The sequence below is a fragment of the Budorcas taxicolor genome, chromosome 1, assembly GCF_023091745.1.
Source record: "Budorcas taxicolor isolate Tak-1 chromosome 1, Takin1.1, whole genome shotgun sequence".
Classification (NCBI taxonomy): domain Eukaryota; kingdom Metazoa; phylum Chordata; class Mammalia; order Artiodactyla; family Bovidae; genus Budorcas; species Budorcas taxicolor.
This window is the reverse complement of record NC_068910.1, coordinates 95,410,860-95,555,038: the sequence shown is the minus strand read 5'-3', so window position 1 is coordinate 95,555,038 and position 144,179 is coordinate 95,410,860.

Genomic DNA, 144,179 nt, shown 5'->3' with positions numbered 1-144,179 from the left:
AAACTGCATGAAGCATTCGAATTAAATACTTGAGTTACTTATATGGGCTATGCCTAATTTAAAATTTTATGCATTGTGAGGGTTTTTTTTTACCTTTCTCTTTTCTCTTTTTCTCACCTTAATTGACTGAAGTGAAATATTAGACTATTGGAATATTTTCTCTTGATTCAAATCACAGAAATTATTTTTCTTCAATTTTCAGAAAAACACATATTTTGATTTTAATATTTTATATTTACTGTTCACTTACTGTCCTTTAAATAAAAAATATTAGATTAAGAAATAAATCCAAGAGGAAAACATAACAATTGTAAATATTTATGCACCCAACATAGGAGCACCTCAGTACAAAACACAAACACTGACAGACATAAAAGGAGAAACTGACATTAACACAATAATAGTAGGGGACTTTTAACACCCCACTTACACCAATGGAAAGATCATCAGAAAATAAAATAAAATAACACAAGCCTTAAATAACACATTAGACCAGATGAATCCCATTGATATCTTCAGGACATTCCATCCAAAGGTAGAAGAATACACTTTCTTCCTAAGTGTACAGGGAACACTCTCCAGGATAGACCACATCATGGGTCACAAATCAAACACTGGTAAATTTAAGAAAATTGAGATTATATAAAGCATATTCTCGGACCAAATGCTATGAGACTAGATACGAATTACAGGGAAAAAAGTGTGAAAAACACAAGCACATGGAGATTAAACAATACATTTCTAAATAACAAACAGGTTATTGAACAAAATCAAAGGGAAATAAAAAATTCCTAGAAACAAATAACAATGAAAACATGACAACTCAAAACCTATGGCATGCGGTGAAAGTCGTTATAAGAGGGACGTTTATAGCAGTACAATCCTACCTCAAGAAACAAGGGAAACATCAAATAGACAACCTAATTTTACACCTAAAACAACCAAAAAAAGAACAAAAACCCCCAAATTTAGCAGAAGGAAAGAAATCATAACGATTAGAGCAGAAATAAATGAAAAATAAAAAAACAATAGTAAAGATTAATAAAGCTGTTTCTTTGACAAGATAAACAAAATTGACAGACCTTTAGCCAGACTCATCAAGAAAAAAAGAGAGAAGAATCAAATCAACAAAATTAGAAATGAAAAAGGAGAGTTTTGTCTCAACAGAAAATAAGACAATACAGAATTTGTCTGCAACAAACAACATAGAAATACAATGGATTATAAGAAAATATTATGAGAAACCATATGGCAATAAAATGTACTACCTGAAAGAAATAGACAGATTCTTAGAAAACTTCAATCCTCCAAGGCTGAACCAGAAAAAATAGAAATTATGAACAATCTAATTACAAGCACTGATATAAAAACTGTGACCAAAAAAAATCTCCCCAAAATATTAGAAAAAATATAAATTTCAAGTTAGCAATCTTTTGTAAATTTTATATTGTACTATATTTCTTCCAGTATAAAATGCTTATAAAAATAATACTTTAGTGTTACTGAACATAGGGCACAGAAGGAGGAATCCTCAATGCTTCTTCAAAATTGTTGTGAAACATAGGAAGTTGGCATTAAGCATTTAGGATATATTGATTTCAAGTATTTAAAATCTAGCTTACATGTTTAGAAGAGCCTATTTAAATAATCATTATAAAGAGGAAAATTTTGAAAGCCAGCCAAAGGAAAATTGTTGTTAATATAAATTTTTTGAATCTGTTATATACTTAAGCATGTAACTCTGACTGCCATTTATAAATGATGTACAATAATTATTAATATAATGAATAAGCATGTATAATTGGAATCATAAAAATTGAAAGCTAAACTGCTTTTTAAAAATGAATTTCAAATTATAATAGATATGTGTGATATTTGTGAAATTTTTATGGGTTTTTCAAATTTAAACTGCAAATAATAATTTTTTTTTCACCTTATCTTGGACATTTTAGCTTGAACATTAAGAGGCAGAGAAAGGAGAACACATTTTATATTATATCAACTGTTTTATTGCTAAATATCATTTTAGTTAATGGATAAAAATACTATTCCTTACCACACTAATACCACTCTAATGACAGAAAGTGAAGAGGAATTAAACAGCCTCTTGTTAAGGGTGAAAGAAGAGAGTGAAAAATCTGGCTTAAAACTCAACATCCAAAAAACAAAGATCATAGCATCACTGACTTTACACAAATAGATGGGGAAACAATGGGAACAGTGAGAGACTTTATTTTCTTGGGCTCCAAAATCACTGCAGATGGTGACTGCAGCCACGAAATAAAAGATGCTTGCTCATTGGAAGGAAAGCTATAACAAAACTAGAGAGCATATTAAAAAGCAGAGACATCACTTTGCCAACAAAGTTTCATATAGTCAAAGCTATGATATTTCCAGTAGTCATGTATGGATGTGAGTGTTGGACCATAAAGAAGACTGAGCACCAAAGAATTGATGCTTTTGAATTGTGGTATTGGAGAAGACTCCTGAGAGTTCCTTGGACAGCAAGGAGATCGAACCAGTCAATCCTAAAGGAAATCAACCCTGAATATTCATAGGAATAACTGATGCTAAAGCTTCATAATTTGGCCACCTGGCGTGAAGTGCCAACTCATTGGAAAAGACTGTGATGCTGGGAAAGATTGAGGGCAGAGGGAGAAGAAGGCAATAGAGGATAAGATGGTTGGATGGCATCACCAACTCAGTGAACATGAGTTTAAGCAAATTCCGGGAGATAGTGAAGGGTAGGGAAACCTGTCATACTGCAGACAACAGGGTCACAAAGAGTTGGAAATGATTTAGTGACTGAACAGCAGCAGTATCTCCTTTTAAGACTATGAAGAAAAAAATAAAGCTCAAAATATGTTGACCTCTTTATATCATACTGTTCCTGTTATACATGAAGGAGTTTTTGCACTGACAGAGAGTTCTTCCTTGATCAAAATTTAGTCAGGTTTCTTGAACTTTTTTCTGCACTAGAGCTTGTCTTTGGCTAGTGAGTTGTGTTTCAGCAAGAATCCTGCTAATCCAGTTTAGGAAGTATCACCTCACCCTTAATATAAAATCGATCTCCATATCACCACCTTACCTTTGGATCTAATCAAGTTCCTCTTAGTAATTTTCTGTACTCCTCTGACCCCCTCATTCTGCCCATTGGCTACAAATCCCCATTTGTCCTGGCCATATTCAGAGTTGAGCTCTGTTCTATACTGAAGTTTCTCTCATTGCAATATCTCAAAACCTTCTTTGCTTTTAATAAGTCTCTGGTACAGATTCTCTTTGACTTCAACCAATTTAGCTTTGAATATGTATTTTTTCCTCTTTTAACTGACTCAAGTTAAATGCCATAGAAATGTACAGTTTTATAAAGAGTGAAATTATTTAGGAATCAAGTTTAAACAAGAAAACATCCTTTTCTGATCCAGACAGAAGAAATGAAGGAGATCCATCAGTTACTCTCTTTGATTAGTCCTTAAAGACATGATATAGAAAGTGGAATAACAGAAATAATTTAAGAGAAAGAAGAAAAATTTCATTAAGTAGATCAGACAAATTCAGTAACTTAACCTGGTAGAACATTTGCATGGTTCTCTGAAATGACCCCTACAATACCTTCATGAAACTTTTATCCTGATTCAAATAAGATTACATGACTATCACTTGCAAAAAATCTTGGCTTAAAAGAAGGTATAAATTCACTCTAATAAATATAAGATTTTGGAACAAACTTGGTTTTTTAAACTTCTAAGACACAATTTTAAAATAAATTAAGTATCTGACTTACCATTTTTAAGACAAAATATCTTAACAGTTTTAAAATAAATTCCTTGCCTTTTCCTATTTTTTTCTTTTCTGTTTTGACTGCTCATTAATATATTTACTTTTTCTCTCTGTTCAGCTGCTTTTTACTGTCTAATTTTTGCTTCTCTACACACCTGTCTCTTTCCTTCCTTTTGTTAAACAAAACTTCAAACCACAAAAGAAGCTGCTGAAATGCACATGGATGAAATGTTCTAGGCAGGTGTTTTTATTTATCCTGCCAAATGCATTGAATATCTAAGACTAGAAAAAAAAGAAAATGTCACCTTGTATCCTAGATACAGTGATGTTATGTAATGTGTAACGCTACTTATAATTCGAAAGAAATTGCCCAGCTATTATGCAGTAAGTCCTTTTGAAATTGTGGTAATTATGAAGTAGAGGACCCTCCACTATTACTTCATTATATAAGGAATATTTACCACAGTATATTTAAATAATAGTTGTCAGACATTTACCTGTGTAGTCATGTTTACCCTCATGAGAAAACAGTGATTATTGAAAATGTTTACATCAAAGTTACTATCTAATTTTCATAATTTTATCTTTTTCAGAAACTTGTGCTGAATAACTCCATATAATGAACATGTGAGAATATGGCTAAAATTTTGAAAATATTTTATTTTGAAATTATGAATCATAATGTCAACATTAATCGTAAAAACACCCAAGATCAATGTTTATTTTTAGAATCTAAGAATTTGGGCAAAGATGACGTCTATTATATTTCTTTATCTATGCTTATCTTCTCCCTTCTCTCACCTTGTATTAAACCCCTTTGCTGATGTTTTATCCATTCTCATAAATATAACAGACTCCTTGGACTCAGTTTAGGGCCTCCATTTTTTTTTTTTTCCTTACGTCCCCTCTGGAATGACTTTTGTTCATTTCACTGACCTCAATTACTATGCACATGATCATCATTCCCAAACGTTAATCTATGACTCAGGCTTCTTTTAGCTCCATTATTGTATATCCTAGTACCTTCCTAATACGTCTTCTCAAAATTTTTACAGGTACTTCATCTTCATCCACATTCAAAACTAAATGCATTGATAAATCATTTCCCCTGAATACTCTTCCTCTCTGTGCTTCCCAACACAATGTAAGCTGACTGTTGGGTGCATAGTAGACAGATAGTCAGTAAAAACCGATAGACTGAATGAAATATTTCCTTGGGCCTACTTCCCATTATCCAAAGCCTGAATGACTGGAAATCATTCCTATTTTTAAAATGGTCTCATCATTGTTATTAATAGGAAAAAAAAGGAAAAAAAAAATAGCTTTTCAGAGTCAAGCAGCATATCTACCATGTAAGAGGCAAGAGTATTAGAAATTGTGTGTATATATTTCTACAAGAAGCAAATTCCTATGACATTTATCATTTGAAAAGGTAAAGACCATTTTGTACTCTTTTACAGACATTACTGCTCATGTATCTGAGTCTGCTGGTCGCAGCGTAAAAATTCGGGGCATGGAATATATTAGAAAACATAGATGAGGAATGGTTTCCTGTCCCATCCTAGTTAGAAGTAGATTTTGGAATCAGATAAATCTTTCTTTGATTTTGACTTCACATTACTAGTTTTATTATCTTGAATAAGTAACTATGCTTCTGAATATTACATTCCCTATGTCAAATATCTCCTATCTCATAGCTTAATTGGAAGTACTATGAGGTTTCAATAAGTAATTTCATAAGTATGAATATAACATGACAAAAAAACACAGTCAATGAAAGAATACTTCTGGCAGTCCAAATATATTAACAATAACAACAAAATTTTAGGACTGAGATTCTCTAAGACTAACAGTCTTTGGTTATTAAAATTGGTTTCAAATTTTCTATTGACTTTACACTTTGCAGAGATGTTTATGGAAATTATGAATGTAAGATATCACACTAAACAGAACATTTTGTATTAATAAAAGTACAAAGTAAATTGAACTTGAAGAATTATAAAACACTTAAAAATCAAAATGGTATACTTAAAGTGGGAAAACTGAATATTTGGGTTTTCAATGATTAAGTGACAAGATTTAGTGAGATTCACTCAACATGCCTTTTCTAATCTGTTCTTGATCTAGAGAATTTCACACAGACCAATTGGGAAGCATATAAAGCATTTATCCAAACTGCTCATGTAATCTGACACTAGTGTCACTGTACCCCTGTTATAATGTTTAAGAAAATAAAAAACAGACTGCAATAGAATCAGTTACACAAATGTTTTATATAGCTATAGATGCATACATATTTTATATATATATATATATATATATACACACATACACACACACACACACCATATATACATCACCAACTCTCTATGGACATGAGTTTGAGGCAAGCTCCAGGAATCGGTGATGGACAGGAAAGCCTGGAGTGCTGCAGTATATATATATACTGTGAAAAGATACTTTCACATTTTTAAGTTGAGTTTTTGATTATTTTTTTATTTTTTATATTAATTCTTCTTTCTCTTTCAATAACTTGCTACCTTTATTACATTTTCCCATCTAAGGTATTAAGAAAGCAAATTACATTTTAAAATTCTCACTATGAGAAACATTACTCAGGAGGACAGAGTGAGAGGTTTTGCTTTTTAAACAAAACCCTGTGGGCAGTACCAGGCATGTAACCAATTACTTATTCACTTGTCCATATATCTTTTTTTTATATGAACATTTTTCACAGTGTGAGTATCTTTAAGACTCACAAAGATGCTTTTGGCAGATCATCAAATATCTGTTCCATTTTTTTTTTTTAAAAGGGACCCACTGTGTAGTAGAAAAGAGGATAGGTGGATACCTATAAGCAATTATTTCTGCTTTAAGTATAATAAACTTTAGGATAATTTGGAGAGAGCATATGCAGAGTGCATTTGAGTTTCCTCATTTTAGTCATGTGTTCTGTAAACTGAGCAGAAAGCAATCTCAAGTGGCAAGACCCGAAAAGAATCTACTTAACTACTGGAGGAAAAGTTTTGCAATTAATGGAAGAGAAAAAAATCATAATGATATCTATTTCCTCAATTAATGAGTGACATATTTTCATCTTGTTTGTACTCAAATCTAATAGTCTAAAAACTACTTCGCTATCCAGACTCTGTCAAAATTGTCTTTAGGTGAATATTAATGTATTTTTTTATTCTTCTTTTACAGAGTCTCTCTCTCGCTCTCAACACACACTGTCTCACACACACACAACCACTGGAAACACTGATAAAAGCCTGCCTAGTTTTAATGGCTACCGTAGAGATAAATCTTTAAAAATATGACTATTCATGAAGTCTTTAGATTCTCCTGCATAGATTGAGCCCTAGTTCTCATACTCCCCTCTGGTCATTTGTCATAGTATACTTAGCACTTTAAAAAATAATAATGGAGTCACTGGAGCATTTCCCGATAGCTTAATAGAACCGCATTCTCTCCTTTCCCCTTCTTTTAGCAAATAATTTACACTTAATACCCATTTCTTGGGTTTTACCTGTATATGATACTTTCTAAAATATGCAAATAATCCTTTCTCCAAAAGCAGGTTGTCTGATTATGCTGTATTGCCAAGGGCAAAATAACAAGAAAGGCTAAGTAGTTGAAGGGATTTTTAATTAATTCTGTAACTTTTACTCAGGTTGAAATTCTTCAGTTTTCTCAAATTACTGAGAAAGCTTAACTCATTTTTCATGAGGAACCAATTCAGAAAAGAACTTTCTGAGCTTAACTTTGCAATTAAAATGTGAAGTTACTCAGTAGTGTGCAACTTTTTGCAATCCCATGGACTGTAGCTTACCAGGCTCCTCCAGCCATCGAATTTTCTAGGCAAGAGTACTGGAGTGGGTTGCCATTTCCTTCTCCAGGGGATCTTCCTGACCCAGGGATCAAACCTGGGTCTCCTACATTGCAGGAAGGTGTTTTACCCTCCGAGCCACCAAAGCTGGTGGTAAATACCTTTCCTTGGTTCTGATGCCAGGCCATGGTCTCCTGTAAAGTTATCAAACATGGAGTGGATATCTAACTAATCTCAATATGGCTTTTAAAAATCTGTGTTTTTTTTTTAATCAGGTTGCATTGTGATAAATATATATATATTACATTCAATCACTATTTAACACTTTTTAAATGTATGGTTCATGGCATTAAACACATTCATATTATTGTGCAACCATAACCACGATCTACCTTATGAACTTTTTTCATCTTCCTCTACTGAAACTTTGTACCCATTAAAAAATAAACCCCCTATGACTCCCTTATACTAGACCCTGGCCTGGCAATCACCATTGTCTGTCTCCATGAATTTGGCTACTCTAGGTGATTCACATAAGTATTTACATAAGTAGTCATACAGTATTTGTCCTTTTGTGACTGTCTTTTTACAGTTAGTGAAATGCCTCGTTTCATGTTGTAGCATTTGTTAAAATCTCTTTCCTTTTTAAAGCTGAATAATTTTATATTATAATTATATACAGTTTTATACATTGGGTAAGACATTCATCTGTCAACAGATAGGCTGTTGTATTTCAAACTAAAATTTCAGGATTATTAATTTGAAATTTTGCAAAATGTATAAACAGCATTCCTATCCTCTGCATTCACTGTATCCAAACAGTTTTATATTTGAAATGTTTCTAATTTTTAAAGTTAAGTTTTTATAGATAATTAAGGATTCAAGTAGATAATTAAAAAATACAGGTCACATTACTTTATGAAAAGGACAACCAGAAATCTTATAGACAAATCAAGATTCATGTGGGAGCAAATAATATATATTCAATGAAGACCTAGTTCTTGTTTTTATTAGGCAAATTAAACTGAGTTGCCCCTCTTCTGTAGGGATGTTTATGTTGCAGCAGAACTTATACACTATATTTGGGTGTATAAAAATTTTTAATAGGTGTGTGTGCTCAGTCACTTCAGTCCTTCCTGACCCTTTGCAACCCTGTGGACTGTAGTCCACCAGGCTTCTCTGTCCACAGTGTATTCACCAGGCAAGAATACTGGAGTGGATTGCAATGCCCTCCTCCAGGGGATCTTCCTGACCCAGGGACTGAACCCGCATCTCTCTGCCTGATGAAATGTCAGTCAATCTAGAGGGACAGAGTGGAGACAGGGTGGATTTAATCCAATTTGCTATTTTCAGACCAATTCAATAATTTAGATGAACAGTCTCTTTAGACAATACTGTCTTTTAATTTTAAATAATCTCTTTTGTATTTGTCTCCACTCCTCCTTCTTGCTTCCATATGTTGGCAGAATATAAGGTAGCTGAACCAATTCTAATGGCAGCAGAGGAGAGAGGCTTTGAATATACCTCTGACCATAATGAAGGCTGAGTGCCAAAGAATTGATATTTTTGAATTGGGGTGTTAGAGAAGACTCTTGAGAGTCCCTTGGACTGCAAGATAAAACCAGTCAATCCTAAAGGAAGTCAGTCCTGAATATTCATTAGAAGAACTGATGCTAAAGCTGAAACCCCAATACTTTGGCTACCTGATGTGAAGAGCCAACTTACTGGAAAAGCCCCTATGCTAGGAAAAATTGAGGGCAGGAGGAGAAGGGGGCAATAGTGGATGAGATGGTTGGTGACATCACTGACTCAATGCATATAAGTTTCAGTATACTCTGGGAGACAGTGAAGGACAGGGCAGCCTGACATGCAACAGTCCATGGGGTTGCAAAGAGTCTGATACGACTGAGTGACTGAACAGCAACTGATATTATTCTGGTTTTTGTAGCGGGACTCTCCCTGTCCATATATTTTATAGGAGGTGTGTTGGTAAGTCTGCAAATAATTATATTCTCCTGTGTCAGGCAAAGATGGAAAGTTCACCATCTAAATTTCCAACACAAAACCACTGGTTAGACTGACCTCCTTTATCAAGGTGGCCTACCAAAATTTAGCTAGTTAATCAACCTTCTGCAGGAACACAGAGTAAATTTTCAATAACTTCCTTATCTCATTCCTTGGATCTAACCATACCATATTGCTGATTTTTTTCTCTGAATTCTCTTGAGAGACACAAAGTTAGGCAAAGAAAGTTAGGCAAAGATTCTGTTATTCCTTTCAAACCTATATATTAGTTTTTGCACTGCAAAAGGGAGATTAGGATACATACTGCTATCTGTTTAGACAAGATTTTTGGCTCCTCTATTCCACCATCTCCTGCTTGAAAGAAAGGTGGAGGAGAAATTTTATGAAGGTGGTCAAAAGTTATAAACTTTCAGTTATAAGTCAAAAAATTTCATGTGTACCACATGATTCATATAATTAATGCTGCTGTATGTTATACATGAAAATTGTTAAGAAAGTAAATATTAAAGTACTTATTACAAGTAATTTTTTTTTCTTTTCTGTGTGAGAGAGGGGATGTTCATTAAAATTATTGTGGTAATGATTTGATAATATATGTAAATCAAAATTTATGCTCTATACCTTAAAATTATACAGGGCTATATGTCAGTGATATCTCAATAAAACGGGGAAAACAAAAAAACAAACTACAGTACAATTTTAAATAAGTCCTATCAGTACTAGTAGACTATTGAAATTAAACATAAAGCTCAATATACATCAATCCAAGAAGTAATGTGGAAATAAATCTGAATAGTGTAATTTCTACAGCAGACATTTATCGACCTAGTTAAAATATAACACTGAAATTTTAAAAGAAAAAACTACAGTTTATATTCAACCATTTTCTGACTTTCGGTGAACTAGCCAATTACAGGAATAAAATAAATCAATTATACTAATAGCTATATTTTTATGAATGAAAACACAGAATCATTTTTATAGATTGCTTTTGATTACTAAAAAATAAGCACCTCTTCCTCTGAAAATAAATAAAATGGCACAAAGCAAATTGTGATAAATTTCTGATGCCCAAAATATCACTGACAACCCTCTATTCACTTAACCCAAGGATTAATATTTGGATGGTTCCAACACTCTTCATAAGATAAAAACCACTATTAGCTACTTAGGCTTTAGTATGAATTAGCTTCCAGTTCTCAAAAGTAAGCATGTGTATTTAGCAATGGGAAATGATAAGCCATTGATATACCTTTAAAATATTGGTTGATTAAGCAAATCCTGAAAGATAATGCTGTGAATGTGCTGCACTTAATATGCCAGCAAATTTGGAAAACTCAGCAGTGGCCACAGGACTGGAAAAGGTCAGTTTTCATTCCAATCCCAAAGAAAGGCAATGCCAAAGAATGCTCAAAGTGAAGTGAAGTGAAGTCGCTCAGTTGTGTCCGACTCTTTGCGGCCCCATAGACTGTAGCCTACCAGGCTCCTCTGTCCATGGGATTTTCCAGGCAAGAATACTGGAGTGGGCTGCCATTTCCTTCTCCAGAGGATCTCCCCAACCCAAGGATCAAACCCAGGTCTTCCACATTGTAGGCAGACGCTTTACCGTCTGAGCCACCACCAGGGAAGCCTAAGAATGCTCAAACTACCCCACAATTGCACTCATCTCACACGCTAGTAAAGTAATGCTCAAAGTTCTCCAAGCCAGGCTTCAGCAATACATGAACCATGAAATTCCAGATGTTAAAGTTGGATTTAGAAAAGGCAGAGGAACCAGAGATCAAATTGCCAACATCTGCTGGATCATGGAAAAAACAAGAGAGTTCCAGAAAAACATCTATTTCTCCTTTATTGGCTATGCCAAAGCCTTTGACTGTGTGGATCACAAGAAACTGTGGAAAATTCTTCAAGAGATGGGAATACCAGACCACCTGACCAGCCTCTTGAAAAACCTGTATGCAGGCCAGGAAGCAACAGTTAGAACTGGACATGGAACAATGGACTGGTTCCAAATAGGAAAAGGAGCACATCAAGGTTGTATATTGTCACCCTGCTTATTTAACTTATATGCAGAGTACATCAAGAGAAACGCTGGGCTGGAGGAAGCACAAGCTGGAATCAAAATTGCCGGGAGAAATATCAATAGCCTCAGATTAGCACATGATACCACTCTTATCGCAGAAAGTGAAGAGGAACTAAAAAGCTTCTTGATGAAAGTGAAAGAGAAGAGTGAAAAAGTTGACTTAAAGCTCAACATTCAGAAAACGAAGATCATGGCATCTGGTCCCATCACTTCATGGGAAATAGATGGGGAAACAGTGGAAACAGTGTCAGACTTTATTTTTTGGGGCTCCAAAATCACTGCAGGTGATGATTGCAGCCACGAAATTAAAAGACATTTACTCCTTGGAAGAAAAGTTATGACCAACCTAGACAGCATATTGAAAAGCAGAGACATTACTTTGCCAACAAAGGTCCGTCTAGTCAAGGCTATGGTTTTTCCAGTAGTCATGTATGGATGTGAGAGTGGGACTGTGAAGAAAGCTGAGTGCTGAAGAATTGATGCTTTTGAACTGTGGTGTTGGAGAAGACTCTTGACAGTCCCTTGGACTGCAAGGAGATCCAATCAGTCCATTCTGAAGGAGATCAGCCCTGGGATTTCTTTGGAAGGAATGATGTTAAAGCTGAAACTCCAGTACTTTGGCCACCTCATGTGAAGAGTTGACTCATTGGAAAAGACTCTGATGCTGGGGAGGATTGGGGGCAGGGGGAGAAAGGGACGACAGAGGATGAGATGGCTGGATGGTATCACCGACTCCATGCATGTGAGTTTGAGTGAATTCCAGGAGTTGGTGATGGACAGGGAGGCCTGGCGTGCTGCAATTCATGGGGTCGTAAGAAGTTGGACACAACTGAGTGACTGAACTGAACTGAAGCATGTCAGTGATTAAAAATAGTAACGTTTGCTCAAAATAATTTTGATCAAATAAAATCTCAATTGTGGTTTACACTAAGTTGGTTTTGCTTCATTTTGTAAAAGTAAACAGCATATATGAAATATAAATGTATATGACAGCATATAATAGTGTCTATATTTATAATGTATACACTTATACATTATAAATGTATAATACATTTATATACATAAATGTATATAAGATGACCTGGTGATCATCTTGCATTTTTTTTCAAGTCATCTTTAATTATTTTCTCTTTGCTGGCATTTCTATTTAATAGTCTTGAGATAATAAAAACAAAGCCATATAACATTACTAAGTGGATTTTGGTTTTAGCATTTTCTTTTTGCTTTTGTTCAATACTTCATACTTAGGAAATATTACAAGTGTTTTTTTGCAACCAGTCTTCTGATTCACTTGTTAAAATTAATTTGATATATATGCTATTCACTAAACCCAGAGGCAGCTACAATGAACTTTTGACCTGTATTTCCTCAAAGTGTAAAGCATGTTGTTGATATGAAGACAAAGTGTAGATAATCAATACCAATGGAAAAAATTATTTGAATCAGATATTAAAACACACCCTCACACACAAGCACACCAGAAACCTTTCCTTATAGATTTGTTCTCAGCAAGGAGATTCCCAGTGTTCAAATTAGTGTGGTAGCCCTTTTTCACTTTTCAGAAGAAAATATCCAAAAATCTAAAAGACTGTGAAATGTATTTTGTCTAGATGTTTACATGTGTGGCTAATAATATTATATGTCATTTGAACTAGGTGCAGATTGGATGATATATGTAGCAACTCAAAATATAAAATTATTATGGGGTACTTTGCTTATTGAAAAATATTGCTAGAAATCACAGACCTTCTCTAGGTTCCAAATCCATTACACAAATGCTTGAAGTTGTTAACATTTATCATTCTTTCATCCCAGATATCTTATCTTAGGGAATACCTGTCTGATGACTGGGTTGCTGCTGTTACCAGTATTAGGCAATAGTAAAACACGTTGGTGACTATTAGACTCAACAGCTGTTGATTTGCTGAGCCTGAAAAGTACTGCCATACTTAGCTTCACAAGCTTTCTTGCAATCTTTTGAACCTAGGGTGATTATGCCTTAGAGAAGAATTTAAATTAGAAAAAGGCAAAGGAAAAAAATGCAGCCATGAAATTAAAAGACGCTTACTTCTTGGAAGGAAAGTTATGACCAACCTAGATAGCATATTGAAAACCAGAGACATTACTTTGCCAACAAAGTCCGTCTAGTCAAGGCTATGATTTTTCCAATAGTCATGTATGTATGTGAGAGTTGGACTGTGAAGAAAGCTGAGCGCTGAAGAATTGATGCTTTTGAACTGTGGTGTTGGAGAAGACTCTTGAGAGTCCCTTGGACTGCAAGGAGATCCAATCAGTCCATTCTAAAGGAGATCAGTCTTGGGTGTTCTTTGGAAGGAATGAGGCTAAAGCTGAAGCTCCAGTACTTTGGCCACCTCACGCGAAGAGTTGACTCATTGGAAAAGACTCTGATGCTGGGAGGGATTGGGGTCAGGAGGAGAAGGGGACGACAGAGGATAAGATGGCTGGATGGTATCACCGACTCGATGCATGTGAGTTTGAGTGAACTCCAGGAGTTGGTGATGGACAGGGAGGCCTGGCGTGCTGTGATTCATGGGGTCCAAAGAGTCGGACACGACTGAGCGACTGAACTGAACTGAACAAGCCGTTGGGTAACCCTAACTAAACAGGATATTAAGTATGAGTGAGAAAGGCAAATAGATGTTGATTCTTTTATTTCATTTACAATGATCTTCTTTAGGGGTAACTTTCATGTGGTATGTATTCATTATACTTCCCACAAATTAGTTGAATGATGGAGATTTATAATTTATAAGTCAATTTGTAGACTTTTCACACACACACACACAAATTCCTCATCAGAAGTGTCCAGTTCTATCAGGTACAGCTTCTTCAACAGCCTTCTCAGATGTGTTTTCAGGCTGTGTGTGTGTTTAAAATATGTTGATGTATGGCAAAACCATTACAATATTGTAAAGTAATTAACCTCCAATTAAAATAAATAAATTTATATTAAAAAAATAAAATACTTTTTGCATGTTAGGCCATTAGCTCAAAGAACTCATTGCTCCCCAGTGACACTTCCAGATCATATCTTTTGTTCTCTTTTCAAATACCCTCCTTCAGAAATGATTCTATTATCCCCAGCATCCTCTTTTATGCTGTCAATTATTGACATCTCACTGAGGATGTTAAATATGGTTCCATTTCCCTTCTTCATTCTTATTGCTGTCTTCCTTGCCAGGGTTTATTCTAGCTTTTGATTTATTATTCACTACTACAGGATTTCATGATGATCCTCAGCTTTCAGTTTGTATTGAAGATTGAAGCATGTCCAGGAACTTGTGACTGGTTTACTTTGTGATGATCTGGTGAACAATGATCTTCCTTCTTTTTATAAGAGGGCACTAGTATGTCAGAACATCTCATTGGGGCCTTTCAGTCCAAGGTCAACAATCCTCCCTTTGTAGAAACAGTATATATCTGAATGTCAACACATTAGCAGTTGAGAAGAAAAAATTGAAAGTTTGGCTCTTTGGCATGCTTTTTAAACCTGGTTTTCTAGCATCCACACTTGACCTCTGCTCTGCCAGGCTGTTTCTTCCAGTGCCCAGACCTGACCTCTGATCTCCCTGAATCTATGTTAATGAAGTTTTCCTGAGGAGAATAGGAAGCTTCCATTTTGTGGCTTCACATACTGAAGGAGGAAACTTGGTGTTATCATGATTCTATATTTAAATTTTTACTCAAACTCATTGCTTTAGCCACATGAATCATCCCAGTTTTCCATGATGATTGATGATTTCAGGCTCTCATGGCTTTCTACAAGGTGAGTCCAAACACTTCTTTCAGCAAGTACTTTATGTTTTTGCTTCTTTGCTCATCCAATCAGTTATAGCCTCTTGGCTTTCCTTACCTGAAATATATCTTATCATTTAACCACACTCTGTTTTGTTCTTATATATTTACAAAAATTTAATTCATCCATGATTTATTTAGTGTGAATGGAGAGATGAGAATGATATCTGATTTATCTGTCTTATTTACTAAGATCCTGGCCAATAGTTGGCCAATGATTCAGTAAGTTTTAATTTGAATAAGTAGTTTCATATTATCTAGTACATTATGTTTCTTGCAAGAGAAGTCCAATATATGGATCATCAAGAACTGTTTATGGAAATATTGATGTATTGATAATGCCATTATTAAGGATAATTTCTTCACATAAATAACTTTTAGGACATTTAATATACAATTTGATTTTCTTGACTTTTTTAGTCTTTTTATTATTTGCTGAAAATTTCCCCCACATTCATATGCAGATATTTAAATATCACTTCCCTGCTTCAAAAATAAAATGTCTTTCCATGTAAACAGAAGCATGTTGTAAAATTTAGTAAAATACATTTATTTACCTTTTGCACCCAAACCATTGTTAGAAATACCAGATAAATTTTAACCCTGAGTGGGAGGACAAAAAGCACCTTAACTTTGGATTAAATTAATGAGTAAATATTATTTCTCACTAAATACTTATCACTAAAATGCTTCCTATGACTTGTGATTGAAATTATTTTAATTTTGATTTATTTCTTACTAAAATCATAACTCATTTCTTATACTTTAAGACATTCTCTATCACATGAAGCATTATATCACTCACTCATCAATTCCAGGGCTAAACATGTACCTTGTAATGAAAATAAAAATACAACTTTATTATCTTGATCATCATTCTTTTGTTTCACAAAATAGACATTACTTAAAACCCAAAGTTATATGTATATTTTACAAATATACAGTTCATATATAAAGGTCTTATAAAGTTTATTTTGCATATCCAATCTCTAAACCACTCTCCTTGGACACATTTTTCATTAAAATGATTTAAATATAAAGTATATTATATTAAAGATATCAATATCATCTATTTTCAATATTTGTAAACAGGAAAGTAAAAAATTTCAAATCTGATATGTGTATTCTTAAGGATTGTATTACTCTGTGTTTGTTCTCAGGTTTCATCAACATTAAGCTGTAGGATCTGTAGTTCTGTAACCAGAAACCAACTTTAGCAATGAATTGAGTTTGAAATCCAGCAGTCCTCCAAATAATTCCAAATGACAAATTCATCAGCAAAAAAGAAAGATCAGGATACAGTTTTGTTACAGCTATGGGGAACAAGAGGAAAACAAGTTCCTGAGCCCAGAAGAGAGATACAGCAACATATTCACCATGGATTCTTTCAGTTTCCCTTAGGAAACAATAACAACTCTAAGGTAGCCCTTTCTTATATGTTTTTATGGGGAGAAGTACAAATAGAGTATAACTGGGAAAGGTGTGAATAAAGTGACAGAAATTGAACTTATGTTACACTTAGGGCACTCTCATTCCTCACTTAGGATACTTCAAGTGAAAAACTGACAGGTAAGAGCAGGTCTCTGTTAGAGCATAAAAATCGAATTTAATGACTAAAAAGAAGCAGTATTTGCCTTACTTGAAGCAGAAACTCTTGAACATGAAATATGAAAATTCTAGCTAATGTCTTCATTCTTAAATATTCACAAACTGTAAAATGTGAGATAAAGTTATTCCATGCAGTGCCTAGCAAAATGAAATAAAGACCTTCCAAGGAAATTTTAAGGACAGTAAAGTATATGCATAATTGATAATCTCCCAGATGTCAGTATAGATAATAATTTAGAGTTTTAATGATTTTATGATTTTAGAGAATGTAATACAAAGATTGTCAAGCATTTGTGATCATTAAAAAAATGGGGTACCTCTCCCCATAGGTTAGGATTATGAAAGACAATCAGGGGGAATATATTTGCTAGGAAGTATTTTCCAGATAGTTTATCTGCAATGTGTAAAAGCAGGAATGGCAGATACATGGTTGTGTGTGCAGGAAGAGAGGAGAAGACAGATATATACCTATTAGTCCAAATCTCATGTCTTTAATGAAAACTATCTCAAGACAATGTAATGAACCCCTTCAATAGATCAGTTTTCTATTTAGGAGTTCATGTAGTAGAAAAAAGAGGACATTACCATAAATATTTATATGACCCAGAACTTCTGAATCCAAACAGTGATTTTTAAAAATAGTTAAATTCTTAACATTCTTCTTATTTATAACATTTTTATAGCTAAGGCAAAATAGCTCCCTCAATTAGTGATGAATTTGTAAGTAAGGAAAGTTAGAGAATTAAGAAAATTCTTAAATATATTAGTAACAGTACCCTCCACATTTGGTATCTTTACAATGTTGCAAAAGATAGACATTCAAACTTTACCTTAACATCAAAGTTAAGATTGCATTGCCTGATGATAAAGGCAATGGTGTTATGATTAAATTAAACGAATACTTAAACTACTTATAATAAAATCTGAAAATAATAAAATTTATTTCAAAGCATAAGCAAGCATTTATTTCAGGAGATAATCAAGCAATGATTTAAAGTAGAAATGATAAAAGAGCAGTTTCAGAAGTATTATTTAATTCTACAGGCTTATGAATAAAAGAAAATAAAGTTAAAATTCTTTATGCCCTCTTTCTTAGCAAATATGTTATAGCTGCAGTTGCAGTGTAGGTTTAATTTATATATTTTAAAAGTGTAGCATGACTAGAGAGAAATTCCCACTGGTTCATACAGAATTACCAAATAATGCTTGCTTCCAAATATACTTGAATCCTGGTATAAGATAGCTACCATATATCAAAAATTGTAAATTTCTTGCTTGGATATTATTTAGCTACCCTCACATAGTATCCAATAATTATATAATAAAACCAAGTCTCTGTGTGCATGCATGGGTACTTCTCTCAGTTTTACAGATTATATTTAAAGTTATATAACATTTGAATGACAAATCACTGTAAAGTATTTTTACTCAGCAATATATAACTATATGCATAAAAAAAAAAACTCTTTTATACCCAAGAGAATTTGTTAATAAATACATTATTTTTACTCAGTTCTTATTGGCTCCTATACCTTTTTTCTCTATCTTCCTGTATATTAATTCAGGCCTCTGGGGACCCAGCCCCAGGCAACAGATAGCCAGCCTTTTCTATTCTTCATTAAGCTCCCTATTTCTCAGTACTGTTTTCTAAATTTGGTTCAGTATTAGTCAGGTCTCTTCCATTAACTGAAGAATTCTGCCCATTTCCTCCATGTCTGAGGGTAGAGGACATTTCTATCATTGTTGGGGAGAACAGTCCACAGTACAGGGGACAAAATCACTGGGAAGAGGCCAGAGGGACTTTCAAAAAGCTAGTGGAAGTTTACTTTGCTCATATTTCAAAATATAGGAAAAATGAGGCTACAATTTGAACTTGGAAAAGCATTTTAACTCCCACTTCTTGGGAGGCATGAATATATTCTTATTTCTTCCTACTATATTGGTTTTTTCTATGGTAAGGAATATATGGATTAATATGGTAGATGATATATAGGTTAATAAAGAAATATTTACTAGAGTGTAAGATTTTCTGTGGTCAGACTTGCCATCAGTAATGATATAATAATTTTTTACACTTGTACAAGTTGTACACTAGCACTTTCTAGATTTGCAGTTTTTCTAACATTTGTACTCAGTGTGTTTAAAAGAGAATTTGCAGAAGACTAATTCTGTGCTGCAAAACGTAACTTTCTCAATTCTCCCATAGGTTTATTCTGGTTATTTATAGTCTGAATAAAGGCTTGGACCTAATTGTATACATTTTGGGAGCAAGTGAATAATGAAAGGTGAATCCATTTAAGTCATTTCTAAGGTCTGAAATGTCACTGGAGGAAGAAAATTATTTCACATATAGATTTATATCAAATGCTTATTATTTTTAATATCCCTGTGCTGCACTAAGGAAAATGCTTCTAATATGCTTTTTTAAGTCAATAAAATTATGTGAAATATTGTGTATATAACTGTTTGTACTTTATATTTTTATAGAATTTATTGGCAGTGGCATCTATCTAAAATATCTAAGAATAGTTTTATATCATAGTTTGAGTTATTTTCATTATGATTTAATTAAAAACTTGAAGAAGAGTAAATTTGTTGAACGTCCACCTTGTGCCTGATGCTTGACGTGCATTATCTTACATAATCTTTATAACACAAGGGTATTCTTGAAGCAGCTGGGGAATACTTGTCTTGATTGAAGTAAGAAATCAATGTAATTAATCATCAACTATGACTTTGACCTAGATATTGCCATGTTGATACTTAAGACAGTAACTTCAAGTTATGTAGGTACTGTTGAAAGTAGCCTCTAAATCTAAATGTATTTTCACTTGATGCCATTCTCAGAATTGGTCAGGGAAATATGTATTTAGCATACTCCTACTGTCACTTCCTCTTCTTTTATTACTCTTTGGCTGAGTCTTCTTGTGGCCTTTTAAGACCATCTCTAGGTATTTTCCTCACTCAATACCCTTTAACTCAGCATTTGTTCTAAAGATGTAGAAGGTTTAGTAATCTGTTTTTCCTTAAGTTTTAATAGAGAGGTTTACCTGTTTTCAATTGATTTTTGAGTATATTTCATACCACAGATATAAAACAGCCCTTTAATAATTATAAGGCCTTTTTCAAAATCCTTCAGCTTGGCAATGATCTCTAATTTCAGCTTGACCTCACCAGCCTCAGATATCTGAAAAGATGCTCACTTAGGAACAATTTTATTTCTTCCACTTGTGAATTAAATTATTTTAGACAGCTATTTTCTTTGCTTTTGTCTGGTGATACCCATGCTATTGTGATATTGATGGGGAAGACAAAAATCAAAAGAGTAGCAAAAGTCATTTAGCAAAAAGACTATTTACTGAAGGATTAAGGAAGTGATGAAGAAATGGGGAAGCATGAAAGGACTAGCAAGAATACAGAGCTATTATTTACCCTAGGCTGAAGGAGAAAATGGGAAACAGTGGAGTCATCAGATCCTTAGATAACTGGAATAAAACAAGAGGAGCACCCCAAACGGAGCTTTGGCAGTAGAAGCTGGAAGCCAGTATCTGAGTAATGTCCAGGTTCTCTGCCACTCTGAAAGCTCTCCATTGGCTGAAGGAAGCTTGGGATCTGAGGCAGGAGCCCAGGAAACATTGTCTATAAATGTGAGTCTCCTGTGGTACAGATTAGGACAGCAAGCTAATAATACAGAGAGCAGGAGAGGGTGGTGAGTGTAAAATAGTCAATGTAACATTCAAATGTGGATCTCACACTCAGATCTCACCTCTGAATTTCAGACCTCTGTTTAACTGTTTACTTGATGCTTCAGGGTGGTATGAGGGAGCTTCCCTGGTGGTTCAGAGGTTAAAGCATCTGCCCTCAATGCGGGAGACCTGGGTTCGATCCCTGGGTTGGGAAGATCCCCTGGAGAAGGAAATGGCAACTCACTCCAGCATTCTTGCCGGGAGAATCCCATGGTCAGAGGAGCCTGGAGGGCTACAGTCCATGGGATCACAAACAGTCGGACACGACTGAGTGACTTCACTTTCACTTTCAGAAATCAAATAGGATTCTGTGGTATGTAGAGTTCTAAGATAGTCCTTGAGTTTCCTGCTCTCTGGTGTATCTAACCTGAATAGCGCCCTCCTTTTGACTGTGGAGGGTCCTAGGAATGTGATGTGAGAGTTGTACCATTGATTAGGTTATGATATGTTAGAAAGATGATGTCACTCCTTGATTTTGTTATATCACATAGGATTGCTTGGTAGCTAGCTAGGGAGATTCTCTTGCTGGTCTTGAACAAGTAACTGCTTTGTCACGGAGAGAACCACCCGGCATGGAATCCTAGGAGCTGAGAATGGCCAGGAGTTGACAGACAACAAGAGCAGCACATGAGGCCTAGCATTCAAGGAACTGAATTCTGCCTGAATAAACTTTTAAGAGTATGCTGTGCTCTAGATGAGAATTCCAGAATGGCAGACACTGTGATTTCAGCCTTGTGAGACCCTGAGCAGAGGATTCTGTCAGGTCAAGCCCAAATTTCTGATCTATAGTAACTTTAAGATAATGAGTGCCTTGTGCTTTAAGAGGCTAAGTCTGCAGTAATTTGTTACACAGAGCTAAAAAATCTAATAATATGAAATAGGCTGAATATAAACTCCTGACTTCCACTCTTAAATGGCACATCTGCTCCTCCCCCAGTTTTCCTTAGGTAACTCCATATTTCAACATACTAAAGTACCCAAATCCTTATTCAACTTTGATTTGACTCAATATTTCATATTTTACAAAGTTCATCTATAAATCCTGCTGACTCTATCTTCTAAACATATCTGTAATTCTTTATTCTAAATATGTCTGTAATATCTTACCTTTTGACTGTCACTTGGCTTACTCTGGCCTTCATTCCTTGTTTGTATTTTTTCAGCAATTTCCAAACTGATCCATCTGCTTTTGTATGTGCCCACAAAAATCAAATCTCCACAAGTAGTGAGACTCAGACTTATAAAATATAAATTTCAAAACTTTTCTGTTCAAAACCTTACAGCAGTTTCCAGTATCATTCAAAAAACAAACAAACAAACAAACAAAAAGAAACAACCTCTCTATAAATGGTCCATAGACATCAGAACAAATGAAAGTGGAATCTGTGGTCCACAAATTATTCCTGTTCATGCCACTTTCATTACCAGGTTATGGATTCTGGATTTTGTAACATTTTTATTTTTCCCTATGTTATACTTGTTATGCTTGTGGTTATTAAAATTTATTTTTATATTTTATCCAAATTTGGGGTTGCATGTTAGAGATCTACACTTACTTAATAATTTCATGATCTACAGCTATGAAATTAAAAGATGCTTACTCCTTGGAAGGAAAGCTATGACAAACTTAGACAGCATATGAAAAAGCAGAGATAGCACTTTGCCAACAAAGGTCTGTATAGTCAAAGCTATGGTTTTTACAGGAGTCATGGACGGATGTGAGAACTGGACCATAAAGAAGACCGAGTGCTGAAGATATTGATGTTTTCAAATTGTGGTGCTGGAGAAGACTCTTGAGAGTTCCTTGGACAGCAAGAAGATCAAGCCTGTCAATCCTAAAGGAAATCAACCCTGAATATTCATTGGAAGGACTGATGCTGAAGCTCCAATACCTGATGCGAAGGGTCAACTCACTGGAAAAGATCCTCATGCTGGGAAAGATTGCAGGTAAAAAGAGAAGGGGGTGGCAGAGGATGAGATGGTTAGATAGTATCACCCACTCAATGGATATGAATTTGAGCAAAATCTGGGAAACAGTGGAGTACACAGGAGCTTGGTATGCTATAGTCCATAGGATTGCAAAGAGTTGGACACAACTTAGCAACTGAACAACAACACTCACTTTAAATTTGTGTTTTTAGTAAATCAGTTTAACTATAGTTTACAAACAGGGATTGGTATGTGACAAAACGTACCTTAAAAAAACTCCAATCGAACACTTTATTAACCATAGAGAGTTTGAGAACCTCTCAGATTTCCTACCACCCCATTCCTTGCTTGCTAAGCTCCAGGCTCACTGACCCCTGGATAAGTCTTCAAACTCCCCAAATGCAATCCAGTCTCTGGGACCCTTGCTTGAATAGTCTTGTCCCAGATATTCTTAAGGTTTTATCTTTCACCTCACTCAGGGTCTCTACTCAAATGTCACATCATCAAAGAGCTTTTAACAATCACTTTTTCTTTTATCATTACCCTTTTGAAATGCAGCAAATCCTCTCCCCTCTATAATACTTACTTTCTGTGTTTAATTTTGTTTTTCTCATTTAAAGATATATTTATTAACATTGTATACATGTATTTGTTTGTGTCCATATACATATAGTTGTAAGTAAACATGAATGAATTTCTAGGAATATATGTACATGTATACATGTATATTAGTTATTTTTATTGATGCCATAACAAATTACCAAAAACATAGTAGCTTAAAATAAGTCATTTTAATATGTTACTATGTTAAGCCAAGGCTTAAGACATGTATATCTTTTGGTGGCTATTACTCTGTTATAATATGAACATATATAAACAAAAATATTGTTCATTTTTCACCCAAAATACTATGAGTTTGTTAGAAGTGGAACTTTGTGTAATCAGTGCCTAGGACATTTCCTGGCATGTTTTGTTACTATAAAAAAGTAGTTTTATACATATACACAGTCACTGATTTAATGAAATTATATTTTACATATATTTCTTAGGCATCTGTATGTGCATGTGTGTATGTGTGTGTGTGTGAGTGTGTGTGTGTGTGTGTGTGTATGAACTGAAAGAATGGCAGAAGCTTAAAGGTAGCTAAATGCAAACTTACGCAATTATTTTGAACTATCGACTCACATTGATTCTAAACATTTATTTGTCATTGATTCTACATTTCCATTTCATAAACAATAAAAAAGTTTCAGTTGATGATATATGCCTTTTTAAATAGATTTTGGCCTATTCAAAGGATTAATTTACTTCTTATTTTAAACCATTTATGCAAAAAAATGGTTTTTATCGAGGCTAACCAATAAATCTTATCCTTTATGGTAAGATATAGTTATAAAGTGTCAGTATCAATGTTGTAGAGATCCCTCTTCTTTCTTTGTACTAGTAGTTACTTAATCTTATGGGGGAGGAGTAGTAAATTTTAGCTTTTCAAGTAAATATAATCTGGCCATTCATTTAGGAATATATATATACATAAGCAATTCTGAAGGAGATCAGCCCTGGGATTTCTTTGGAGGGAATGATGCTAAAGCTGAAACTCCAGTACTTTGGCCACCTCATGCGAAGAGTTGACTCATTGGAAAAGACCCTGATGCTGGGAGGGATTGGGGGCAGGAGGAGAAGGGGATGACCGAGGATGAGATGGCTGGATGGCATCACTGACTCGATGGACATGAGTCTGAGTGAACTCTGGGAGTTGGTGATAGACAGGGAGGCCTGGCGTGCTGCAATTCATGGGGTCGCAAAGAGTCGGACACGAATGAGTGACTGAACTGAACTGAACTGAAGCAATTCAAAAAATCTTGTTTGTTAATAATGCATTAAATATATTTGTAAATACTTTTTATGTATCTTTTAGTTTCATTTTCCTGTAATTTTGCTTCTGAATTAAGGAGAATAAAGTGATATGATAATAATTACATGTCAAACTTTCCAATTTTTAGTACATAATACTCAGGCTGTTACTTTGTGATTAATCAATAAGAAAATAAACTTTGATTAGTACCAAAAATATTCATAATATATTTTTCTCTACTTCTTCAAATTGTATAATTTAAGCCTCTGAATTAGGTATTAAGATATTTGTTGGTATTGATATTCATTTAGAAATTCTAATAAATTCACATGATATTGGACCAATTTAATGGAATAAATAATACCTCAAGCTTTATACAGAGAACCCTTAGGCAAAAATTTCCTCTGAACACAAAGAAAAGGAGGAAATCCATTCATTTGTTCAACAAAGGCCAGATACCGTGCTAGTACAGCAGAATAACCATGAATCAAAACAGACAAATATTTTGTTTTTATGGAGCTTATGTCGAAGCGAGGCAGACACCATAAACAAGAAATACACCTATGTCAAGTGAGGATAAGTGCCATGAGAAAGAACAAAGGAGGGTTAAGAAATAGAAAGTGATGGCGATGGGAAAATGTCCTTTCATATAAAAAGGAGAAGGTCCATTTTAGAAAGTGAGATGTAAGTAGAGGTCAGAAAGGAGTGAGATGCCCAGGTACGTGACTCAAGAGCTTTCCAGGCAGAGGAAATTTTTTTTTAAAGTTTGTGGAATGATAATAAAGATAATTTTCCATCTTTATGTTTTACTTTTAGGAAAAAGTATTTCTAGCATAAAAATAAAACTAGAAATATTTGTGGTAAAGTATGATGAATACACAGAGATTATTTTTACAGAAGCATATGCCTGAAGGTAAGCTGCAACAAAAATGAACTGCCTGGGCAAAGATCAGCCTCTACTGAGTAACCACTAAGGCTTGTCAGAGGGAAGTTAGAGAATTTAGGTATGTTCTCATATAATTTTCCAAAGAGGATGGATGTGAACATTAAAGCTGCATTAGTCTCTAACTAATTTCTCAGACCTCTTATGGCAACCATTACCCCCAGTGCATTGGAATGCACTTCCAACTCTTAATGCAAGACAAAGTTCTCAGACATATTCCTTGAAATACTGTCTTTTCCTTGAATTACTTTATCTTTATGCCCACTTCAAAAGTAATAATTAATAGTCCAATTTCTTTATTTTACACTGCAAGACAAGTTTGTTAAATCAGACTTATTTCTTCTGAGTCAGGTCATGCTACTCAGGACAACACTACCTCTGATTTAACATACACCTTAAATTTAAAAACATTCAATTCCTATAGCTTTCCATTTGCCCTTTCCTTTTCTAAAGAAAAAATATGAAAGTATGCTATATAAAAATTTTCAGTTTGCTAGCATGTTCTTTTTTCTTATTTGCTGCCTTTTATGTAGTTTAGAGTTGTATTTGGTCTAGCAGCATTAATTTTCTTTATCCTCAGACTATGGTCCAATCCATTCAATAAACTGTCTGGAAACCAATACATGTATATTAACATGTAATTAACATATTCAAAGCACTTTGGTGGGCACATACTGTAAAGCATATATTACATAACAATGCTCCTAGGCAATTCTACTTGTCTCCAAACATTGAAAGTAAAATAAAATTGTATGCCTGCCCAATTCTGGAATTAAAAGAAAAATATACAGGTCACCAAAATCCAGGTTAATATGATTTTTTCTAAGTTACAAGAAATTATAGACAGGCATAGTGTTGATCATGGGATCCTGAACTTCAAGACTACAATTATGAGAAAGTCAAATTTGGGGGCAAGTTCAAGATGGCAGCATAAAAAGATCTTCAACTCACTTCATCCCACAGACACATTCAATCTATTGCTACATACAGAATCAGTTCAGTTCAATTGCTCAGTCGTGTCCGACTCTTTGAGATCCCATGAACCACAGCACGCCAGGCCTCCCTGTCCATCACAAACTCCCGGAGTCCATCCAAACCCATGTTCATTGAGTCGGTGATGCCATCCAACAATCTCATCCTCTGTTGTCCCCTTCTCCTCCTGCCCTCAATCCTTCTCAGCATCAGGGTCTTTTCAATTGAGTCTGCTCTTCCCATCATATGGCCAAAATATTGGAGTTTCAGCTTCAACACCAGTCCCTCCAATGAACACTCAAGACTGATTTCCTTTAGGATGGAATGGTTGGATCTCCTTGCAGTCCAAGGGACTCTCAAGAGTCTTCTCCAACACCACAGTTCAAAAGCATCAATTCTTCGGCACTCAGCTTTCTTTATAGTCCAACTGTCACATCTTTACATGACCACTGGAAAAACCATAGCCTTGACTAGACGGACTTTTGTTGACAAAGTAATGTCTCTGCTTTTTAATATGCTGTCTAGGTTGGTCATAACTTTCCTTCCAAGGAGTAAGCGTCTTTTAATTTCATGGCTGCAGTCACCATCCACAGTGATTTTGGAGCCCAAAAAAACAAAGTCAGCCACTGCTTCCACTGTTTCCCCATCTATTTTCCATGAAGTGATGGGACCAAATGGAAAGATCTTAGTTTTCTGAATGTTGAACTTTAAGCCAACGTTTTCACTCTCTTTCACTTTCATCATACAGAATAATCTCCTCTTAAAAAAAGCCAAAAACTAGCTGAGTGACTGTTACACATTAAGAGAGCAAGAAAAATCTATACTGGAATGATTAGGAAAGGCTGAGACATCATTGCAAACTTTTCCCCCAGTTTGATGACCCACAATCTGCAAGGAGCTTAAAACTTGGAACTCCTCTCTAAAAAGCAGTAAAGGTCTGAACCCCATACCTGGCACACAGACTTTTAAGACCTGCCCCAGAGAGGAGCACTCAAAACATCTACCTTTGAAAGCCAATGGGGATCATTTGCATGAGACTCACAAGACCATAATGAACTGAGATGTGATTCTTAACCCCCCCCCCCCCCCCCAGTTTCCAGTACAGAAGCAGCCATTTGAAAAGCGCCCAGATACTCTGTAAAGGAGGTTTATTTGCTTACCTTTAAATGCTGGTCTGAGGGGCAGGCATCTAACTTTAACACACATCTAGAGGACTGCAGAAGCAGAAGCTGACAGAAGTCGTCATTAAACTGTTTACCTCACTTCAGCAATGGATCCCATTTATTATTATTATTTTTAAGTCATAGTCTTTTTTCACCTTCAGGAGCACCATCTTTAAACCTTTCCTCTGCCATGCTTCAGAGAGCCACTAGCCCCCTAGGGGTGCTTTTACACATGTCTGATGCCCCATTTTTGTGGCTGTCACCTAGAGGAGACCTCTTGATCACCTGGCTCTAGTGACCAGTGTGGCCTGCTATCCTAGGTACTATGGGACTATAACAAATGGAGAGACAATTCTTGGTTGGCTACCACACCAAACTGCACAGACAACCAACTCAAACACACTTCTATTCTCTATGCAAAAAAAAAAGGCCTGTTGGCTTGTCCTGGACCTTTCACCTGAGGCACAAGATTTGGATTTGACACAGACCAAGAAGCCTATAGCCGAGTTCTCAGGGAACAGAGACCAGTGGGCATCAACTCTGTGATTTTTATTTTCCTCATTCCAGCTTGTTGTTATCTATGAGAATAAGGTTCATCCCCTTACCAGGCAGCTTGATTACTGTAGCTGCTGCCAGTGGATGCCTTTAGATTGTCTGGCTCTAGTGGCCAGTGGGGCATAATTTTATGTGTCCCATTGGACTGTTACCAACAGAGAAAGTATTCTTAACTGACTATCACCACCAGAGAATCAGCAACAGGTAACAGTCCAAAAAAGCCAGTCTTTCTGTGTAAGAGGCCTATTAGCTTGTCTACATAGCTGCAGTCTTAGGTGTAAGCTTTAAATAAAACATGTATCTAAGGGCTGACTCTAATCTGTTTCAGACACCACAGAAGATGGTGCTATCTTTTCAGGCTCCCTATACCGCACTTAAGAATGCCAATATTGTTAGGAAGGGAGCATTTACATGTGTCTGGTGTCTGGTTTTTATGTGTGGTGCTCTAGTCTTTTAATGACTCCCTCCCAGGTAAGACCCCTTGACCACTTAGATCTGGTGGTCAGATGGACTTGTGATCTTGGTCTCCTGGGACTGTAACAAATGGAGAGACAGTTCTTAGCTGCTATCTACCCAGGACACAGAACAGACAGCAGGCTGAAATGCATCCCCAGTCTTTCTATGAAATAGGCCTATTTGCTTGTCCTGGAATTTCAGGCTGAGGAGCATGCTTTTGGTTTGGCACACATGTAGGCAGGGGACTACTAAAATGCTCTCTGGGGATGAAGCAAGTACACACCATCTTTGAATTTTCCATCTGCCTCATTTCAGCTCACCAACATCTCCTGGTAAGAAATCTGTGTTCTTGTCTTTAACCTGACTTTTATGACTGACATGCAGGGGACACTTTTAGGGACTTATGCTTATAATCACATAGGACTTCATATATTTGCATTATTTTAAAGCTGCTGCCTAGGGAACTAGCGTCCCATCAGGTTCAGTCTATGTTCTGGTTGAGATCTTCCTCTTGGGACACAGACAGGATGAGCATACCCTCAGCTATGGGGAGCCACTAAAAATAAAATATATAACTTTGACAATCTCAAAGGATTGAAAGACAACCAAGAGCTAGGTCAGGGTTGATTTGTAAGGTTTATCTCCTACACAAGGCCACTTCCTCAAGACTGAGAGAGGTCAATCTTTCATCTTATGCAAACGATACACAGAGAGAGTCAAGGAAAAATGAAGAAGCAAAAGAATATATTCCAAACCAAAGAACAAGATAAAACTTCAGAAACAGTCCTTAATGAAATGGAGATAAGTAATTTAACTGATAAAGAGATTTAAAAAAGTTCACAAAGAGCTCACCCAACTTGGGAGAAGAATGGATGAACACAGTGAGAACATTAATAAAGAGGGACCAAATATAAGAAAATACCAAACAGAAGTTTCAGAGCTAACAGATACAATATCTGAACTGAAAAATACACTAGAGAGTTCAACAATAAACAAGATAAAGCAGAAGGAAAGGATCACTGAATGTGATCAATGAATCATATTCATATCAGTGAATCACTGAAAGGATCAAGTGAATATAGTTTAAGAGTCTCATGAGACAATATCAAGTAGACAAACATTAATTTTACAGATGTCTTAGAAGAAGAAGAGAAATAGCAAGGAACAGCAAAGTATTTGAATAAATTAATGGCTGAAAACTTCACTAATCCAGGAAAGGAAACAGATAGCCATATCCATGAAACCTTGAATGCTCCAAATAAGAGGAACTCAAACAGACTCATATCAAGACATAGTATAATTAAATGTAAAAAATTTAAAAACAAAGAGAGAATCTTAAATGCAGCAAAAAATAAAACAATTTGCTATGTTCAAGGGAACCCATATAAGATTATCAGAAGATTTTTCAGCAGAAACACAGCAAGACAGAAGGAAGTTGCATGATACAATCAGAGTATTTAAAGGAAAAACTCCCAATAAAAATATTCTAGACCCTGCAAAGTCACTCAGAATTGAAAGATAGTACTTTCCAAACAACCAAAAGCTAAAGGAGTACATCACTACTAGACTGGCCTTACAAGAAATGTTAAAGGGGTTTGTTTAAGCTGAAATGATAGGACACTAATTAATAACTGAAAAAAACCATGAAAATATAAGTCTTACTGGTAGAGTTAAATATGTAGTAAAATTCAGAATAATCTAGTGTGGTAAAGGAGGTAATAGTCACTGAAAAAGCTAGCATGAAGACTGAAAGACAAAAGTAGAAAACAAAATTGCAGTTGTATGCCACTTTATAAAGGGATATATAAAATGAAAATATCTAAATTGTGACATCAGGAACACAAAATATTGGGGCTCACAAAATGTAGAGCTGTAGAATGTGATCAAACTTAAACAATAGTCAATAAAAAACAGATTTTTAAAATGCAACCTCATTGTTATATGTAAGCCTTATGGTAACCACAAAGTAAAATCAATAGATACACAAAATATGGAGAGAAAGATATCAAAACATAGCAGAACAGAAAACCATCAAATTAGAAAGGAAGAGAAGAAGAAAAGAAACTAGAAGAATTACAAAATGTTCAGAAAATAATTGAAAAAATAGAAATATGTACATACCTATTAACAATTCCTTTAAATATTAACAGACTAAAGTCTTCAATCAAAAGACACAATATGGCTTACTGGGGAAAAAAGAAGATCCAGTTATATGCTGCCTATAAGAGACTCATTTCATATGCAAGGATACCCATAGACTGAAAGTTAAATACTGGTAAAAAAAATAGTTGAAGCAAATAGAGACCAAAATAAAGATAGGTGGTTATACTTAAATCAGATAAAATAGACTATAAAACAAAGATGTTAATGAAATGAAAAAGATCATTACATAATAATAAAGAAGTCAATCCAATAAGAGTATAAAATGTTTGTAAGTATTAATGCCCCCGACATAATAGCAACTATATATATATATATATATAATAAATATTAACAGACCTAAAAGGGAAAAAATACACAACAGCAAACTAATAGGAGATGTTTAACAGCCTGCTGTCATCAATGGATAGATGATCCAGACATAAAATCAATAAGTAAACATTGGCCTTATTAACAATTCAATCAGACAGATTTAACAGATAACACACAGAACATTCTATCCCAAATCAATAGAATGCACATTCTTCTCAAGTGCATATGGAACATTCTCTGGGTTATTATAGTGCTTTAGGCCACAAAACAACTCAATATATTTATAGGATTGAAAACTGAACAAGTGTTTCTTTCTAATTACAACAATATAAAACAAATAAGTTACAAGAAGAAAGCTAGAAAATTCAAGAATATGTGAAGATTAAACAACATGCTACTGAACAACTAATAGGTCAAAAAAGAAATCAAGAAAGATAAAAATATGTTATGACAAATGGAAATACAATATATCAAAATTTATGCTATGCAGCAAAAACAGTTATAAGAGGGATATTAATAGTGATAAAATCCTATTTTAAGAAACAAGAAAAATCTCAAACAACCTAGTTTTACAGGTGAAGGAACTAGATAAGGAAGAATAAAGTCCTAAATTAGTAGAAGGAAGAAAATAACAGAGATCAGAGCAGAAATAAATCAAACAGGCTTTAAAACGGAACAACTGAAAAGCTCAATAAAACTAAGACATGAAAGATAATAAAAGACTATGTTGAAAAAATTATACACCAACAGATTGGACAATCTATAAGAAACTGATAAATTTCTAGGTACATGCAATCTATCAAGATTGAATTATGAAGAAATAGAAAATCTGAATAGATAAATTACTAGCAAGGGGTTTGAATCGTGAAAGTCTAGAACCAGGTAACTTCACTGTGACTTCTACTAAACTTTTAAAGAACACCAATTCTTTTCAAACTCTTTAAAAAACTGAAGAGAAAAAAAAAATCTTTCAAATCCATTTCATGAGGCCAGCATTACCCTGACTTCAAAACCAAACAATGATGCCACAAGAAAACTGCAGCCCAATATCCCTGATAAACATAGACAAAAATTCCTCAAAACAATATTAGCAAACTAAATTCAACAGTATATTGAAAAGATCATAGGAGAAAAACAAAAAGAAACGAGTGGGACGGCATTAATTTAAAAGCTTTTGCATAGCAAAGAAAACTATTAAAAAGTAAAAGGCAGCTTACCTAATAGAAGAAAATATTTGCAAATCACATATCTAATAAGGAATTAATATCCAAAATATATGTTCAACTCATAAAACACAATAGCAAAAAAAAAAAAAAAATCTTAAAACTCAGTTAATAATTAGCAGAGAACCTGAATATGCATGTTTCCAAAGAAAACATACAGATGACCAACAAGTATATGAAAAGATGCTAAATATCATCAATCATTATGAAAATGCAAATCAAAATCACCATGAGATGTCACCTCACACCTATTACAATGGCTGTTTTCAGTTAGAAAATAAATTTAAATTTTGGTGAGGATGTGGAGTAAAGGGACCCTTGTATACCAGTAGTAGCAATGTAAATTGGTACAACCATTATGCAAAACAGTGTGAATATTCTCAAAACATTAGAAAGAGAATTGCCATATGGTCTACCAATTCTGCTTCTGAGTACTTATCCCAAGACAATGAAAACATAAACTCAAAAAGATACATGCATATTCACAGTGGCATTATTTTGTAATAGTGAAGCTATGGAAGCAAAATAAGTGTCCATCGATGGATGAATAGATAGAGAAATTGTGGTATACACAGTGAAACATTAATCAGTCTTAAAAAAGAAGAAAATCACAACATTGATAGACTTTGAGGGCATTGTTTTTGTTTGTTTTAGTTGCTAAGTCATGTCCGATTCTTTTAGAACTGCATGGACTGTAGTCTGACAGGCTCTTCTATCCGTGGGGTTTCTTGACAAGATTGAGGGCATTAGGCTGGGTAAACTAAACCAGACAGAGCAAAACAAATACTGAATGATCTCACTTATACTTGAAATCTAAAAACAAATAAACACAAACACAAACACAACTCATAGATTCAGAGAACAGATTGATAGTTGCCAGAGGCAGATGGAGTCGGCCAATTGGTAAAAGAGGTTAAAAGTACAAACTTCCAGCTATAAAATAATCATGAGAATGTAATACACAGCACTGTGAATATAGTTAATAATACCATATCTTTATATTTTGAAAGTTGCTAGGGTAGTCTTAGAAATTGTAATAACAGGAAAAATATTTTGTAACTATACATGTTGATAATTTTTAAATAGATAAACTGTGGTGATCACTTCAGGATATATACAAATATCAAATAACTATGTTGTACACCTGAAATTAATATGACATGTAGATTATATCTCAATAAAAATATTAATTTGATTAGATGGAAACTCTAAAGTTTATTATGTGCAAAGGAAGGCAGATTGTGGAAAATAAAATTATTGTCCTCAAATACTCATTTATCATTAATCTACATTCTTTGACATAGAAGTTTATAGTATCTCTTGTTAGAGGCAGATTATATTTCCCCAAAATTGACTTTCATGTTGGTCATATGATTTTGTTGACTAGATGGGTGGTAAATAGACTTCGTTAATGGATCAGTTCAGTTCAGTTCAGTCACTCAATTGGTCCAACTCTTTGCAAGCCCATGAACTGCAACACACCAGGCCTGCCTGTCCATCACCAACTCCCAGAGTTTAGTCAGACTCCTGTCCATTGAGTCTGTGATGCCATCCAACCAACTCATCCTCTGTCAACCACTTCTCCTCATGCTTTCAATCTTTCCTAGCATCAGGTAGGACCCTTTTCCAATGGGTCCGTTCTTCGCATCAGGTAGCCAAATTACTGGATATCATCTTCAGAATCAGTCCTTCCAAAGAATATTCAGGACTGATTTGCTTTAGGATGGACTGGTTGGATGTCCTTTCAGTCCAAGAGATTCACAAGAGTCTTCTACAATGCCACAGTTCAAAAGTATCAATTCTTCGGTGCTCAGCTTTCTTTATAGTCCAACTCTCATACGCATACATGACTACTGGAAAAACCATAGCTTTGACTGGACAGATTTTGTTGGCAAAGTAATGTCTTTGCTTTTAAATAAATGTCTAGGTTACTGATAACTTTTCTTCCAAGGAGTAAACGTCTTTTAATTTCATGGCTGCAATCACCATCTGCAGTGATTTGGGAGCCCAAAAAAATAAAGTCTGCCACTGATTCCACTGTTTCCCATTTGCCATGAAGTGATGGGGCCAGATGCCATGATCTTAGTTTTCTGAATGTTGAGCTTTAAGCCAGCTTTTTAACTCTCCTCTTTCATTTTCATCAAGAAGCTATTTAGTTCTTCTTCACTTTCTTCCATAAAGGCAGTGTCATCTGCATATCTGAGGTTATTGATATTTCTCCTGGCAAGCTTGATTCCAGTTTATGCTTCATCTAGTCCAATAATTCACATGATGTACTCTGAATATAAGTTAAACAAGCAGGGTGACAATATATAGCCTTGACGTACTCCTTTTTCAATTTGGGACCAGTCTGTTGTTCCATATCCAGTTCTAACTTTTGCTTCTTGACCTGCACACAGATTTTTCAGGAGGCAAGTCAGGTGATCTGATATTCCCATCTCTTTAAGAATTTTCCACAGTTTTCTGTGATCCACACAGACAAAGGCTTTGGCATAGCTGATATAACAGAAGTAGATGTTTTCCTGTAACTCTCTAGCTTTTTCAATGATCCAACAGATGTTGGCAATTTGATCTCTGCTTCCTCTACCTTTTCTAAATCCAGCTTGAACATCTGGAAGTTCATGGTTCACATACTATTGAAACCTTGCTTGGAGAATTTTGAATATTCTTTTGTTAGCTTGTGAAATGAGTGCAATTGTGTGGCAGTTCGAGCATTCTTTTCATTGCCTTTCTTTGGAATTGGAATGAAAACTGAGTTTTCCAGGCCTGTGGCCACTGCTGAGTTTTCCAATTTTGCCGGCATATTTAGTGCAGCACTATCACAGCATCATATTTTAGGATTTGAAAGAGCTCAACTGGAATCCCATCACCTCCACTAGCTTTTTTTGTAGTGATGTTTTCTAAGGCCCACTTGACTTCTTCACATTCCAGGATGTCTGGCTCTAGGTGAGGTATGAGTGATCATACCATCGTGATTATCTGGGTCCTAAGATCTTTTTTTGTAAAGTTCTTCTGTGTATTCTTGCCACCTCTTCTTAATATCTTCTCCTTCTGATAGGTCCATGGCATTTATGAACTTTATTGTGCCCAATTTGCATGAAAAGTTCCGTTGGCATCTCTAATTTTCTTGAAGAGATCTCTAGTCTTTCCCATTCTATTTTTTCTTCTATTTTATTTACTTTTCTTTCTTTCTTTCTTTCTTTTTTTTTTTTCTTTGATCACTGAGGAAGGCTTTCTTATCTCTCCCTGCTATTCTTTGAAATTCTGCATTTAAAAGGGTATATCTTTCCTTTTCTTCTTTGCCTATCACTTCTCTCCTTTTCATAGATGTTGTAAGTGCTCCTTAAACAACCATTTTGCCTTTTTGCATTTCTATTTCTTGGAGATGGTCTTGATCCCTTCCTCCTGTACAATGTCACAAACCTCCATCCATAGTTATTCAGGCACTCTGTCTATCATATCTAATCCCTTAAATCTATTTGTCACTTCCACTGTATAGTCATAAGGAATTTGATTTAGGTCATACCTGAATGGTCTAAAGGTTTTCCCTACTTTCTTCATTTTAAGTCAGAATTAGGTGATAAGGTGTTCATAATCTGAGCCCCAGCCAGCTCCTTTTTGCTGACTGTATAGACCTTCTCTGTCTTTGGCTGTAAAGAATATAATCAATCTGATTTTGCTATTGAGCATCTGGTGATGTCCCTTTGTAGGATCTTCTCCTGTGTTGTTGGAAGAGGGTGTTTGCTCTGACCAGTGCCTCCTCTTGGCAAAACTCTTTTTAAACTTTGCCCTGCTTCGTTCTGTACTCCAAGGCCAAATTTGCCTGTTACTCCAGGTATTTCTTGACTTCCTACTTTTGCATTCCAGTCCTCTATAATGAAAAGGACATCTCTTTAGGGTGTTAGTCCTAGAAGGTCATGTAGATCTTCATAGAACCATTCAACTTCAGCCTCTTCAGCATTGTTGGTCAGGGCATAGACTTGGATTACTGTGATATTGAATGTTTTTTCTTGGAAACAAACAGAGATAATTCTGACATTTTTGAGAGTGCATCAAAGCACTGCATTTGGGACTCTTGTTAACTATGAAGGCTACTCCATTTCTTCTAAGGTTTTCTTGCCCACGGTACTAGATCTAATGGTCATCTGAGTTAAATTCACCCTTTCCAGTCCATTTTAGTTTGCTGATTCCTAAAATGTCGATGTTCACTCTTGCCATTTCTTATTTGACCAATTCCAGTTTGCCTTGATTCATGGACCTAACATTCCAGGTTCCTACTCAATATTGCTCTTTACAGCATCAGACTTTTCTTCTGTCACCAATCTCAGCTACAACTGGGTGTTGTTTTTGCTTTGGCTCCTTCTCTTCATTCTTTCTGGATTCTTTCTCCACTGTTCTTTTGTAGCATATTGGGCATCTACCCACCTGGATTTTTCATCTTTCAGTGTACTATCTTTTAGTGTTTTCATACAGTTCATGGGTTCTTAAGGCAAGAATCCTGAAGTGGTTTGCCATTCCCTTCTACAGTGGGCCACTTTTTGTCAGAACTGTCTGCCATGACCCATCCATCTTGGGTGGCCCTACCTGACTTGGCTCACAGTTTCATTGAGTTACACAAGGCTGTGGTCCATGTAAGCAGATTGGCTAGTTTTCTGTGATTGTGGTTTTCAGTCTTTCTGCCCTCTGATGGAGAAGGATAAGAGGCTTATGGAAGCTTCCTGATGGGAGAGACTGACTGAGGGGGAAGCTGGGTCTTGTTCTGATGGGCGGGGCCATGCTCACTAAATCTTAATCCAATTTAGAGTGTGGTCCACTGGAGAAAGGAATGGCAAGGCACTTCAGTATTCTTGCCTTGAGAACCCCATGAACTGTATGAAAAGGCAAAATGATAGGATACCAAAAGAGGAACTCCCCAGGTCTTTAGGTGCCCAATATGCTACTGGAGATCAGTGGAGAAATAACTCCACAAAGAATGAAGAGATGGAGACAAAGCAAAAACAATACCCAGTTGTGGATGTGACTGATGATAGAAGCAAGATCCAATGCTGTAAAGAGAAATATTGCATAGGAACCTGGAATGTCAGGTGCATGAATCAAGGCAAATTGAAAGTGGTCAAACAAGAGATGGCAAGGGTGAACGTCAACATTCTAGGAATCAGCAAACTAAAATGGACTGGAATGGGTGAATTTAACTCAGATGACCATTATATCTACTACTGCAGGCAGGAATCCCTCAGAAGAAATGGAGTAGTCATCATGGTCAACAAAAGAGTCTGAAATGCATTACTTGGATGCAATCTCAAAAACGACAGAATGATCTCTATTCGTCTCCAAGGCAAACCATTCAATATCACAGTTATCCAAGTCTATGCCCCAACCAGTAACACTGAAGACGCTGAATTTGAACGGTTTTATGAACACTTATAAGACCTTTTAGAACTAACACCCAAAAAAGATATCTTTTTCATTTTAGGGGACTGGAATGCAAAAGTAGGAAGTCAAGAAACACCTGGAGTAACAGGCAAATTTGGCCTTGGTGTACAGAATGAAGCAGGGCAAGACTACTAGCATTTTGCCAAGAAAATGCACTGGTCATAGCAAACACCCTCTTCCAACAACACAAAAGAAGACTCTGTACATGGACATCACCAGATGGTCAACACCGAAATCAGATTGATTATATTCTATGCAGCCAAAGATGGAAAAGCTCTATACAGTCAACAAAAACAAGACCAGGAGCTGACTGTGGCTCAGATCATGAACTTCTTATTACCAAATTCAGACTTAAATTGAAGAAAGTAGGGAAAACCGCTAGACCATTCAGGTATGACCTAAATCAAATCCCTTATGATTATACAGTGGAAGTGAGAAATAGATTTAAGGGTCTAGATCTGATAGATATAGTGCCTGATGAACTATGGACAGAGGTTCCTGACATTGTACAGGAGACAGGGATCAAGACCATCTCCATGGAAAGAAATGCAAAAAAGCGAAATGGCTGTCTGGGGAGGCCTTACAAATAGCTGTGAAAAGAAGAGAGGTGAAAAGCAAAGGAGAAAAGGAAAGATATAAGCATCTGAATGCAGAGTCCCAAAGAATAGCAAGAAGAGATAAGAAAGCCTTCCTCAGCGATCAATGCAAAGAAACAGAGGAAAACAACAGAATGGGAAAGACTAGAGATCTCTTCAAGAAAATTAGAGATACCAAGGGAACATTTCATGCAAAGGTGGGCTCGATAAAGGACAGAAATCATATGGACCTAACAGAAGCAGAAGATATTAAGAAGAGGTGGCAAGAACACATGGAAGAACTGTACAAAAAAGATTTTCACGACCCAGATAATCCTGATGATGTGATCACTCATCTAGAGCCAGAAATCTTGGAATGTGAAGTCAAGTGGGCCTTAGAAAGTATCACTACAAACAAAGCTAGTGGAGGTAATGGAATTCCAGTTGAGCTATTTCAAATCCTGAACGATGATGCTGTGAAAGTGCTGCACTCAATACGCCAGCATATTGGGAAAACTCAGCAGTGGTAGCAGGACTGGAAAAGTCAGTTTTCATTCCAATTCCAAAGAAAGGCAATGTCAAAGAATGCACTCATCTCACAGGCTAGTAAAGTAATGCTCAAAATTCTCCAAGCCAGACTTCAGCAATATGTGACCCGTGAACTCCCTGATGTTCAAGCTGGTTTTAGAAAAGGCAGAAGAACCAGAGATCAAATTGCCAACATCCGCTGGATCATGGAAAAAGCAAGAGAGTTCCAGGAAAACATCTATTTCTGTTTTATTGACTATGCCAAAGCCTTTGACTGTGTGGATCAGAATAAACTCTGGAAAATTTTGAAAGAGATGGGAATAACAGACCACCTAACCTGCCTCTTGAGAAATCCGTATGCAGGTCAGGAAGCAACAGTTAGAACTGGACATGGAACAACAGACTGGTTCCAAATAGGAAAAGGAGTACGTCAAGGCTGTATACTGTCACCCTGCTTATTTAACTTATATGCAGAGTACATCATGAGAAACACTGGACTGGAAGAAACACAAGTTGGAATCAAGATTGCCGGGAGAAATATCAATAACCTCAGATAAGCAGATGACACCACCCTTATGGCAGAAAGTGAAGAGGAGCTAAAAAGCCTCTTGATGAAAGTGAAAGTGGAGAGCGAAAATGTTGGCTTAAAGCTCAACATTCAGAAAACAAAGATCATGGCATCCGGTCCCAACACTTCATGAGAAATAGATGGGGAAACAGTAGAAACAGTGTCAGACTTTATTTTTGGGGGTTCCAAAATTGCTGCAGATGGTGATTGCAACCATGAAATTAAAAGACGCTTACTCCTTGGAAGAAAAGTTATGACCAACCTAGATAGTATATTCAAAAGCAGAGACATTACTTTACCGATAAGGTCCATCTAGTCAAGGCTACAGTTTTTCTAGTTGTCATGTATGGATGTGACAGTTGGACTGTGAAGAAGGCTGAGCACTGAAGAATTGATGCGTTTGAACTGTGGTGTTGGAGAAGACTCTTGAGAGTCCCTTGGACTGCAAGGAGATCCAACCAGCCCATTCTGAAGGAGATCAACCCTGGGATTTCTTTGGAAGGAATGATGGTAAAGCTGAAACTCCAGTACTTTGGCCACCTCATGCGAAGGGTTGACTCATTGGAAAAGACTCTGATGCTGGGAAGGATTGGGTGCAGGAGGAGAAAGGGAAGCCAGAGGATGAGATGGCTGGATGGCATCACGGACTCGATGGACTTGAGTTTGAGTGAACTCTGGGAGATGGTGATGGACAGGGAGGTCTGGCGTCCTCTGATTCATGGGGTCACAAAGAGTCGGACACGATGAGCGACTGAATGAACTGAAGTGTTGAAAGGAGGGGCTGTGTTCCCTCCCTGTCATTTGAGCTGATGCCAAACTATGGTGTAGATAATGAAGATAATTTTTTTCTCCTTCAAAATTTCCCATTCAAGAACCACTCTACTCAGTGCTCCCAACCCTGCAGCAGGCCACCACTGACCCATGCCTCCCCTAGAGCCTCTTGGACACTCCTGGGCAAGTTTGGATCATTCTCTTGTGGGGTCACTTCTCCTTTCTCCTGGGTTTGATGTGCATAATGATCTGTTTGTCCCTCCAAAAATCTGTTTTCCCAGTCCTGTGTAAATTCTGGAAGCTCTATAGTGGGTTAATGGTGACCTCCTCTAAGACAGCTTATGTCATACCGATGTCTACTGCACCCAGAACCCCTGCCCCTGCAGCAGTCCACTGCTGACCCATACCTCTTCAGTTCAGTCACTCAGTCGTGTCTGACTCTTTGTGACCCCATGAACAGCATCACTCAAGACCTCCCTGTACATCGCCAACTCCCAGAGTCCACCCAAATCCATGTCCATTGAGTCGGTGATGCCATCCTACCATCCCATCCTCTGTCATTCCCTTCTCCTCCTACCCTCAATCTTTCCCAGCATCACGGTTTTTCAAATGAGTCAGCTCTTTGCATCAGGTGGCCAAAGTATTGGACTTTCCGCTTCAACATCAGTCCTTCCAATGAACATCCAGGACTGATCTGCTTTAGGATGGACAGGTTGGATCTCCTTGCAGTCCAAGGGATTCTTAAGAATCTTCTCCAACGCCACATTTGAAAAGCATCAATTCTTCAGCTCTCAGCTTTCTTTATAGTCCAACTCTCACATCCATACATGACCACTGGAAAAACCATAGCCTTTACTAGATGGACCTTTGTTGACAAAATCATGTCTCTGCTTTTTAATATGCTGTCTAGGTTGGTAATGACTTTCCTTCCAAGGAGTAGGCATCTTTTAATTTCACAGCTGCAATCACTATCTGCAATGATTTTGGAGCTGAGAAAAAAAGTCAGTCACTGTTTCCACTGTTTCACCATGCATTTTCCATTAAGTGATGGGACCAAACGCCATGATTTTAGTCTCCAGAATGGTGAGCTTTAAGCCAACTTTTCACCTCTTCTCCTTCACTTTCATCAAGAGACTCTTTAGTGCTTCTTTACTTCCTGCCATAAAGGTGGTATCATCTGTATATCTGAGGTTATTGATATTTCCCCTGACAATCCTGATTCCAGCTTGTGCTTTCTCCAACCCAGTGTTTCTCATGATGTATGGGAATACCAGACCACCTGACCTGCCTCTTGAGAAATCTGTATGCAGGTCAGGAAGCAACAGTTAGAACTGGACATGGAACAACAGACTGGTTCCACATAGGGAAAAGAGTACATCAAAGCTGTATATTGTCACCCTGCTTATTTAACTTATATGCAGAGTACATCATGAGAAACACTGGACTGGAAGAAACACAAGCTGGAATCAAGATTGCCAGGAGAAATATCAATAATCTCAGATATGCAGATGACACCATCCTTATGACAGAAAGTGAAGAGGAACTAAAAAGCCTCTTGATGAAAGTGAAAGAGGAGAGTGAAAAAGTTGGCTTAAAGCTCAACATTCAAAAAATGAAGATCATGGCATCTGGTCCCATCACTTCATGGGAAAGATATAGGGAAACAGTGGAAACAGTGTCAGACTTTATTTCTGGGGGGGCTCCAAAATCACTGCAGATGGTGACTGCAGCCATGAAATTAAAAGACGCTTACTCCTTGGAAGAAAAGTTATGAGCAACCTAGATAGCATATTGAAAAGCAGAGACATTACTTTGCCGACCAAGGTCCGTCTAGTCAAGGCTATGGATTTTCCTGTGGTCATGTATGGATGTGAGAGTTGGATTGTGAAGAAGGCTGAGCACCGAAGAATTGATGCTTTTGAACTGTAGTGTTGGAGAAGACTCTTGAGAGTCCCTTGGACTGCAAGGAGATCCAACCGTCCATTCAAAGAAGATCAGCCCTGGAATTTCGTTGGAAGGAATGATGGTAAAGCTGAAACTCCAGTACTTTGGCCATCTCATGTGAAGAGTTGACTCATTGGAAAAGACTCTGATGCTGGGAGGGATTGGGTGCAGGAGGAGAAGGGGATGACAGGGGATGAGATGGCTGGATGGCATCACGGACTCAATGGATATGAGTCTGAGTGAACTCTGGGAGTTGGTGATGGACAGGGAGCCCTGGCGTCCTGCAATTCATGGGGTCGCAAAGAGTCGAACACGACTGAGTGACTGAACTGAACGGAACTCTGCATATAAGTTAAATAGGCAGAGTGACAATATACAGCCTTGACGTTCTCCTTTTCCTCTTTGGAACCAGCCTGTGTTCCATGTTCATTTCTAACTGTTGCTTTCTGATCTGCATACAGATTTCTCAAGAGTCAGGTCAGGTGGTCTGGTATTCCCATCTCTTTTAGAATTGCCCACAGTTTATTGTGATCCATACAGCCAAAGGGTGTGTCACAGTAAATAATACTGAAATAGATGTTTTTTTGAAACTCTCTTGCTTTTTTGATGATTCAGCGGATCTTGGCAATTTGATCTCTGTTTCCTCTTCGTTTTCTAAAAACAGCTGAACATTCTCCTCATGAGACACCCAAATATAGTTCTGTCTCAGTCTCTGTGGAATCTCTGGGTCTTGGTGAGCACAAGGTATGTTTGAGCACTCTGAGCATCTCTGGCAGGGATGTGGTTTGATTTTAAACGTGATTTCACCCCTCCTACCATCTTGCTGTGGCCTCTCCATTGCTTCTGGATATGGGATATCTCCTCAAAGTCTCTCCAGTGCTGTGCAGCCGCCACTCAAGTGCCTACTGTTTTTCTGGTGCTTCTCTGTCCTGGGATGTAGGGTATCTCCTCACAGTTGATAATGGATAGAGACGTTGGAAAAAGATTAACATGAGAGAACTGATTATAAATGGGACAAATATACTCAAGAACCTTTTCTTTTTTCCTATCCCAGAGAAGCTACACAATGTAACACACACACATATAAAAATATATAATAGATATAATATTTATACATATAACTACATATTTACAAAATATTAGGTTGGTGCAAAATTATTTTCATTTTTTTCATTGATGAACTATGCTGTGTGACATTGGAATACATTCCTATATGTGGTTATGTTATACATCATTTTAATGTGCATTTCCCACTATGTTTCTTTGCTAATGACTTATCACTTGATGTGTGTTTATTTTAGGTTTATTTTAGATTATGTATATTATGTTAGACATAAAGCAAATTTGAGCAATTTTCTTATTCGAGTTAAAAATGGGTCAAAAAGCAGCAGAGACCACTCTCAAAATCAGCAACACATTTGACCCAAGAACTGGTAATCAACATATAGGGCAGTGATGGTTTAAGAAGTTTGCAAAATATATGGAGGACTTGAAGATGAGGAGCATAGTAACTGGCCATCAAAAGTTGAAACGACCAATTGAGAGCCATCATCATTGTTTATCCTCTTAAAACTGCATGAAAAGTTGCTTTCTTAAGCAATGTCGACTATTTTACATTCATTTGCCATTTGAAGGACATTGAAAAGGTGAAAATCTTGATAAGTGAGCTGACCTCTTGAGTTGACTGCAAATCAAAACAATCATTTTGAAGTGTTGTTTTATCTTATTCTATGCAACAACAATGAATCATTTCTCTATCAGATTAGACATGCAGTGAAAAATGGATTTTATATGACAACCAGTGATGACCAACTCAGGGGCTAGACTGAGAAGAAGCTCAAAAGCACTTTCTAAAGCCAAATTTGAAGCAAAAATGGTCATAATTACTCTTTGGTTGTCTGTTGCCACTCTGATCCACTGCAGCTTTCTGAATTCTGGCAAAACTATCACATCTGAGAAGAATGTTCAGCAAATTAATGAGATGGACCAAAAACTCCTATGCATGCAACTAGCATTGGTTAACAGAAATGACCCAATTTTTCTCCACAACAAAGCCTGAATACAGAGCACACGAACAATACTTCAAAAGTTGAAAAATTGGGCTACAGGGTTTTGCCTCATCTGTCATATTCACCTGACATCTAGCCAACTGATTACCACTTCTTCAAGCAACTTTGACAACTATTCTCCTCTGCCTTTCATTTCTATTATTTTCTTAGCTATTTGTAAGGCCTCCTCAGACAACCATTTTACTTTTTTGCATTTCTTTTTCTTGGGGATGGTCTTGATCCCTGTCTCCTGTAAAATTTCACAAACCTCCATCCGTAGTTCTTCAGGCACTCTCTCAGATCTAATCCCTTGAATCTATTTGTCACTTCCACTGTATAGTCATAAGGGATTTGATTTAGGTCATACCTGAATGGTCTAAAGGTTTTCCCTACTTTCTTTAATTTAAGTCAGAATTTGGCAATACAGAGTTCATGATCTGAGCCCCAGCCAACTCCTTTTTGCTGACTGTATAGACCTTCTCTGTCTTTGGCTGTAAAGAATATAATCAATCTGATTTTGCTATTGAGCATCTGGTGATGTCCCTTTGTAGGGTCTTCTCCTGTGTTGTTGGAAGAGGGTGTTTGCTCTGACCAGTGCCTCCTCTTGGCAAAACTCTTTTTAAACTTTGCCCTGCTTCGTTCTGTACTCCAAGGCCAAATTTGCCTGTTACTCCAGGTATTTCTTGACTTCCTACTTTTGCATTCTAGTCCTCTATAATGAAAAGGACATCTCTTTAGGGTGTTAGTCCTAGAAGGTCTTATAGGTCTTCACAGAACCATTCAACTTCAGCCTCTTCAGCATTATTGGTCAGGGCATAGACTTGGATTACTGTGATATTGAACGTTTTTTCCTTGGAAACGAACAGAGATCATTCTCTCGTTTTTTAGAGTGTATCCAAGTACTGCATTTTGGAGTCTTGTTAACTATGATGGCTACTCCATTTCTTCTAAGGGATTCTTGCCCACAGTAGTAGATCTAATGGTCATCTGAGTTAAATTCACCATTTCCAGTCCATTTTAGTTTGCTGATTCCTAAAATGTCAATGTTCACTTTTGTCATCTCCTGTTTGACCACTTCCAATTTGCCTTGATTCATGGAACTAACATTCCAAGTTCATATGCAATATTGCTCTTTACAGCATCAGACTTTACTTCCATCATCAGTCACATCCACAACTGGGTGTTGTTTTTGCTTTGGCTCTGTCTCTTCATTCTTCCTGGAATTATTTTTCCACTGATCTCCCTTACCATATTGGGTACCTACCAACCTGGGATTTCATTTTTCAGCATCTTATATTTTTGCCTTTTCATGCTCTTCATGGGGTTTTCAAGGCAAGAATACTGAAGTGACTTGCCATTCCATTCTCCAGCGGACCACTTTTATCATCACACTGAAAAAACAAAGAACATGGCTCTGTCAGGCCTGCTGGTCCCAAGAGCATTAGAGACACAACAATCTAGACTGAAACTGTAGCTTGGAGATATCCTAACCAATTCTACTTAAAATTTTCCAATCTGTACAGATTGCACATGCAGAAATGAAATTAATCTTGCCTTTTCTTTTGGCCACTATGTTTTGAGATGGTTAGTTAAGCAGTGTTGTTTACCAATAACACTAGTAAGTTAATAATTAACTGATCAGTTAATAATTATCTGATACAAAATATATAGAATAATTTGGAGCATGGCAGGAGTCCAATAAATTTTTCTTTTTAATATGCATTGCTTAAGCAAAGTTACTTAATTGAAACAATACAATATAAATGAAAATTCTCTAAAAAAAAATCTATATAATGATTGAGCAAAATTTACATCATTAGTTCTTTTGTAAACTACATTTACTTTACCAAAATATGTTGCTTATGTATTTTATCCATGGTTGCATACTTTAATAGCTGAGACTTTTTTTCTGTAACAGGATTTAGAAAAACAAACACAATAATATAATATTGTGTAGCTGGGTGAATAAAAAATTCGGTGAACTTTGTTTCAATATATCTTATGCCAAAGTTATTCATTTCCAAAGTCTCTAATGAGTAGAGTTTACCCTTTAAGACATCACAGATAATTTTAGATACCTCAATTATTCAATTTAATATTTACTGAGATCTTACTATGTTTAATATAGTATGTATGATGTATGTTTATGTATGTATTTATTTATTATTCATATTATGTATTATCCTGGTAAAGGATTTGAGGCAGCTTCCAGCTATGCACATGCAAAGGTATATTTAAAAAATAAACATGAGGAAAGTAGATAGAGGGCCACTAAAAATAGAAAAATCAATTTAAGCCATATGGTAAGTTTATTAAACATGCATATATTAAGTACTGTATCACTGAGATAAGCCATGGATTTTTTTCTTAGTAGCTAGAATGAAGATAAATTATGGAATGCTATATGATTGACAGAAGGATTTAATAATATCCATCAATTTTATTAGGAAAAGCACAGCTTTTCTGGTAATGAATTGTGAGAAAGGTCTCCTGTGAGCCTTTTTAAATAGGTCATTCCTCACTAATGCAAGCAGTGGTCTCAAAATTATCCTTATTACAAATGCAAATGCAATAATGATTTCTTATGGCTGAATGCTTTTATAGGCCTTAATGCAAATACAAGGCATCATGCAATACAAAGCAATACAATGTGATACATAGTGAATACATTTGCTTATGTGAGAAATCAATTGGTTTAAATATAGAAAAGTCTTGATTTCTGGATACAGTGAATTACAAAATTCAAAATGCACAGAATGCACAGATTTCAGGTAACTATCATGGATATTATTTTTCATGATTGTAATTTAATGAAAATTTATTAGCCAAAAAATGTTAAGTTCTTTGTGCCAACCTAAGGTGAGAGAAATACATATTACTGATCTGTTCATTCAACAAACTTCGAAAACAAATACTTGTCTTAGAATGTCTTGTCCTCGTGGCACTAACATGCGTGTCTAATTGAGTGAGCGAGTGAAAGTCGCTCAATTGTGTCCAAATCTTTGTGATTTCATGAACTATAGCCTGCCAGACTCCTCTGTCCATGGAATTCTCCAGGCAAGAATACGGCAGTGGGTAGCCATTTCCTTCTCCAGGGGATCTTCCCCACCCAGGATTCAAACCAGGGTCTCCTGCATTTCAAGTGGATTCTTTATCAGCTGAGCTACCAGGGAAGCTATACTATTCACGTGCAAAATATTTTATATACATCTGAAGTATACTGACCATTTATCAAAAACATTCACATTTGTAATACATATCTTTTTCGCTAATATTTATTTTTCTTGCACAGATGCACATGCAAAAAAATGTGTATTTTATCTTTCAGAGGTATTTACTTTTTGCATGTAACAAAAAGCAATAGTAAGAAAAATAACTCCTACTCCTAGCTTTGTGGGCAAATGAATGTGTTTAATTGTGTTTTTTAGCTCAACGGTTAGAAACAGAGCCAGAGTTGTTAGACATGGAAGATTGCTTAATACCAGTTTTGTCCCCATCAGGGGTCTCAAAAGACCTTGTTGCCAGGAAACACAGAGCCAAGAGTAGCACAACAAGCACAGAATGGGTATGGCTGCTTTCAGTGGGACTCTCCACCTCTTTATTGCTCCAAGAAGTCTATGTTACCTGTTTATCAGTTCCGATGTATGCAGCCTTTTCTTGTTTTCTCTTTATTTATCATAGTTACATGATACATTTTACTGCTCTGCTGGGCATTTCCTAATCAATTCTATGATTTCTATTGTCCTATTTTAATTCACACACTATAGTCAGTTAATCTTCACCTTACTAAACTATCTTAAAATAAACCCTTCATTTATATTGAATTTGTTTTTTCTAATATATTATTTAGAGATGTCCAAGTCTAAGTTAGTTTTAAATATCCAAGTCTAAGTGCATAGCTTTCCTTGACCAAATCTTTTCCACAGTAACTGAAATATTGTATAGTGGAATCATCCACAGATTTTTTTGACAGCTCGAGTATATTTGCAGATGGTAGATAATCATTATTCCTTTTAAAATTTGATTTTATAATGATAATAACTAAGAATTATTTTATTAGCTTTAAATAGAGTATATATATATATATATATATATATATATATATATATATATAGTAACTGCAGATTAGTCCAGAAAATAAAAGCAGAAAAACATGAGGAGGATTGATTTGTATTTTGTAAGACAGTGACAAGAAAAAATTACCTACAGCAATAATAGTATCAAGTTAATTGGTTGCTTTGGAAAATAAATTTGATTTAGATGTATCTCTGAGGAAAAGAGACTATGTCCTTTTGTGTTCAAGTAAATCATTTATTAGAGTGCTAGATCTGCCAAAATGCTATTTCAACAACAAAGTGACCCACATTGTATGTAAGAAACTATAAAATGAACTATACAAAAGGCTTTCAAAATAAAGATGAACTTTTAATGTTCTTGAGCATTATTGCAGTTGAAAAATTAAAGTTATGATAGAAAAAATGTTTTTCCCAGTTTTCACAATATGTATTTCCCTTGCTCTACAACTATCAATTTTATATTGATATAATTATACATAATAATAAATCCAACATATTTTACTACCACAAACCAATTAAAATTCGAATTTCACTAACAAAGTAGAGCTTATTGTGTAAAGATTAAATTAGATTAATATTGTTCATTATATATTTATGAACCAAGGGCACTAGCGTACAAAAGCTAAAATATAGTATCTATTTAAAAACGAATAATTATTAAATAAAACATGACAGTCATCTTAAAAATACAATGGTTACCATAGAAATATGAAATAAAAGGGTTTTAGCAATAAAGTATTGGTACATTTGATTTCCTTTTGCAAGCTAACCACCAGGAGGAGATCTTTCTTTCAGGAAAAGTTATCAATTACTATAAGCCTACACAAAATCTTTATTAAATGATATGAGTTGAAAAAAAAACTTTATTTTTATTGTATTGCTTTATCTGTCCTAAGACCGGAGAAGGCAATGGCACTCCACTCCGATACTCTTGCCTGGAAAATCCCATGGAAGGAGGAGCCTGGTAGGCTGCACTCCATGGGGTCACGAAGAGTCGGACATGACTGAGCTACTTCACTTTCAATTTTCGCTTTCCACTTTCATGCATTGGAGAAGGAAATGGCAACCCACTCCAATGTTCTTGCCTGGAGAATGCCAGGGATGGGGGAGCCTGGTGGGCTTCCGTCTATGGGGTCACACAGAGCCGGCCACGACTGAAGCAACTTAGCAGTAGCAGTCCCTAAGATATGTTCAACTCTTTGTGAACCTATAGAATGCAGCATGCCAGGCTATCTTGCCCTTCACTATCTTCTGGAGTTTGCTTAAACTCATGTTCACTGAGTCAGTGATGCCATACATCTTATTTCCTGTCACCCTCTTCTACTCCTGCCTTCAATCTTTGCCAGCATCAGGATATTTTCTTGCCAGTGAGTTGACACTTCACATCAGCTGGACAAAGTATTGGAGCCTAAGCTTCAGCATCAGTTCTTCCAGTGAATAATCAGGGTTGATTTCCTTTAGAATTGACTGGTTTGATCTCCCTGCTGTCCAAGGGACTCTCAAGAGTCTTCCCTAGCACCACAGTTCAAAAGCATCAATTCTTCAGTACTCAGTCTTCTTTTATGGTCTAATTCTCATATCAGTGCATGATTACTGGCAAAAAATACCTTTGCCTATAAGGACTTTGTCAGCAAAGTGATCTTTCTGCTTTTTAATATGCTGCCTAGGTTTGTCATAGTTTTTCTTCCAAAGAGCAAGTGTCTCTTAATTTAATGGCTGCAGTCACTCTTACAGTGACTGTAGAGCCCAGAAAAACAAAATCTGTCACAGTTTCCACTTTTCCCCATCTATTTGCATTGACCTAATGACACTTGATGCCATAATCTTAGTTTTTTGAATGTTGAATATAAGCCAGCTTTTTCAATCTCCTTTTTCACCCTCTTCAAGAGGCTCTTTAGTTCCTCTTCCCTTTCTGTCATTAGGATGGTATCATCTGCAAATCTGAGGCTGTTGATATTTCTCCCAGCAAACTTGATTTCAGCTTGTGAATCATCCAGCCTAGCATTTTGCATGATGTACTCTGCATATAATTTAAATAAGCAGGGTGACAATATATAGCCTCAATGTACTCATTTCCCAATATTGAACCAGTCTATTATTCCATGTTCCATTCTAACTGTTTCTTCCTGTCCTGCATACAGAGTTTTCAGGAGAAAGTAACATTGTCTGGTATTCCTGTCTCTTGAAGAGCTTTCCACAATTTGTTGTGATTCACACAGTCAAAGGCTTTAGTGTAGTCAATGAGGCAGAAATAGATGTTTATCTGGAATTTTCTTGCTTTTTCTTTGATCCAATTGTTGTTGGCAATTTAATCTCTGGTTCCTCTGCCTTTTCTAAATCCAGCATGTACATTGGGAAGTTCTTGGTTCATGCATGGTTGAAACCTAGCTCAAAGGATCTTGAACATCACCCTGCTAGTATGTGAAATAAGCACAAGTGTACAATAGCTTGAACATTCTTTGGCATGCCTTTCTTTGGGATTGGAATAAAAACTGATCTTTTCCAGCTTTGTGGCCACTGCTGAGTTTTCTAAATTTGTTGACATATTGAGTGCAGCCCTTTAACAGAATTATCATTTTGGATTTTAAATAGCTCAGCTGGGGTTCTATCACTTCCATTAGTTTTGTTATTGTAATGCTTCCTAAGGTCCACTTGACTTCCCACTCCAAAATGTCTGTCTCTAGGTTAGTGACAACACCATCATGGTTATCCAGGTCATTAAGACCTTTTTGTATAGTTCTCTTATGTATTATTGACACTTCTTCTTAATCTCTTCTGCTTCTGTTAAGTCATTGCCATTTCTCTGCTTTATGATGAACATCTTTGCATGAAATATTCCCTTGGTATCTCCAGTTTTGTTGAAGAGATCTCTAGTTTTCCCATTCTGTTGCTTACCTCTGTTTCTTTGTGTTGTTCACTTAAGAAGGCTTTCTTGTCTTTCCTTGCTATTTTCTATAACTCTGTATTGAAATGGATATATTTTTCTCTTCCTCCCTTGCTGTTTGCTTCTCTTCTTTGCTCAGCTATTTATAAAGCCTTCTCAGACAATCATCTTACCTTCTTGCATTTCTTTTCTTTTGGGATGATTTTGGTAGCACCTCCTCTTCAATGTTACAAGCCTCTGTCCATAGTTCTTCAGTCACTCTGTCCAGCAGATCTAATTCCTCTAATCTATTTGTCACTTTTACTGTATTATTGTAAGGGATTGGATGTAGGTGTACCTGAATGGCTTAAAGATTTTCCCTACTTTCTTCAATTTAAGCTTGAATTTGCAATAAGGAGCACATAATCAGAGCCACAAGACACTTCCAGTTCTTGTTTTTGCTGACTGTATAGAACTTATCCATCATCACAGCAAGGAATATAATTAATCTGATTTTGCTATTGAGCATCTGGTGATGTCCACGTGTAGAGTTGTATCCTGTGTTATTGGAAGAAGGTGTCTGCAATGACCACTTTATTCTCTTTGCAAAACTGTTAGCCTTTGCCCGGCTTCATTTTGTACTCCAAGGCCAAACTTCCCTATTACTCCTGCTATCTCTTGTTCCCTGCTTTTGCATTCCAAAGAGTGAATGAGTTTGATGAATCCACCAGAAAATGGCAAATGTCCTGAGTTGATGTAGAAACCATAGATTTAATGGCTTTTGAGAGTTGAAAGTTTCAGTTAAAATTAATATTATCATCTCCTCCAGTAAATAAATATTTGTTACTAAGGAAATGGACATAGGTTAGCTACATGAAACAGAATAACCAATAAACTTTGGACAAGAAGCTCAAATCATATTATCTGATTTATCTGACATTAGAAAAAAATAAATCTTGGAATAGCAGCGCTAATTCTATGTGAGCATTTGCTGTCACTGGTATACAAGTAGACCATCAAAGAGTCACACAGATGATTACATGATACACTTGCCTAATCAAACTATTAACTGATGCATACATGCATGTACACAGATGCACTCACAGAGTTAAAAAAAAAATCTGTGAAAAAGAGGCACAAAAAGTTGAATTGTGGCATACCATCTGTTCTGCTGGAAGAACATCTTTTTAATGAAATCTAGTGTGTAAGAGGCATTGATCTTTACCCTGAGCCTAATGTGTGTTACTTTGTTGGCCCAGGCCTAGTCTCATATCGTATGGGTCTCTGCTTGTCAGAAGTCAAAATTGGGGTTCTAAAATATTTCTGAATAAAACTGACATTTATGCCACCTTTTTTACACATTAGCAGATGGATCTCTGTGGCTTGAAAATCTGGTAAAGATACATTTCCAATATGTGGCTGGTTATTGCTTCCAGCTTATATAGAATAGATAACAGACTAGGAAGCAACCTCCTGTCACTCTTATTGAATAACCCCATTGTTATGTTATGACAGTACTGATCTGTACCTTGATTTTTATTAATTTATGATTTTTCTCTAGATATTATTTCTCAACCTTCTTTATATTTTCTAGTTATTTTATAGTTTTCCTAGACTACAACTTTCTCATATGTGTAATACTCATACATGTAATTCTGCAATGTCATGCCATTTGGGGGTCTGTCATTCTGCAAGCAAATTTTCCTTAGCCTCTTGACTTCTGATAGAGGAACAAATGGTTTAGAATGAAAAAACACACACAAACACACACACACAGAGGAATAAAAGAGACGAAAGTAGACTAAAATGTAAACTTCATGTTTAAATCCTGGCACTTTAAGGAAGCCTGCCATCAAGTTTATGACTGGCTAAATCTTCAGCTTTATGGCATTAGGGCAGAGATCTCAGATTTAAACGATCATAGATGAACATGGAGATATTCAGTTTACATAAGCGGTTATTTAAAGTTCTGCTTTTCTTGTTGTCACTCATTCCTGCCATCCTCTCATGCTGTAGTCCTCAATTTTCAAAAGTAAGTAAGTCTTAAACGACATTCCTCTAATCCAAAAAACTAGACAAGTTGAAATTCATCCTAATGAGTGAAATATAAAGGGTATTTGAGAAGTCTTCAATTACTTTTGTTTCTGTAGACAAGAGGGGCTTGATTAAAAAAAGATTAAAAAAAAAAACAGATTTAGAGGTACCTCCTTGGTGGTCCAGTGGGTAAGAATTTGCCTTGAAATGCTGGGGACATGGTTTGATTCTGGCCTGGGAACTAATATCCTGCATGCCAGAGAGCAAGCCTGCCTACCACAACTTGAGAGTCCATGCACTGCAACAAAAGATCCCACATGATGCAATCAAGATACCATAAGCTGCAACTAAGACCCAATGCAGCAAATAAATAAATAATGGGGAAGAAAATAAAAAAGGTTTCAGTTCAGTTCAGTCGCTGAGTTGTGTCCAACTCTTTGCGACCCCATGAATCGCAGCACGCCAGGCCTCCCTGTCCATCACCAACTCCCGGAGTTCACTCAGACTCATGCCCATTGAGTCGGTGATGCCTTCTAGCCATCTCATCCTCTGTTGTTCCCTTCTCCCCCTGCTCCCAATCCCTCCTAGCATCAGTGTCTTTTCCAATGAGTCAACTCTTCGAATAAGGTGGCCAAAGTACTGGAGTTTCAGCTTTAGCATCATTCCTTCCAAAGAACATCCAGGACTGATCTCCTTTAGAATGCACTGGTTGGATCTCCTTGCAGTCCAAGGGACTCTCAGGAGTCTTATCCAATACCACAGTTTAAAAGCATCAATTTTTGGTGCTCAGCTTTCTTCACAGTCCAACTCTCACATACATACATGACTACTGGAAAAACCATAGCCTTGACTAGATGGACCTTTGTTGGCAAAGTAATGTCTCTGCTTTTGAATATGCTATCTAGGTTGTTCATAACTTTCCTTCCAAGGAGTAAGCGTCTTTTAATTTCATGGCTGCAGTCACCATCTGCAGTGATTTTGGAGCCCCCAAAAATAAAATCTGAAACTGTTTCCACTGTTTCCCCATCTATTTCCCATGAAGTGATGGGACCAGATACCACGAGAGAGAAATTCAAAAAGTCTTTTGTAGGTATTCCTTATATTAAATAAATAAAATTGATTATCATGGTTTTTAAATTGAACATGGGGGAGTGTGTAATTTCCTCAGTTCTGTCTCACCACAGCAAAAATTTGAGACAGTGGACCAGTGTTACAGCTTGGTTATAGTTCAGTTTTATTTGGCAAGCAAAAGAAAATACATCCTTGAGGTGTGAGGGCAGACCAACCCAAAAGAACATAGAGGCTCAATCTTGGCTCCTCTTCTTATATGTTTTTTTTTTTTTTTTTTTTTCTTCCTCCCCTTGAGCCTGCTCTATGTAAACTGGCTAGTCAGGAGGGCTGTTTGTTTCACCTGAGGTTCTCACTCTGGTCCTCAGACCTTCCTTTGTTCCATTTTCACGGGCTTCTCCCTCCTTTGTCTTTTAGTCACTGCCATTTTGGATTCCTTTTTCCTATTCCAACTACCTAACAAGACTATGTCAGGTATTGCATTTCTAGAAATTTAGCACCACTATTAGGATTTTTCTTTTTTATAGTCTGCTGAACCTCAAACTTCAATAAACCCAAATGCTGTGAATTAGTTCAACTTATTTTATTATTGGGAATTCCCTGGTAGCTCAGTTGCTAAAGAATCTGCCTGCAGTGTAGCATACCTGAGTTTAATCCTTGGGTTGGGAAGCTCCCCTGAAGAAGGAAATGACAAATACCCAAATACCATGAATTAGTTCAACTTTTTAAATTATTATTATCAGGATAAAATTGAGAAATATTAGTGGATATTTTTCCATACCACCTTCCACATGCCCTTTTCAAACTCCTGGTACTTCTCTGAACAGTGATCTTTAAGACTGTAATTTCGCCCAAAATGACTTTTCCACCAAACAAAACAGGTAATGGCATTCTTGGATTAAAGTTAAATCCCATAATCCAGACATAAGACAAAAGGATTTGGATAGAATATCTTATTATGGATACCTATTTCTCCCTCCGAGTCCATTTTGCTTAAGTAAACACTTGAACTTTTCTTCAGCCTATACACTGAATTTTTTCTGAAGAAGAGACAAAGTTAGATGTCGAGAAGGTTCTCTAAAAGCTTTTCTCTATCTTGTCAATATGCCTATACCAATTTAGATCCAAAGGTGTAGAGATATTAAACATCTGGATACAATTAGTAGTTTGAGAGTGATATAACCTATAATGAACTACCCATCTGGTACTCTGAGAAATGTTTGCTCCCAGAATTTCCCACAGTGGAATGGCATAGGAGCAGGGGAATATGCATAGCGAAGAGGTATATCAGGGACAGGAAGCCTCCATGCTTCCTGTGGCCCTAGAATATCCTGTGAGACTAGACAAAGGCCAAAAGACAAAAGACCCAAAGGGGTCTTGCATTCATGCCTAGGGGTAAATTCTGAATTGTCATTTTAAATCTGAAATGGCTGAGAAAACAAAGCAAACTGCTCATAAGAATACTGCAGACAGGCAAAGGAGAGATAAGAATAGATTCAGAAACCAAGATAAATTACAGAAAAAAATTATTTTAGGTCTGGATATGTGATTTGAAATTGTATATGATAATTCATCAGCATTGTATTTTTTATATCTTTGTGTATGTTAAATGAATCTTCTATTCCATTTTTAAAAATCTCTTGTTAATGGTTTTCTTACACAAGAAGTATAATGAATCAATACTGATGGGCAAGTTAAGAGAATGGCCTAGTCCTCAAAGAAGGTTAGAAATCTTTCTTTCCCTGGCTGGGTATGCATTGGTTTCCATGTGTTAGGTAGAATAGGAAAAAGGAGTCCAGAATGGAGGTGGCTAAAAGACAAGGACGGGAAAAGCCCATGAAAATAGAACAAAGGAAGGTCCAAGAACCAGAGTGAGGACCTCAGGTAGAACAAACAGAAGCTTTGGCTAGCCCAATTCACAAAGGGCAGGCCCAGAGGGAGGAAAAATCATAAAAAGAGGAGCCAAAGGTCCAGGGCTATCTCTCGCACCTGCGTGCATATTCTCCCTCTACTTCTCCCCCTCTCTCTCTCCCTCCCACTCTCTCTCTCCCCTTTCTGTCTCTCTCCCTCTCTCTGCCCCTCGCTCTTTGTCTCACTCTCTCTCTCACTCTGTATCACTCTCTCACACCCTCTCTCTGTAGCTCCCTCTACCCCCGCCCCCCCCCGCCCCCCCGCCGCACACCTCCCCCGCCATGCTCTCTCTCTGTGTTACTCTCTCTCCTCTCTTTTGCTCTCTTCTCTTCCCTTTTCGGTCAGCATGCCCTCATGCCTAGAGGATATGCATTTTCCTTTTATTTTCTAAATAAAACTGAGCTGTAACATGGAGCTGTAACACTGATCTGTCTGAGAGCTGAGACACGGTATATCTGAGGGCCCGTCGCTTCAAATTTTTGTTGTCATGAGACAAAACCGAGGAAATTACACACTCCCCTGACACATGCATTTCAAAGTTTATCTCCTAGCACAGATTAAATTATTTAATCAATGCCTTCCCTCATGACTCCTTAAACTATGAATGGAGAAGAATATGTATGGGAAAATCAATCAACTGAAGGTCATACTCAGTAATTCAATATTTAAAAAGATAGAAAAGATAGTTTTGAATATCTCTTAAATTTTAACTTTTTAAACTATTTGATGAATAGAAAGAACTCCTTTGACCTGCCTCAATAATAATAATAGGTAAACTACTTCATTTGCTTTCTTATCATTGTCTTGCATGACTGCGTGCTCAGTTGTGTCTGACTGTTTCTGACTCCATGGACTACATACAGCCCTACAGGCTCCTTTGTCCATGGAATTTTCCAGGCAAGAATACTGGAGTGTGTTGCCATTTAATACTCCAGGGGATCTTTCTGACCTAGGGATCAAACTCTTGTCTCTTCGTATCTCCTGCATGGAAAGTAGGATTCTTTACCATTCTTCTGAATCAAAGGTTCATTCAGCCTTTTCTATAAGATGTTTCAGAAAAACCAAAGCAAACCTTTTGGCCAATATATACATGGTATTAGTCACTCAGTTGTGTCTGACTCTTTGTGATCCCACGGACTGTAGATCACCAGGCTCCTCTGTCTGTGGGATTCCTCAGGCAAGAATACTGAGTGGGTTGCCATTCCCTTCTCCAGAGGATCTTCCTGACCTAGGGATCGAACTTCAGTCTTCTGTATTTCAGGCAGATTATTTACCATCTTAGCCACAGCAAAGGGAACTACATTCATATCTTATAATAAGCTTTGCTATACAGTAAGTTCTTGTTGTTTAGCTATCAATATTTTATTTATAGCTCTTGTATCTTGTATCTATTAATCCCAACCTCCTAATTTATTCCTCTTCCCTTCCCTTTCCCATTTGGTAACCATAAGCTTCTTCCTATGTCTGTAAATCTGTTTCTTTTTTGTATATAGATTCAGGTGTATTTTTTTTTTTTTTTTTGGAGTTCACTTCTTAATTTATTTTCAAATACAAAAAAGAGAAGGAATGTTACTGATGTTTCATTGTTTAGTTCCTTATATGTATAATATTGGGAAAGTGATTATTTTGCATTTACAGATATGATATACTTTCCTTACCATATCTCCTTTATCAACAGTTTTATCTTATCCATCAAGCAAAATAATATTTGTTTACATAAATAGTAAATTATAAATATTTACAAAATGTTAGATGATAGTAACAGAGAATTTGCTAATTATCAGCCTTTGTTTATAACTGCAATTTGTTGTTCTGTCTCTCAGTCATCTCTGACTGTTTGCAACCCTATGGACTGCAGCACACCAGGCTCCCCTGACACAGAACTAAGCAAAGAATTTCATGGATGAATCTCGAAATTCAGTGTTATCCAAAGTTTTGAGTAAATTCTACCATTTTAATCCTTATTATGAGCCAGTGTAATACAGTATACTAAGTTTTAGAAATAAAAAGATTAATAAAATGGGCAAATACCACTTGCACACAAGTCCATGCAAGTGTTGACAGTCTATTTCTTGTTCACTACCATATATCCTGTTCTTATATATAGATTGGTACAAATGAGATATTCAATAAAACATTTTGAATTATGTAACTAAGATTGCATTTACTCAAGTATGAGCTGCATATTTTATTAACTAATATTTTAATATTGGTTACCTGCTATTTTAATAAGTTGAGATCAATCATTATTAATATCCTTATAGAGCTCTTTTAATGATTTACATTGATAACTCTGAGCAGAAAAGTCATTTGACAAAGATTCTAACATTTAAAAGTTTGAAGTTTGTTCAAACCTATTTATTTCACTTGTACTATTAGCCATATATATATATATATATATATACATATACATATATATATACATAAAAACATGTGTAAAATTATCCTAAATAACAATAAAACTAAAAATTCTAAATAAAAAACATAATAAGACTTTACTCTTAAGAAAATGTAGTCTCAGAATTCATTAAGCAATAGTAATGAATAATTGTACTACTATGTAAAATATAACAGAATACCAAAGAAGGCTGATGATTACAACACAACTAAAGTAAAAAATAAAGATAAATTTAAAATGTGTGAAAAGTCAATAAAAATTTCTGCCCATAGCATTAACATTGTAGATAAATATCAAGCTTTTCCTGTAAGCTCTAAAACAATGACAAAACTCAGAAGCAAAACATGGAGTCGGTGTCCTAACTGTTTCTAGCTCTTGAAAAAGAATAATATACCAGAGACCATCACTCAACTCTGAATATTCCAGAGCTGGAATGTTCCAGAGCCTGTCAAATCCACAGTTGTACTACCTCCTCTTTTTTTCCTTTTGTGCAGACACAAACACTATAATTTTTATATTCCAAACTACAAGAAGAACTTGCAACATTTTCAAATGTTTTTTTCATATACATACAATGCCCATAAAATAAGAAGTTTGGATTTATACTATAGGTAGAAGTAAAATGTAAGACAACAAAAGTATTAAAACATAGACAAAATAATTAAATGAATACTACTTCAAGATTCTTACATAAGGCTTGAAATAGACTGTGGTAAGTGAAAGGCTTATATTATCAGCAAAAGCAACTGCTAAAATAAAAACAAAACATGCCTTAGCTAATAAGCCAACAAAAAAGTTAAACTGAATTTGAAAATGTAGTAAATTAAACCAAAAGAAGTCAGAAAAATATGGAAAAGGGGGACAAAGAATAAATGGAATAGAAACCAGATGTAAGAATTTAATATTTAAACATGATTATACTAATAACCTCTTTTTATTGAAATAATCAGATATTATTGATTTATGATGTTTAAAGAGACAGTAATACCAGACCATCTTACCTGCCACCTGAGAAATCTGTAGGCAGGTCAAGAAGCAACAGTTAGAACCAGACATGGAACGATGGACTGGTATATTATCATCTTGCATATTTAACTTCTATGCAGAGTACATCATGTGAAATACAAGGCTGAATGAAGCACAAGCTAGAATCAAGATTGATAGAAGAAATATTAATAACCTCAGATATGCAGATGACACCACATCTATATGGCAGAAAGTAAGGTGGAACTAAAGAGGGTCTTAATGAAAGTGAAAGAGGAAGAGTGAAAAAGTTGGCTTAAAATTAAAGATTTAGAAAACTAAAACCGTGGCATCCAGCTCATCACTTCATGACAAATAGATGGGGAAACAATGGAAACAGTGACCTACTTTACGTTCTTGGGCTCCAAAATCACTGCAGATAGTGACTACAGCCATGAAATTAATAGACACTTGCTCCTTTGAAAAAAAGTTGTGACCAACCTAGACAGCATATTAAAAAGCACAGCCATTACTTTGCTAACAAAAGTCCATCTAGTCAGAGCTATGGCTTTTCTACTAGTCAGGTAGGGATGTGAGAGTTGGACCATCAAGAAGGCTGAGTGCTGAAGAATTGATGCTTTTGAACTTTGGTGCTGGAGAAGACTCTTGAGAGTCCCTTAGACTGCAAGGGGATCCAACCAGTTAATCTCAAAGGAAATTAGTCTTGACTATTCATTGGAAGGACTGATGCTGAAGCTAAAACTTCAATACTTTGGCCACCTGCTGCAAAGAACTTACTCATTGGCAAAGACCCTGGTTCTGGGAAAGATTGAAGGCAGGAGGAGAAGGGGATGACAGAGGATGAGATAGTTGGATGGCATCACTGGCTCAATGTACATGAATTTGAGCAAGCTCTGAGAGTTGGTGATGGACAGGGAAGCTTGGCATGCTGCAGTCCATGGGGTCGCAAAGATTCGGACACGATGAGTGACTAAAATGAACTGATATCACTAATCACATTAAATATATGTGATATAACACTATATTAAATAATAGACATTATCAGATGAATAAAAAGAAACCCCCCAAAAATAATATATGTTAAAACTAAAATAGTAAAGAAATGTATACTGATACTAATCAAAAGAAAGCTAGAGTAGCTATACTTAGAAAAATTAGATTTCAGAGCAAAGAATAATGACAGTTGAAATAGGTTACTTTATAAAGATAACAAGGTAATTACATGATGATATCACAATAATCCAAAATATGTATCTATTAATAGATCTTCAAAATCTTCAAAATACATATAACAGAAACTAGTAGTACCTCAAACAGAAAAATCCACAAGTGTAGTTGAAAATTACAATGCTATTCTCTGAATAGTACTATTCAACACTATTCAATAGTATTCAATACTACTCAATAGTATTCAATACTATTGTACTATTCAATAGTACAATACTATTCTCTGATGTCACAAATAGATAAAAACACAGTAAGGAAATAGAAGACTTGAAAAACATTCTGTTATTTCATATAGCTGATGAAACAAATTTACGTCTAACAGCCAAAACTATAAAGAAAGAAAAGTCCATCAAGTTATGAAGTATAAAGGAATTTCTGAACATTTTTCAATGGAATACAGTTTGACAATAAAAAAATACTATTTGTACACAGAACACAACATTGAATCTGAAAACAATTACTCTAAATGAAATAAATGAGACCAAAATATATAATAACTCCTATATTTATATAATATTCTATCATATGCAATCTAATATGTAGCAACAGAAAGAAGAGAAAGATTGCCTGGTGATGAAGTATATAGGGGAACTCAACACAGAGATACAAAGTGGCATGAGGAAAGTTTTGAGGGTGATGGATATGGTTATTATTTTGATTGTGATATTTTTATGATGTATACATATATTAACATTTATTACATACTGTACACTAAATATATGTAGCTTATGGTATGTTGGTTATACAATATTTATATATGTATTAAGTTGTCAAATTGTTTAGTTATAAGAGGATTCTATTGGATATTAGTCGTTCTTCATATAATATTTCTTAGAATGATGACAATTTTCTGGATCTGTTTTTGGAAATTTATGTATTTAGTGGAGAATTCTTGAGATCAAGAGGTTTTGTAGCTAATATTTTTATTAGGCTTTTGTTATGAGCCTTAAGGTCATGTAAAGTGATGATGAGACTTTTCTAACACAGAGGAGTATATTGCCAAAATCCTCAAAGTATATGTAGTTGAGATATGAAGAGGGCACCAAGTTATGACTGCCACAAAGAGGGAAGAGATCAGTTTAGTGAAATTTCATAAACTTTGACTAAAGAAAAATCTACATGAAATAGTACAGGTAACTATCAGGAAACTTTTAATAATATATAAAGATATTTATAAAATATTATGGTTTGTGTAGGGTAAGGAAGAATGAGAAACCCTTCAGGGAATTTCAAGTAAAGCAGGAACTCTGTTAGAGATAACAATAAAGAAGAGTATATTTTGAAGATATTTGAAAATAGAATATCTTTGCTTCTAGACCCATATTGTTGTAACTATAAGCAGGTTATCTTCTCATACCAAGGATTTGTAGTCTCACTCAGGATTCCTGAATTATGCAATACCCTCTCACTTTAGTTGACATCTTAATCCTGGATATAGAACTTCAAAAGCTTACCTCAAGCACCGATATTCAGTAGTCTCTATCATATCAATTTATTCTAATTTAACAATGTAAGGGTTTATTTTTTCCTCTCTGAATCTGCTTTAATCTCATCACGTATGCTTGATTATTGGTAGCTTTCCTATCTCTTATTAATTCTCTTTCTAAAGACTGCAAGACATCCACTGAAAAATGTCTATTTGGTCCAATCATCTGGAAGAACATCTGCCATCAGAATTGTTTATAATTCTGTCCCATCCGCTTGCACATGCAGAATATGTAAGAAGTCTGCTCTACCAGCTCAGACACTGCCTGGGTAGCCCAGCTGTTCTCTGTCATTCTAACTCATGTTGCACTGTCAGTGTCCCTAGCACTACTATGTCCTTGACTTTAGGACTCCAGCGACATTTTTTCATCCTATCTCAAAAGGAAGATATTTACTTCCTCTGAAAAGATTTTAATAGAAATCAGTAAGAAAAATTCTGAAAATAGCTTTGAAAAAAATTAAACTATCAGATCATCTTTCATCATTACTAGAGCAATATACAAGTTCAAGTAATCTATCCTATAGGTCAAAGAGTAAAGAAAATAATAAACATTATATATAAATTGGGAAACAATTTTTTAAAAGCTATGAATGAATGCTGATTTCATGTATATGAAAATCAATGTAATTGAAAAGGAAAATGACCACTTCAACAAAGTTAAGGGGTGTCAAAAGCGTTTTTTAATGTGTAGCAAAATCAAAATTAGAGCAAGGATAATTTAGTAGCTTGTGCCAATACAGTGAATTAGTGGTAAAGCAGGAAATAGACCATGGTTTTCTGATTTCTACTATATCTGTAAATGGTTTTACAAAGCTTATATTTAACAGCACAGGTGAAAGTGAGTATCACTATACATATCTATTCAACAACATAATTCTTCTAATCATACATTTTCTCGTTCTCAGATTTTGTCGTATCACTGACTTAGGGACCACAGCTAGGTTAAAACTGGCTTATATTTTCAGATAAATTTAGGCTAAATGCTCAGACCTTTCGCATCAGGGCTAATATCCTTAAAAAGAAGACTATATAGGCAGATCAGGGGTCAAGAATATTTTGAGGAAAAGTTAACTGAAGTATAAATATTTAAGTCCACATTCTATTTCTATTTATGCTGTTTTGCTAAATTTCATTTGTGTATAGGTTCAGTGATATCTGTTTATTAATTTTATCCTGATTATAATCCTATGAGGTAATTCTTACCTTCTCCATTTTAGTGGATGGAAAATTGAGATCTGAGATTTAAACTGAAAGTAAAATTTTAGGAATTGTAATGTGGACTTCTTTTATACCAGAGCCCATTTTCTTTTAATTGCTCTGTGTGCTCAGTTGTATATAACTCTTTGTGACCCTATGGACTGCAACCAACCAGGCTCCTGTCCATGGAATTTTCCAGAAAATAATACTGGAATGGGTTACCATTTCTTACTCCAGGGTGTCTTCTCGACCCAGGAATCAAACCTGCATCTCTTGCATTTGCAGTAGAATTCTTTCCTACTGAGCGACCTGGAAGGCTCATTATTCTTTCTATTACATCGTGCTATACCTAAAGTGCACCTTAAAAAAGAGAAAGAGAAAAAAAGCATCTCTTCACTGATATTAATTCGTTTACTTACAGCATCATTTCTCACCTCAGTTATGCTTAAAGTATCTATAAGCAAAATCTGTTTACCTTTGAATTTGAGGATGGGTTTCTTGATCAGTTGGTAAAGTCTACAATTTTAGATCTGTAGGTTTCTATACGTGATTATGGTCTAGTTCTTTAACATCTTCAAACCTCAGTTCATGCATCTGAAAGATAGAAATTAAAATAAATGTTTTACACACATACATATTTCTCAGGTATTTGAGATAAATGATGATAGTTTCCTTTGCTCAATCTTACCTAAGTATTTTGTTTAATAAATCAATGTCCATATCTTCATAGGTGTTTAGAGATGTTATTAATCATAGTGTAACTAATAAGTCTGCAATCCCAAGAAAGATACTAAATTAAAGGATTGTGATATGATAAAAAGAATCTCCTCAACAGATGGCTGTTCTCTCAGGGAGAAAAGACCTGTCTACAAAATTAGTAAGACTGACGATTTCTTTTTTTCTTTGACTTCAGTTAATATACTCTTGCTCCAACCTACTTTAAAAATAAAGTTTCCCAAATATTTTCCTTTCATTACTCTTCAATCCACAGAGTCTATTCATACTAAATTAGTTTCTTTCATCTAATGGTAAGACTAAATCAGCTTATTTGCTCATCCCAGTTTTACTGCTACAACTTCAATAGCCTTAAGCTCTTGAAATATACAAAAATTCAATACATACTTCTCCTGATTGACATCTCCTGTGGCATTAGAGAGAGGTGCCTTGAAACTTATTGACCAGAATCTTTGAAATGGATTTATTTAATATGTTAATACTTTTCACTTTAACCAAGGTCATTTTTTTTTTTTGCCTGATAATTACATGGAGAATTTTGTATCAACATGTATTGCATAAAAATGTTTCCCTAAATTAACAAGTAAATATTTTGAGGAAATTTTTTCAAGGTTTTTTCTTACAAAGATAAACTTTTAAAACACAGAAAAATAAAAAGATAATAACCAAAATGATGTTTATTCATTATTTATGATTTATACTTATTATTTAAAATTTATACATGCTGTCTTCTATTTTCTCTATCCCTGTAAAATAAAATATTCAGGTAAATTTAAAATTTGCTTTGACACTCATCCTAGGACCACTCCAAATTCATCTACAAATATCAGTTAACATGTTGATGGTATGGTGGTGAGTATAGCTGCTTTCCAAGGGAATTTTCTTATACTGTTGGTGGGAATGCAAATTGATACAGCCACTATGGAGGACAGTATGGAGATTCCTAAAAAAAATAAAAATAAAACTACCATATGACTCAATGTCCCACTACTGGACATATAAGAAATCTTGAGAAACCCATAACTGAAAAAGACCCATGTACTCTAATGTTCATTGCAGCACTTTTTACAATAGCTGGGACATGGAAGCAGCCTAGATATCCATCAACAGATGAATGAATAAATAAGCTGTGATACATATATGAAATGAAATATTACTCAGCCATAAAAAGAAACATATTTGAATCAGTTGTTATGAGGTGGATAAGCCTATCATACAAAGTGAAGTAAGTCAAAAAGAGAAAAACAAGTCTCATTTGCTGACACATATATATGGAATATAGAAAGAGGATACTGATGAACCTATATTCAGGGCAGTGATGGGCATGCAAGATAGAGAGCAGACTTGTGGAGATAGCAGGGGAAAGAGAGGGTGGGACCAATGGAGATAGTAGCATGGAAACATCTACATTATCATATGTAAAATAGATAGCCAGTGGAAATTTGCTGTATGACTCAGGGAGATCAAATTTGTGCTCTGTGACAACCTAGAGGGATGAGGTGGGGTGGGAACTGAGAAGGAGGCTCAAGAGGGAGGAGACGTATGTATACCTGTTGCTGATTCATGTTGATATATGGCAGAAACCAGCACAATACTGTAAAGCAATTATCCTTCAATTGAAAATGAATTTTAAAATGTTTTACATATAAACAGACAAATAAATACAATTATATCCTAGTAGAGGAATATTAGAGTTTAGCCTCAACTTCAAGAGTTTAAAGGATGTAGAGGTGGTGAGCATTACTTTTTCCTCCATTTAATTTACCACTCTTGCCAAACTAAACCAGATGAATCATCTTTTTTTCTCTGCATATGACCTTGATTCTTAATAATAAAGAAGATAAAGGCTTTCACACATGAATAGAAGAAAAGAAACTGTTGTGTTTTAAATCTGTGTTATATATGCCTTTCTAGACAAAAAATATATTTTCCAGTCTAACCTACACTAAGATTAAACCATGTGTCTGGGTTCTGGCCAGTTTGACTATAGGAAGTGAAATCCTATGCAAAACTGTTCATACCTTTTTGTTTTTAATGCAAGTATCACAAGATAAAACCTGTATAACTGAGTTAACACTTAACATATTGATATACAGCTGATTTTGGCCTGATGGAGACATGAATTTTAAATTTTTCTACCGAAATAATGTATTGAGCATTTATTACCAATTAACAGAATACCATAGTTTATTCCAATATAAACTTTCAGTTGATTAGCCCTTATTGTTAAATATCTAAATTGAAATGTATATAATTGTATGAGACAGGGAAAAGTAAAACATTTTCAGCTGTAAATATAAAATCCTAACTCTTAATAATATTTGACAAACTTTACCTACAAATTTATATGTACAGGTATTATTAAAATTACCAGTAGTCAAAATACATTTTTAGTGTTTTTACAATCGGAGTGACTAAATTTCATGTATTTTCTTGTAATACTAGAAAACACATTTGTAAAGTTGATTAGATTTGTATTCATCCTTATAATGAAGAGTATAACTGTTAAACAGAAGTAGAAATTATTATAACACAGTGGTTAAGAGTATGGGTTCCAGAAGGAGACAGACTTGTTTTCTCTATTTGCCCAGCAACTTGCTAATTGTGTACTTTGTGCTTTGGGGACATTCATTTACAATCCATAAGGCTTATCTATTTTTTCATCATTATTTCATTAATTTCTGTTAAATCCATTACAGGGCTACCCTGGTGGGTCAGTGGTAAAAAATACACCTGCAAATGCAGGAGATTCACATTTGATCCCTGGGTCAAGAAGATACCCTGAGAAGGACATGGCAACCCACTCCAATATTCTTCTCTGGAAAATTCCATGGACAGACAGGATCTGGACCATAAAAACCACAGGTTAAATTCTTTAAATACATTAGAAGGTTTGGAAAAAAATAGAGAATAAAATACCTTTAACAGTGAGTCTGAGATATGGTATTAAATTAGAAACACATGGTATTTAAGTAATAAACTATAGATAAGTTACTGCTGCTACTGCTAAGTCACTGCAGTCTTGTTCGATTCTGTGCGGCCCCATAGACGGCCGCCCACCAGGCTCCCCTGTCCCTGGGATTCTCCAGGCAAGAACACTGGAGTGGGTTGCCATTTCCTTCTCCAATGCATGAAAGTGAAAAGTGAAAGTGAAGTCGCTCAGTCGTGTCCAACTCTTAGCGACCCCATGGACTGCAGCCTACCAGGCTTCTCCATCCATGGGACTTTCCAGGCTAGAGTACTGGAGTGGGTCACCATTGCTTTCTCTGATAGGTAAGTTATAACTATTTAAAACAAATGTTGCAAACAGAGAATCACACATATACAAATGGTAATATGTATTGTTATTGTTTTTATAAACCAAAATTGCTTTCATGATTGCATGTCCTGTGATGGTCCAACTTTAAGAGGTTCTTTAGAATTTCCATTTGTGATACTACAGCCTTAAAAATTGTTATTAAAATGTATTAGTTATTCCAATCAATCATAAGTATACTGATCACCAATATTAAACAAAGTTCTTTAGCTTGGAGGGATCTAGAATAAGGTTCAGTTCAGTTAAGTCTCTCAGTAGTGTCCAACTCTTTACAACTCCAAGGACTGCAGGCCTCCCCTTCCATCACTCGTCAGTGATGTAATCCAATCCTCTCATCCTCTGTTGTCCACTTCCCCTCGTGCCCTCAATCTTTCCCAGCGTCAGGGTCTTTTCAAATGAGTCAGCTCTTTGCATCAGGTGGCCAAAGTATTGGAGTTTCAGCTTCAACATCAGTTCTACCAATGGACATGCAGGACTGATCTCTTTTAGAATGGACTGGTTGGATCTCCTTGTAGTCCAAGGGACTCTCAAGAGTCCTCTCCAGCACCACAGCCCAAAAGCATCAATTCTTCAGCACTCAGATTTCTTTATAGTCCAACTCTCACATCAATATATGACTGCTGGAAAAACCATAGCCTTGACTAGATGGACCATTTTTGACAAAGTAATGTCTCTGCTTTTTAATATGCTGTCTAGGTTGGTCATGACTTTCCTTCCAAGGAGTAAATGTCTGTAATATCATGGCTTCAATCACCATCTGCAGTGATTTTGGAGCCCCCCAAAACAAAGTCTATCACAGTTTCCACTGTTTTCCCATCTATTTCCCATGAAGTGATGGTACCAGATGCCGTGATCTTCATTTTCTGAATGTTGAGCTTTAAGCAACTTTTTCACTCTCCTCTTCCATATTCTTCAAGAGGCTTTTTAGTTCCTCTTCACTTTCTGCCATAAGGGTGGTGTCATCTGAATATCTGATGTTATTGATATTTCTCCTGGCAGTCTTGATTCCAGCTTGTGCTTCCTCCAGTCCAGCGTTTCTCATGATGTACTCTGCATTTAAGTTAAACAAGCAGGGTGACAATATACAGCCTTGATGTACTCCTTTTCCTATTTGGAACCAGTCTGTTGTTCCATGTCCAGTTCTAGCTGTTGCTTCCTGACCTGCATATAGGTTTCTCAAGAAGCAGGTCAGGTGGTTTGGTATTCCCATCTCTTGAAGAATTTTCCAGAGTTTATTGTGATCCACACATCAAAGGCTTTGGCATGGTCAATAAAGTAGAAATAGATGTTTTCCTGAAATTCTCTTGCTTTTTTGTTGATCCAGCAGATGTTGGCAATTTGATCTCTGGTTCCTCTGTCTTTTCTAAACTCAGCTTGAACATCTGGAGGTTCACAGTTCACATATTGCTGAAGCCTGGCTTGGAGAATTTTGAGCATTATTTAGTAGCATGTGAAATGAGTGCAATTGTGCCATAGTTTGAGCATTCTTGGCATTTCCTTTCTTTGGCATTGGAATGAAATTTGACCTTTTCCATTTCTGTGGCCACTGCTGAATTTTCTAATTGTGCTGACATATTGAGTGCAGTTTTTCATAACATCATCTTCCAAGATTTGAAATAGCTCAGTGGAATTCTACCACCTCCACTAGCTGTGTTTGTAGTGATGCTTCCTAAGGCCCACTTGACTTCACATTCCAGAATGTCTGGCACTAAGTGAGCATGAGTGATCACACCTTTGTGATTATCTGCATTGTAAGATCTTTTTTGTACAGTTCTTCTGTGTATTCTTGCCACCTCTTCTTAATATATTTTGCTTCTGTTAGATCCATACCATTTCTGTTCTTTATTGAGTCCATCTTTGCTTGAAATGTTCCCTTGTCATCTCTAATTTTCTTGAAGGGATCTCTAGTCTTTCACATTCTATTGTTTTCCTCTATTTCTTTGCATTGATTGCTGAGGAAGTTCACAGCTTTCTTATCTCTCCTTGTTATTCTTTGGAACTCTGCATTCAAATGGGTATAGTTTTCCTTTTCTCCTTTGCTTTTGGCTTCTCTTCTTTTCACAGCTATTTGTAAGGCCTCCTCAGACAGCCATTTTGCTTTTTGCATTTCTTTTTCTTGGGGATTGTCTTGATTCCTGTCTCCTGCACAATGTCACGAACCTCCATCCTTAGTTCATCAGGCACTCTGTCTATCAAATCTAGTTCCTTATATTTATTTCTCACTTCCACTGTATAGTCATAAGGGATTTGATTTAGATCATACCTGAATGGTCTACTGGTTTTCCCTATTTTCTTCAATTTAAGTCTGAATTTGGCAATAAGGAGTTCATGATCTGAGCCACAGTCAGCTTTTGGTCTTGTTTTTGCTGACTATATAGAGTTTCTCCATCTTTGGCTTCAAAGAATATAATTAATCTGATTTCTGCGTTGGCCATCTGGTGATGTCCATGTGTAGAGTCTTCTCTTGTGTTGTTGGAAGAGGGTGTTTGTTATGATCAGTGTGTTCTCTTGGCAAAACTCTATTAACCTTTGCCCTCTCTTCATTCTGTACTCCAAGGCCAAATTTGCCTGTTACTACTGGCATCTCCTGACTTCCTACTTTTGCATTTCAGTCCCCTGTAATGAAATGAACATCTTTTTTGGTGATCCTATAGTACCCCGTCTAACTGTGTCATGTTCTTCATAAAGAAAAATGCTGCCAATGAAGGGCATATAGCAGTTATTAGTAATTTCTCACATCTAGCTGACCTCTTTTATTTGTGCTTGGCACAGAATTTAATATGAATATTACCGCTATGCTGTATCTCATTGGGAGGTAGAGTTGGCCTATGATACTCCATTCTGGCTGATCTTGCCTTCAACTATGCTTCTAAAATCACATTAGCTCATGATCACATTAAAAAAAATATGTACCTCTCACTTGTCCATTTTATCCTATTTGTAGTTTTCTTGAGCATTTAAGTAAATAACCTCATTAATTTTGGTGAGTGAGACTTATACAGAAATCCCTCAGTGATGGTAGTCTTTAAATCTAAATATTAAATGGCCTAAATTTTCCACAAATATGTAGAATTTTTTAATTCAGTTGATATAAACAGTACAAACTTTATCTTGTTCTCTGAAATAAAATAGTCCTAAAAATAAGATATAATAGAATTATTTTGTGATTTGTCCATTAGCTCTATTCCCAAAATCAGTTGAAGAAGAGGTATGGAAATAATTAAATGATACATAAATTAAACTTAATCAGCTTGAAACAACCATTAATTTTATTCACAAGCTTTTGAAACCTGATTCTTTCAGTGTTCAACTTGACACAGGCACTATATACTAAAGATAGGGAAGAAGTTTCATGACCTATTTATTATTTTTACAGTCCAATATTTCTGTCGAGTGCCTAACTTCCATAGTGAGAGGCACTGCAGAGAAACATAGATCAGTGCCACAGACAGGAATATGACCCAAGAATACCAACCAGATTTGCTCTGTTTTGTTGTTTTGTTTTTATAATTTTTCCTGGATAAAGCACCCCTTCTCTCTACAAAATATTATTTCTTTGATTTATCTAAAAGATAAATAAATCTTTCTTATTACTAGGTGTAATTCATATTTTTATGCATAATGAAATTGCTACCTGTAAAAGATAGTTAAAGAGAACTCGAATTTGACAATGATACTGTTAGGTTTATATTTTTGTCACCATTTATAATCACAATAAAGAAGTCATAAAGCAAGTTACTAGTTAAGTAACCTCCTAAAAAATATCTAATGAGAAAGATACCCATCAAACTTGAAAATATCTCCTTCTGCCACACAGCAAAAAAAGAAAAGAAAAAAAATTAGTTTAGCAAAATTAAATATATAAATAAATTAAAAGAATTCATTATAAATAATTAGCATATATTGTGAAGTCATAAAATCACAACATTGACTCTATGACTAATATTTTGCTTTCCATTTGCTTCCAGTCAATTGTGGGAATAATGTTAACTCTGATGATCATGAGGCAAGATGATTATTTCTAAGTTCTCATCTTGTTTTTCAAAAATTTGAAAGTTAATAAAGCATTTTTATTGATCATCTTTTAATGCTTGGTCCCCAGGACAATATTATCTCTTGGCTATTGCCAACTTGAATGATTAGGACAGTCCTAGTGCTCTTGCCTGGCAAATCCCATGGACGAAGGAGCCTGGAAGGCTGCAGACCGTGGGGTCACTAAGAGTCGGACACGACTGAGCGAATTCACTTTCACTTTTCACTTTCATGCATTGGAGAAGGAAATGGCAACCCACTCCAGTGTTCTTGCCTGGAGAATCCCAGGGACAGGGGAGCCTGGTGGGCTGCTGTCTTGGGTCGCACAGGGTCGGACACGACTGAAGCGACTTAGCAGCAGCAGCAGCAGCAGCAGCAGCAGCAGCAGGTCACCTTTAATTGTTTTCCCACATCTCACAACCACTAAATTTTAGAAAGTGTAAGTGCTTATTTCTGTGTATCCTTTATGCACACTCACTTTTATGATGATCTTAATGAACACTGCAAGTTTAATGTGTCTATAAAACTGCTTTTGTCAAAATGTAGATCCCCTCATGTCCCCCTGTTGTTGAGACCACACTACCCAATTTTAATTGGTTTATTTAATGTTTTTATGACTTTTTCTTTTTTCCCCCAGTTTCATTAAAGTTTATTTTAATCCATTAAATTGATTTTGCAATCCAGGCGTCATGAATTTACTTCCCCTTGAATTTTACTAACTGGCCATCACAAGCGAAAAAAAAAAAAAAACTGCACTGCATACCATGACAGATATCCATCCATCTGTGTATCTGAAAGTGGGTAGATCAGAACCCAGAGGGTGTGGCTGAGGGAGGGCAGTCATAGTAGAAGCAGCCTCAGCAGAGAAGGTGGCAGCAGGTCTGGCGCCCGTTCAGCATGACCTTTCTGAAGATGAGGTGGAGGGTGAAAGGGGAACCTGGGGTCTGCCTGGCCACATATACTGTAGCTGGAGGAATTCATTGCTCTATCTGAGGAGAAAGCACATGACTGGTAGGAAGAGAGTTAAGCACACCGAGAAAACTGAAGGAAAGCATGTTCTGTTGTTTAGCATCAGATTTTCTCAAGAGGGCCACCCATAAACCTCTGGAACCCTCAATTTGAACGTGATCTTACCAGATAATGGGCACATCCAAAGCCCCAAATGCTAAGTACACACTTACCCCTTCTCTTCTACTACCCACCCCCTTTCTCCCCTCAACTAGCTATTTCTTTTTTAGGCACCTGTTCCAAACTTAAGAGTAAGTCTGCTCCATCAAGAGAAACCAGAAACATGTGTATGTCACCCCCTTCTAGAAAGGCTCCTAATTACCAACCTACTGAATTGTTAGAATAAAAGTAAAGAAAAGTCTTTCCTAAATAAGAAAGGGTTCTGTTCCTTCAAATGTTGCAGCAGGGAACTTTTCATTAAAACTATGAACAAATCATGGTAATAAAATACAAAAAAAAAAAAAAAAGAGAGAGAGAGAAAATTTCCAGCAACCAAACTCAAAAAGCTGTTTTAAAGAAATTAAGCAAGCAACCCAGAAAGGCATTAGAAGTAGGCCAGATGAGGTGGAAGAGAAAATAACCCAGTTAGAGGGTAGGATTATAAAAATGATTCAGTTTTATGAGAAGAGACAGATAAGATTTTAAACAGAAGCCCTACAAGATCTATCTGACTTCATTAGGAAAGCCAAGATAAATTAATGGACATAGTGGAAGGAGATGAGGGTGATAAGAAAAGAGTGAGCATATTTTTAAAAATATCTGAAAATTCCCCAAACCTAAAGAAGAATTTAATATATAAGTGCACAAAGTAATAGAACACATTGCTACCTCAATGCAAAAGACTTCTTCAAGATATACTAAAGAAATTGTCAAAAATCAATAAATAAAGAATTTTAAAGTCAGTCACTGAAAACATGTAGCTCAGTAGGCAAAGAATCTGCCAGCATGGATGGCAAAACCAATACAGTATTGTAAATTAAAATAAAGGAAAAAAAAAAAATCTCACCTAAAAAAAAAAAAGAAGAATCTGCCGGCAATGCAAGAGACCCAGGTTCGATCCCTGGATTGGGATGATCCCCTGGAGAAGGAAATGGCAACCCACTTCAGTATTCTTGCCTGGAGAATCCCATGGACAGAGAAGCCTGGTGGGTTATAGTCCATGGGGTCACAAAGAGTTGGACATGACTTAGCGACTAAACCACAAACCATCAGTGAGAACAAGACAGTAATTTACAAAGGAACTACACCCCACCTTAGGTTATCAGCAGATTTTTCAGCAGAAACTCTAGCAGTCAGGAGAAAAACTGCCAGCCAAGACTACTCTATCAGACAAAGTTATCTTTCAGATATAAAGGAAAAATAACAGCTTTCTCAGACAAACAAAAACTGAGGGAGTTCACCACCAGACCTGTATTATATAAAATGTTGAAAGGATATCTTCAAGCTGAAACAAAATGATTAAATTACACAAAGCTGTGATCAAAGTGATAAATATAATTTAAAATATGTAACTTTTAATAAGAACCCCATATTAAACTCTTAATTATAGCATATAGTTTAAAAGAAAACCACATTAAAAATAACTATAGCTACTACAAACTGACAATAAAACTACAGCATTAAGAGAAAATTGGTGACTCAAAAACATAAAAAGAAAGGAATAAAAAGATGGAAACTTCATAGGCAAATAAACATATATTCCTGTCAGTAGAAAAAAGGGACTATTTTATATTTAAGTTGTTTAAGGAAAACTTCATGATAACCACACTGTCAAAGGCTTTGGCAGAGTCAAAAAGCAGAAATAGATGTTTTTCTGGAACTCTCTTGCTAATGGATGTTGGCAACTTGATCTCTGTGGATCACCACAAAGTGTCGAAAATTCTAAAAGAGATAAGAATACCAGACCACCTGACCTGCCTTTTGAGAAATCTGTATGCAAGTCAGGACACAACAGTTAGAACTGGACATGAAATGACAGACTGGTTCCAAATAGGAAAAGGAGTACATCAAGGCTGTATATTGTCACCTTGCTTATTTAACTTTATGCAGAGTACATCATGAGAAATGCTGGGCTGGAGGAAGCACAGCTGGAATCAAGATTGCTGGGAGAAATATCAATAACCTCGAATATGGAGATGTCACCACTCTTATGGCAGAAAGTGAAGAACTACAGAGCTTCTTGATGAAAGTGGAAGAGGAGAGTTTAAAAGTTGGCTTAAAACTCAACATTCAGAAAACAAAGATCATGGCATCCGGTCCCATCACTTCATGGCAAATAGATGGGGAAACAGTGGAAACAGTGGTTGATTTTGTGTTTGGGAGCTCCAGAATCACTGCATGTTGTGACTGCAGCCATGAAATTAAAAGATGCTTGGTCCTTGGAAGGAACGTAATGATAAACCTAGACAACATATTAAAAAACAGATAATTTTTAATAAAAGTACTTTGCTAACAAAGGTCCATCTAATCATGGCTATGGTTTTTCCAGTAGTCATGTATGGATGTGAGAGTTGGACTAAAGAAAGCTGAGCACCGAAGAATTGATGGTTTTGAACTGTGGTGTTGGAAAAGACTCTTGGGAGTCTCTTGGACTGCAAGGAGATCCAACCAGTCCATCCTAAAGGAGTTCAGTCTTGAGTGTTCATTGGAAGCACTGATGGTGAAGCTGAAACTCCAATACTTTGGCCACCTGGTGCAAAGAACTGACTCATTTGAAAAGGCCCTGATGCTGGGAAAGATTTAAGGCCCTGATGCTGGGAGGAAAAGGGGATGACAGAGGATGAGATGGTTGGATGGTATCACTGACTCAATGGACATGAGTTTGGATAAGTTGCAGGAGTTGGTGAGGGACAGGGAAGCCTGGTGTCTTACAGTCTATGGGGTCACAAAGAGTCGGACACGACTGAGTGACTTAACTTAACATGATAACCACAAAGCAAAATTCTTAGGCAGAGACAAAACAACCAAAAATAAATAAATAAATAAACGTTGTGGGGAAGACTGAGCAAGTCATTATGAAACCACCAGCTTACAAAGGTGGACAGAAATAGAAGGGAAAAGAAACAATGAAGAGACAAAATAATTAGAAGGGAAAATATAAAATGTTACTTAGTAAATTCTTACATAAAAATCATCCTAAATGTTAATGACTTGAACTCACTAATCCAAAGGAACAGAGTGACTGGATGGATAAAAAATAAGACCCAACTATATGCTACCTATGAAAGACTCATTCAAGCTCTAAGGGCACACATAGACACAAAATGAATATATATAAGATGATATTCCAAGCAAACATAAAACAAGGCCAGTGTAACCATACTTTTATTAGATCATATAGACTTCAAGTTAAAACTACAATAAGATACAAAGAAGGACATGATATACTAATAAATGGATCAATACATGAAGATATATCAATTGTAAATATATACATGCTCCTAAAACTTGAACATTAAAATATATTACTTGAACAACAACAACAAAAAAAAGATCTTAAAAGAGAAATAGAAAACATTAGAATAATTACTGGAGACTTCAGTATTCCACTCAGCAATGGATAGCTTGACCAGACAGAAAATCAACAAAGCAAAATTAGAACTGAACCACACCATAAAACAAATCAAATCGGCCTAATAGAACATTGCACCCAATAGCAGAATACATATTCTTCTCAAGTGCACATGCAACATTCTCCAGGATATATCATATGATAGGTCACAAAACAAATCTTAGCAAATTGAAGAAGACTGAAATCATGACCATAATCTTCTCTGACCACTGTGGTGTGAAACTAGAAACCAACAATAAGAATAAAGTGAGATCTACAGACATTTGGAAAATATACAACCATTCAGTCAAAATGGAAATTTAATAAAATTTTAAAATATCAAGACAATTAAATGAAATGAAAGAGAAATACAACCTATCAAACATTGTCAGTTCAGTTCAGCCACTCAGTCGTGTCTGACTCTTTGCGACCCCACAGACACAAAGGCTTCCCTGTCCATCATCAACTCCTGGAGCTTACTCAAACTCATGTGTGATGCAGCAAATGCAGTTCTCAGAGGGAAGTTTATAGAAATAATTTCATATATTAAGAAATTAGAAGGATATCAAGTAAACAGCCAAACTTTACAACTCAAAGGTCTAGGAAAAGAACAAATTAATTGTAAATAAACAAAAGGAAGAATGATAAGGTACAGTGATAGAAAGAATAAAATACATAACAGAAAAACAATAGAAAGGAGGAACAAAATTAAGAACAGTTTCTTTGACAAGATAAGCAAAATTTCAAATATTTAACTAGACTAAAGGAAAAGAGAAAAGACTCAAAATTCTCGACAAAAGAGGAGACAGTACAACTGATACCACAAAAATATATAGAATCATATAGACTAGGGACAATTATATGCCAATAAATTACATAACCTAGGATAAAAGGATACATTTTTAAAACAAACAACCTACCAAGACTGAATCAGGAATAAACTGACCCCATGGTCTTCCAGGTTTCCTCTATACATGGATACTTTTGTCTTTTCCAGACAAGGATACTGGACGGGGTTGCCTGTTCCTTCTCCAGGGAATATTCCTAACCCATGATTGAACCTGGTCTCCCACATTGCAGGAATATTCTTTGCCATCTGAGCCAACAGTGAAGCCCCAAGAAACTTGAACTGACCAATAATGAATTAAAAGATTGACCTATCCTCCAAAAATTTTCCAACACAGAAACTCCAGGACTAAAAGGCTTCACTGGAAATTTCTACCAAAAATTTAATGACGAATTAAGACCAATTTTCCCCAAACTCTTCCAAAATATTAATAAGGGAACACTTTCAAACCCCATTTTAGAAGCTGATCTTTAAAGATGCCACAATTAAAACCATAGTCTGGCTTAAAACTACGGAAACTATTGTCAAATATTTCTGATAAGTATAGACACAAAAATTCTCAAACAATATCTGTGTACCATGTCCCAGAATACATTAAAAGGATTATGAGCCAGAACCAAGCGAGATTTATCCCTAAGATACAATAATTGTTTATCATAAGAAAATCAATAAATATAGTACATTACATCAATACAATTAAAGATGAAAATTACATGATCATTTTAGTAAATACACAAACACAATATTTGACCAAATGCAACATCCTTTCATGGTAAAAATAAATAAACAAACAGTGCTTAAAAGACTGGGTATAGAAGGAACATATCTCAACACAATAGTAGCCATATATAACAAATCTACAGGTAATATTATACTAAGTAGAGAAAAATATAACAGGTTTCCTGTAAGATTAGAAACAAACATAGCCACTCTCATGACGCCTATTCAATACAGTACTGACTAGTACTGCTGCTGCTGCTGCTGCTGCTGCTAAGTTGCCTCAGTCATGTCCAACTCTGTGTGACCCCATAGACGGAAGCCCGCCAGGCTCCCCCGTTTCAGGCAGGAACACTGGAGTGGGTTGCCATTTCCTTCTCCAGTGCATGAAAGTGAAAAGTGAAAGGGAAGTCACTTAGTCTTGTCAGACTCTTTGCAATCCCATGAACTGCAGCCTACCAGGCTTCTCCTTCCATGGGATTTTCCGGGCAAGAGTCCTGGAGTGGGTTGCCATTGTCTTTTCCACTGACTAGTACTAACTAGGGCAATAAGATAAGGAAATAAAGGCATTCAAATCAGAAAGGATGATGTAAAATTATCACTATTTTCTAATAACATGACTTTGCACATAGAATATACCAAAATGAGTCAAAAATAATGAACATTTTCAACAAAGTGGCAGGATATATAATCAACATACACAAATAAATTTGATTCCTTTACACTAATAATGAAGCAATTGAAAAAGAAATGTTATACCATTCACAAAGGCATCAACAAAATATGTAATACTTAGAAATAAATTTAACCAAGCGAGTGAAAGGTATGTACAATGAAAACTACAAGTATTTGCAGAAAGAAACTGAAGACGCAAACAAATGGAAAGACATCTTATATTCTTAGATTTTAATACTAATTATTGTTAAAATGGCCATACTATCTAAAGCCATCTACAGGCTTTAATGTAATCCCCATCAAAATACCAAAAGCATTCTTCATATAAATTGAAGAAATAATCTTAAAATTTGTTTGGAACCACAAAAGGCACAGAATAGCCAAAGAGATTCTGAGAAGGAAGAAAAAAAAAATTAGAAGTATTATGCTTCAAGATTTCAAACTATACTAAAAAGTCGTAATAATCAAAATAGTATGTTACTGGAAGAAAAACAGAGACACTGACCAACAGAACAGAATATTAACCCAGATTTAAATCCCAGCATATGCAGTCAACAATACAGTCAAGAGAGCCAAGAATACCCATGCAGGGAAAGGATAGTCTTTTCAAATGATCCTTGGAAAATTGGAGAAATAGATGTGGAACAACGGAATTGAACCCATAACTGAAATCACTCACAAAAAATAGCTCAAAATGAACAAAAGTCTTACACTGAAGATCTGATACCATAAAATCCCTAGAGAAAAACAGAAGGAAGAAGCTCTCTGATATTGGTTGTGGCTATGGTTTTTTAAACATGTCAAAGGCACAAACAATAAAAGCAAAAATGAACAAATAAAACTATGTCAAACTCAAATGTTCTGCACAGCAAAATAAACAATCAAAAAAATAAAAAGACAAAGAATGGGAGAAAATTTTTGCAAATTACATATAGGATAAGAAGTTAATATTGAAAATATATAAAGAATTCAATCAACTTAGTAATAGCAACAATAAAAAATGAAATAATCTAGTTAAAAAATAGAAGAAGCAAAGAGATACTTTTCAAAGAGGACATCAAAATGGCTGATAGATACATGAAAAGACGTTTAACATCATTAATCATTGTGGAAATCAAATGAAAACCACAGTAGGATATAATTTCACAATAGTTAGAATGGCAGTTTCAAGAAGACAAGAGACAATGGCACTAGAAAATGTAGTATAAGGGTCATAATTATACACTGTAGAGGAGAACATAACTTGGTCAATCATTTTAGTAAATAATATAGAGAGCTTTCACAAAAATTACAGCTCAATCTACCATGTGGTCTCAAAATTTCAATTCTGCATATATACTCAAAGGAAATTAAAACAGGGTTTTAGTGAGAAATATGCACTCCCAGGGTTTCCAAGTAGTGCTAGTGGTAAAGAACCTGCTTGCTAATGCAGGAGACCTAAGAGATGTAAGTTCATCCCTGGTTGGGGAAGATCCACTGGAAGAGGGCATGGCTACCCATTCCAGTATTCTCTCCTGGAGAATCCCATGGACGGATGCTCCTGGAAGGCTACAGTCCATAGGGTTTCACAGAATTGTACACGACTGTAGTGTCTTAGCATGACGTGGGCAGGAATCACTTAGAAAAAATGGAGTAGCCATCATAGTCAACAAAACAGTCTGAAATGCAGTACTTGGATGCAATCTCAAAAATGACAGAATGCCTTCTGTTCGTTTCCAAGGCAAACCACTCAATATCACGGTAATCCAAGTCTATACTCCAACCAGTAATGCTGAAGAAGCTGAAGTTGAATGGTTCTATGAAGACCTATAAGACCTTTTAGAAAAGGACCCAAAAAGATGTCCTTTTCATTTTAGGGACTGAAATGCAAAAGTAGGAAGTCAGCAGATACCTGCAGTAACAGGCAAATTTGGCCTTGGCGTACAGAATGAAGCAGGGCAAAGGCTAATAGAGTTTTGCCAAGAGAACACACTGGTCATAGAAAACACTCTCTTCCAACAATACAAGAGAAGACTCTATACATGGAGATCACCAGATGGTCAACGCTGAGATCAGATTGATTATATTCTGTGCAGCCAAAGATGGAGAAGCTCTATACAGTCAGCGAAAACAAGCCCAGGAGCTGACTGTGGCTCAGATCATGAACTCCTTATTGCCAAATTCAGACTTAAATTGAAGAAAATAGGGAAAACCACTAGATTATTCAGGTATGACCTAATCAAATCCCTTATGACTATAAAGCGGAAGTGCAAATAGATTTAAGGGACCAGATCTAATAGACAAAGTGCCTGATGAACTATGGACAGAGGTTCATGGCATTGTACAGGAGATGGGAATCAAGATGATCCCCAAGAAAAAGAATTGCAAAAAAGCAAAATGGCTGTCTGAGGAGGCCTTACAAGTAGATGTGAAAAGAAGGGAAGCCAAAAGCAAAGGAGAAAAGAAAAGCTATACCCATTTGAATGCAGAGTTTCAAAGAATAGCAAGGAGAGATAAGAAAGCCTGCCTCAGCAATCAATACAAAGAAATAGATAAAAACAATAAAATGGGAAATACTAGAGATCTCTTCAAGAAAATTAGAGAAATCAAGGGAACATTTCATGCAAAGATGGGCTCAATAAAGGACAGAAATGGTATGAACCTGACAGAGGCAGAAGATATTAAGAAGTGGCAAGAATACACAGAAGAACTATACAAAAAAATCTTCACTACCCAGATAATCACGATGATGTGATCACCTACCTAGAGCCAGACATCTTGGAATGTGAAGTCAAGTGGGCCTTAGGAAGTATTACTACAAACAAAGCTAGTGGAGGTGATAGAATTCCAGTTGAGGTATTTCAAACCCTGAAAGATGATGCTATGAAAGTGCTTCACTCAATATGCCAGCAAATTCGGAAAACTCAGCAGTGGCCACAGGACTGGAAAAGGTCAGTTTTCATACCAGTCCTAAAGAAAGGCAATGTGAAAGAATGCTCAAGCTACCGCACAATTGCACTCATCTCACAGGCGAGTAGAGTAATGCTCAAAATTCTCCAAGCCAGGCTTCAGCAATATGTGAACCGTGAACTTCCAGATGTTCAAGCTGATTTTAGAAAAGGCAGAGGAACCAGAGATCAAATTGCCAACCATTGCTGGTTCACCAAAAAAGCAAGAGAGTTCCAGAAAAATATCTATTTCTGCTTTATTGACTATGCCAAAGCCATGGACTGTAAGGATCACAATAAACTGTGGAAAATTCTGAAGGAGATGGGATTACCAGACCACCTGACCTGCCCCTTGAGAAACCTATATGCAGGTCAGGAAGCAACAGCTAGAACTGGGCAGGGAACAACAGACTGGTTCCAAATAGAAAAGGGAGTATATCAAGGCTGTATATTGTCACCTTGCTTATTTAAATTATATGCAGAGTACATCATGAGAAATGCTAGAGGAAGTAAACGCTGGAATCAAGATTGCCGGGGAAAATATCAATAACCTCAGATATGCAAATGATACCACCGTTATGGCAGAAAGTGAAGATAAACTAAAGAGCCTCTTGATGAAAGTGAAAGAGGTGAGTGAAAAAGTTGGCTTAAAGCTCAACATTCCGAAAACGAAGATCGTAGCATCCAGTCCCATCACTTCATGGCAAATAGATGGGGAACAGTGGAAACAGTGTCAGACTTTATTTTTTTGGGCTCCAAAATCACTGCAGATGGTGACTGCAGCCATAAAATTAAAAGACGCTTACTCCTTGGAAGGAAAGTTATGACCAATCTAGACTGAATATTCAAAAGCAGAGACATTACTCTGTCAAAAAAGGTCCATTTAGTCAAGGCTATGGTTTTTCCAGTGGTCATGTATGGATTTTGAGTTGGACTATAAAGAAAGCTGAGTGCCAAAGAATTGATGCTTTTGAACTGTAGTGTTGGAGAAGACTCTTAAGAGTCCCTTGGACTTCAAGGAGATCCAACCAGTCCATCCTAAAAGAAATCAGTCCTGGGTGTTCATTGGAAGGACTGATGTTGAAGCTGAAACTCCAATACTTTAGCCACATGATGTGAAGAGCCGACTCGTATAAAAAGACCCTGATGTTTGGAATGATTGAAGGCCAAAGGAGAATGGGACGACAGGATGAGATGGATAGATGGCAGCACTGACTCAATGGACGAGTTTGGGTAACCTCCGGGAATTGGTGATAGACAGGGAGGCCTGGTGTGCTGTCATTCATGGGGTCACAAAGAGTCAGACTGTGTGATGGAACTGAACTGAACTGAAGTGTCTTATCATGCATATATACACTCCTCCATTTACTGCAGGCTTATTCACAATTGCCAAGATATGGAAACAACCCATAATCCCATTAACATATGAATGTATTAGGCAGAAATCTGGGCAAGAGCAATGAGTGGTGGCCTAGCTGAAAAGATTACAAACTTATCTCTCAACCCCAGACCAGACATGCCCAAGAGAGTTCACAGACATGCTACAGAAATAACCCCAGAGACTTGTCCAACTCCTGTGCATGCGCCCCTAGGCACACAATAGATGCTAACTAACCAAAGGAGTTTCTCAATTCAGGCACATGCATCTCTGATACACAGTTCTCTTCTCAACTAATCTTAGGCAGCCAGGAGCCCATTAAGGGTTCATAAATATTTCATACTACTGATTGTAACAGACTGAATTATGGGAAAGACATGGATAATAGAGCCTGTCATTATGTAATTTGCAACTGTCAATCAAAGCTCTCAGTCCATGCCAGCCTAGATGAATATGAAAAAGTCCTATTTTTCATGTATCCAGACACTCCCCATTCCCTGATTGGCCTTGAGCATACACACTTTTGAATTCCCTCTCCTGATTGGTGGCATGTATGACTGAGGGCAGGAGGAGAAAGAGATGACAGAGAATGAGATAGTTGAATGGCATCACCAACTCAATGGACATGAGTTTGAACAAACTCTGGGAGATAGTGAACCTGATATGCAGCTGTACATGGGATCACAAATAGTCAGACACAACTTAGTGACTGAACAACAACAAAAATGTCAACAAGCCCTGTTTTGCACAATGCAGAACCAAGAGGAGGAGATGGAAAGTATAAAAAGGAAAGCCAAGATGGATTGTTGCCACTCCTTTGGAGTCAGCCTGCTTCCATGTTTTGGGATGTACTATCTGCTTTCTGTTTAATAAAAGTTCCATCTGTTTGAGCTCTAACTGAGCTGTAACTAGTCTGTTGTTTCAAGTTCTTTCTATGATGAGACAAGAGTTGAGAAATCATCCTGCATGAACTGCAATTATTTCATCGTTCCAAATCATTGTCAAGATGAGACAAGAACTGAGGGAGAGAAATAAACCAATTTAACAAATGGATATAAAGATGTACATATTCACAAGAAATAGTCAGTGATGAGGAAAGAGGCTGTCCTTCCACTTGTTACAAACATGGACGGACCCTGAGCACTTTATGCTAAAGCAAGGTAAGTTACATAGAGAAAGACAGAAACTCCATCATATCACTTATACGTGGTATCTAAAAAAGTTAAAATCTTTGCGAACCCATGGACTGTAACCTATCAAGCTCCTCCAACCATGGGATTTCCCAGGCAAGACTGCTGGAATGGGTTGCCATTCCCTTCTCCCCGGGAGCGTCCCAACCCAGGGATTGAAACCAGGTCTCCTGCATTGCAGGCAGACGTTTTACCATCTGACCCACCAGGGAAGCCCCATAAGCTATATAGTCCATGGAATTCTCCAGGCCAGAATACTGGAGTGGATAGCCTTTCCCTCCTCCAGGAAAGCTTCCCAACCCAGGGACTGAACCCAGGTCTCCCACCCTGCAGGCTGATTCTTTACCAGCTGAGCCACAAGGGAAGCCCAATAATACTGGACTGGGTAGCCTATCCCTTCTCCAGGGGATCTTCCCGATTCAGGAAGAACTGGGGTCTCCTGCGTTGCAGTGGATTCTTTACCAACTGAGCTATCAGGGAAGCCTACTTGATTATTAGACATATCAAATTTACTTTTTGAAACTCAGTTTTTTGTCTGCAAAAATGCCAATAAACACTAATGACAACAAGGAAATACTCCTTCCAGTTTTTCAAAATTTAGTAAGTAACAAGTCTATTTGCCAGTTGTCCAAGTCAAAATCTTAAAGTATTACTTGTTTGTCTATCATATCGTGATAGTAAATTCCAGAAATTTTACCTTTCAAAAATGTCCATTTTAAAAAATTGAAATAAAATCCACATAACATGAAAATTCATGAAAACATGAAATTTTTCAAGTTATGTAATTTACAGGTTTTTAGTATATTTAAAAGTTGTGCAATCATCATCATTATCTAATTACAGAACATTTTCAACAGCAAAATAAACAAAAACAAAATAAAAAACTTAAGACTTGCTTGTCTTATTCCTTACTTAGAGGATAAACTTTCAGTCTTGCACTCTTAAGTATATCTTGTGCGTGTGCAGTCATGTCTGACTCTTTGCAATCCCATGGGCTATAGACTTCCAGATTTCCTGTCTATGAAATTTTTCCAGGTAAGAATCCTGGAGTGGGTTACCCCTTTCTACTCCAGCGTATCTTTCTGACACAGAATCAAACCCACCTCTCCTGATTCTCCTGCATTGGCATGTGGATTCTTTACCACTGTGCAACCTGGGAAGCCCAAAATATATCTTAGCTCTGAGTTTTTCATGGATGTCCTTTTTCAGGTTGAAGAATTTTCATTTTATTTCTAGTCTGTTGGATATCTTTTCAAGAAATAGTGCTGTGTTTTATCAAATACTTTTTGCATCTATTGAGATAATCATGCATTTTACCCCTAAATACCCATATCTAACTACTTACTACTTCTCAGCAACTTCCAATTACTACTTGGATCAAACTATTATCATTTATGTAGGCGATGACAATATCCCACTAAATGAACTTCCTCCTATTTTCCTCCCTCACTACTATGTACTCCTCAAACTATGTGTGATACTCTTCTAAAACATGTCACATTGTGTTACTCTTTTCCTTTCATTTTCCAAAGGCTTCTATTTCCCAAAGAGTAAAATCTAAATCCCTTACCACAACCAAAAGACCTTCTGTATTGTGCCTCTTTCATCCTCATACCTCACATCTTACAACTCTTTATCTCTTAAAATACTGTTTTACAAATGTACTTGTTGCTTTACTGTACAGAAGTTATTTATTGGATGTTTAGTAAATGTCAAATGTCCATGACAATTATTATGAAAGATACAAAAGTTAAGACGTTCCAGACTCTAAGCTTAAAGTATCTTAAGTTTTCATAGTAAACAACTAGATACACACACAAGTAGTTAAAATAAAAATTAATATACTACGAAAGGTAAAAGTTTTTTTAGATATCCCAGAAGTTCAATATGGTGAGAGATTTCCCTAATAGATAAAATCAAGAAAATGTTGGTTGGCAATAAAATATTTTCAGTTGGCCTGGAAAAATAGGCTGGATGGAAAAAATAAAAAAGCTCATTTCAAATGGATAGAAAACAGGAGATGGATTTTCTTTTTCCTTAATTCTTTATTCCCCAGAAATTTTTAAAGATACAAGAAATATCCTTTGCATAATTTTTATGTACTGCTGAAAATAATATTATTTTATATGTTTTGGGAATCAACTAAAATAATAAGAGGAATGTAACAGAATATAGAACACAAAGTAATACTTGAACATATTATTTGTTATTATGATTTACTTACATGGTTATTTCAAAAGCTGTTTTCAAAATGCAAAATTAAGTAAGAATACCAATACTAATGAGAAAATATACTTACATAAAATTATTTTATATTGTTATACAGAAAAATCAGAGGACGTTGGTGATGTTATTAATTCACTATTCTCTTTGTGGCATATGTGATAAGAATTTTACTGCAGTAATGAAATGAATTTATACTGTACTTTCAGGGCAATATTTCAATATTTAGAAAATGTTCACATTTTGGTTTAATAGATTATAATGGGCAGAGTTGTAATGGCAGCATAAATGAAAGGGAACTTTCATTCGAACATAATTTCTACACTGTAATTTTGGCTAATATTAAACTTACTTGAACTGAATTAAAATAGAAATTGAAATTCATTAACTGATCTCATGAATGTGAATGATTATGAGGAAAAGCAAAGATGTATTGAATAAGACAATTGGATAAAATTAGCCAAGTAAGAATTGTGTGGTTTAACAAAGTACAAATGGCCGACATTACTTAAGGTTGACAAAAATGGTCATTCTCATGATTATGTATAGTTACAGAGGAATTATCAGAATAGTGAAAGTGGATTTTAGATAATTCTTTGCACCAAGTTTTTGCATATTTGGACATGAACGGGTCTTTTTCTGTACTTGCCTTGTCTATACAAGGTTGATCCTTACAAATAAACACGAGTATGTGGCCAGTTCAGGTCACAGATTTATAGAATGCAGATGGGCATTGCCATGTTGATGAACAATGAAAGGTTGACTATATAAGTATCACTGCAATGATCTCCTCTAGAGCCATCTGGCATTGTTTTTCAGATGTACCTCTGGGGATTCATCAGGACCTCAAATCAGTAACTTTTCTCACTGTCAAAACTACTGTAATAGACTCTGCTGGTATTTCCATGTCAATAGTCTTTAGGAAGTTTCTCTTTAAAGATTATATTTTCTAGATTGATGCAGGGTGCTATTACCATTTAGCTTTTTCCCCTTAATTCTCATTCCTTCATATTGGGAAAATGATGATGAAATAGAAAGGCCAGTAATAAAGAAGACACCTAGGTATAATGTGAGAAATGTATGTGTTCTGTGTATGTGTATGCATCTGAGTACAAATATATGCACATAACACTTCACAACTTAGAGCAATAGAAATTGTATTAGAAATTTTACTGTTGAGGGTAACTGAGGTGATTCCTTGAAGAAATACATAGTCTAATTGCTAACATTGAAAACCCACAAAATACAAGTAATGCTATGATAATTTTTTGAATAGCTGGATAAAAAAGACATAAAGTTAAATCATTGAAATAAAATAAAGCTAGAACGTTTACAAAGATATAACTTTCCTTTCTGCAGATCAACATTATAATCTTATTAAAATCACAGATTTTTAAAGCTTATATTTCCAATGAGTTGACAAGATTTTTAATTATAATCAGTTTTGAGGTATTGATCATAATTCTGAAAGACAGAATTTTTCTAAATTTACTTGCTGTCAAGTTAAAAAAGATGCAAAGAAATCAACATATCATTGCTTAATTTTAACATTAAATATTTATTCAAGTTTATTACATAAGGTATTTACACTCTTTAAATAATAGATAATATGAGCATATGTTACTTAAATGAACAATTCTGGGATTATCTAGTTAAAAATATCTATAGGAAAAAAGTACTACTTCATTGGACTTTATACATAAATGGAAACAGGTTAAGCACGGAAAGAACTAGAAAAAAAAAACTCCTAAATTAAGACCTTAGGAACTGTTTGAAGAAAGTTTAAAAAGAAAATAACTTAGACTCTTAGACAATGTCAATATCATCTAGAATGAAACACTTTTTGTTTAATTTTTTTATAGAAAAAGTAACTCTTAAAACCAAAAACAGAAAGAACTGTTTTTAATGTGGGAAAGTTAATATAAAAGAAAGTCATTTTAAAAAGTGAAAGCAGTATCCAAGTAACAAAACATGAAATATATATTTCATTGAGTATTCCAAAATGATTAAAGTTAAAATTCTGAAGTAACATTTAATGAAATGATGAATGATTCTAAATAAACAGCCATTGGAATCATAATTGAAAAGTAATTTTCTGGTAATGAGATATTGAAATGTCTTAAAATTCCTTTAAAATAAACAAAAAAAGTCTTTAGAAAAGTAACAAGCACCCAAATTTATAACTATACTCCAAGTTTATAACTATACTCCAAAGCAATATTAGTCAAAGCAGCATGGTACTGGCACAAAAGCAGATACATAAATAAATGGAACAGAAGAGGGAGCCCAGAAATGAACCAACAGCTATATGGTCAATTAATCTACCACAAAGAGGGCAAGAATATTCAATGGATAAAAGCTTCTTCAACAAATGATATAGTGAAAACTGGAGAATTACATGAAAAAGAAACAGACTTAACTTCTCATGCTATATACAGAAATAAACTCAAAATGAAATGTAGGGCCTGAAACAATACAATGTCTGGAAGAAAATATAAGCAGTAAGCTCTTTGATATAGATCTTAGCAATATTTTTGGATATGTTTCCTCAGGCAAACAAACAAACAAAAAACAGAAGCAAAAGCAAACATAAGTAGAAAAGACATCAAACTAAAAAGTTTTTGCACAGTGAAGAAAACTACCAATAAAACAAAAGATTGATCATTGAATGGGAAAATTCAAAAATTGCAAAATATATGTTTGATAAAGAAATAATATGTATTCATATAATATCCAAAATACATAAAAATTCATTCAACCCAACATAAAAGAAAGAAATTACCTGATTATAAAATGAGCAGAGGACCTGAATAGACATTATTCTAAGGAGACATACAGATGGCAAACAAACACATGAAAAGATTCTTAACATCACTAATTGTCAGGGAAACAGAATCAAAACCTCAATGAGATACCACCTCACATCTGTTTGAATGGCTATTATCAAAAGATAAGAAATAACAGGTGTTGACAAGGATGTGGAGAAAAGGGAACCCTGAGGCACTAATGGTGAGAATGTAAATGTGTGCGGTTACTATGGAGTTTCCGCAAAGATTAAAAATCACACTAGTATATGAATGAACAATTCTACTGGATATTTTTCCAAAAACTTCCAAAACACTAATTTGAAAAGATACGTGCACCCATATGTTCATTGCAGAATTATTCACAGTAGCCAAGATAGGGAAGCAGCCCAAGTGCTAATCAACTGAAGAATGTATGAAGATGTGGCATACATGTATCAAACACATACACACAATGGAATATTAATCAGCCACAGAAAAGAGTGAAAATTTGCCATTTGCAACAACATGGATGTGTTGTATTTTGCAAAATGAAATTACTGTGTTATGCATTCTGCAAAATAAAATTACTCATAAAAAGGCAAATAGAATAAATGATTTCACCTATATGTGAAATCTAAAACTTTCTCCCCAAAGAGCCACAAGTCAGAGTCCCATGTCTGGCTCCTTAGCCCAGGAATCCTATATTGGGAAGCTGAGACCCCAGAACATTTGGATTTAAAGGCCAGCAGGGCTTTCTTTGGGGCTTCCCAGATGGTACTAGTGGTGAAGAATCCACCTGTCAATGTGGGAGACTCAAAAGATATGGGTTTGCTCCTTGGGTTGGGAAGATCTCCTGGAGTAGCAAATGGCACCTCACTCCAGAATCTTTGTCTCCATGGGGAGAGAATCCTGGCAGGCTCCAGTCCATCGGGCTGCAAAGAGTCAAACAAGACTGAATATGACAACAGGTCTATCTTTTGGGAGACTCAGGGACTGTGGGAGACAAGAGACTCCATTCTTAAAGAGCACACAAAATTTTAAATGGTCTGGAACCCAGTGTAGAAGCAGTAATTTGAAAGGAGCCAAAGTCAGACTCACCTGCTGATCTTGGAAACTCACTGCGGAGGCAGGAAGCAACTGGAATTTGCCCTGGGGATACATACACTGGTGCCAGACATTTTTGGAGACTCATTCTATCACAAGAACACTGGTAATAAAAAGTGCCATTCTGGAATCTCCCCTCTAACTTATTAGTAAGTGAACCCATTTCATCCTCCACATTTTCTGTACCAACATTGGGACACTTCAGGCCAAGCAATAATATAGATGGTTACATGTCCCCACCTATTAGCAGGCATGCTGTCCCCTGAACCCACAGCTGTCCTATGACATGGCAGTGTCCACAAGAGGGCCCAGGACCAGCTTCATACACCAGTAAGCAGACACTAGTTCTAGGACCCCCAGGACCTTATAGCCAGAGGCCCTGTGGCCCAGCTCTGCTCACCAGTGGGCAGGCACAAGTTCCATGGGCCCCAGCCCTGCAGACACACCAACTCCAGGTTACCCAATGCCCTACAACAAGAGGCTCTGGGACATGGCTCTGCCCATTGGTGAGCTGGCACTAGCCCCAGGACTTTGCACTAGGACCACTGTAGCCCCAAAGCTTGCCTTGTCAGAACCCAACCAATACACCAGCAAGCTGGCATCATCCCTAGAATATCTGGGCCCAGGCTCTGCCCACCAGAAGGACATGCCAGCTCAGGGACTCCTTGGGCCCCTTAGCCAGTGGCTTGCAGTATCCAGTCTATCCACCAACAGGCTAACACCAGATTTGTATCCCCAAGGCCCTGTAGCCAGAGATTCCAGCATGAGGTTCTGTCTATCATTGAGATGGTACTGGCCCTGGCACCCACCAGGATTCCATAGCTAGCTTCTCATGATTCTTCCAACTAGCAGCTAGCAACCTCCACAAAAGGCAGGGGCTGGCAACCAACCAGACCAGGAACCTAATCCCAATCATGCCTACTATAGTGTCTACAGTAATCAGTCGTCGACTGTCAAAGGGCCCATGCAGCTCATATATGGGATATCGTGAGAGCATATAGCTCTGGTGATTAGAAAGAAGCACGCACCTGGCTGCCCAGCACGTCTCTTACAAAAGAGAAATCTCACATCTCCTTCTCCAAGACTGGGAAACTTCACAACTTACCTGATGCGCAGAAATAGCAACAGCAAGTTAGGCAAGATGAGGCAACAGAGGGACATATTCCAAATGAAGAAACAAGATAAAACCCCAGAAGTGCTAATGAGGTGGAGACAGATAACCTATCCAACAAGAGTTCAAGGTAATTTTCATAAAGATGACTGAAGAACTCAAGAGAAGAAAGGATGAAGAGTACAAGATTACAAGACACAAGTTTTTGACAAAAAGTTAGATAGTATGGAGAAAAATCAAACAGAGATGAAGAATAAAATAACTGAAATGAAAAACAGACTAGTAGAAAATGAGTGTAGCTCAAATGATGTGAGGAACAGTTCAATAAGCTGGGGGAAAAAAAAAAAAAGATTAGTGGAAATCACTGAACCTGAGCAGATAAAAGAAAGAAAACTAAAAAGAAATAAAGGCATTTCAAGAGATCTCTGTGACAAAATCAAGCATATGATATTTGCATTATAGAGGTCCCAAAAGGAAAAGAGAGATAAAAGGGCAAAAATTATATTTGAAGACATAGAAGCTAAAAACTTCCTTAACCTGAGAAGGGAAACATATACAGGTATAGAAATCACAAAGAATCCTAAACAGGATCAACACAAAGAGGACCACATTATGATGCATTTCAATTAAAATGAAACAAATGAAAGAAAAAAAAAGAATATTAAAAGCAGCAAGATAAAAACAAGCTACATATGAGGAAACCCTTATAGAGTCTGAACAACTTTTCAATAGATTCTATAGGTAAGAAAGGAGTGGCATAAAAGTCTTAAAATGATGAAAGGGAAAGCCCCACAACCAAGAATCCTCTTCTTAGGAAAGCTATCACACAGATTTTGTGGAAAATCAAAAGATTTAAGATGAGCAAATGAAAAATGAGTTTAGCATCACCACTCTAACTTTACAAGAAAGGTTAGAGGAAATTATTTAAGCAAAAAAGGAAAAGACCACTACTAGAAAAATAAAAGTAGTGGGAAAAAAAGCTAATTGTTGAAGGCAAATTTACAGTAAATGTAGTAAATCAACCATATAAAAACCTACAGAAAGAATAATAGACAAAAGTAGTAAAATTAACTATATCAGAAATAAGTACTTTCTGTTCAGTTCAGTCACTGTCATGTCCGACTCTTTGCGACCCCATGAATTGCAGCATGCCAGGCCTCCCTGTCCATCACCAACTCCTGGAGTTCACTCAAACTCTTGTCCATTGAATCAGTGATGCCATCAAGCCATCTCATCCTTTGTCGTCCCCTTCTCCTCCTGCCCCCAATCCCTCCCAGCATCAGAGTCTTTTCCAATGAGTCAACTCTTCGCATGAGGTGGCTAAAGTACTGGAGTTTCAGCTTTAGCATCATTTCTTCCAAAGAACACCCAGGACTGATCTCCTTCAAAATGGAGTGGTTGGATCTCCTTGCAGTCCAAGGGACTCTCAAGAGTCTTCTCCAACACCACAATTCAGAAGCATCAATTTTTTGGTGCTCAGCTTTTTTCAAAGTCCAACTCTCACATCCATACATGACTACTGGAAAAATCATAGCCTTGACTAGACAGACCTTTGTTGGCAATGTAATGTCTCTGCTTTTGAATATGCTATCTAGGTTGGTCATAACTTTCCTTCCAAGGAGTAAGTGTCTTAATTTCATGGCAGCAATCACCATCTGCAGTGATTTTGGAGCCCCCCGCCCCCCCTCCCCGCCCCCCGCAAAAAAAAGTCTGACACTGATTCCACTGTTTCCCCATCTATTTCCCATGAAATGATGGGACCGGATGCCATAATCTTCATTTTCTGAATGTTGAGCTTTGGGCCAGCTTTTTCACTCTCCTCTTTCACTTTCATCAAGAGGCTTTTTAGTTCCTCTTTACTTTCATTACATAAGGGTAATGCCATCTGCATGTCTAATAAGTACTTTAGTGACACATAAATGGAGAAGGCAATGGTACCCTACTTCAGTACTCTTGTCTGGAAAATCCCATGGATGGAGGAGCCTGGTAGGCTGCAGTCCATGGGATCACTAAGAGTTGGACATGACTTGGTGACTTCACTTTCACCTTTCACTTTCATGCATTGGAGAAGGACATGGCAACCCACTCCAGTGTTCTTGCCTTGAGAATCCCAGGGACAAGGAAGCCTGATGTGCTGCCGTCTATGGGGTCACACAGGGTCGGACATGACTGAAGCGACTCAGCAGCAGCAGCAGTGACCCATAAAACAAAAGATGTAATATATATGTTAACTAAAATAGTAATCACATAGAAAGGGAAGTATAAATCAGGATTATTAAAATGTACTTGAAATAAAGAAATCAGCAAACTGAAACAGACACACACACATATATATCCATAGATATACGTTGCTATTACAAGCCTGAAGAAAAGTAAAGAGGTAAAAGATCTGTATTTGGAAAAACATAGGACAATGATGAAAATGACTGAAAGTGATACAAACACATAGAAAAAAATATATTACATCCATGGAGTGAAAGAATTAAATAACAATACCACTCAAGACAACCCACAGATTCAATGAAATTCCTATCAAAATACTGAATGCACTTTACTCATAACCAGAAAGAATAGTTCTAAAATTTGTTTGGAAACACAAAACACTACAAGTAATCAAGTTAATCTTAAGAAAGAAACACAGATTTGGAGGTATAACACTCCTAACTTTATATCACAAACACAAGGCAATCAAAAAAGTGTGGTACTAGCATCAAAACAGACATATCAGTGAAATGGACTAGCGAGCCCAGACATAACCTTATGCACTTATGGTAAAGTAATTATGACAAAGGAGGCAAGAATATACAATAGGCAGAAGGCAATTTCTTCAGGAAATGGTGCCAGGAAAACAATACCTGCATGTAAAATTTAGAATGAAATTAGAACACTTTTGCACATGATTAAAAAAAAAAACTCAAAATGGACTAAAGACTTAATTAAGACCAAAATATCAGAAAATGTCTAGGAGAAAACATATGCAGAAAACTCTTTAACAGAAATGGTACCATTTTTTTTTTGTAAATTTGTCTTCTAAGGCAAATGAAATAAACAAACAAAATAACAAATGGAACTTAATTTAGCTAAAATGTACAGCAAAGGAAATCATTATTAAACAAAAGATAACCTACTGAATGGGAGAAACTATTTGTAAGTGACTATGAGCACAGATCATGAGATCCTTATTGCCAAATTCAGACTTAACTTGAAGAAAGTAGGGAAAGCCACTAGACCATTCAGGTATGACCTAAGTCAAATCCCTTACGATTTTACAGTGGAAGTGAGAAATAGATTTAAGGGCCTAGATCTGATAGATAGAGTGCCTGATGAACTATGGACAGAGGTTCCTGACATTGTACAGGAGACAGGGATCAAGACCATCCCCATGGAAGAGAAATGCATAAAAGCAAAATGGCTGTCTGGGGAGGCCTTACAAATAGCTGTGAAAAGAAGGGAAGCAAAAAGCAAAGGAGAAAAGGAAAGATATAAGCATCTGAATGCAGAGTTCCAGAGAATAGCAAAGATAAATAAGAAAACCTTCTTCAGCAATCAATGCAAAGAAATAGAGGAAAAGAACAGAATGGGGAAGACTAGAGTTCTCTTCATGAAAATTAGAGATACCAAGGGAACATTTCATGCAAAGATGGGCTCAATAAAGGGCAGAAATGGTATGGACCTGACAGAAGCAGAAGATATTAAGAAGAGGTAGCAAGAATACACAGAAGAACTGTACAAAAAGATCTTCATGACCCAGATAATCACGATGGAGTGATCACTCACCTAGAGTCAGACGTCCTGGAATGTGAAGTCAAGTGGGCCTTAGAAAGCATCACTACCAACAAAGCTAGTGGAGGTGATGGAATTCCAGTTGAGCTATTTCAACTACTGATAGATGATGCTGTGAAAGTGCTGCACTCAATATGTCCACAAATTTGGAAAACTCAGCAGTGGCCACAGGACTGGAAAAGGTCAGTTTTCATTCCAAGCCCAAAGAAAGGCAAGGCCAAAAAATGCTCAAACTACCGCACAATTGCACTCGTCTCACACGCCAGTAAAGTAATGCTCAAAATACTCCAAGCCAGGCTTAAGCAATACGTGAACTGTGAACTTCCAGATGTTCAAGCTGGTTTTAGAAAAGGCAGAGGAACCAGAGATCAAATTGCCAACATCTGCTGGATCATCGAAAAAGCAAGAGAGTTCCAGAAAAACATCTATTTCTGCTTTATTGACTATGCCAAAGCCTTTGACTGTGTGGATCACAATAAACTGTGGAAAATTCTGAGAGAGATGGGAATACCAGACCACCTGACCTTTCTTGAGAAACCTGTATGCAGGTCAGGAAGCAACAGTTAGAACTGGACATGGAACAACAGATTGGTTCCAAATAGGAAAAGGAGTACATCAAGGCTGTATATTGTCATCCTGCTTCTTTAACTTATATGCAGAGTACATCCTGAGACATGCTGGGCTGGAAGAGGCACAAGCTGGAATCAAGATTGCTGGGAGAAATATCAATAACCTCAGATATTCAGATGACACCACCCTTATGGCAGAAAGTGAAGAGAAACTAAAAAGCCTCTTGATGAAAGTGAAAGAGGAGCGTGAAAAAGCTGGCTTAAAGCTCAACATTCAGAAAACGAAGATCATGGCATCTGGTCCCATGACTTCATGGGAAATAGATGGGGAGACAGTGGAATCAGTGTCAGAGTTTATTTTGGGGGGCTCCAAAATCACTGCAGGTGGTGACTGAAGCCATGAAATTAAAAGACGCTTCCTCCTTGGAAGGAAAGTTAAGGCCAACCTAGACAGCATATTCAAAAGCAGAGACATTACTTTGCCAACAAAGGTCCATCTAGTCAAGGCTATGGTTTTTTCAGTAGTCTTGTATGGATGTGAGAGTTGGACTGTGAAGAAAGCTGAGTGCCAAAGAATTGATGCTTTTGGTGGTGTTGGAGAAGACTCTTGAGAGTCCCTTGGACTGCAAGGAGATCCAACCAGTCCATTCTAGTGGAGATCAGCCCTGGATTTTCTTTGGAAGGAATGATCCTGAAGCTGAAATTCCAGTACTTTGTCTGCCTCATGCGAAGAGCTGACTCATTGAAAAAGACTTTTATGCTGGGAGGGTTCGGGGACAGGAGGAGAAGGGGACAACAGAGTATGAGACGGTTGGATGGCATCACCGACTCGATGAACATGAGTTTGAGTGAACTCCGGGAGTTGGTGATCGACAGGGAGGCCTGGCGTGCTGCGATCATGGGATCACAAATAGTCGGAGATGACTGAGTGACTAAACTGAACTGAGCTAACTGATGAGCACAGAGTGCATGAAGCTCAAAATCCCAAAAAACTTACCAATTAAAAGATGGGTACAAATTGTAAATATATATTTTTCTTAAGAAGATATGCAGAGGCCAACAAGCTCATGATAAATATTTGACACCACTAATCATTGGAGAAATGCAAATTTAAACCACAATGAGATACCACCATAAACCTGTCAGAATGGCTATCTTCAAAAATACTACAAACAAAAAATATTTGCAAGGGTGTAAAAAAATGAATACTACATTTTGTTATTGTGATTGTGAATTGATGTACTTAAGGAAAACTGTATGGAGTTTCCTTAAAAATAAATACCCAACATATAAAAGTGGTCCTAAATTTAAATTCCTGGGTATAGATCTAAAGAATACATGGATAATAATTTGAACAAATACATGTACCCCAATATTCATAGCAGTATTATTTAGTTACAAAGATAGGAAAGCAACTAAGTGATCATCAATAGATGAATAGATAAAGATTTGTACATATATAATTGTACATATATATATATATGGAGAAATCAATGGCAACCCACACCAGTACTCTTGCCTGGAAAATCCCATGGGTGGAGGAGCCTGGTAGGCTGCAGTCCATGGGGTCACTAAGAGTTGGATACAACTGAGCGACTTCACTTTCCCTTTTCACCTTCACGCATTGGAGAAGGAAATGGCAACCCACTCCAGTGTTCTTGCCTGGAGAATCCCAGGGACAGTGGAGCCTTGTGGGCTCCCATGTATGGGGTCACACAGAGTCAGATATGACTGACATGACTTAGCAGCAGCAGTATATATATATATATATATATATATATATATATATATATATATATACACACACACACACACACACACACACACATACACAAAATGCAATAGTATTGATATTTCACCTCCCAAAAAGAATGAAATTCTGATATTTCCAACAATACAGATCGACCTGAAGGATATAAAACTTATTTTCAAAAATCAGACAAAGAAAGAAAATGACATGTTATCACTTTTATGTGGAATCCAAAAAGTAAAACAAATGAATGCAACTAAAAAATATGGTTTCCTCTGGATATATGCCCAGAAGTGAGATACCTGGATCATATAGTAGATGTATATTTAGTTTTTAAGGAACCTCCATACTGTTCTCCATAGTGGCTATACCAACTTAAACTTCTACAAACAGTACAGGAAGGTTTCTTTTTCTCCACACCTTTTCCAGCATTTATTATTTTGTACATTTTTTTTATGATGGTCATTATGACTAGTGTGAGGTGATACCTCATTGTAGTTTGATTTGCCATCACCTGATGCAAAGAGCCAACTTATTGGAAAAGAGGCTGATGCATGGAAAGTCTGAAGGCAAAAGGCAAAGGGAGCAGTATAGGAAGAGATGGTTAGTTAGCATCACTGACTCAGTGGACATGAATTTGAGCAAACTCTGGGAGATAGTGATGGACACAGGAGCCTGCAATGCTATAAATCCATGAGGTCGCAAAGAGTTTGACAGGACTTAAAGACTGAACAACAACAAATAGTCAGTGATGTTGACCATCTTTTCATGTATTTTTTGATCATCTGTCTGTCTTATTTAGAGAAATGTCTGCTTGAATCTTGTACCCATTTTTTGATAAGAGTTTTTTGTTTTTTTTGATATTGAGCTGCATTAACTGTTTGTATATTTTGAAGATTAATTCTTTCTCTAAAACAGACTCACAGGTATAGAGAACAAATAAGAGATATATTATCAGTGGGGAGGGAGGTAGAGGATTAAGAGTTACAAACTACTATGAATAAAATAGATGAGATATGAATACTTATTGTACAGCCCAGGGAATATGGTCAATATTTTATAATAAATTTAAATGGAATACAATTTATAAAAATATTGAATGATTATGCTGTACACTTGAAACTAATTGTTAATCAATTATGAAAGTGAAATTCAAGTCACTTAGTTGTGTTCGACTCTTTGTGACCCCATGCACAGTAGTCCACCAGGCTCCTCCATCCATGGGATTTTCCAGGCAAGGGTACTGGAGTGGGTTGCCACATACTTCAATTTAAAAAAGGATAAATAGAACAAAACAGAAACAGAGTTATAGATACAGGGAATTTAAAGGTGATTTCTAGAGGGGAGGTGGATGATGGATGAGGAAAATAAAAATTAATAATATATTTAAACTATTTTATATGGAGCATTAATGAAGTTAAAGCAATACCAATCTTTTGATTTGGGGAACAAATACAAAATAATATTTTGAAAGAAATTTTGAATAAAAACTTTGATTCTAATACACTATTTTAACAAGATACCATTAATGCATGACTTATGACTCATCAATGATTCCTGTTTGTTAGTTTCAAACATTTTGCGTAATATATACCTGGGCTTCTTATTCAAGTAACTGGCACAACAATTTCCCAGAAAAGGGAATTGAAAATGTAATAAGATTTCTTTCTTACTAAAAAATTATTAAAAGATCATTTGTACATACACACACTGCCAATATATTAATAATGTAGATTTTTGTGGTAAGGCTTTCTGTATTATTTTTATAGAAAGAATTAGATAGTTAAAATTGAAATATTTAAGAAAAATAAAATATAAGTTGTATGGAGGTTTATTTCTGCCTTTTACTCTCATAACATGCAGTGAACATTTTACTATGTATTTAAATATATCATTAATCATTTAGTTTATTTCCAATTTTCATGAATATCTAGAAAAAACCTAAAATAAAACATAAAATCTTATATTTTATGAAAGAAATTGGCTTTGAATTCATGTTTGAACAGGCAGAATAGATTGGGAAAATGGTCAAAATATAGTTAGTTTTTCATAAAGAAACATTCTTAATAGGGACTACTATGCTAAGAAATAATAGAAGATACTTAATTTAGCCAGTAACACCAAATTAGCAAAATCAATGAAAGAAAAAGTCATATTAGACTATTAGCAAAGTATCAATTAATAGGTACATATTTGTAAAAAGTAGGTTGCTTTGGCTATAATAGGAATTACTTAGAGTTGCTGTAAGGTGTGATGGATCTGAAAACCAAAGGAGCAAGCCAGGCTCTTAAAGGGATTCGTTTCTGTAGGTGGAGATAAAGGAATAAAGTTTTGCAACACTATAGAGTATCTGTGTAGTCACAAAATTAGCACTAACACCCACACACACACACCAAACTATACCAGTGATAAATATGGGAAGACTTAGCAGTCTTGACTGGTACAAAAATATAAGTGAGATCTTTTAAGTATACACTCTATAAGGCCATTACTTTTACCAACCTGTGATCACGAGTGATATGAATCCATGCATTCAGTATACTTGGACAGAAATTTGAGTCAGAAATTCTACAATAACTATGTGCCTACAAACACATAATAACAACAAACAGCAAATGAACACAGAATTTAGAAGCTGAAATTTCCCTGTGCAGAGAGAAGCAAATATGAAGAAATTGAAGGAAAGAGGCTGCTGATCCCTGACACTCATCCTCTCCCTAGTATCAGTCCTTTCAAGGTCCAGCTAAATTTCCTCTTCTTTCTAACATATATCCTTAAGAAAGATAACCTCTGCTTAGAGCTATTTAAATTGGGCTTAGCACACTTCCAACCAAAAGAATCTTTATTCAAACTTTCAACCAGTACAGAGAAAATATGTTAGGGGTGTCTTAATTTGATGACATAAATGAATTTATCCTAAATGTAGAGTGTAGAATAATAAATTTAGTATTCATAAATCTATCCAATTATCCATGAAATGCAATAGAATTATAATTTGAAAGTATAGACAAGTGAATATACTTTACATGACACTGAGAACAGTGATTAATAAACAGAACAAGTGAATTGTTTTGTGAATCATACAAGAAATGATACCTGACATTTGATCAGAAAGCAGGGGTTGCTCAAAATCTCTTACTTGTGTTTTTCTGAATATTATTTGGATAAAAATAAGTAGCAACAAATGTTATTTTAAGCATGAAATACAATTCTTCAAGTGTGGGTGATTATAACAAGTCTCAGACAACTTATGAGGTTCATGTGGGTTTAAAAGTGACTTTCAGATACATTGTACTGATAATAGGAGCTAATATTGAACCACTTGACCTCTTGATACTATGTAAAAAGTTGCAAAAGAAAGTTTTGCAATATAGTTAACTTTCATAAAAATCTATAAATCAATTTTTACTGTTAGTCACCTTCAGCAGAAGACATTGAGAAACAAGGAAGCTTAATAAACAGATCAGTTAACAGAGGTAGCAAATTATTCAGTCTGAATTCAAAATTAGAACCCCTGCCTCCCAAGTCTGTCTTTTAAAACGCTTAGGCTATATCTCTTCCTTGATAAAGAACAGAGTGTAACAGAAAGATCACTGAGCCTAGAGTTAGAACACTTAATTTCTGTTCTTAATTCTGCTAATTACTATCTCTGGGTCTCTAGCAGATAACTTAATCTCTCTGCTTCGATTTCTTAATCTGCACACTAGAAACAAGAATTGGTCTCTTGAGCATCAAATTGTGACAATATATGTATAAAGTGTTATATAAGAGCAAAGTTTTATAAAAGCATTCGTGTTTCCTTTGAAACATCTTAGGTTGTGCCACAGTGTTTAAAATATATAATCTTTTAAAATAATGATTTGATTATAAAGACTGTGTTGAAGCAGAGAAAATGCACAGTTTCAGCGCAGTTGCCAGAAATAAATTTTGTGCCACTAACAGAAAAAGAAAACTGGCAAAGAATCAGACACGACTGAGTGACTGAACTGAACTGAACTGAGAAGAGAAAAAAGTAATTTTTGAGACAGCATGTAGAACTGCTATATTGGACAATTTAAAATACAGGGCAAAAGAAGAACTTGTACTGATTATTCTTAAACATTTCCAAAAGATTAAGGAGGACGGAACACTCCCAAAGTCATACTATGAAGCTACCATCACTTTGATACCAATACCGGATAAACACAGTACTAAAAAGAAGCTACTGGCCAATATCTTTGATGAACATAGATTCAAAAATTCTCAAAAAATATTAGCAAGCCAAATACAACAACATGCAAAACAATCATGCATGCTTAGTCACTTCAGTTGTGTCTGACCCTGAGACCCTACGGACTGTAGCCCGCCAGTCCACGCAATTTTCCAGGCAAGAATACTGGAGTGGGCTACCATTTCCTATTCCAGGGGATCTTCCTGACCCAGGGATTTAACTCTCTTTGTCTCCTGCAGCTTCTGCATTGGCAGGTGAAATCTTTACCTCAGCCGCTTAGGATGCTAATATATATTAGCATATATAGCATAAGCTAATATATATGTACATATATATAACTGAGTCACATTGTTGTACACCAGGAATTAGCACAACAGCAAAATTCAATTAAGCCTCAATAAAAGAAAAATAAATAATAAAATAATAGGAGCACATATATGTAATTTAAAGAAACTTAAATTTGAGATGCTTGCAAAATATGTGTGAAGCTTCATGGAGAAATTGATATTGGAGATGGATTTTAAGGCATCAGTGTATAACAAGGATATATTTGCCTAAAATTTTATTTGTTTTCTGTTTCTATGAGATAAATTTCCACAAATTTTATGGTATTAAGACTATACATTTATTATCTCAAATTTTCCTGGATCAGGATTCCAAATATGTGTTAACTGGGTCCTATGCTCAGGGTATTACCAAACTGAGCTAAAGGCATTAACCAGGGCTGCAATCTGAAGTGATGTTGGCATTCTATTCCATGCTTAGTGGCTGTTGAATTTCTTAAATCTATATAACTGGAAATCTCCATAAGTAAACCTTGCCCTGTCCATATGACCCTCTCTACACCATGGGAATTAGATTCTTCAAGGAAAACAGCAGAACTCTGCTTCTGTTCCTTTTCATTTTAAGGATTTATCTGATTAATGCAAGCCTATCTAGGATTGTTTCCTTTTTGATTAACACAAAGCCAACTGATGATGGAATTTAGCTACATCTGAAAAACACTATTTTACCATAAAATGTAACATAATCATGAGAGTTAGATTATATTCATAGGTTCCACATTCATCTATGGGGAAAGAATTACACAAGGATATCAAGGATCAGGGTTCGTCTTAGCATTCTATCACCAGAGAATCAGTATTCTTTCATTCTTTCTTTTTTGATTTCTCTGAAAACACAAGTAAAGATAATAGATCAAGAGCAAAAAAATTAAATTATTTCAGTAAGAGGAAGTCTTCTTCATCTTACATAAAGCTTATATAATTAGATAATTATAAAATCACAAAGAAATAATTTTAATTTTGTCTATAATCTACCTATAGTATGATATTTTAATAAATTTTATTTCCAAAGGACATCATAAATTTTCAGCACATTATTAGCATTACATAAGTAAGAATAAGTCTTGGGCTTTGGACATTTTCAATACATTAAAAATATGGTTTTAAAAGACCTTGAACTGATAACTGGAAAACATTCTATGAAATATGGCTTGTGCTTTCAATGAAGAAACTCAATTAACTAGGAAACAGGTAGATTCATGTCATTTAAAATGCATTAGTTACTTGAATGAAAATTTCAAAAGAAATTAAATAATGCTCTGAATTAAGCCATGAGTTTTTAAACTTTTTAAAACTAGCTCCTGCTGCTGCTAAGTCGCTTCAGTCGTGTCTGACTCTGTGTGACCCCATAGATGGCGGCCCACCAGGCTCCCCCATCCCTGGGATTCTCCAGGCAAAAACACTGGAGTGAGTTGCCATTTCCTTCTCCAATGCATGAAAGTGAAAAGTGAAAGTGAAGTCGCTCAGTCGTGTCCGACTGGTAGGACCCCATGGACTGCAGCCTACCAGGCTCCTCTGTTCATGGGACTTTCCAGGCAAGAGTACTGGAGCGGGGTGCCATTGCCTTCTCCGGGACTATATTTATAAAGATGATACTTTGAGTTGACATAATTTTAAAGCAAAGCTACATAGTAAGCCTCTTGACAAAAGAAAAAAATAAATAAAAATAAAGGTAAAAAATCACATACATGGATATATAAACAAACAAGGATAGAACTATTAAAGAAAGGAAGTATTAAAATACTTTGATGCCTTATGCTATGATGGTTGCTAGGAAAATATAAAACACTTTAGGGAAACATGCAGCACTTAATAACCACCATATATGATTATATGAAAAAATACAACTCTACAAAACCCTGAATATCTCACCATGAGATGTCTGGATGGTGTCACTGACTCAATGGATGTGAGTCTCAGTGAACTCCGGGAGTTGGTGACCGACAGGGAGGCCTGGCGTGCTGCGATTCATGGGGTTGTAAAGAGTTGGACACAACTGAGCGACTGAACTGAACTGATCATCAATTTGGACAAAGAAACAATACAGGAAAAGATAAATAGTACCCCCCAAAATTTCTGCTTGCCACCATGAATATAACAAGAACTAAAATATAATTATTATTGTATATGCCTATAATATACTATGTACTCACACAACACTGCAAAATAATTGTATAATTATACTTACAATTTTCCCCTTCATGGATCACATCACAGAGAAGGAACTGCCTTAAGGCAACAAAGTTATGAGCCATGCTGTGCAGGGCCACCCAAGATGAACAGGTCATATTGGAGACATGATCCACTGGAGGAGCAAATGATGAACCACTCCAGTGTACTTGACATGAGAATCCTAGGAACTATATAAAAAGTCAAAAGGATGACACAAAAAGATAAGCCTTCCCATCAAAAGGTCCAATGTGCTACCAGGGAAGAGCTGAGGACAACTACTAATAGCTCCAGAAAGAATGAAGTGACTGGGCCAAAGCAGAAACTATGATCAATTGTGGAGTGCTTGGTGATGAAAGTAAAATCTGATGCTGTAAACAACAGTATTACACAAGTTAGGTTCAGTTCAGTAGGTCAGTCGTGTTCGACTATTTGCAACCCCATGAACCGCAACGCGCCAGGCCTCCCTGTCCATCACCAACTCCCAGAGTCCACCCAAACCCATGTCCATTGAGTCAGTGATGCCATCCTACTATCTCATTCTCTGTCGTCCCCTTCTCCACCTGCCCTCAATCTTTCCCAGCATCATGGTTTTTCAAATGAGTCAGCTCTTTGCATCAGGTGGCCAAAGTATTGGAGTTTCAGCTGCAACATCAGTCCTTCCAATGAATGATCTCCTTTAGAATGGACTGGTTGGATCTCCTTGCAGTCCAAGGGACTCTTAAGAGTCTTCTGTAACACCACAGTTCAAAAGCATCAACTCTTCGGTGCTCTGCTTTCTTTATAGTCCAACTCTCACATTCACAGATGACCACGGGAAAAACTGTAGCCTTGACTAGATAGACCTTTGTTCGCAAAGTAAATGTCTCTGCTTTTTAATATGCTGTCTAGGTTGGTCGTAACTTTCCTTCCAAGGAGTAGGTGTCTTTTAATTTCATGGCTGCAATCACCATCAGCAGTGATTTTGGAGCCCAGGAAAATAAAGTCAGCCACTGTTTCCACTGTTTCCCCGTCTATTTGCCATGAAGTGATGGAACCGGATGCCATGATCTTCATTTTCTGAATGTTGAGCTTTAAGCCAACTTTTTCACTCTCCTCTTTCACTTTCATCAAGAGGCCCTTTAGTTCTTCATTTTCTGCCAAAAGCATGATGTCATCTGCATATCTGAGGTTATTAATATTTCTCCTGGCAATCTTGATTTTAGCTTGTGCTTCCTCCAGCCCAGTGTATCTCATGATGTACTCTGCGTATAAGTTAAATAAGCAGGGTGACAACATACAGCCTTGACGTACTCCTTTTCCTATTTGGAACCAGTATGTTGTTCTATGTCCTATCTAATTGTTGCTTCCTGACCTGCATATAGGTTTCTCATAAGAACCTAAAATGTTAGGTCCTGAATCAAGGTATATTGAACACAGTTAAGCAAGAGATGACAAGATCACATTTTAGGAATCAATGAACTAAAATGGATGCAAATGAGTAAATTTAAATCAGATGACCATTATATCTACCACTGAGGATAAGAAACCTATAGAAGAAATGGAGTAGCCTTCATAATCAGCAAGAGAGTCCTAAATACAGTACTTTGGTACAACCTCAAAAACAACAGAATAATCTCGGTTCATTTCCAAGGGAAACCATTCAACATCACAGTAATCCAAGTCTATGTCCCTACCCCTGATGCCAAAGAAGCTGAAGTTGACTGGTTCTATGAAGACCTGAAAGAAAACCTAGAATGAACACACACACACACACACACACACACACACACACACACACACACACGTAAGATGTCTTATTCATCATGGGGGATTCAAAAACAAAGAAGGAAGTTAAGACTTACCTGAATAACAGGTAAGTTTGGCCTTGTGTACAAAATGAAACAGGGAAAAGATTAACAGAATTTTACCATGAGAACACACTGGTCATAGCAAACACTCTTTTCAATGACACAAGAGACAACTTTACACATGGACATCACCAAATGGTCAATAATGAAATCAGATTGATTACATTCTTTGTAGCCAAAGATGGAAAATCTGCATACGCTCAGAAAAGTCTATACTTAGAGCTGTCTGTAGCTCAGCTCATCAGCTTCTCCTCCTAGCAAAATAAAGGCTTAAACTAAAGAAAGCAGGGAAAACTACTAGAACAGTCAGATACGATTTAAATCAAATCTCCTATGAATATACATTGGAGATCACAAATGGATTCAAGGAGTTAGATCTAGTAAACAGAGACAGTTTCAGCTTCATTGACTACACTAAAGCCTTTGACTGTCTACATCACAGCGAATTGTGGAAAATTCTTAAAGTGATGGGAATACCAGACCACCTTACCTGTTTCCTGCCAAACCTGTATGCAAGTCAAGAAGCAACAGTTGGAATGATACATGGAACAATGGACTAGTTCAAAATTGGAAAAGGAGTACATCAAGGATGTATATTGTCACCCTGCTTATTAAAATTATACGCAGGGTACATCATGTGAAATGCCAGGATGGATGAAGCACAAACTGGAATCAAGACTACCAGAAGAGATATCAATAAACTCAGATATGCAGATGACATCACCCTATGGCAGAAAGCAAAGAGAAACTAAAAGGCCTCTTGATGAAGGTGAAAGAGGAGACTGAAAACGTTGGCTTAAAACTCAACATTCAAAAAACAAAGATAGTACGGAGTCCCATCACTTTATGCAAACAGATGAGGAAACAAAGGAAACAGTGAGAGACTTTATTTTCTTGGGCTCTAAGTCGCTGCAGATGGTGACTGCAATCATGAAATTAAAATACACTTGCTCCTGGGAAGAAAAGCTATGACCAACATAGACAGCATATTAAAAAGCAAAACCATTACTTTGCCAACAAAGGTACGTCTAGTCAAAGCTATGGTTTTTCCAATAGTAATGTATGGATGGCAGAAATATCGATAACCTCAGTTGTGCAGATGACACCACCCTTATGGCAGAAAGTGAAGAGGAGCTAAAAAGCCTCTTGATGAATGTGAAAGAGGAGAGTGAAAAAGTTGGCTTAAAGCTCAACATTTGGAAAACTAAGATCATGGCATCCAGTCCCATCACTTCATGGCAAATAGATGGGGAAACAATGGAAACAGTGACTTTATTTTCTTGGGCTCCAAAATCACCGCAGATGGTGACTGCAGCCATGAAGTTAAAAAACGCTTACTCCTTGGAAGGAAAGTTATGACCAAACTAGATAGCATATTAAAAAGCAGAAACATTACTTTGTGAACAAAGTCTGCCTAATCAAGGCTACACTTTTTCCAGTGTTCATGTGTGGATATGAGAGTTGGACTATAAAGAAAGCTGAGCGCCAAAGAGTTGATGCTTTTGAACTGTGGTGTTGGAGAAGACTGTTAAGAGTCCCTTGGACTGCAAGGAGATCCAACCAGTCCATCCTAGAAGAGATCAGTCCTGAGTTTTCATTGGAAGGACTGGTGTTGAAGCTGAAACTCAATACTTTGCCCACATGATGTGAAGATCTGATTCACTAGAAAAGACCCAATGCTGGGAAAGATTGAAGACAGGAGGAGAAGGGGATGAGGGAAATCAAGATGGTGTGTGGCATCATCAACTCAATGGACATGAGTTTGTGCAAGTTCTGGGAGATGCTTACAGGAAAGCTTGGTGTGCTACAGTACATGAGGTCACAAAAAAATTGGACATGACTGAGCATCTGAACAACCACAACAACTAAACAGAGTCCCTGAAGAACTATGGAAAAAGTTCATAATATTGTACAGGAGGCAGAGGATAAAATCATACTAAAGAAAAATAAATTCAAGAAGGCAAAGTGTTTGTCTGAGGAGGCTTTACATAGTTGAGGAAAGAAGAAAAGCAGAAGGCAAGGGAGAAAAGGAAAGGTACACCCAACAAAATTTAGAGTTTCAGAGAACAACAAGGTGAGACTAGAAGGCCTTATTCAATGAACAATACAAAGAAACAAAAGTGGAAAGACTAGAGTTCTCTTCAAGAAAGCTTTAAAATATCAAAGGAATATTTCATCCAAAGATGAACACAATAAAGACAGAAAACAGTACAGACCTAATAGAAGCAGAAGACATCAAGAAGAGATGGTAAGAATACCCAGAAGAACTGTACAAAAAGATCTTAATGACCCAGATAACCATGATGGTGTGGTCACTTGTACAGAGCCAGATATTCTGGAGTGTGAAGCCAGGTGGACCTTAGGAAGCAGTGAAGCCAATAAAGTTAGTGGAAGTTACAGAATTCCAGTTGAATTATTTAAAATACTAAAAGATGATGCTATCAAAGTGCTGCACTCAATATGTCAGCAAATTTGGAAAACCCAGCAGTGGCCACAGGACTGGAAAAGGTCAACCTTCTTCCCAATTCTTAAAAAAGGCAGTACTAAAGACTGTTCAAACTACTGGATAATTATACTTATCCCCTAGTAAGAATATGCTCAAAATCCTTCAAGCTATGCTTCAGCATTATGTGAACTGAGAACTTCCAGATGTTCAATCTGCATTTAGAAAAGGTAGAGGAACCAGAGATCAACTTCCAACATTCACTGAATCATAGAGAAAGTAAGGGAATTCCAGATAAACATCTACCTCCGTGTCATTGACTATACTAAAACTTTTGACTGTGTGGATCATATAAACTGTGGAAAACTCTTAAAGGTATGGAAATATTAGGCCATCTTACCTGTCTCCTTAGAAATTTTATTCAGTTCAAGAACCAATAATTAGAATCCTCTATGGAACAACTAACTGGCTCAGGATTGAGAAAGGAGTACAAGTCTGTTGATTCTTACCCCATTTGTTGAACTTATACACAAAGCACATCATGTGAAATGCTGGGCTTGGTGAGTTACAAGCTGGAATCAAGATTGCTGGGAGAAATATCAACAATTTCAGGTATGTGGATGATACCACTCTAATGGCAGAAAACAAAGAGGAACTAAAGAGCCTTTTAATGAGTGGGAAGGAGGCGAGTGAAAAAACCAGCTTAAAACTCAGTATTAGGAAAAAAAAAAAAAAAAAAAACACAGAGAAAGATCATGGCATCAGGTCCCATCATGTTATGGCCAATAGAAGAGGAAAAGGTGGAAACTGACAGATTGCCTCTTCTTAGGCTCTAAAATCACTGCAGAGAGTGACTGCAGCCATGAAACTAGAACACAATTGCTTCTTGGCAGGAAAGTTTTGACAAACCTAGATAGTGTGTTAAAAAGCAAAGATATCACTTTACTGACAAAGGTTCATACAGGCTATGATATTTCCAGTGGTCACATACAGATGTGAGAGCTGGATCATAAAGAAGGCAGAGGGCCAAAGAATTGATGCTTTTGAACTGTGGAGCTGGAGAAGACTCTTGAGAGTCCCTTGGACTGCAAGGAGATCAAACTAGTCAATCCTAAAGGAAATCAACCCTGAATATTCAGTGGAAGCTGAAGCTAAGCTCCAATATTTTTGGCACCTGACACAAACAACTGACCCCTTGGAAAAGACTCTGATGCTGAGAAAAATTGAAAGCAGAAGGAGAAGAGGCCAAGAGAGGTGAGATGGTTGGATGACAGCACTGATTCAATGGACACGAACTTAGGCAAACACTGGGAGATGGTGAGGGACAAGAAAGCCTGCCGTTTTGCAGTCTAGGTGGTTGTGAAGAGTTGGACACCACCTGATGACTGAACAACATCAATTCTTCTAGAAACAGATTTTTTTTTTAAGGACAATGTACCAATTACCCTTATGAATCAAAATTCTATTACTTTCAATAATGAATATATTAAAAAAATTAAAAACTAAAGGGAAAACAAATAAGACAGAATTCACAGGGAAGTCGTTAGGTAGCCTGAGGAAAAAGAATGCTGTCATTTCCTCACACCATTATGGCTTAATAAACAATGGCCCCAAACCAAGGTGTTAGTCATCATGTACCTGCTGCACTTTTAAATGAGGTGTAGTTTTTAGGGAAAGATTTAATGACAAAGGAAAATAATTCATTGAAATTGACAGTATTTCTTTCTTTTTTTTTTAAATTTAAAATTTTATTTTATTTTTTTTATTTTTTAAATTTTAACATCTTTAATTCTTACATGTGTTCCCAAACATGAACCCCCCTCCCACCTCCCTCCCCATAACATCTCTGTGGGTCATCCCCATGCACCAGCCCCAAGCATGCTGTATCCTGCGTCAGACATAGACTGGCAATTCAATTCTTACATGATAGTATACGTGATAGAATGCCATTCTCCCAAATCATCCCACCCTCTCCCTCTCCCTCTGAGTCCAAAAGTCCGTTATACCCAGCTGTGTCTTTTTTCCTGTCTTGCATACAGGGTCGTCATTGCCATCTTTCTAAATTCCATATATATGTGTTAGTATACTGTATTGGTGTTTTTCTTTCTGGCTTACTTCACTCTGTATAATCGGCTCCAGTTTCATCCATCTCATCAGAACTGATTCAAATGAATTCTTTTTAACGGCTGAGTAATACTCCATTGTGTATATGTACCAAGGCTTTCTTATCCATTCATCTGCTGATGGACATCTAGGTTGTTTCCATGTCCTGGCTATTATAAACAGTGCTGCGATGAACATTGGGGTACATGTGTCTCTTTCAATTCTGGTTTCCTCGGTGTGTATGCCCAGCAGTGGGATTGCTGGGTCGTAAGGGAGTTCTATTTGCAATTTTTTAAGGAATCTCCACACTGTTCTCCATAGTGGCTGTACTAGGTTGCATTCCCACCAACAGTGTAGGAGGGTTCCCTTTTCTCCACACCCTCTCCAGCATTTATTGCTTGCAGATTTTTGGATCGCAGCCATTCTGACTGGTGTGAAGTGGTACCTCATTGTGGTTTTGATTTGCATTTCTCTGATAATGAGTGATGTTGAGCATCTTTTCATGTGTTTGTTAGCCATCCGTATGTCTTCTTTGGAGAAATGTCTGTTTAGTTCTTTGGCCCATTTTTTGATTGGGTCGTTTATTTTTCTGGAATTGAGCTGCATAAGTTGCTTGTATATTTTTGAGATGAGTTGTTTGTCAGTTGCTTCATTTGCTATTATTTTCTCCCATTCAGAAGGCTGTCTTTTCACCTTGCAGAGGAAGGTAAACTTCCAAACTCATTCTATGAGGCCACCATCACTACAATACCAAAACCTGACAAAGATGTCACAAAAAAAGAAAACTACAGGCCAATATCACTGATGAACATAGATGCAAAAATCCTCAACAAAGTTCTAGCAATCAGAATTCAACAACACATTAAAAAGATCATACACCATGACCAAGTGGGCTTTATCCCAGGGATGCAAGGATTCTTCAATATCCGCAAAGACAGTATTTCTAAATCAGAGATACCAGGGATTCCCAGTAAGGAGGAAAATAATCTAACTGAATAGAGATAAAAAAAATATCTCTGAATAGATGGAATGAAAATGTAGTATAGGAATTTAAATAAAACTACATAAAAGAGAATAATATTAATATCCAACAAAATGAGTTCACATATTTTCTCCTACATCATACATATTTATATATCAAGAAGCTAATGAATTTGATTCTGTGCTGTCAGACAATAAAAAAAAAAAGCAGAAACTCAGTACTCTGCTTCAAATAAACAGCTGAAGGTAGAAATAGATATGAGAAACATGTGTTTAGATATGAGAGAAATTTTAGATATGAGAGACATGTGTTCTATAGAAATTCTCCAACTTTAGATCAATGGAAATCAAGAGAGAGACTTTCTTCTTAAATATCACTAAAAGTAAAGACAAATATGGTAAACAAAAACTACTGAGGATAAGAGATACCAGCATATGCTGTGAATACACATACACGCACACACACACACACACACACACAATAATACAGTCATTTTACAATGCTCTTCTTCACCATAAAAAGTTTTAAATAACAAAATAAAGTAAAACATGAATGTTGACAACTGAATAGAGATTCAATGAAGATTTCAAGCATTAAAAAAGGCATCCAAAGGGTATCAATATAGAATTGTTAAAGAAAATATAAATAGCAAAAATTTAACCAAATATAGCTTAAAATTAAACTAGTAACATGGAGAATATAGTTCAAATTGCCTTATAAATTTAGAGAAAAATAGAGAAGTTTGTAGATATAAAAGGTAATACAAATCAATAAATGAAAAACAGACTTTTACTGTTTTAGGAAACTTGGAATTGAACAGATTTTCCTTTCTAAATGGAGAAATTGTTTTATAACAAAAAGAATTTATCTTCAAATTGAAAGAATTGATGAAATCTGTTAACATCAGGCAAAATTGTTCAACATCAAACAGTAAAACAGAAATTTGATTTAGGTCATGACAGAGTAAGTTACATGATTAAATGATAGCCTTTTTACAAGGATAATTATAATAATTGTATGACACTACAGTTCCTAGACATTGGCTGTTCATACAAGACACATCTCTGAAATAAGTGCCTTAAGACAGTTTAGCACCTGTTTGGGACAATTTTCCAACTGCAGTAGAGGGAAGTCGGGTACAAGTACAGTATTGTTTTTTGTTTGTTTGTTTGATTTTTAACTGAAGAATCATATATCAGAGTGTGGGAGTTTTAACACTACTGGAATACATGAGACTGACAAGGAGAGAAAAACTCGTAAATATAGGCTCTACAGGTCTGTGTGGCAGCACCTGATGGATCTCTGGCTAAGGGTTTGGTTATGAATGCAAATGGCAAAACATCATGAGGTTAATCAGATGCAGATGTTATGAGCCTGAAAGGAATCAAGTGCTAAAATGTTAAAAATACACAAAACAAAGCTAAGCAAATTGAAAAGAGAAATAGACAAAATTATAGACTTTTGATAACACTGAGATTAAATGAATAAATTATTAATTATTTTATGTGCTAAGTTGTTTCAGTCATGTGTGACTCTGCATAATCCTATGGACCGTAGCCCACCAGACTTCTTTGTCCATGGGAATCTCCAGGCAAGAAAACTAGAGTGGGTTGCCATGCCCTCATCCAGGAGCTCATCCTGACCCAAGGATCAACCCTGCATTTCTTATGTCTCCTACTTTGGCAGGTGGGTTCTTTACCACGAGTGCCAATATCATATGATTTTTATATAGTTGACAGGATAATAGTACATATAACAACTTCAGAATGAGCACATAGAACTTTCACCAAGACAGACCATTCATAATAGCATAAAAATTCATACATACAATTTTTACAATATTTAATTTATGCAAATCATATTATTTATCAGAGATGATTCACTCTAGTAACATTAAGATATTTTTGAAAGCTCTCAAATTTTAGGAAGACAATATACACTGAAATAACTAGAGTTCAAAGAACTCACAGTAGATGTATACTGTAAATTGAATGGCATTACAACATAGTATATCAAAATTTGTGAGATAGAGTTAACCTGGGAAAAGTAAATTTATAGGTGTAAATGCTTATATGCAAAAGAAAAATTTTAAAACTAAATTCTTATTTTTAGTTCTGGCAATATTGCTGTCACTTTCACTAATTATTTTCTTTGCTATAAAATTGGATGAGATACATGAAACTGTTATTTTCTTACCTGGACCACAGGTAGTATGTGAATGTGATGCAAGGAAGAAGGAGGCGAATGAGCTGTGCACAGTGAATACCTCAGTATTCTTCCAGGCATCTTCCAGAATTAAGCATAAGAGAAGGGAATCCAAGAAAAACATAGTAGTGTTACTGAGTCAACAAGGAAGGGGACAGAATGTGCTAAGGCTTAGTTAGCTGGAACTGGTGGAGCAGAGAATCAACAGGAGGAAATTATGACAGAAACATAGCTCTGGAAATAGTCATGAGATAACCTAGGGCCTTTGCTAAATACAAACTGATCATGGGCTTGGTAAAACAGTGTAAGACTGTATACATGTTCTTTGTATACATATAAACTAAACAATTTAGATTTCACACGTTACAATCAAAATTCAAATTCCAGCCAGCCAAAGTCAAGTCCTGATTTAATATACAGGGTATTCAGTAGAAACTCCAGAATGTTCTTGCATCAATAATTGAGCTAAAGTAGCTTTATAGGACAATAAAGTGCCACCTTCAGAAAACTTTTCAAAAGGAATTGAAAATAATGCTGATGTGCAAGTTTCTTGCATACCTATTTCAAAACAAATTCAAACATTTTGTTAAAGGAAGATAACAAAATCCAATATTCAACAGTGAAACTTCCTTTATACTCAGTAAGTCAAAGATTACTCAACATGCAAAGAACCTGAAAAAGAACCTCATCCAGGCAATAGAACTATCCATCATTAGGAAAAGACAGATCTAGAAATGACAGGAAAGAATTTCTCTGACAAAGCTTTTTAATAGCATTTTATACATAGCTGAAAGATTTAAGAGAAAATATGAACAAAATGTGGAGATAAGTGGATGACATAAAAATTTAAATTGCATAGGTGAAAATTAAATATATATGATTTTAAAAAAATAATTCACATAACACAAGATTAAGCATTGCAAAAGGAATGAAAGCACTATACAAACTGAAGTGTACATGAAAACAATCATCAGGAAAAGAAGTCTCAGCGATCCTAGAGAAGTACATATACTGGAGCAGCAGAAAAAAGGAGTAAGAAAACATGTGACTAATTAATGACAAAAAATTTCCCAATTTCATAAAAACTGTAAACCCAAAATTCCAGAGGGCTCAGTAAAAGACCAAGCAAGATAACCACAAGAAACATGACATCAAGGCTTGCGATGATAAAATTACTGATAAAATAACCTAAAGAAAACAACAGCAGAATGGGAATTTTCTGATTCCCCTACAATAAACAAAGAAATCAAAAGGTAAGAATAAGACCAGATTTTATGGTAGAAATGATACATTCCAAAGAAGAAAAAAATAAATAAAAAAGGAAAATAAAAAAGCAATAACCACATTTGAACAATATTAGCAATAGAACATGTAGGACATGGGGTGATAAAATTTTGTGCTTTTTTTTCAATAGAGAGAGATTCAGTTGGAGATTGAAGTATAAGATATACTCTATCAGGTGATATTTTAATTTGGAAATAGTTAATGTTTTAATACTAAAATATATGTGATTTTATTTTTTGACTTTATATATTTGATTATATTTTATGTGTCCTAGTATAGTCACATCAGTTCAGTTCACTGCAGTTAACTCAGTCATGTCCGACTCTGCAGCCCCATAGACTGCAGCACGTCTATATTCCCTGTCCATCAGCAACTCCCAGAGCTTTCACAAATGTGTGTCCATCTAGTTGGTGATGCCATCCAACTATCTCATGCTCTGTCGTCCCCTTCTCCTCCTGCCTTCAATCTTTCCTAGCATCATGGTCTTTTCCAATCAGTCAGTTCTTTGCATCAAGTGGCAAAGTATTGAAGCTTCAGCTTCAGCGTGTCCTTCCAGTGAATATTCAGGACTGATTTCCTTTAGGATGGACTGGTTGGATCTCTTGCAGAGAGTCTCCAAGGGACTTTTCAAGAGCCTTCTCCAACACCACAGTTCAAAAGCATGAATTTTTTGGTGCTCAGCTTTCTCTTTGGTCCAACTCTCACACCCACACATGGCTACTGGAAAAACCACAGCTTTGACTACACAGACCTTTGTTGTCAAAGTAGTATCTCTGCGTTTTAATATGCTGTCTAGATTGGTCATAACTTTTCTTCCAAGGAGCAAGTGTCTTTTAATTTCATGGCTGCAGTCACCATCTGCAGTGATTTTGGAGTCCAAGAAAATAGTCTCTCACAGTTTCCACTGTTTCCGCATCTATTTGCCATGAAGAAATGGGACGTGAATCTGAGTGAACTCTGTGAGTTGGTGATGGACAGGGAGGCCTGGCGTGCTGCGATTCATGGGGTCGCAAAGAGTCGGACACGACTGTGCGACTGAACTGAACTGAATGGGACTGGATGAAAAGATCTTAGTTTTTAAAACTGTGAGTTTTAAGCGGGCTTTTTCACTCTCCTCTTTCACTTTCACGAAGAGGCTCTTTAGTTCCTCTTTTCTTTCTGCCATAAGGGTGGTGGCCAGCTGCATATCTGAGATTAAGGATATTTCCCCCGGCAAATTTATTTGATTTTATTTGATTCCAGCTTGTGCTTCAACCAGCAATGCATTTTGCATGATGTACTCTGGATATAAGTCAAATAAACAGTGTGGCAACATACAGCCTTTCCCAATTTTGAAGCAGTCCATTGTTCCATGTCTGGTTCTGCTACTGCTGCTGCTAAGTCGCTTCAGTTGTGTCTGACTCTATGCAACCCCATAGACGGCAGCCCACCAGGCTCCACCATCCCTGGGATTCTCCAGGCAAGAACACTGGAGTGGGTTGCCATCTCCTTCTCCAATGCATGAAAGTGAAAAGTGAAAGTGAAGTCGCTCAGTCGTCTGACTCTTAGCGACACCATGGACTGCAGCCTACCAGGCTCCTCCGTCCACGGGATTTTCCAGGCAAGAGTACTGGAGGTAGCTGTTGCTTTTTTGACCTGCATACAGATTTCTCAGGAAGCAGGTAAAGTTGTCTGGTATTCCTATCTTTTAAGAATTTTCACAGTTTGTTGTGACCTACACAGCCAAAGGATTTAGTGTAGTCAATAAAGCAGAAGTTTATGCTTTCCTGGAACTCCCTTGCTTTTTCAATGATGCTACAGTTGTTGGAAATTTGATCTCTGGTTCCTCTGCCTTTTGTAAATCCATCTTGAACATCTGAAAGTTCATGGTTCATGTACTGTTGAAGCCTCGCTTGGAGAATTTTGAGCATACTTTGCTAGCATGTGAGATGAATGCAATTATGCGGTAGTTTGAACATTCTTTGGCATTGCCTTTCTTTGGGATTGGAATGACAACTGACTTTTTCCAGTACTGTAGTCACTGCTGAGTTTTCCCAATTTGCTGGCATATTGAGTACAACACTTACACAGCATCATCTTTCAGGATTTGAAATAGCTCAACTGGAATTCCATCACCTCCACTAGCTTTGCTCACAGTGATGCTTCCAAAGGCCCTCTTGACTTCACAGTCCAGGATACCTGGCTCTAGATGAGTAATCACACCATAGTGGTTTTCTGAGCATTTAAGATCTTTTTTGTATAGTTCTTCTGTGTATTCTTGCCACCTCTTCTTAATATCTTCTGCTTCTGTTGGATTTCCATCCTTTTTTGTGCCCATCTTTACTTAAATGTTCCCTTGGTAGCTCTAATTTTCTTGAAGAGATGTCTAGTCTTTCTCATTTTATTGTTTTTCTCTATTTCTTTACATTGATCACTAGGGAAGGCTTATCTCTCTTTGCTCTTCTTTGGAACTCTGCATTCAGATGGCTATATATTTTCTTTTCTCCTTTGCCTTTAGCTACTCTTCTTTTCTCAGCTATTTGTAAGGCTTCCTCAGATAACCATTTTGCCTTTTTGCATTCATTTTTCTTGGGGATGATCTTGATCACTGCCTCCTTTACAATGTCATGGACCTCCATCTATAGTTCTTCAGGCAGTCTATCAAATCTAATCCCTTGAATCTAGTTGTCACTTCCATTGTATAATCACAAGGGCTTTGATTTAGGTCATACCTGAATGGTCTTCTGGTTTTCCTTATTTTCTTCAATTTATGTCTTAATTTTGCAGTAAGGAGTTCATGATCTGAGCCACAATCAGCTCCCAGTCTTGATTTGCTGACTGTACAGAACTTCTCCATGCTTGGCTGCAAAAAGTATAATCAATCTGATTCTGGTATTGACCATCTGGTGATGTCCATGTGTAGAGTTGTCTCTTATGTTGTTGGAAGAGGTGTTTTCTATCTCCATACTGCTATGACCAGTATATTCACATAATAATCATAAAACCATTTCATCTCTCTCTATATATATATGAATATATCCAGGCATCTTTGCATATTTCTGCTTATTTTTCTATCACTTCCACTCATTCATCCACCCTTGTATTCATTCTTTTAGCTATATATTCATTCAACTGTAAGATGCATATATATATATATATATATATATATGAATCAGCAATTATGTTTTTATGATTATATAATGTTTACATCTGCATGGTGATATTTTGGAGATTAAATGCTTTAAAAAATAATATTCATCTTTTCTATTCTGTTTACTCAAGTATGTTAGTTATTGCAATTGCAGTATTATTAAAATGATTACATTTCTTACATACAATCTTTATTGCCATAGGTGCATGCTTCTCAGGGAAGGGTTACTTTCTGCTTAGTGTATGGAACTGTATGTGTCAATATTCCTATTATGTATATAGTAATTCTTTGCTAAATAGGAAGTATGTTCTTAGAAGATGTTGCTCAGAGGGAAAATGTATTAAGCAAACCCAGTAAGTGGTTAGGAGAACTAGCTGAGATGAGACTGTTCTTCAGAATATTTCTGCAAGCACTCCTCATAAGCTTAGCATCCCATGCTGTTCAACATCTTGGTTAAAATGATATTGATACTTTATTTTTACCTGCTCTGGAAATATAAACAAATGAACTTATTTTAGCTGCCTGATATAAATACCTTTATATTCTAAGAAGTTTTAATTCTACACTGAAGAGGAAAATTAAAGGGTGATTCTACTGATAAATATGCCTCACGCTCATATTTATTGATATGTAAATTGAATTTGGTCCATAAGACATTTTTTCTCTAAGAAAGTAAATCTATTTTAGCCCTGTCAACTTTAGTAAAATGTCTAAAATATGCTATTTATGAGAGGCTAGCATTGCACTTCTTGTAATTATGTTATTTAACCAAGTAACCTCAACTTAGAGAAAGGTTGTTTACCTGAAAGTTTAGACTATAGCTCTATTCAGTTTCTAGGGATATTTATAATACTGCAAATGTGGTAAAGGACTATACCACATGGCAAGTTCTTCAGTATAATTTGCCACTAGCTGTGGGCTTTATGCAGGGAGGCTTGATGAAAACCTTGTATCGTCTTTACAAATGAGTTTTAGTTACAGAATCTTACAATCTTCCCCAAACGACTTGTAGTGCTCTTATTTTCATCTAACTGCAGCAATTTGCAGCCCTGAACTAGTTATTTTCAGCACATGCTTTGCCTGGCACTATTATTTTAAACAATGAGTTTGGATTTCCTATTTATTTCTGTGGTGTTTAAGGATATTGTTGAAAGAAGCCTCATCTATCCTGTCAGGAGGAAAATTACACCCAGTGAAATAACATCCTAAACTGATTATTGATGGTGACTAGACAACATGACTATATATTTCTTACTTCATAGCACATTACTCGTGATTAGCAACAATATTAAAGTTTCTTTTTTTAAATTTTAAATGAAGTGAGGTTGCCATTAATTTTCTACTCAGATTCAGTGGCAACCACTCAATGTGGTTTCAAAAAGGCAGGCACTATTATCAAACTGACTAGATCTGAAATTTAATTTCATTTTACCTTCTTTCTGTGGCACTAGAGTAGTTGGCTTAAAACTCAACTTTCAGAAAACTAAGATCATAGCATCTGGTCCCATCACTTCATGGCAAATAGATGGGGAAAGAATGGAAAGAGTGACAAACTTTATTTCTGGGGGGGGGAGGGGGGGTTCCAAAATCACTGCAGATGGTGATTGCAGCCGTGAAATTAAAAGACACTTGCTCCTTGGAAGAAAAGTTATGACCAACCTAGACAGCATATTAAAAAGCAGACATTACTTTGCTAACAAAGGTCCATCTAGTCAAGGCTATGGTTTTTCCAATAGTCATGTATGGATGTGAGAGTTGGACTAAAGAAAGCTGAGCACCGAAGAATTGATGCTTTTGAACTGTGGTGTTGGAGAAGACTCTTGAGAGTTTCTTGGACTGCAAGGAGATCCAACCAGTCAATCTTAAAGGAAATCAGTTCTGAATATTCATTGGAAGGATTGACATTGAAGCTGAAACTCCAATACATTGGCCCCTTGATGCTAAGAATTGACTCATTTGAAAAGACCCTGATAATGGGAATCATTGAAGACAGGATCAGAACAGGACGACAGAGAATGAGATAGTGGATGGCATCACCAAGTCAATGGACATGAGTTTGAGTAGGCTACGGGAGTTGGTGATGGACAGGGGAGCCTGGAGTACTACAGTCCGTGGGGTCACAAAGAGCTGGACACTACTAAGCGACTGAACTGAACTGACGCAACTTACTGAGCCTTATTTGTGATTTGAATTCCTCCTCTTTAAACTGGGAGTAAATTTCTTTTTGTAAAGGTATATGCAGGTATATGCTGTAATACATGTAATCACCACATATACCTGTGGTGATTACATGTATTAATTTATTTCAAAATGTCTAGTTCTATATGTCTCTGTGTTACCTAAAAATAAGCTCTAAGATTGATTTATCTGTCACTTATTTTTATCAAATATGCTAACCTATGCCAGAAATTATAAAAAATAAGCCAAGATTTATGGCCTATAATTAAGAGATAAGAATTGCTACCCAAATATGTATTCACTCTCATAATTCTATCTGAATAAATACTAATACAAAGAAAATCCTTTTATAACACATGACAAATATAGAGCTCTGAGACTTACCTCTTTAGAGCTCAGTGAAAATTATTTGAATTAGTAAAGATGACCCAACTATTATTTCAATACCCACTGGAATAACTTCAATATCTTTGAAAAATGATTCTTTTTGTATTTAAATGTTAATAGATGGGGGAAATAAAGATTTTTTTTTTTTAATTCATAGGATTTTCTTTCCACCTTTGGAAGCTCTGTAACTGTGGTTACAATAATTTAGAAAATTGCCTGTGATACAAATGTTGCAGAAAACCTACACCTTCTCAATATGTTTACTGACTTATGACAAAAAAATAGTATCTAATTCCCAAGGAACATAATTTTGTGGGAGTTTAATGCAATCAGTCCCTTCATGGATCACTGCCTTGTGGTGGTGGTAAAGGTGCTTTGTAATTCAGTGAAGCCATGAGCCATGCCATGCAGAGCAATCAAAGACAGGTCATAGTGAAGAGTTCTGATGAAATGAGGTCCACTGGAAGAGGGAATGGCAAACCACTCCAGTATTTTTGCAGTGAGAACACATGAACTGGTTGAAAAGGCAAAAAGATAGGACACCAGAAGATGAGCCCCCAGGTCAGGAGGTGTCCAGTATGCTACTGGGGAAGAGTAGAAGGGAATTATAAACAGGTTCAGAAAGAATGAAACAGCTGGGTCAAAGCAGAAATGACACTCAATTGTGGATGTGTCTGGTGGTGAAAGTGAAGCCTGATGCTGTAAAGAACAATATTGCAGAGGAACCTAAAATGTTTGGTCCATGAATCAAGATAAATTGGACATGGTCAAGCAGCATATGACAAGAGTGAAGAATGACATCTTAGGAATCAGTGAACTAAAATGGATGGGAATGGGAGAATTTAATTCAGATGACCATTATATCTACTACTGTGGGAAAGAGAAGAAATGGAGTAGCCCTCAAAGTCAATCAAAGAGTCTGAAATGCAGTACTTGGGTGCAATCTTAAAAACAACAAAATGAGTTTGGGTCATTTCCAAACTTAACCATTTGCATCACTGTAATTCAAGTCTATGCCCCAACCACCAATCCTGAAGAAAACAAAGTTGAACGGTTCTATGAAGAGCCACTCAAGACCTTCTATTAACTAACACCACTAAAAAAAAAAAAAAAAAAAAAGGTCCTTTTCTTCATAGGGGATTGGAATGCAAAAGAAGTAAGTCAAAAGATACCTGATGTAACAGGCAAATTTGGCCTTGGAGTACAAATTGAAGCATGACAAAGGCTAAAAGAATTTTGTCAAGACTGGTCATAGCAAACACACTTTTCCAACAACACAGGAGAGGACTTTATGCATGGACATCACCAGATGGTCAATACCAAAATCAGATTGATTATATTATTTGTAGTCAAAGATGGAGAAATTCTATACAGTCAGCTAAAACAAGACCTGGAGCTGACTGTGGCTCAGATCATGAGCTCCTTATTGCAAAATTTGGGCTTAGATTAAAGAAAGTAAGGAAAACTACTAGACTATTCAGGTATTCCCTAAATCAAATCCCTTATGATTACACAGTGGAGGTGACTAATAGATTCAAGAGATTACAGCTGGTAGACAGAGTGCTTGTAGAGCTATGGACAGAGGTTTATAATATTGTACCAAAAGCAGTGACCAAAACTATCCTCAAGAAAAGCAAATGCAAGAAAGCAAGGTGGTTGTCTGAGGAGGCTTTACAAATAGTTGAGGAAAGAAAAGAAGTGAAAAGCAAAGGAGAAAGAGAAGGATATATCCAATTGAATGCAGAATTCCAGAGACTAGCAAGTGAACAATGTGAAGAAATAAAGGAAAACAATAGAATGGGAAAACTAGAGATCTCTTCAAGGAAATTGGAGCTGTCAAGGGAACATCTCTGACATGGATGGGCAGGTAAGAATAGAAACTGTAAGGACCTAACAGAGGCAGAAGAAATTAAGAAGAGGTGGCAAGAATACCGGGAATAATTGTACAAAATGTCTTAAAGACCCAGATAACCATGATGGAGTAGTCACTTGTCCAGAGCCAGATATCCTGGAGTATGAAGTCAAGTGGGCCTTAGGAAGCATTACTACAAACAAAGCTAGTGGAGGTGATAGGATTCCAGCGGAGCTATTTAAAGTCCTGAAAGATGATGCTGTTAAAGTACTAATCTCAATATGTCAACAAATATGAAAAACTCAGCAATGGCCACAGGACTGGAAAAAGTCAGTTTTCATTTCAATTCAAAATAAATGCAGTGCCAAAGAATGTTCTAATTACTGGACAATTGTGCTCATTTTGCATACCAGCAAGGTAATGCTCAAAATCCTTCAAGTTAGCCTTCAGTAGTATATGGACTGAGAGTTTCTATGTGTTCAAGTTGGATTTAGATAAGGCAGAGGAAGAAGAGATCAAATTGCCAACATTAGTTGGATCATAGAGAAAGCAAGGGAATTCCAGAAAGAAAAAAAAAAAAGCATCTACCTCTGCCTCATTGATTATGCTAAGCCTTTTTGACTGGGTAGATCACAACAAACTTTGGAAAACTTCAAGAGATGGGACTATCAGACCACTTTACCTGTCACCTAAGAAACCTGCATGCAAGTCAAGAAGCAACATTTAGAACTGGACCTGGAACACTGGACTGCTTTAAAACTGGGGAAGAAATATGTTAAGGCTGTATATTGTCACCATGCTTATTTAACTTATCCGCAGAGTACATCATGCATAATGCTAGGGTAGATGACTCACAGCTGGAATCAAGATTTCCAAGAGAAATATCAATAACCTCAGATATGCAGATGATAACTCTATAATGGCAGAAAGTGAAGAGGAAATAAAAGGCCTTTTGAGGGTAAAAGAGGAGAAGTGAAAAACCTGCCTTAAAATCCAACATTCAAAAAACTAAAATCATGGTATCCAGTCCTATCACTTCATGGGAAATAAAAATGAATAAGTAGAAGCAGTGACATTTTATTTTCTTGGGCTATAGATGGTGACTGAAGCCATGAAATTAAAGACATTTCCTCCTTGGACATCACTTTGCCAACAAAGGTCCATATAATCAAAGCTGGTTTTTCCAGTAATCGTGTATAGATGTAAGAATTGGACCATTAAAGAAGGCTGAGCACCGAACAACTGATGCTTTTAAATTGTTCTCTGAAGACTCTTAAGAGTTCCTTGGACAGCCAGATCAAATCAGTCAATTCTAAAGGAAATTAACCCTGAATATTCATTGGAAGGACTGATACTGAAGCTGAAGCTCCAATACTTTGGTCACCTGATGCAGAGCTGACTCCTTGTAAAAGACCCTTATGCATGGAAAGATTTAGGGCTGGAGGAAAAGCGAGCAGAAGAGAATGAGATAGTTAGATGGCCTCACCGAATCAATGGACATGAGTTTGATCAAACTCCAGGAGGTAGTGAATGACAGGGAAGCCTGGTGTGCTGTGGTCCATGGGGTCTCAAAGAGCCAGGCATAACTTTTAGTTACTGAACAAGGCAATCAAATACCTTTATGTCATTTTATTCCTTGCAACTTGTAAGAATTACATATTTACTACAAAAAACATTTATTCATTAAAATATTATGAACTTTATTTTATTATTTTAATTTTAATCTTATATTTACTTTATAAAAATTTATATTATTTTATAAAAAACAAAAAATATTTTATTTTATTATTCATAAAATCATATTAAGTTTGTAAAACCATTAGCTCTCTTCTGAACTCACATATTTAAGTAAACTGTGCAAATACATTTTTTAAATATCCATTTCCAAATTGGGCTTTCCAAGTGGCTCAGTGGTAAAGAAGCAGCCTACCAATGCAGGAGATGCTGGAGACATGGGTTCAATTCCCTGGTCAGGAAAATCCTGGCGGGCTGCAATACATAGGGTCACAAAGGGTCAGACACAACTGAGCAGGTACACACAATTCCAATTAATCTTATCTAAAGCTATTGCCTCTGCAAAATAAGTTTTATTATATTCTTCTCAAGGAATGCAACAAGTAGTTAGCAGTGATTGTACATAAGAATACTTTATGTTTTAATCAATTGTCCAAACTAAACATGTTAGAGGCCCTAGTCTGACATGATTTGCTATGAATCAAAGTAAATAATCATGAAAAATGGCATCAGTTCAGTTCAGTGCAGTTCATTTCAGTCGCTCAGTCATGTCCGACTCTGCGATCCCATGAATTACAGCACGCCAGGCTTCCCTGTCCATCACCAACTCTCAGAGTTCACTCAGACTCACATCCATTGAACCAGTGATGCCATCCAGCCATCTCATCCTTGGTTGTCCCCTTCTCCTCCTGCCCTCAATCCCTCCCAGCATCGGAGTCTTTTCCAATAAGCCAACTCTTCGCATTAGGTGGCCAAAGTACTGGAGTTTCAGCTTTAGCATCATTCCTTCCAAAGAAATCCCAGGGTCGTTCTCCTTCAGAATGGACTAGCTGAATCTCCTTGCAGTCCAAAATGGCATATGCATACTTTAATTACCTAATTTCACCTTAAAATTTTAAATTAGTGACTTTTCCAATGTTAGTAAAAGATACATTTTTAAAAATTTGCATGTTCTATTTATATATTGATTTTGTTGTTTTCACCTACACTTAACATAAAGACATGTCTACATGTAGGGAAAAACAGAAATGTATGAGCCTTTGAATACAATTATATTTTACATTTTTAATACTCAAATATCACTTAAAGTTGTTTTCATATCTCACTTCTCATTAAATAGCTTCTTAAAATCTATTTTTCACATTTTAAGCACTCTGTAATATCTAGAAAATCTATATGAATTTCTGTCATTTCAAAGGATTCTATGTGATTTCTATATACATTGTCACATTGTATTTATTTGTATAATTTTTTATAGAAACTGCATCAGGAATAATAGATTTGAAAATAAAACCAACTCTTGGTAAACATACAATTCAGCTAGTGGGATCCAAGTAAGTGTAATAGAAAAATCTACCAGGTCTAATCATTCATCCTGATAAACACATTAGACTATTATTTTACAAAATAAATTCAAAGATTTAGTTAATCTGATGTATATCTTCTGTGGAAATAAGAACTTTTGATATATTTATATTTATTATGGATATTCTGAATTTCAGTATTATACTTTTTACTCATTGGAACCATTTCTATTTGCAAAATATTTGCCTTAAATTGTCATTTTTTAAAAAAATTTTGAGATGAAGCTATTATTATGCATGAACTCATAAGTTAAAACATTTCTTTCATTTACCAGTGTGTAGAGACTGATGACTATAAATAACAAGTTTCAATCAAGATTAGATGTACATAAGCTGTCCAAAATACTAAAACCCAACAATACATTCTCTGTGCAGCCTAAACCATCATAAAATTGAATATTAATGTAATTAGATGATACATCACACTTACGATTTAAAGATGTTACTATATCTTGAATTCCTGACATAAACTCCCAATTTATTATGATGTATTATCATTATTATACATTGATGGATTCAATTTTGCCTCTGTATTAACATGAAATATTAGTGTATAGTTTATATTCTTATGATGACTGTCTGATTTTGTAATTAGCATAAGAAACTTCACTATTTTCTAAAAAATTGTGAAATAATATTGTTTTTCCTAAGATGCTACTGACAGAAATAATTAAGACATACAGGCCTAGAGTTTTCTTTGTAGAAATGCTTTTAATTTTAAATATAATTGTTTGTATGATATATGTTTTATTTCCCTCCCTCCAGGGAGAGGATAAGTAAATCTTGATTTTTTTCTTCAATTTCTAATTCACCAAAGTTGTCAAATTCATTGGCATAAAATACTTCACAAATATCTTTAAATTATTTTCTGAGAAGTCTGTAGTGATGTCCTCTATGTCATTTCTGATTATGGCAATTTGTGTCTTTCCTTTTATCTTGCAAGTCTGAAAAGATTTATATGTATTTTTATTATTTTTTCACAAAGAATGAGTTTTTGGTGTTATTTTATTTTCTATTGATATTCTATTTCATTTATTTCTATCCCAACTTTGCATTTTTCTCCAATCTGTTTCTTTTTTAATGTCATTTTTATGTTAAATTATTATGTTGGATGTGTATAGAAACCTTTGTTTCTAGTAAAAGCTTTCATAACTGTATATTTTCACCTATGCATGGTTTTGTCTACTTCTTAAATATCTTGACATATTTAGTTCAAAATATATTCTAATGTTACTTGTCATTTTTCACATCTCATCCAATGTTAGAATTATTTATGGTAGATCTATATACAATATAAATTGTACAATACTCAATATTATAATTATTCCTCTTAAAAAAGTATAGTTAATACGTAAGTCAATGGGGAAAAGGCAAAAATATGTAATTTTTGTACTAATTCAGATATTATCATTTCTGATGTTTTTCATTCTTTTACAAAGATATGAGTTTTCATGTCATTACATATGACTGTGAAGAATTTCCTTACCTTACCTATAGTGGAGGTCTGTTCCTGATTAATTCTCTTACTTTTCTCTTATCTATTTCACCTTCATTCATGAAAGACATTTTTTTGGGATGTTTTTCTTGTTCATTTTTGTTTTTTGAAGTTGTTTTTCCACTCTCTCTGGCTCTATGTTTTCTTTTTTAATACGTTAGCCATTAACTGGATCATTGTTGCCCCGTATGTAATATTGATTTTTCTCTTGCTTCTTTCAAGCTTTATTATATATTTTTGGCCTTCAATAGTTTAAATATGATGTATCTCAGCCCAAAACTTATTTGCATTTATTCTGCTTGGTGTTAATCTCGTGTTTGTAACTTTCTGTCAACAAATTTGGAGAAATTATGACTACTTTTGTTTTCCAATTTTTCCCCATTCTTGCTGTCTTCCCCTTTGTTTTTCCAGTTATAAATATGCCTGATCTTCTGATATCATCTGATACTCTGTTAACATTTTCACTGTTTCTATCTATACTCTTCACCTTAGATTATGTCTGTTAATACATGTTCAGTTTACACTTTCCTTTGTCATGTGTACTTCACTAAGTCCATCCAGGGAATATATTTTTCAAAGATTTCAATTTCCAGCTCAAGAATCTGTTCAATTCTTTTCATTGTTTCTTTCTTGAAAGTTTCTTCTTTTTTACTGAGATCTCATGCATTAAAACTATATGTTATATATATATATGTGTGTTTAATTAACTGAATACAGCTCTAACAACCACTTGAATCTCTTAGTTCTAATGGCTAATTCTTCACATGGCCAGTCTTGATTGCTCTTCACTTTATCTTGGTAAATGTTCTGTATGCTTGACTCTTTGTATCTTGAGCAGTTTTGGATTTTATATTAGATATTTTGCATAAACATCATTTCTTCTTTTTAGTTGCAGATATTTATTATTGTTGTTATATTTTATTCAGTGAATATTCTTTCAACTTGTAATTTTGTGCACCTGGTTTAACAGTATACTCTTTTCTCTGTTAAGCATAAATTTTATCCTTAGTTGGGACTGCTTGGGTCTGTTGGAAAAATACATGACTACAGGGTTAGATAGAGGTGTTAGTGAACACAGTTTGTGGATCTTCACTTTTTTTTTTCTCTTAAAGTATTTTCAACACTCTCTTAAGTGTCATGCCAGGCCCCTGCCATTCCCCAAGCCAGAAAAACTGTGAGCTTTTGACATGTGCCCTCATTTGAAGTTGTGTGAGATGTGTGTATTATCCATGGTCACAAGTTAAAAGACAAGGATGTGGAAGTTTCATGTAGAGATCCATGTCTCCCCTCCCTCAAACAAGTATGTGCTCCTAATAGAGTCTGTCAGTTTTTGTTAGACAGTCACATTTTGCCCTGCAGGTGGAGGGGTCTAATAGTAGAGTCTTAGCCTGTCAGATGAAGAAACAGCCTCAAATAATATTCTGTGAATTTTAAAAATCCATACTCTATGTTATTAATTAGCTTTACATAATTGAAATATAGCTTACAAGTTTTTATTGTGTATCAAATTAAATGATATTGTAGTCGCATTGTAGAGAAAATAAAATACCATAGGCAAAAAGAATAGGTAATAGTCATTAATCATCATAACACATGAAAGTAACATTTTTGAGATTTTGGTATTTAAATCTCCTTTCTAGTTTTTCTGTGAATTATGTCTTATATTGTCTATTTATTGGCATACTTTAATAGTATGAATATCCTATTTTCCTTTTAACTCAATTACAGCAAATATCAAATTATGTTTAAACATTAATTTCAACTTCAATGCAGTAACACATTTACCATAAATACATATACACTTCTATATGTTTCATAAGATACGCAGCAATGCTAGATTCCTATCTTTGACATTAAATACTCAAGCTGATTAGTGTGAAATTTGTTGTGCTAAATAGCCTGAGAAGACAAAAGCATGAAATTGACTTGACATGTTAATATCATATTTTATAGTGAGTCACATTATAATTAAATGGGAAGTTCATTGTAAATACACATGGTGCCTTTGCCTTCAGAAACTAGTTTTATTTTAAATAATTCTTTGGGAATATTACTGGTCCCTAAAGGAGATACACTTATTTGAAAACTATTGAAGTTTTCAAGATTTACATATGTCCAAATTTAGAGAAGATCCATAGTGTTTAATTATTCATAGTGTGAATGGAAAATAAAGTAATGAAAAAAATCAGCACAAGCAGCGTTTAAACAAATGATACCTGTATTTTTAAACTGAAGCTGATAAATATTGTATGCCTGATCTAGGAAATTTATCTGTTCCAGAATAAATGCTAAAGTGATATCTAAAGTTAATGTCCAAACTGAAACCCACCAGCCATTAACGAAAAAAAGAATATAATTAAGCTTGTATCATTTCAACAATGAAAAATTGTTCAGTTTCCTAAACTTTTGTTCCCTCTCTAATCAACTTTGAATTTTTTTTTTTTAATATTTGAAAAACTAGGCTTGCTATCTAATTTGCATGGAACTATGTATACATATATTTTTTACATAAGAATCAGATGACATTTTAGTTACAGTCTGGATCATTATAAAAAGGGTTACATTTATTACAATAATTCCTCTGCTCATAATTAGAAGCATGCAAATAATCTTGACAGCTGGGTTTAATGCTTTTTTATTTGATTTTAATGGGTTTATCCCTAAAAACAAAGTGATGATCAAAGGAGTTTTAATTTTGTCAAGGTCATAAATTGATTTGTACATGGTTTTGGTGCCAAGTCATAACTTTAATCCCAAGTTTTTATTCCCTTCTCCCCAAATCCTTAAAAATCTTTACTTATTAACTACACTCAGTAAAATTACATCTTCAGAATCCATAAATATTGGCTGATTTCTTCATATGAGTTATGTTGAGTAGCATTTTATATTGAATATTTTCATGACAGCATTTATGAGTTCACTATAAATGAACAGCAGCTGCATATTTTTTGTTTGTTTGTTTGTTTTTGCAAAGTCAGCTAATGGTTTGTTCATTGTGGAAGAACAATACAATGTAGTGGTTAGAGCATTATCTATGGAGAAGCATTATCTTGATTTAAAGCTTTGATCTGTGAATTACTATCAGTTTGATAAGTTATACCAAAATCACTATGGATGGTGACTGCAACCCTGAAATTAAAAGATGTATGCTCTTTGGAAGGAAAGCTATGACAAAACTAGACAGAGTAGTAAAAAAAGCAAATAAATCACTTTGCCAACAAAGGTCCGTATAGTCAAAGCTATAGTTTTTCCAGTAGTCATGTACAGATGTGAGAGTTGGACCATAAAGAAGGCTGAGAGCTGAAGAATTAAAGCTTTCAAATTGTGGTGCTGGAAAAGACTCTTGAGAGTACCTTGAATGTCAAGACGATCAAATCAGAAAGGAAATCAACCCTGAATACTTACTGGAAGGACTGGTGCTGAAGCTGATACTCCAATACTTTGGCCACCTGATTGGCAGAGCTGCCTCTTTGGAAAAAGGCCTGATACTGGGAAAGATTGAAGGCAAAAGAAGGGGATGACAAAGGATGAGATGGTTAGATAGCATCACCGACTCATTGGACATGAATTTGAGCAAGCTCTGGGAGTTAGTGATGGACAGGGAAGCCTGGTGTGCTTAAGGCTACAATGAGTTGGACCACTAAGCAACTAGAAAACAGCAACTAGTTACACTGTGCTCAATTTTCCTATCTTCAAAATAACAGAAACATAGACACATCAAAAGTTTATGTAGGTTTTTGGGAATTAATATTTAGAAAGCACATAGAATGATAAGTAGTGCTATTCCTAGTATCAAGCAAACATTGTATGACAAATATTAGTATGTCTTATTTGCTCTTTTAACCATTGCATATCCCCAGATATCTTATAAAATCTCCAGTGAGCAATTACCATTTACATTGATAAATTACTTGCTTACAAAAAAGTGGCTAAATATTTGATGATCCCATTCTATTTTTATATACAAAAGTCTCTGTTCCCAGTGAATTTAAAAAATAAATAAATAAATAACACCCTTAAATTTGACAGAAGAAATAGCTTAATTTGGTAGAATCTGAATAATGGAAGTCAGAAAATTGAAAATTGTGTATCAAAGAGAAAAAAAAGGAGGACTACCTTTCAACACTATCAGATAGAACACTGTGGATGTGTTTGTGGGTGTGGAAAGCTAGTCAATACTTCTGTAGAACTTACTTACTTAAGAACTCTGCATTGTAGTGGCTGAATGCCCAGATAATAAAGTCTCAGAACAGTTGGACTTAAAACTTCAAGGCTACATCTGGTTTGCAATAAATTGAAATCACCAAAAACAAAACATCAACAAAACAGTTTTTTTGGCAATGACACACAGGAAATTATATGAAAGAATATGTAAGTTTGTATGGATCAAACTACTAAATTGAAGACAGTATATTGTGCCTAGTTTTTTTTTTGTTTTTTGGCTTTTTGTTTAGGTAGCCAAAAACAGTCATTCAACATTTTTGAGAATCTGGAGAACCAAAATTTCTAAAGTTGATTTAAGACAGATGCTTGGGAAATATTGTCCTGAGCAAAACCAGGAGAATACATCATTTTACTTCTTGATTTAAAAGACTCACTATTAAATATTGTTCATAAAATGGAAATTGGTGATATAATATAAACATTAGTTTGAACGTTGAAAATAGTTGCTCCTCAGTCACAACAAAGAACTACTGCTTTGATGGAAAGTCTGTTTAATTAATGAAATGATTCTGCTGGTTTGAGTTTCTTTTTTTTTTTTTTTTTGCCTTTTGAAAGTCTGGTTGATTTCTATGTTTAAATTGGGACATGAATATAAACTCAAATTATGCTTTCAAAATAATCATATTTGACATTTGAAGATCTATAAACCTGCAGGCATACATTTATATGTTTCAAAGAAAATTATCATTTTAAAATTATTAACCTGCTTTTCTATAAGTGAGCAATATCTGAAATTTAAATCTTAGAAATTTATCCATTTATTATTTAAAATAAAGTATGTTTATAGTTATTGTTCTCAGCATTGGGAATAAACAGAATGATTCTGGTTCTATCCTGTGGACCTTGCCATATGTAACACTTCAGCAGTTTCATAACGTGAACATGAACATTCTCTAAATTTTTGAAAATTTTTAAATTTGAAAATTCATTATTTAAGTTTGAGCCAAGATTTTTTTCTTTCTGAACTCATGTGTTCGCTTGAACTACAAATTACTTCATATTATGATGGAAATGCCAAAACTATATCTGCCTATAAAGGTATTAAATTTATCATAACTAATTAATGTCTGAAAGTCTTCAGGAAACTATTTACATCAATAAAATGACCCATATTGCAAGTCAGAGTAAAAATGTTTACAAATAGAAACATGTCTAAAAAATGAGAACTTACTACCATAAAATAAGGATAATAGTGGAAAACAGAGATCAATGCATAAAAAGTGAAGTGAAGAGCACCTAGGGTCACACACGAGAAAGGTTCATATCATTTTAAGACATTTAAATCATTTGTCACATCCTAAATTCCATTCCTGGATCCTCTGACCTCATAAATGATTTTTAAAATTTTTCATTTATGAATGAGTATTCTTTGTGCTGTAAAGTTCAAAGAATTTTGACAAATCTACATTTTATATTCAGCATAACAGTATTTAAAAAAACAATTCCACTGCTCTTATAAAATGCCCTGTACTTCACCTACTCCATCCCCTTGCCTTCTACAATCCTAATCTCCACTATATGTATACACCTACACATGACAACCATTGACCTAATAACTTTAAATGTGTTTTCCAGAATAGTATGTGCTGGAAATCACAGAGTATGTAGATATTTCAAAATCTCCTCTTACTTAGAAATATGCACTTTTGATTCATCCATGCATTTTTGTGGTTTAATAACTCATTTTTTTATCACTTTACAATATTATATTCTCTAAATGTTCCAGAGTTTATTCACATATTTCCTTCACCTATTGAAGGAAATTTTAATTGTTTCCAATTTGGGGCGATTGTGAATAAGCTACTGTGAATAATTATATACATACTTTTATGCACAGACATTTTTTAATAAGTTGGGTAAACACTTCGGATTGTGATTGCTGAATCTTATAGTAAAACCCAAGTTTTTGTTTATAAAAACTGCAAAATTGTCTTTGAAAATGAGAACTATGTTTTATCCCACCAGCAATGAATGAGAGTTTCTTAAAAATGTTCAGTATTGTCAAACTTCAGTTCAGTTCAGTTGCTCAGTCGTTTCCCACTCTTCGCGACCCCATGAACTGCAGCATGCCAGGCCGCCCTGTCCATCACCAACTCCCAGAGTCGACCCAATCTCATGTCCATTGAGTTGGTGATGCCATCCAACCATCTCATCCTCTGTCGTCCCCTTCTCCTCCTGCCTTCAGTCTTTCCCAGCATCAGAGTCTTTTCAAATGAGTCAGCTCTTTGCATCAGGTGGCCAAAGTATTGGAGTTTCAGCTTCAACATCAGTCCTTCCAGTAAACACCCAGGACTGATCTCCTTTAGGATGGACTGGTTGGATCTTCTTGCAATCCAAGGGATTCTCAAGAGTCTTCTCCAACACCACAGTTCAAAAGTATCAATTCTTCGGCGCTCAGCTTTCTTTATAGTCCAACTCTTACATCCATATGTGACTACTGGAAAAACCATAGCCTTGACTAGACAGACCTTTGTTAACAAAGTAATGTCTCTGCTTTTTCATATGCTGTCTAGGAAAGCTGTCTAACTTTCCCTCCAAGGAGTAAGCATCTTTTAATTTGGATTGTAGTTATTCTAATAGGTACATACTGGCATTTGCCTAATGACATTATACTAAGCACCACTTTATGTGCTTGTCATTTGTACATCTCCTTTAGTGAGGTGTCTGTTAAGATAATTCATTTTAGATACATTTATAGAGATGAGTTTTAAAAACTCTTTATATATTTGCATGGGGATGACCCAGAGAGATGTTATGGGGAGGGAGGTGGGAGGGGGGTTCATGTTTGGGAACACATGTAAGAATTAAAGATTTTAAAATTAGAAAAAATTAAAAAAAAAAAAAACCTCTTTATATATTTTGTATATAATTCCTTTAGTGAAGTTGCTCAGTTGTGTCCGACTCTTTGCGACCCCATGGACTGTAGCCTACCAGGCTCCTCTGTCCATGGGGTTTTCCAGGCAAGAATACTGCAGTGGGTTGCTATTTCCTTCTCCAGGGGATCTTCCTGACTCAGGGATTGAACCTGGGTCTCCCGCATTGCAGGCAGACGCTTTACCTTCTGAGCTACCAGGGAAGATATATAATTCCTTTATTAGATAGGAATTTTACAGAAATTTTCTCCCAGGTTCTCTCCTATTATTTCATTCTCTTCAGAGTGTCTTGTGCACAATGGAAGTTTCTAACTTTAATAGAGTCCAATTTTCAATTATTTTTCTAAGTTATATATCTGATATACCATCATCAAAACCAAGATCATGTAGTTATTGTTATGTTTTCTTCTGGATTTTTTATCTGTTTGTAGTTTGTATTTAGATCTATGATTCAGTTTGAGTTGAGTTTTTAAAAAGGGTGAGGTCTGTGTCCAGACTATTTTTTTAAAATATGGATATATCATTGTTCTAGCACTATTTATTTAAAAGACTGTTATTTCACAAGTGATTTGTCTTTGTATTTTTGCCCAAATTATCAGTTGACTATATTTACATGAGTCTATTCTGGACTTTCTATTCTGTTCCATTCAGAATAGAATGTCTCTATTTTTTTCCTAATATCAATCTATCTTACTTAATTAATACAGCTTCCTTTTAAGTAAAAAAATCAGGTGTTTCAAACCAACTTTCTTATCCTTCAATATTGTGTTGGCTATTCTGACGTTTTTTTTCCTCCTTGTAAACTTTAGAATCAGGTTGTCAATAGCCATTAAAGTAACTTCCTGAGGTTTTGTTTGAGATTTAATTGAATTTATAAACGAAGCTGGAAAAACATGACAGCTCGACAATTTTAAATCTTACTATTCATAAACATGGACTAGTTCTACCTTTAAATTGATGTTTTACTTCTATCATCAGTGTTTCATTGCTTTCTACATAGATCCTATACATATTTTCTTAGATTTATACCTAGTAATTTTGGTATTATTATAAATGGTATTTTTTATTAATTTCTAATTTTAATTACTCATTATTAATGTATTGAAAACAAACTAAATTAAAAAATAAAATTTACATTCTGCTACACTGCTATGTCATTTATTAGTTTCAGGAATATGTTTGTAGATTCTACTTTTCAGATATTCAATGTTGCCGTCTATGAATAAATCCAATTTTATATCTTCCTTTTTACTCTCTACCTCTTATTTATTTTGCATTAAGTGAAGGGTGCTGAAGTATTCAGCTGTAACTGTCAATTTGTCTATTTTTTTTTATTTCAGTTCTATTAATTTTTGTCTCATGTATTATTGTGCTCTGCTGTTATTAATGCATATCTAGTTAAGACAATTCTTTTATCATTACTGAATTTTTTTCATCCCTCATAATTTCCCTTCTTCTGAAGTTAGCTTTGACTGAAATTAATATAGCAACTCCAGCTTTCTTTTAATTAATGTTAGCATGTATGTCTTATCATTCCTGACAGGGAAGCCTGGCATGCTACAGTCCATGAGGTTGCAAAGAGTTGGACACAACTGACTGAACTGAACTGAATGCTCAACATATCTGAGACCCAGCATTTGAAGTGGATATTTTGTAGAGGAGAGATGAATATGGTGGAGTATGAGGACACTGAGTTCACTTCCCCCCATAAACACATCAAAATACATCTATAATAAAGACAATTCCAGCTAAAGACAATTTCAGTTCAGTTCAGTCACTCAGTTGTGTCTGACTCTTTTGTGACCCCATGGACTGCAGCATGCCAGTCTTCTCTGTCCACATCAGCTCCCAGAGGTTACTCAAACTCATATCCATCGAGTAGGTGATGCCATCCAACCACCTCATATTCTGCCGTCCCCTTCTCCTCCCACTTTTAGTCTTTCCCAGCATCAGGGTCTTTGCAAATAAGTCAATTCTTCTCATCAGGTGGCCAAAGTATTGGAGTTTCAGCTTCAGCATCAGTCCTTCCAATGAATATTCAGGACTTATTTCTTTTTTTTTTTTTCTTATAAAAAAATCTAATTTTATTAAGATTATTTTATTAGTATGAGTCTTACAGTGAATTTAGTGTTTGGACCACTATCAATTTTATTTTTATTTTTATTTTTTTTAATTTTTTTAATTTTTATTTTTACTTTATTTTACTTTACAATACTGTATTGGTTTTGCCATACATTGACATGAATCCACCACGGGTGTACATGCGTTCCCAAACATGAACCCCTGAATGGGAGAAAATAATAGCAAATGAAGCAACTGACAAACAACTCATCTCAAAAATATAAAAGCAACTTATGCAGCTCAATTCCAGAAAAATAAACGACCCAATCAAAAAATGGGCCAAAGAACTAAACAGACATTTCTCCAAAGAAGACATATGGATGGCTAACACATGAAAAGATACTCAACATCATTCATCATCAGAGAAATGCAAATCAAAACCACAATGAGGTACCACTTCATACCAGTCAGAATGGCTGCGATCCAAAAGTCTGCAAGCAATAAATGCTGGAGAGGGTGTGGAGAAAAGGGAACCCTCCTACACTGTTGGTGGGAATGCAAACTAGTACAGCCACTTTGGAGAACAGTGTGGAGATTCCTTAAAAAATTGCAAATAGAACTACCTTATGACCCAGCAATCCCACTGCTGGGCATACACACCGAGGAAACCAGAATTGAAAGAGACACATGTATCCCAATGTTCATCGCAGCACTGTTTATAATAGCCAGAACATGGAAACAACCTAGATGTCCATCAGCAGATGAATGGATAAGAAAGCTGTGGTACATATACACAATGGAGTATTACTCAGCTGTTAAAAAGAATACATTTGAATCAGTTCTGATGAGATGGATGAAACTGGAGCCGATTATACAGAGTGAAGTAAGCCAGAAAGAAAAACACCAATACAGTATACTAACACATATATATGGAATTTAGAAAGATGGCAATGACGACCCTGTATGCAAGACAGCAAAAAAGACACAGATGTGTATAACGGACTTTTGGACTCAGAGGGAGAGGGAGAGGGTGGGATGATCTGGGAGAATGGCATTGTAACATGTATACTATCATGTAAGAATCAAATCGCCAGTCTATGTCTGACGCAGGATACAGCATGCTTGGGGCTGGTGCATGGGGATGACCCAGGACTTATTTCTTTTAGGATGAACTGGTTGGATCTCCTTGCAGTCCAAGGGACTCTCAAGAGTCTTTTCCAACACCACAGTTCAAAAGCATCAATTCTTCCATGCTCACCTTTCTTTATAGTCCAACTTTCACATCCATACATGACTACTGGAAAAACAATAACTTTGACTAGACGGACCTTTGTTGGCAAATTGGAGACTGGCATAAAGGATTTTCTACAATGAAGACTGTAAAGAAAGATCCACATGAAGTCAGGTAGGAAAGGAAGAACAATAGGGTCACAACCTCTGGCACTAGCAGGGGACACAAAGGAAGAAGGGGATATCATGGGTGTAAAGATCTTCTTTGAAGATTGAGGGGTTGAGTCACACATTGGGTATCCCAGAGGTCTGACACCAAGAAGATGAGTATTCTGAGTGAATTTGAAAATCAATGGGACTTACCAAAGGGCTGTAAGACACCAAGACTCTAGTGCATACACACGCTTACTTCCTTCCAGTTGTAGCATGGAGGAAGCATATTGAAAACTGCAGAGATTCCTGGCCATTTTCCCATGACAGTCTTAGCAAGCACCCAGCTTGCACTGGGTGTTTAGGCCCTTTACTTTGGCACTTCCCTCCACTAGGGAAGAAGTGCTGTACTCAAGGAGAGTGTGCATCCTTAAAGGGAATCGAGTTGGCTTGAACCCAATCCTGGCTCTGTACAAGGTAAAGGAAAACAGCATCAGTGTGCACAGAAACAGCAGTTTGAAAACTGCCTGTGGCTCTGAATGGCTTGATGAACCATCCCAGAACACACCCCAGCATGTAGAGGATCCTGCTCCAGGACCTCTTGGTACAGCTCTGCCTTCTACTAGGGTAAAGGCTGCTGTTGACAAGCAGAGTATATGTATTAAACTTAAAGGGAACAAATCCAGCTTAGACTGAAACCTAAGAGCTTCTGCTTCAGTCTCTTGGGCTCTGAACTCATACCTGTAGGGTGGTGACTGACACTGAGTATAGAAAGAGTCTTGAATCACAAACAGCTCTGGCACTAGGTCCTCTACCTCCAGTATATCTCTGACTGAGCATAGTGTATACTAACATGTCCCAGGGGAGGAAATGAGTCACATTCACTTCAGCTCCAGATTTCTGACCAAAATCACTGGGCATACACTGACTACATAGGATGATCCTCTCCAAGGACATTCTTGCAAGACTAGGATAGATATCAGTTTCACCTACTTTCATAGAGACAGATAAAGTGAAACAATAAGAGATAACAGAGGTATATGTCTCAAATAAATGAATAAGAGATAAAATCCTGAAAATTCCTATAAAAGATAGATACATTATTTATCTGATAAAGAGTTCAAAGCAATATTAAGAATACTAACTGAACTTGGGAAAAGAATAGAAGAACATGGTGAGAATTTTAACAAGCAAAAGGAGGAACGAGAGACTGAAAGCTGAAGAACAGAATAACTAAGATGTAAAACACACTCAGTTCAGTTCAGTCACTCAGTCATGTCTCACTGTTTGTGACCCCATGAATCGCAGCATGCCAGGCCTCCCTGTCCATCACCAACTCCTGGAGTTTCTCATGTGCATCGAGTTGGTGATGTCATCCAGCCATCTCATTTCCTGTCGTCCCCTTCTCCTCCTGCCCCCAATTTCTCCCAGCATCAGGGTCTTTTCCAATGAGTTAATTCTCTGCATGAGGTGGTCAAAGTATTGGAGTTTCAGCTCCACCATCAGTCCTTCCAATGAACACCCAGGACTGGTCTCCTTTAGGGTGGACTGTTTGGATCTCCTTACAGTCCAAGGGACTCTCAAGAGTCTTCTCCAACACCACAGTTCAAAAGCATCAGTTCTTTGGTGCTCAGCTTTCTTTATAGTTCAACTCTTAAACCCATACATGACCACTGGAAAAACCAAAGCCTTGACTAGATGGAGCTTTGTTGGTAATATCTCTGCTTTTTAATATGCTTTCCAAGTTGGTCATAAGTTTCCTTCAGAAGAGTAAGCATCTTTTAATTTCATGGCTGCAAGCACCATCTGCAGTGACTTTGGAGCTCCCCCAAATAAAGTCTGACACTGTTTCCACTGTTTCCCCATCTATTTCCCATGAAGTTATGGGACCAGATGCCATGATCTTAGTTTTCTGAATGTTGAGCTTTAAGCCAAATTTTTAACTCTCCACTTTCACTTTCATCAAGAGGCTTTTTAGTTCCTCTTCACTTTCTGCCATAAGGGTGGTGTCATCTGCATATCTGAGGTTATTGATATTTCTCCTGGCAATATTGATTCCAGCTTGTGCTTCTTCCAGCCCAGTGTTTCTCATTATGTACTCTGCATATAAGTGAAATAAGCAGGGTGACAATATACAGCCTTGACTTACTCATTTTCCTATTTGGAACCAGTCTGTTGTTCCATGTCCAGTTCTAATTGTTGCTTCCTGACCTGCATATAGGTTTCTCAAGAAGCAGGTCAAGTGGTCTGGTATTTCCATCACTCTAAAAATTTCCCACAGTTTGTTGTGGTCCACACAGTCAAAGGATTTGGTGTAGTCAATAGAGCAAACTTAGATGTTTGTCTAGAACTCTCTTGCTTTTGTGATGATCCAATGGATGTTGGCAATTTGATCTCTAGTTCCTCCACCTTTTCTAAGACCACTTTGGATATCTGGAAGTTTACAGTTCATGTACTGTTGAAGCCTGTCTTGGAGAATTTTGAGCATTCCTTTAGTAGCGTGTGAGATGAGTACAACTGTGCAGTAGTTTGAGCATTCTTTGGGATTGCCTTTCTTTGGGATTGGAATGAAAACTGACCTTTTCCAGTCCTGTGGCCATTGCTGAGTTTTCCAAATTTGCTGGCATATTGAGTGTAGCACTTTTACAGCATCATCTTTTAGGATTTGAAATATCTCAACTGGAATTCCACCACCTCCACTAGCTTTGTTTGTAGTGACGCTTCCTAAGGCCCACTTGACTTCACATTCCAGGATGTCTGGCTCTAGGTGAGTGATCATACCATTGTGATTATGCGGGTTGCGAAGACCTTTTTTTTGGTATAATTCTCTATATTCTTGCCACCTCTTCTTAATACCCACTGTTTCTATTAGGTCCATACCATTTCTCTCCTTTATTGTGCCCATCTTTGCATGAAATGTTCCCTTGCTATCGTTAAATTTCTTGAAGAATCTCTAGTCTTTCCCATTCTATTTTTTTCCTCTACTTCTTGGCACTGATCAATGAGGAAGGCTTTCTTATCTCTCCTTGCTATTCTTTGGATCTCTTCATTCAAATGTGTGTATCTTTCCTTTTCTCCTTTGATTTTCATTTCTCTTCTTTTCTCAGCTATTGTAAGACCTCCTCCGACAGCCATTTTGCTTTTTTGCATTTCTTTTTCTTGGGTATGATCTTGATCTCTGTCTCCTGTGTAATGTCACGAACTTCCATCCATACTTCTTCAGGCACTCTGTCTATCAGATCTAATTGTTTTAATCTATGTCTCACTTTTACTGTATAATCATAGGGTATTTGATTTAGGTCATATGTGAATGGTCTAGTGGTTTCCCCTACTTTATCCTTAAGTCTAAATTTAGCAATAGGGAGTTCATGATCTGAGCCACAGTCAGCTCTTAGTCTTGCTTTTGCTGACTGTATAGAGCCTCTTCTTTTTTGGCTGCAAAGAATATAATCAATCTGATTTTGGTATTGTCCTTCTGGTTATGTCCATGCATAGAGTCTTCTCTTGTGTTTTTGGAAAAGGGTATTTGCTATGACCAGTGCATTTTCTTGGCAAAACTCTATTAGAGTTTGTCCTGCTTCATTGTGTTTTCCAAGGCCGAATTTGCCTGTTACCCTAGGTGTTTCTTGACTTCCTACTTTTGCATTCCATTCCTCTATAATGAAGAGGACATCTTTTGGGAGTGTCAGTTCTAGAAGGTCTTGTAGGTCTTCATATACCGTTCAACTTCAGCATCTTCAGCATTACCAGTCAGGGCATAGACCTGGACTACTGTGATATTGAATTGTTTGCCCTGGAAATGAACAACGATCATTCTGTTGTTTTTGAGATTGTATCCAAGTACTGATGAATAAAATGGCTTCCAAATTTATGAATTCATCAATTGTATAACACTTGTCTATTAAAAGCACAATCATGATCTGCAGTCTATTTCACCATTAGAGAATGGGAAAGTAAAAATTCAGAAAAAAATATTCACAATGTTCTGAGTGGATGAAAGTTGAAGAAATGGAGGGCATAAATAAATGGAAGTGATGTCCTTATAAAGAAACAGCTCATATATATCAATGGGATGGGAGATGGAGAATAAATGGGCACGCATTCAGGGACTAAAGGAGTTAAAAGTATTTCTTAAATTTGTGTGAAATGTGATTTGGAGTTAAATTTCTAATGTTTAGGATTACACTGGGATTAAAGAGCAAATTGTGTATATTGGAGCTATAGGCATTGCTGTTGTAGCAATTATTCATAATGATTGATAGCCTAGGAACAGAAAATATCAAACCAATTATTGTGACTGCCTGGAGTTTTTGGACTGGAAAAAAAAAAAGACAAATTTAAAAAAAGTAAGATCTCTCTATATCATATATATATATCTACATAGAATCATTAAAAATAAAAAAATCTGCTGATTAATCTATGAAACTCAATCTTTTCAATCCATTTGGGAGGAAAATAAAATCAAACACTGGTAGTTTAATAGAAATAATAACAGAAAATGAAGTAATGGAATTCAGGAGATTGAAGGTCAATAGAGAGTATATTATTGAAATGATCTAAGTGAATTTTGTGTCCACCTGTCTATACTATATTTACTTAAGCCCTGTCAAAATTTTGGGACATGGATTTTGCAATCTGATTTATAAGATTCAGTTTCAGTGAATTTGAAGCTTGCCTAGCCATCTGGGCTTGTCATTTCCTTGAATGGAAAACATAGTTTATAAGATGATGCAAATAATTCACAATTTTTCTGTCTGGTAATATTGCCACTCTATAGAAACAAAACCACATAGTTCATAATTTGACCTTGAACTATCTCAAATATAAGCTTCCTGGTGGCTCAGGTGGTAAAGAATCTGCCTGTAGTGCAGGAGACCTGGGTTCAGTCCTTGTATCAGAAAGATCCCCTGGAGAAGGAAATCACCCAGTCCAGTATTCTTGCCTGGAGAATTCCATGGACAGAGGAGCCTGGTAGGCTACAGTCCACATGGTTGAAAAGAATTGGGTATCACTTAATGACTAAACAACAATATCTCAAATATGTACACCTAATATAAACTCAAATTCAGAATTAGAGAAAGTATGATTCATCCACATACCTTACTTAATAAATAAAGGCTTTATATAACTGGCACCTGTAAAGTTGCTCAACACCACTAATCATCAGGAAAATGTAAATCAAAGCCCTAATGAGATCCTACTTCAAACCTATAAGAATGGCTATCATCAAAAAGTATACAAATACCAAATGTTGTCAAGGAAGAGAAGAAAAGGGAACCCTCATACACTACAGGTGGTAATGTAAATTTGTGCAGCCACTGTGGAAAACAGGAAGCTTTCTAAAGAGGGGAAAAAAAAAAAAAAAAACTAAACTAAAAATAGAACTATGATGTGAATCAGCAAGTCCACTCCTGGATGCATCTCTGAAAAAAAATCAAAAACACTAATCTGAAAAAAGACACATAGACCTCAATGTTCATAGCAGCATCATTTATAATCGCTAAGATAAAGAAACAACCTTAATGTCTTACAACAGGTGAATGGGATACATACACATATGTGTGTGTGTGTGTGTGTGTGTGTGTGTGTGTATACATATATATGTATATAATAGAATACTTACTCATCCACAAAAAAGAATGAAATTTTGTCATTTGCAGAAGCACTGATGGATTTTGAGGGAATTATGCAAAGAGATTTAAGTCAGAGATAAAACATATATTACTTATATGTGGAATCTAAAAAAGCACAACAAAGTAGTGAATATAATAAAAATGAAGCAGATTCACACATCTAGAGAATAAACTAGTGGTTACCATGGAGAGAGAGAAGAAGAGGAAATATAGGTATAAGAGTTTAAGAGTTACAAACTATTATGGATAAAATAAGCTACAGAGATAAATTGAACAACACATGGAATACAGCCAATATTTTATAAAAACTATACATGGAGCATAATCTTTAAAAACTGTAAAACACTACATTACATATTTATATAATATTATACATCAACATTTCAATTGTATAGTATTGTACATTTGTATAATATTATACATTCATTTGTATAATATACATCAACATTTCAATTAAAAAGTCTTATGCATGTCATCAAGTATATCCAATATTATGTAAAACTCATATATGAACTATCAAATTCATTATGAACCTAGCTGAATTCACAGTTGTTTCACTTAGCATGTTTAGAATACCAATATCCTTAACAAGAGAGATAAAAGCTCACAAAGCCACTCACATAACTTTTTAAAACGTCATCTTTCTCAACAATAATTTCTTTTTACAAAAAATACTCTTGAAAAATCAGCAAACTGAAATGTAGACTTCATCAAAGGCAGCTTCCCTAGGTCTGAATTACATTAGTCCAAGTTCTAGTGGTAATTATTAGAGATGGGTCATTTAACTGGCTTGCAATTAGAATACCAATGAGCCAGTTCTCTTAGAAAATTTCCCTACTGTAGACAGACACCTCTTCAATTTGAATATTTTAGTCATAAAAGCTGCTCTCAATTCAAGGTATATTATTTTCCAGATTGAAAAAAGGAAAATGTGTAAGTAGGCCATCTTTATAGCCCCTTAGGAAAATCACCCTAGGTATTCTAATGCAGTTTTTTTCAGCCATTAGATAG